General features: G+C 40.0%; 4 protein-coding genes across 6 annotated transcripts in view; 3 read left to right on the top strand and 1 right to left on the bottom strand.

Annotated features, from left to right (window-relative positions):
• Nucleotides 1-21,970, top strand: part of dop1b (DOP1 leucine zipper like protein B) — a 31,183-nt gene extending 9,213 nt beyond the window's left edge. The window contains exons 3-39 of the mRNA XM_053627664.1: nt 226-407; nt 628-798; nt 1,851-2,040; nt 2,234-2,332; nt 2,450-2,573; nt 2,695-2,804; nt 3,004-3,115; nt 4,827-4,944; nt 5,254-5,373; nt 5,464-5,572; nt 5,747-5,956; nt 6,065-6,387; nt 7,327-7,733; nt 7,840-7,913; nt 8,131-8,328; nt 8,956-9,108; nt 11,631-11,731; nt 11,834-12,024; nt 12,314-13,973; nt 14,093-14,192; nt 14,291-14,458; nt 14,843-14,968; nt 15,058-15,192; nt 15,269-15,327; nt 15,472-15,576; nt 16,280-16,346; nt 16,533-16,686; nt 16,899-16,981; nt 17,060-17,169; nt 17,288-17,437; nt 17,621-17,682; nt 18,549-18,677; nt 18,838-18,974; nt 19,141-19,196; nt 20,106-20,240; nt 20,422-20,554; nt 20,743-21,970. Coding sequence (XP_053483639.1) covers nt 226-407; nt 628-798; nt 1,851-2,040; nt 2,234-2,332; nt 2,450-2,573; nt 2,695-2,804; nt 3,004-3,115; nt 4,827-4,944; nt 5,254-5,373; nt 5,464-5,572; nt 5,747-5,956; nt 6,065-6,387; nt 7,327-7,733; nt 7,840-7,913; nt 8,131-8,328; nt 8,956-9,108; nt 11,631-11,731; nt 11,834-12,024; nt 12,314-13,973; nt 14,093-14,192; nt 14,291-14,458; nt 14,843-14,968; nt 15,058-15,192; nt 15,269-15,327; nt 15,472-15,576; nt 16,280-16,346; nt 16,533-16,686; nt 16,899-16,981; nt 17,060-17,169; nt 17,288-17,437; nt 17,621-17,682; nt 18,549-18,677; nt 18,838-18,974; nt 19,141-19,196; nt 20,106-20,240; nt 20,422-20,554; nt 20,743-20,985 — 6,804 coding nt within the window. The 3' untranslated portion in view covers nt 20,986-21,970. The remainder of the gene's footprint in view (nt 1-225; nt 408-627; nt 799-1,850; nt 2,041-2,233; nt 2,333-2,449; nt 2,574-2,694; nt 2,805-3,003; nt 3,116-4,826; nt 4,945-5,253; nt 5,374-5,463; nt 5,573-5,746; nt 5,957-6,064; nt 6,388-7,326; nt 7,734-7,839; nt 7,914-8,130; nt 8,329-8,955; nt 9,109-11,630; nt 11,732-11,833; nt 12,025-12,313; nt 13,974-14,092; nt 14,193-14,290; nt 14,459-14,842; nt 14,969-15,057; nt 15,193-15,268; nt 15,328-15,471; nt 15,577-16,279; nt 16,347-16,532; nt 16,687-16,898; nt 16,982-17,059; nt 17,170-17,287; nt 17,438-17,620; nt 17,683-18,548; nt 18,678-18,837; nt 18,975-19,140; nt 19,197-20,105; nt 20,241-20,421; nt 20,555-20,742) is intronic.
• A 4,829-nt stretch (nt 21,971-26,799) lies between these two features.
• LOC128609195 (MORC family CW-type zinc finger protein 3) lies at nt 26,800-46,894 on the top strand. 2 transcript variants are annotated; one of them, XM_053627666.1, is made up of 20 exons: nt 26,800-27,264; nt 34,660-34,732; nt 35,567-35,699; nt 35,895-36,112; nt 37,288-37,444; nt 37,794-37,938; nt 38,192-38,320; nt 38,456-38,575; nt 38,945-39,042; nt 40,550-40,654; nt 41,857-41,985; nt 42,707-42,781; nt 42,875-42,917; nt 43,474-43,581; nt 44,240-44,297; nt 44,394-44,460; nt 44,558-44,643; nt 44,923-45,644; nt 45,911-46,188; nt 46,303-46,894. In XM_053627666.1, the coding sequence occupies exons 1-20, from the start codon at nt 27,226-27,228 to the stop codon at nt 46,460-46,462; spliced, it is 2,943 nt and encodes a 980-aa protein (XP_053483641.1). In that variant the 5' UTR covers nt 26,800-27,225; the 3' UTR covers nt 46,463-46,894. The 2 variants fall into 2 exon arrangements, with proteins under 2 accessions (XP_053483641.1, XP_053483640.1); XM_053627665.1 differs by having other exon boundaries at nt 44,558-45,644.
• A 4,474-nt stretch (nt 46,895-51,368) lies between these two features.
• On the top strand, nt 51,369-70,823 carry LOC128609196 (MORC family CW-type zinc finger protein 3-like). 2 transcript variants are annotated; one of them, XM_053627668.1, is made up of 19 exons: nt 51,369-51,464; nt 53,624-53,696; nt 54,792-54,924; nt 55,016-55,239; nt 55,616-55,769; nt 57,075-57,222; nt 58,411-58,539; nt 58,661-58,780; nt 59,255-59,352; nt 60,752-60,847; nt 61,327-61,455; nt 61,551-61,625; nt 61,721-61,757; nt 61,923-62,015; nt 63,060-63,129; nt 63,219-63,273; nt 63,366-63,672; nt 63,826-64,109; nt 68,396-70,823. In XM_053627668.1, exons 1-19 carry the CDS (start codon nt 51,426-51,428, stop codon nt 68,547-68,549), a joined length of 2,418 nt encoding a protein of 805 aa, XP_053483643.1. In that variant the 5' UTR covers nt 51,369-51,425; the 3' UTR covers nt 68,550-70,823. The 2 variants fall into 2 exon arrangements, with proteins under 2 accessions (XP_053483643.1, XP_053483642.1); XM_053627667.1 differs by having other exon boundaries at nt 63,060-63,135.
• Nucleotides 70,824-73,279: 2,456 nt separating this feature from the next.
• On the bottom strand, nt 73,280-99,170 carry LOC128609193 (MORC family CW-type zinc finger protein 3-like). Its single transcript, XM_053627663.1, has 22 exons — nt 99,092-99,170; nt 89,767-89,839; nt 88,354-88,486; nt 87,636-87,859; nt 87,076-87,232; nt 86,647-86,794; nt 85,601-85,729; nt 85,357-85,476; nt 81,677-81,774; nt 81,381-81,476; nt 80,762-80,890; nt 80,587-80,661; nt 80,356-80,395; nt 78,878-78,944; nt 78,736-78,796; nt 78,271-78,652; nt 77,892-78,091; nt 76,898-77,026; nt 76,742-76,813; nt 76,595-76,646; nt 75,724-75,790; nt 73,280-73,640 (listed from the first exon to the last, which is right to left on the bottom strand). The coding sequence occupies exons 1-22, from the start codon at nt 99,128-99,130 to the stop codon at nt 73,630-73,632; spliced, it is 2,502 nt and encodes an 833-aa protein (XP_053483638.1). The 5' UTR covers nt 99,131-99,170; the 3' UTR covers nt 73,280-73,629.
• Between the last annotated feature and the right edge of the window lie 6,794 nt (nt 99,171-105,964).

Genomic DNA, 105,964 nt, shown 5'->3' with positions numbered 1-105,964 from the left:
TCTGGCTTTCACTTTTTCTTATGACGTGCTTTTTGCTTTTTGTTTTTTTTTTTACCCAATAAAGAAACACAGGAATGACCTACCAAACCGTTATGTGTTCGTATAACTCTTCATATAGTTGTAGTGTCTGATGTTGGTTGCTGAAGCAGGTTTTAAGTTTTTAATCAGTTTCTTTTTATTTGTTTTATGTTTCACGTTGTCTCTCCATCCCTCCACTTATCTCAGGCCCTCCAGAGTAATCTGAAGTACTCTCTGTTGCCGAGGCGGCTTATCATTGGGAAGAGATTGGCTCAGTGCCTGCACCCGGCTCTGCCCAGCGGCGTCCACCTCAAAGCTCTGGAGACCTATGAGATCATCTTCAAAATCATCGGCACAAAATGGCTGGCTCGAGATCTGTTTATCTATAGGTGGGTGCAAATAAATACAGACGGGGTAAAGGGCGGTGTGGTTTCATCCGTTTACCCGAGGAGCCGGGGAAAACTCTACATTTGGCCCACAGTTGTTGGGTTTTTCCTTGTAATAGTGTGGATGAAGTCGAGCTTATTGTGTTTGGTTGGTTGTATGTATTTATCAGATCTTTGTGGGAGTGCTGTACCATTATAGAAAAAAAAAACTGTGTGTGTGCAGCTCAGGACTGTTCCCCCTGCTCAGCCATGCCGCGATGTCTGTGAAAATGGCAGTGCTGACCCTATATGAGCGCTACTTCCTGCCCCTGCAGAAAGCTCTGCTGCCCAGCCTGCAGGCCTTCATCATGGGCCTGCTGCCTGGCCTGGAGGAGGGCCTGGAGGTCTACGACAGGTACGTGTCGAGGGTTACGTGATCAGCTACAGGGATTGACAATCAGGTAGGCTAATGTAAAAGCCCGTTCCAGTTTTAAACCTTTCGAGCGATCACAAACCTTCCTGAGCTACCTCGAATATTTCACATATATTCCCGGTCCCAGCAATCAGAATTGAAACGAATTTAGAAAGTGCTGTCACCAGGTTTTCAGAGCTGTTTCAATTTTACAATTCAGTCATTTTTTCTACATACTGTGTGTGTGTGTATGTGTGTGTATATATATATATATATATATATATATATATATATATATATATATATATATATATATATATATAAAATATGTATGTGTGTGTGTAATAGAAAATAATCTAATCTAGATTGAGCTAAGTATTCCCTTCAGTCGTGGATATTGTGTGACTTCTCTCTGTCTGTCTGTCTCTCTCTCTCTCTTCTTTCTGTCTGTCTCTTTCTCTTCTTTCTGTCTGTCTCTTCTTTCTGTCTCTCTCTCTCTTCTTTCTCTCTGTCTGTGTCTCACTCTCGCGCTCTCTCTCTCTTCTTTCTCTCTGTCTGTGTCTCGCTCTCTCCTTTCTCTCTCTCTTCTTTCTCTCTCTGTCTCTCTCTCTCTCTCCTTTCCCTCTCTCTTCTTTCTGTCTCTCTCTCTCTCTCTTCTTTCTGTCTGTCTCTCTCTCTCCTTTCTCTCTCTTCTTTCTCTCTCTCTCTCTCTCTCTTTCCTTTCTCTCTCTCTCTCTCTCTTTCCTTTCTCTCTCTCTTCTTTCTGTCTCTCTCTCTTCTTCCTCTGTCTGTCTCTCTCTCTCCTCTCTCTCTCTTCGTTCTGTCTGTCTCTCTCGTCTTTGTCTGTCTCTCTCTCTCCTTTCTCTCTCTCCTTTTTCTCTCTCTTCTTTCTGTCTCTCTCTCTTCTTTCTCTCTGTCTGTCTCACTCTCGCTCTCTCTCTCTCTCTCTTCTTTCTCTCTGTCTGTGTCTCGCTCTCTCCTTTCTCTCTCTCTCTTCTTTCTGTCTCTCTCTCTCTCTCTCTCTCTCTCTCTCTCTCTCTCTCTCACTCTCTCAGGACAGACGCACTGCTGTTGAAGTTGTCCCAGCTGGTGGGTCAGTCAGTGTTTTATGGGGCGCTGTGGGGATCAGTACTTGTGTGTCCGCTGGTGCGTCTCCCTGCTTCACTCTTCATCGTCACACACTTTGACCGCACGTCCACCAGCCGTGAGCAGAAGTACATGCTGGGCAACGACCACAGACTAGCTGTGAGTGTTTGTGTTTGTAAATAAAGAGAGTAATATTTTCTTGATGTTTGTGAAGACTGTAATTCTCTGTAATGACTTGAGTTATAAATTCTTCAGTCCAAAGCCTTCATGACAATCAGTACATTACATTTTTTCCTTTATTCATAAGAATCAACTGAGAATAAACGGAGTGTCTCTCTGTGCACTTTTTCAGGTGAAGGCGACCTGTCTCTCTCTACAGGACGCTAATGTACTGGTCCAGCGGAACATGCTGGAGATCCTTCTCTACTTCTTTCCCTTCGCAGCATGTCTGGTCAGTTTGTCTTTCTTTTCCTCCACCTCTCATCCTCTCTCCTTCATGCATGTTTACTGCATAGCGTTAGTGGATGTCCATGTCATCCAATCCTCCTTTTTCCTGCTGTTCCTGCAGGATCCAGTGACGTGTTCTGTCCCTCTTAAACGGGAAGAGATGATCACGGTGGTGTCCGCTGCCTCTCTCACTCTGCTCAGGAGAGACATGTCGCTCAACCGGCGCCTCTACGCGTGGCTTCTAGGTAACACAAATGCTTCATACTAATGCAGTCAACACAGTACATGGGTTAAGGAATATACTGTACGTAGCTTTTGTTCGGATATAGCTTTAAACTTTGTGTGTGTGTGTGTGTGTGTGTTTAGGTTTAGATATTAAAGGGGGCATGGTGGCTCCAGATACAACCCTGTACACCACAGTAGAAGAACATACTGCATACTACTTTAACACACATTCCAGAGAGCTGCTGGTGCAGGTACTGTTGATCTCTTCTCCTTTATCGCTCACACACTCGTACTGCTGAATGAAAGTGTTTGATGACCAGGACCACAAAATACGCAACTCTCCTGTTGTAAAAACGACTCGCTCACCATTTTCCCTATATGCAATGTGTTACCATGACATACATTTTCTTGGTGTGTGTGTGTGTATTGTGTGATCCTCTTTCTGAACAGGCCCTAGTGAATATCCTGCAGCAGAAAGACATAGAGAAAGACCCAGATAACCTGATGAACTATCTCAGACCATTCCGCATCCTGATCAGTTTACTGGACAAATCAGAGATTGGTAAGGAAATACACATAAACACACACACACACACACACACACACACACACACACACACTTATTAACATGCTTAAAACTCTTCAGCATCACAAGCTTTTTATTATTTATTTTTTTTTGTCTTTAATTTATTTATTCATTTACATGTGATTCAATTACATGTGATTCATTTATGTATGATTCATTTACATGGGATCCATTTTCATGTGATTCATATTCAAGTGATTCATTTACTAATTTGCTTCTCTTTAAATCCAGTTTTAGATTGTGATATCACAAGCTTTTTCTTAATGCCCTGCCACTTTATTTTAATTTTTTGGCCAAACTCAATTAGCCTCAATTTTTTTATTTATTTTTTTTTTTTAGCTAAACCTACCGTGCGAGTGTACTTTTTAAGTATATAAGTACCGACTATAGAACACTTTATTTCTCTATTCTATCCACCAATAGGCCGGTACTGACCCAGAAGAGAGTGAGCTCACTGTTCAGTCGGGTTCCTCTCAAAGGTTCATCCTTATGTCGTCTGAAGGATTTGTTTTCCCGCTCCCTGCTGTTGCCACATTAGGGATCGAAATCGAATTGAAAAAACTCATCAGCTTCTTGGAAGATTGATCGTGTAATCGTTTTGCAGACGCTAGGCTACGTTTTACCCCGTAGCTACGTTTTTTTTTACATTTTTATTATGGGAGCAGACGAACATCAGAACGCTGAGCGATGGGTGTGGTGTGTTAATAAGTACATCTGAGTTCAGGGCAAGCTGTAACGATTTTCAGTTTATATACACAGTACTGTGCAAAAGTCTGAGAAAGCAAAGACGCCTCGAAAGAATGAAGTTAAACGTTTCTACAGTGGACCGGAGTAAATCAGCAAAGTCAGTATCCGGTGCGACTCAAACCCTCAACCGCTCTGAGTAATTGTAGTCCCCGGTACACATCGTGCAGCTTTATAAACAACTTAGCTGCTAAGTTTTACTGAGAATCTGTCGCTGTTACTTTCTTTACCGACATACAAGCATTTCTCTGTAGCATTTACTCTTTTTGTTTGGAAATATAAAATATTTTTTGTACTGACTTAACAATGTAGAAGTCATAAAGTAAAAATGTGTAACAAAAATTGTACTTAAAAAAACAATAGGGTGCCTAAGACTTTTGCAAAGGGTCAAAACCTTTTGTCTTTTTCTTTCTTTCTTTCTCTTTCTTTCTTTTTCTTTCTTTCCTTCTCTTTTTCGTTCTTTCTCTTTCTTTCTCTCTTTCTTTCATTTTCTTTCTTTCTTTCTCTTTCTCTCTTTAATTCTTTCTTTTTCTTTCTTTCCTTCTCTTTTTCTTTCTCTTTCTTTCCTTCCCTTTTTCTTTCTTTCCTTCTCTTTTTCTTTCTCTTTCTTTCCTTCCCTTTTTCTTTCTCTCTCTTCAATTCTTTCTTTCTCTTTTTCTTTTTCTTTTTCTTTCTCTCTAATTCTTTTCTCTCTTTCCTTCTTTCTTTCTTTCTTTCTTTCTTTCTTTCTTTTTCTCTCTTTTTCTTTTTTTTCTCTCTTTCTTTCCTTCTTTTTTCTTTCTTTCTCTTTCTTTCCTTCTTTTTTCTTTCTTTCTCTTTCTTCCTTTCTCTTTTTCTTTCTTTCTTTCTTTCTTTCTCTCTTTCTTTTTTCTCTCTCTCTCTCTCTCTCTCTCTTTCTCTCTCTCTCTCTCTCTCTCTCTCTCTCTCTCTCTCTCTCTCTCAGGACCACTGGTGATGTCGGATGTGTTGTTGGAGGTGATCAGGGCCTTTTCTAGTTACTGTAGAGAGTTTCTGGGAGAGGACTCGCTTAACTCCAGTCACTCTGGCAAGCAGCTCGCAAGGTCAGAATGAAATAAAAGAAATAAAGCTACTGAACTGCACTTTTCCTTGTTGCTGGGCTGGTAGCAGCAAGAGTACATATTCTCTACCTTTAGTATGCATCTTTTACCTGGGAAAGTGCATTCTAAATGGACCAAAAGGCCCAAATTTGTACCTTAACTGATTTTTAAAGGGATACTATAGTCATCCAGGTGAACAATACATAAGTGCAATACACGTACCTTTAACGGTACCACACCAGCGGGAAGGAAAAGCTTTATTTCCGAGAGCGCAGGAATGAAATATTATTGTCGGTCTCTTTGTTCATGCAGTACAATCAAAGAGAACAAACATGTTTCTGAGATCATAAAGACGGTCAATATGTTGGTGGGAGCCATGAGCAGTGAATACCTTCTGGACTACATGACCAAACGCTTCCACACCTGTCTGAGGTACGCACACACACACACACACACACACACACACACACACACACACAAGTATACACGAGAGTGATAATATGATGTAAACCTGTATTTCAGCGGGTTAAGTGACCCTACAGGGACGTCTTCAGCTAAAGACTGGAGTCCTTCTCCATCCGTGACGGAGCTCTCATCCCTCATAATCTTCCTCCTTGATGTTATCCCTTTGGTATTTGTCACGTTTGTGTTTTTTCTCTTATACTGCTCTACACGTATACTCCAAACATTCTCTATTAGCCATTAAACCTCCATAATTTAGCTGCATTATAACTGGGTAGAGTTTGCTTGCTCTGTTTCTATACTAGGTCTCTTTTTCTTTATTTTCTTATCTATTGTTCCAAAGGAGCTTTATGCTGATATCCAAACACAGTACCTGCCCCAGATGCTGGGTAGCATGCTGCAGTCTTTATCAGCTCACATGGCATCTCTCAGCCTAGCGGCGCTTACACAGACCCTTCGAGCATGTTTTAAAGTTCTGAGTAAGATCCAGATGCCTGTGAGCTATATGGACATGGACATGGAGTCACAGATGAAGGACATAAAGGAAACAAAGGTGTGATTATGTTTTTGTTGTTGTTACGAATGTCAGTTTTCTGTCATGTCTGTAGTCTTCACTGCTTGAATACTTTCTTACCACGTGCACACACTTTCTTCGCACTAGCCGCTTGCAGTGACCGACATCAAGAACGATGAGCCTGATAACCAAAGCGGTGACGATAAAATCCAAGAAGATGCAGTAACCCTCAATGGACAGGATGCTCAGGAGGTGGGAACCGAAGTGGCCGCGTTCCCGTCCCTCCTTTCTGAAGACAGCGGACTGGGCCTCAGCGCCTCGCCTTCTGAGCAGCAGCTTCCTCCTGGCCGCGACGCCTCCAGCCCTGCTTCAGGGGATTGCACCAAGGCGGAGGATGTGTGGAGGAAAGGAGGGAGCATGGAGAACATGTCCAAGTGCATACAAGACATACTGGCATCTGTTATTTCAAGGTGCACTAATATACCCTATCACATACATTTATAAAAACAAGTCTTTACTTAAAAAAACAAAAAAACAAAACTGTGTGTGTGTGTGAAATTATAATTAAATCAGAAAATACGTCAAGTTTGATTTAAAAGTACATGAAGCTTTCATAAAATAAACAAGGAATAAAGCACGATACGTGTTATTGGCGGTTACCACCGTGAAGTTGATTGTTTTCCAATAGCAGCATGCCTGTATGTGTTTTATTCCTCTTACACCACAGTGTACAATTTTGCCTACGTTTACAACCAACGATTAATACTACTAATAATAATAAACTTTATTTTATAGAGCTCCTTTAAAAGCAGCTTGTCTAAGCGCTGTACACAGAAAAAAACGATGATGGATAAATAAAAATAACAACAACAATAATAAAAGTAAACATCAGCAAGCAAATGCTAGTTTTAAAAAGTATGTCTTGAGTTGAGCTGTAAAAATGTCAAAGGTCTGAGCTTCCCCAAGTTCGAGAGGAAGAGAGTTCCAAAGTGAAGGAGCGTAGACAGAAAACTCGTAGAACTTAAGCGTGTTTGTTGAACGGTTAACGGATTACACTGTGAGCGGCGCAGGCAGCGATTCGGGGTGTAAGGGATTAGCAAAGCGGATAAATAATGAGGCCGTGTAACGCTATTCAAATGAGCACGTTAACAACAATCCCAAGGTTTATGATTGGTTTATCAACCACGTAGGATCAATTAGAATAAACAATTCGACAGCCTTGTGGAAACATGAGAAATATTCCAGATTAAACTCCTCCGGAGTTTTCCTGTAGACGTGCACAGGAGTTGCGTCTGTAAGTTGAAAGAAAATAACTGAAAAGGGTCTATATGTCTGTAGTTTGGATGGTGGAGGGTAATGTTTTATATAATGTATTATATAATGTAAGCAATCTCCTCACTCTTCGTCAGGCACTTGGTGGTGGTTGTAGATCCAGAAAAGCAGAAGGGACAGGCGGCGGTGACTCCGGCAGAGCAGCGTGCTTCACGACGATCCAGGACACGCTCTTCGTTTGGGCTCGAGAGCAGCCGAGACCTGGGGCTGATCAAAGACAGACTGGCTGAGCTCTTCACCCCAGGTAAACTCCGAGAGCAATCTCAGGAGGCGGTTAATGACGAGAAGGGGAAAAGCACTGCACGTGCGCTCCTTCAGTGGACAGAGGGATTCCAGCCCAGAGGGAAAGGAGAGATCAGTGAATCGTGTCGAAACGCCTTTACTGCGGCCTGTCACCTCCTGCTGGAGAGCACGACTTTCCCTGTCTACTACACGGAAAAGGAGAGCCAAGAGCTCCACAGCAGCATGTTCGAGAACATCACGGGTACTTTTAGAAACACTTACAGCACACTTATTATTCGTCTGGATTCTAACGAGACTGATGTTTGTCTTTTTTGTTTTGTTTTGTTTTGTTTTGTATCGTAATGAAGATAACGAACAGGGCGGTCTCCCGGAGTGGCTGAGGTCCTTGATGACTCTATGTTGTATTTCAAAAGACTACCAGGTACACTTATATAAATACAGAAGAAATAAGAGTGATGTAGTTATTTATCTGCTTTACATTCTACGAATTATGATCAGTCGAATGTAGAGTAGGAGTGTGTGTACTATAGTTTCACTAGCAGTGTGTCTCTGCTCTTACAATAACGTTACTAGGCTTTACATTACAGACAGCGTTTTGAGCGTTTTTGGGTTTATTTGGTCTTTTTCTGTGTATATAGGTTCAGCATGTGGCGATTTCTTCTCTTCTGGAGCTTATAAACCACGCTCAGTCTTTAGCTCTGGTCATCCAGGACAAGAACCAGCGCTATAAAAAATCCGAGGCCAACCCTCTCAGTGGACAGTTACAGATGGTCACGCTGCCTCCCATCTACCCGGCAGTGCTTAAAACTATGGAGCTACGCACAGACTTTTACCAGGTGAGTGACCGAATGAACACTAATATAAGTTCAGTGTAAATATGTTCAGTATTAACATGTTTAGTATTTAGCAAGGCCTTTTTTTTTTTTTTTTTTTAAATGTATTTATTTATTTATTTATTTTATTTTTTTTAAACTTTCACCAGGCTTCCAGTCATTTTAGGTTCATAAACCCAGAGAGCAGTTTCGAAGGTCCCACTTAAACCCTTTAAACCTTCTTAATCCGTTTTTGACGTTTGGTTTGAGATCAAAAGATGAAGACGAGCTGATTTGACATTACAGCTTCACATTTTCATAGAACACGACACCTTTGGTTGGAGACCACTCTTTTTTTAAAAAATTTTTAAAAATATATATATTTTTTTTACTTAAAGTAAATTAAAGTAAATAACACTTATCCCTTGCTTGCAACTGCTTCAATAAGAAATGATTAGAAAAATGATGTGGTCTGGTTAGAACATTTTTGAATACCTTTTGTTTAATCAAATATTGTGTCTGATGTGTCTGATAAGCACCGCCTACCACTTCTCCCATGCAACCTCGCTGGCTCTGAAGAATTTATCATAGCTTAAAGTTCTGTTCGTTTCTCTCTCTCTCTCTCTCTCTCTCTCTCTGTGTGTGTGTCAGCGGGCAGCTCAGGTGCTCTGGGCTCAGTTGGACACCGAACGCAAAGAGCAACATATTTCCTGTGTGGAGCTTTTCTATCGACTGCACTGTCTGGCTCCATCCCCAGCCATCTGTGAGGATATAATCTGCATGGCGTTGCTGAGCAGAGACAAGGTGTAGTACCGCTCACTAACGCCGGCTGATATAAATGTGTTAGCAAGGCTAAACCCTCCCTCTCCCTCCTTCTCCTTCCTTCTCCTTCTAATTCTCATCTTATTTGCTGTTAATGGATTATTTTGGACCTTTTTGTGAAACCAAGTACAATAGCACAACTAACGGATACACGTAAAAATGTACATAAAGTCTTGCAGTAGTTCAGCTGCCTGTGGCTGTTTTTGTTTTTTCTAGCCCAGACTTTAGATACACACAGCCTAGCGCTAATGCCGTGTAACAGGAGAACAGGTGTAATGTGTACCACCTCCTAGATTCGGGGTCCACTGAGGCTAATTTATTTAAGCCCACTTCACTGACACATCTATATATCGTTAGCATTGAATGGGAAGGCACATGAGAAAGCAATAGTGGGTGTAATAATCATGAACAGGGTGTATTACTTTCTCAATCATTAGTTTAGCCTTTGGAGGACAAACTAGAAATAAATAGACCGAGCATACATCCAAAATTACACAAATGTAACATTTGTGTTCCTTGGTTTGATTGAAAGAGCTGCGTAATGGAAAGCGCCAATATTCCGTTCATCGTGCTTGTTATTTTGAAGAGACACAGCAAAAGTACAGACTTCAAGCGGTGTCGGTGGTTAATGTCCCGGATGCTTCATCGGAAGGAAGGTTGTGATTTTCTAATTCCAGTACTGCCAATCTGTCCTCAAGCAAGATTTGGGTTATGTATACAGTAAGGCTTGACACCCCCTGAAGGACGCCAAAACAATATGTTTTCACATGCTACCAAGTTTTAATAGTGAGAAATAGTTCACGTCGCTCAGTCTATCCGAGAAGGAAATGTCAAGATCAATACAGTGGGGCAGTGATGGTTAAGGCTCTGGGTTCCTGATCAGAAGGTCGGGGGGTTCAAGCCCCAGCACTGCCAAGCTGCCACTGTTGGGCCCTTGAGCAAGGCCTTTAACCCTCTCTGCTCCAGGGGGCGCTGTATCATGGCTGACCCTGCGCTCTGACCCCAACTTCTTAACATGCTGGGGTATGCAGAGAAAAGAATTTCACTGTGCTGTAATGTATATGCGATCAATAAAAACTCATTCATTCATAAAATAAAGACAATTGTCAACGCATGAGGTGAAATGCGGGAAATGCCACACAATCGTGCACTCGATCGGCCGAGTGCCATGGAGCTAGCACGGGAGATACCGTAAGTGTTTGAAAGACACTTTTTCTTGGAAAATCTAAATAGAGCTATATCTCAAGAATAAATTTCCCACACAGTTCATCAAAATGAAATGTTTATGGTGAAATGATTAAGATTAAGGGCAGTGGTGGGTCTGTGGTTTAAGGCTCTGGGTTACTGATCAGAAGGCCAGGAGTTCAAACCCCAGCACTGCCAAGCTACCACGGTTGGGCCCTTGAGCAAGGCCCTTAACCCTCAACCGCTCAGATGTATAAATGAGATAAATGTAAGTCGCTCTGGATAAGGGCGTCTGCCAAATGCCTTGAATGTAAATGTAAAGATGAAGTTTATCTGTTGTCTTGAGGTCACTTTAAGGTTTGAGTGTGAATGAAGCAAGCTGATAAAATAGCGTTCGTTAAAATAGCACACGACTCTGAACATTTACGACTACAGAAATTATGTTCTTATGCTCACGCATGGAAGTTACGTCCTTTTATTGTAGTAACAGTAAGCACCGTGTGTGCGTGTTCTCTCACTTCGATATAATTTTGAAATACTGAGATAGTGTAGCATACAAAACCTCTGGCTTCCTTACTAAATTGTCCGATACCAATACCGTACCGTCGTGTAAGACGCAACCTTTTAGTCACGATCCACGAAGGTCTGTTTTATACGTGTATAGTTTCGGTCGGCTATAAATTGAAACTTCATGCAGTGATTTTCACATATAAATAACTGCGGCCTTTTGTTTTTGCACATTTACACCGATCATCCTGCTCAAAAGTTTACACCCCCCTGGCTCTTAATGTATCGTGTTGCCTTCTCGAGCATCAGTGAACGTTCGCACCTTTTGTAATAGTCGTGTACGAGTCCCTCAGTCGTCCTCGGTGTGAAAAGACGGATCTCGAGATCATATAGCCACACTGTTGGAAAGGAGTCAAATATACAGAAGATGCTGGAAAAGTAAAGTATGTGCAAGAGACTCCTGAACAACTCTCACAAAACATAAACACATCATGTCGTGGATCATCCAGGTAACGACACACGGTATTAATAATCAAGGGTGTGTAAACTTTTGAACGGGTAATTTTTATAAAATCGGCTATTGGCTTGTCTTGTGGACGATATGTAAACATCTGTTACGTGAAATAGTTTATTCAGGACAGGACTAAATACACAACAATATGGGATTTTTATCATCCGTCTTATTTTGTTAACAGTCTTAAGATTTAGCAGATTCTGCAAGGGGTACGCAAACTTTTGGGCACAACTGTACACTTGCACCACAATTTTGACACGTGAGTATGTGGTTTTGTTTGCGCACGTCGTCTCCACAGGTTGTGCGTTTGGAGGCTCTACACAGATTCTCTGTTTTGTGGCACCTGATGCGAGAGGTCCAGATGAATCGCAGCACTTCTCTGAACCGCTCCTTTGACAAGTAAGACATGTTCCTTCAGAATATAGGCAAATTCCAAGGCTGGGTCATTACATTACATCACATTACATCAAATCCCCTTTTTTTTTCCTCGTTCTGTGTCAGGTCTCTGTTCGTGGTGTTGGACAGTCTAAATAGTCAGGATGGTAGCGTCAGTGCAGTCGGGCAGAGCTGGCTGGTGCGAGCACTGTCTCTTGGCGATGTTGTCCGCATCTTGGAACCCGTTTTACTTCTACTGCTGGACCCGAAGACACAGAGAACAGCCATTCAGAACGTCAAGCACAGTCTTTCAGTTGGTCTGTTCTTTTTGTGTTTGTAGGCACTCTTTTTTTGGAAATAGTTTGCTTGTGATTGCTGTGAATGTTCAGTACATCTTATTTCACGTCGAGAGTGTGCCACTACTAGAATATATTTCACATCTGTAATTCATTATTGACATTCTCTTGGAATATGTGTATTCTGAGAAGTTGAGTAACTCTTCTTAACAAGGATCTTACAAATGAATCACCTCATCACATTTGACTCGGAATATGGATTATATGGAATAACAGAACCCTATCATGGTTATTTATGATTTCTCCACAGGTAACTGGAGTGCATTGAGTTACAGAGAGAAGACCAGCATTAAGAGCACTGGAGATGGTATGATGAACCAAACGGAGGACAGCATGTTGACTAACATTGCTATGGTAGACCGTGAAGCTGTATGGCTTGACCTGCAACGTGATACAGAGCTTCATGGAATGCCATCAGATTCCCCTGCCGTGTCTCGCAGCGAAAGCGAGGAGGAGACCGATGACGACTATAACGAGGCCCGAGAAGACGAAGAAGAGGAAAGCGAGCACACCGAGTCGGCCGACGCAAGTGGAGCCCAGAACTCCACAGAGACCTCAAGTTCAATCTCCACCCCTTACCTGCAGCGGCCTACCGATGGGGAAGGCATTGTGGTCAATGGCCTGAAGCGGGTGGACTCGGAGCGTACGCATGCTTCTGATTCGCTATCGAGTGATGAGGACGACGAGCAGTTGGAGGCCCTGGCCAAATCCCGTCTCTTGAAGCAGAAACGTGAGCGACAGGAAGCAGTGGATTCGCTATTTCGACATATTCTGCTTTACCGACAGACTTACGAGAGCGGACGGATTCTGTACGCCTTTGCGGTGGTGGAAACGCTGTTGAAGAGCAGCGCAGGCCCATTTGTGGAGGCACTGAGTAGCACAACTTTGGACTGCAGCTCCACTGCCCATCTGAATCTCATCCAGAACCTACTACAGAGACATCGGCAAGCCCAGGAGGGTGGCAGTTTCTATGGCCCTCTCCAGAATTCCACCCCTCCTTTAGCTGGTACCCCAGAGCAACCACCCTCCTCTCCTCTTTCCTCTCCCTGTACCTCCTTATCTCCTCCAACGTTCCTTCTGGAGATCCTGACATGCCTCTGCTTGCGGTTCCTGCGCTCCTACTTCCCTTCTTATGCTAGCGTGAATGCCTGTCATGTGCAGGCAAACCGAGAGGTGCAGGTCAAGAGCGTGGAGGTGCTGACCGCATTGGTGGAACAGCTAGTGACGGTGGCCCAGCAGGCCCAGACAGGTGAGACCGGTGCCAGTGGAAGCTTAGAAGCCATATGTAATCTTCTGTGGAGCAGCAAGTTGCAGCACTATGTCCTCCTGATGCTCTCCACCTCCATGTATGTCTGCCAGCGTGCAGATGCACCTGTCCAACACCCACTGACCAAGGATGAGCAGGGTGATGATGTAGGAGAAGTCTCTGAGGAGAGGCTGGTTTATTGTGGGCGGGACGGGAGCTGGGCTGAACATCCGATTCAGATTGCCCTCCTGAAGCTGCTCAAGGTTCTTATTGTACTAGAACATTGTGTATCTCCAACACACAATAAGAAACCTGCACAAGGAGATAACCAGTTCCAGCAGTCCCTGGACGACATCCCTTCTTCTACCCTAGCACGAGAGTGGCATACTGCAATAATGTTCCAGCAGTCCATCAAGGCTGCTCGCTATGTGCCCAACCAACCCATTACAGCGCAGGGCATGTTTGTATCGGCAGCAGCCCGGGCTCTGTGCCCGCAATATGGCTTTGCCATGCACCCAGCTTGGGTGACATTGCTCTGTCAGGTTCTACCCTTCCTTGGCCGCTCGCTGGCCATCATTGTGGCTCCCATCATCACACAGATCTGCAGAAACCTAGATGAGCTCGTTAAACAGCATGAACATGATGGATTCAAGGCTACTCATGGGTACTAAAAATGTCCTACATGTCTGTTTAGCGTAAAAGATACTGGTGTTTTTGTTAAAAGTAAAACGTGTTTTTATTCATAGCTGAGCTCTTAATCGTGTGTGTTATTTGTGGGTGTAGTAGTAACCTGAAGAAGGAGAACATTGCACCTGATTATCCTCTCACTCTGCTGGAGGGGCTTACTGCTATCACGCACTACTGCCTCCTGGAACACAAGAAGGTAAAGCACGCACATACTGTACACACTTCCTGGTCGACATTTTCGTTGTGAAAATCCTTCATTTCGTTAATACTGAGTACTGAGGAGGACTTGTGTAGTCTGCAGGTTGTGATGCAACAGACATGCGAAATGCCTGCAATGCCATTCTGGAGGCGTTTCCTCATATGGTCAGCACCATGGCCTTGCTTTGGGGTGTAGTCCAGGGTGCTGACTCGGTCTACAGCAGCAGATCTTCCTCCACCTCGGTCTATTTCAAAAGCACAAAGGTATGTGCATAATATTTGTAAAAAAAAAAAAAAAAAGATATTTATATATTTACAAATGGTAAATGGCGCACTTATATAGCGCTTTTTTCCAAAGCGCTTTACACTGTGTCTCATTCACACACACACTCACACACCAATGGTAGCAGAGCTGCCATGCAAGGCGTTAACTTGCCATCGGGAGCAACTTGGGGTTCGGTGTCTTGCCCAAGGTCACTTCGCCATGTGGAGGCCGGGAATCGAACCGCCGACCCAACGATTAGTGGACGACCCGCTCTACCACCTGAACCACAGCCGCCCATATACTATGTACACTCTGTAAATTGTACCATACTCTGTAATGTTTGTGCTGTAATTTACCCTCAGAACATGTCTTGTGTTGTGTAGATTCTGAAACAGAAGGTTCTGGGGCTCCTGACGCCATTGACACAGCAGTATGGGGTACAAGTCATGGCCTCCGTGGCTGCTGTATGGAACAGTAGGCGGAGCCGAAAGAGACACTCCAAAAACAAGGTGAGATATACTGACAAGACTAACGTTCCTAATGGCTATATGTTGATATTGCATTAAAATTGTGTGTGTGTGTGTGTGTGTGTGTGCAGATTCTGCCAGTAGCCAGTGATCCCCAGATGACGATTGTAGATTTAGTAAAGTCAGTGAACACACTCCGCACCGACACCATTTTGCAGCTCATCAGGGAGGTGGTGAAGAAACCCCACCAAATCAAAGGAGACCAGGTACAAAACAACATATATACACATCTCAATAGACAACCATATCAAATATTAATATTTGTATTTTCTCTCTCTTCAGCAAAGGCCAACCCTAGTTGATGTACCCATGCTCCAGTTCTGCTATGCCTACATACAGAGGTAACTTCTCATGTAGTCCATTTTTAAAATGCGGTCTGTTTAAGCATACCTATTATTCTGATAAGCATTCTCATAGCGATTTGATGTTACAGCTAGCTGAATTTTCTGCTCACGGTGCTCATGTTGTCTTTGTTGCATCTGCAGTCTTCCTGCTCAGGATCTTCAGGAAAATATCATGGCTATCCTCTGTCTCCTTAAAGATTCTGTGCAGGTTAATCTTGCCCCACCTGGCCATTTCCTCCTTCTTGGGTGAGCTTACCCACTGCATTATCATATGATTTGTTGCAGTGTTTTAATGGTGTATTGATCATACAGCAGCTCAGAGGAGTCAGTCAGCACATTCAAACTTTAGGCATGAAAAAAGTCTGAATACATGGTGACAGACAGGAGCTGGCAGTCAGGAAAGAGGGGAAGTAAGAGGGTTAGTATAATTCTATATACGGAAAAAAAGGATTCGGGCATCATGGAGTGCCGAACAGTAAGTACTTTGTCAGTATACCATTGATGAAATTTATATTTAGATATATTAGCAAGTGTGCATTGTGTGGTTTGGGACACAACCTTGAATTCTCTCTGAATGTGTAGTGACTTGCAGCCATGAGATCAGTTTGTATGGTGGAAAGGGGCATAGTTAACTCCTTTAACTACATGTTCTTCTGCAAGTAGATTGTAATAGCATGTTTACTCCAGAGCTGAATAATTTCGAAATCATACACCCTGAGGCTTTAACTGGAATAACGATTTACACAGCCCTTTCATAGTAGACTGTTGGAACATTGTAAACTGAATATTCAGATGAGGTGCAGCCTGGAGAGGGCATTTACTGCTTGATGTAGACCACATTTTGGAGACGGTACTTCAGAGGTTGACAAAGTGAAGTCCTCCTGATAATTAATCATCAATCATGGCAGTAACACAAGGTGTTACATTTTGAACCGTTTTCCCCACACAGCATCCTGAATGACTTTGTGAATAGACTCCCCACCATGGACAACAAGAGAGATTCCAGAGAACTGCAGGTATGAGAGACAACAATACACACATTTTGTGCAGTGTTGGTTGTTTAATGATGGCTTGCACATCTGAAATGATTGGCCCCTGATTGTGCCTCTAATTTTGGAGCTGTGTTTGTGTAATACAGAGAATGCATGTCTGTTGTTCTTCGACACTTTTTTTTTTTTTTTTTTGCTTGTTTCCACAAACAGGAAGTGACGCAGAAAATCCTGGAGGCGGTAGGCGCCGTGGCTGGCTCATCTCTGGAACAGACCAGCTGGCTGAGCCGTAACCTGGAGGTGAAGGCACAGCCTCAGATCTGCCTGCAGGAGGATGAAGATGAGCCTGAAGGCAGTGAATTCTATGGTTAGACCACCATATATATATATATATATATATATATATATATATATATATATATATATATATATATATATATATATATATATATGTATACACACACACAGTATATAACCTTGCTTGAAACCACATTCTAAATATTAGAGGGTAAAAATTGGAATAAATGTATTATTAATGATAGAAGTAATAAATCTGAATCTCGTGCGCTTCGCACTTAGAGTCTGTTGGCCAAGGCAGTGCTATGGTGTCATCTTCTGCTCCATCTGCGTTCAGTGTACAAGCCCTGGCTCTGCTGGCTGAGGTAGGACATCATCCCACAATCATACCACAGGAAAATACACAAGAAACACACAATCAGCACATGTTTACTCTCCTTCAGATTCTAGCCCCTCTTCTGGATATGGTGTATCGCAGTGACGAGAAGGAGAAAGCTGTGCCTCTCATCTCCCGCCTCATGTATTATGTCTTCCCCTACCTGAAAAACCACAGGTGAGTAATGATCCTCACTCACTTTTCCATTTCTTCTGTGTATATATATTGTATGTAAATTCATCATGTGTCCTACTTTTCTTTTTTTTCTGTCCGTCTCTTTCTCTCTCTCCGTCAGTGCCTATAATATGCCCAGTTTCAGTGCAGGGGCTCAGTTGTTGAACAGCCTGAGTGGTTATGCATACACTAAGCGTGCCTGGAAAAAGGAAGTGCTGGAGCTCTTCATGGATCCTCTGTTCTTCACTATGGAGATGTCCTGTGTCTGCCAGTAGGACTCTTCATTTCCTCCTCAATTATTCCTCCAATGACCATAGAGGCAGTATAGGTGTATATATAAATGCAAAAACTTGTTGAGGCTAAAGTTTCAGAACCTTAGGTGAGGATTCTTTACGCACATGACAGTCAGTGTATTTCAGCATGTAATCGTTTACTTGTATATTTTTGTTTTTAGTTGGAAATCCATCACAGACCATCTGCTCACACATGAGAAGACCATGTTCAAGGACTTGATGAGTAAGTTGTAATTGAGTTTTGGATTAATTAGTGCTTTTGTATGTATAATATGTGTGTACGTATCAATATGTTCTGTGTGTGGATAGATAGATAGATAGATAGATAAATGACTTTATTCATCCCTGGCGGAGAAATTAAGGTGTCTTTGCAGCCAGGTACATTAAGTACAGTCACAGTACAATATAATAAGTACAACACAATACAATTTCAATTACGGTAGTGCATATAGAAGGAGGGATACAAATACAGTGGAGATTCTTTGCGCAGTTAAAAACTTCACGAAGTGAAATGAGTGGATAAGGTGCAGAGAGGACATAAGACAGATCAGTTCGTAGATGAATAGATCCCATACACTATATGAATATAATATAAATATGAGAAATGTAATGCAGATATGGTATATGTGGAAATTATACACCAGGTATATAAATATGATTATAAATATTGTAAGTATGATAAATATTATATAAGTGGAATATGGAGTGGTAAGCCATGGTTTGTTGTTAGGGTAGCAACAGACCTCTTTAGTAGGGATGGAGTTGTCCAAACAGAGCCCAATGTACTCAGAGACACAGTCTGCTAGTCCATCTATGTCCTCACCATGTGGTTCATACAAAGCATTCTAGTCAGTGGTTTCTAGAGCATCGCGCAGTGATTCCATGGCCTCTTGAGACCATTTCCTCACAGTCCTCACTGTAGCTGGTTGCTGCTGAACAATATACATGTATAAGGGGTGGAGCCTATGTATGTGTGTGTATATATGTATATGTACTGTTTGTATGTGTGTGTGTGTGTGTGTGTATATGTATATGTACTGTATGTATGTATGTATAGTATCTTTATAGACCATCTGCATGTTTGTACAGGCATGCAGAGCAGTTCTTTGAAGCTGTTTAACAGTGCTGAGCAGAAGCCCATGTTAGTAAAGCGCCAGGCATTCGCTATGTTCAGTGGAGAGTTGGACCAGTACCACCTCTACCTGCCTCTAATACAAGGTACTACAGTGTGGATGGTGGTTTGTGAGGCAGAGAAGCAGACTATTCAGATAATTTGTGAGATTACTCATTATTTACGGTCCTCACCGTAGCTGTAGCTATACATCCTTTACGTTTAACGTTTAATCCAATCCCGTGTTCTGCACACACTCCACACCAGAGCGTTTGACCGAGAACCTGCGGATGGGACAGACCCCGGCAGTGTCGGCTCAGATGTTCCTGATGTTCCGTGTTCTGTTGTTGAGAATCTCACCACAGCACCTCATCTCCCTGTGGCCTATCATGGTCACTGAACTGGTGAGGGACTCGCAGTCGTAATTAATGTTCCGAGCACCCACTGTTTGATATTTAACATGTTCTGATGTTCAGTGTGTTAATGTTTGCTGATTTCTCCACTAGGTTGTAACCCGCTAAGCAGAAGCTAGTGGTCATTGTTTTGTTTTTTGTTGGTTTCTTTCTGTAGATTCGTATTTTTGCAAGGCTCGAAAAGGCTCTGCTAGAGGACAAAGATGTTTCAAAGTGAGTCCTGGACCAGAGAATTTCAAGAGAACAACCTGAGCTCATTTGTTCGTTTGTTTTCCTCCAAGTTTGGTTGGTCTGGTGGAAAAAGGGAGTTGAAAACTTATTCAATTAGTTCACACGCATTCAGATACACTCTCCCGGTCAAAAGTTTGTGGACACTCGACTGAAATGTTTCTCATGATCTTAAAAATCTGAAGGTGTGTGATTAAACGTGTGAAATCGGTGTCGTAGACAAAAATATAATCGCGTCGACATATTCGTTTCTTTCATTAGAAAACTAACATTTTATTTACAAAATAATCTTTATTTAAACGGACGACTCGGAGAGAAATATTCCGAAAAGCGGCCGATAAGAGTCCGGCGTCGGTGGGAACTCCTTTAATACTGTTTAAAAAGCATCTCAGGGAAATTCCTCAAGAAATCAGGTGAGAAAACGCCAAGAATACATTTCTGGAAATCCTAGGCGAAAAGCCTGTCTACTTTGAAGATTCTAAGATGTTAGAGAGAAGGATGATCCGCCAAAAGCGGTGATACCTGATGTTTGCATAGCCATTAGCACCCGATTGGGTGCCTCAGGAAGAGAATATCAACCTGATAACAAGTGTTAAAATATTAAATTATTTAGATTTATTTTGGATTTTTTATCATGACATAATTCCCATAGTTCCATTTGTGTTACTCCAGAGTTTTGACGACTTTATTATTATTATTATTCTAAAATGTGGAAAAAATCAAATAAAACTAAAGAATGAGTGTGTCTGAACTTTTGACTGGTAGTGTGTGTGTGTATATATTGTATTTACTTATCACACTCGACACTGATCATTCTTTTACTTATAACTGGCTATGGTGCAGATTTGTTCCTATCATTTACCCTTGGTGTGTGTGTGTGTGTGTGTGTGACAGGAATAAGCGAGGTGGTCAGGAGAAGAACAGCCTAAGGTCTTTTTCCCAGGCAGAACTGGACATGTATCTGTCAGCCTGCAAGTTCCTGGACACTGCTGTGTCTTTTCCCCCAGATCGCATGCCTCTGTTCCAAATGTGAGGAACTACATCCTTATTACTATTCGTGTGTGTGTGTGTGTGTGTGAGTGTGAGAGAGAGAGGTAGAGCATGTTTGATTAAAACATTTAAGTTGGATGTCTCTGTGTCTTTGTCTGATTACAGCTAGTAGCCATGTATTTTTTGTGTGTGTGTGTGTGTGTGTGAACATGTGATTTAGGTATCGCTGGGCATTTGTGCCTGAGGTAGATGTAGACAGTTACGATGGTCCAGGCACCACTCTGCTGGAGGGTGAACAGGAGTGTAAACCTCACGTGGTCAGGATCCTGGAAGGCCTTCACCATCGCTATGGGGTAAGCATGACAAAATCAGCATTTCTTTAAGCACATATACAAACACTTTGAACTTTGAGCATGTTAACTCTCTGCAATGCGTGTTCAAAATGCACGTGGAAATAAAATAAACTATATGGAATGAATTCAGGAACTGTGACTCATTTAAAGTGCTCACTCAACCCCTGAGCTTGACCTGCGTGTTTCAGGAGCTGAACGGAACGGCGGGAGAGTCCGAAACCGAGCCTACGGAGTTCCCTCTTCTCACGTTCTACTCGCTCTCGTCCATCACGCAACTCGTGCCGTTCTTCCAAACCCTGTGCTGCTCTTTCTGCAGCTCGACCCCCTCTCCTCATCCTCCTGCCGAATACCCACCATCTAATGCAGACCGAGTGTTACAGCGCTTAGAAGGCATCACAGAGGAAGAGTTTCTGGACGGTATGGATTCATAAGTCTCGGGCTTTTAGCTGAGCATTCAGTCTTGGAACGGGCGTTCCGCTCCGTTTTATCTTACCTGTAAGTCCGTCTTAATGAAGCATGAAAGTCCGAGACGTCGTACTGTGATCGTATGCGTCATGTTATTGTGATGTCTGTCGTTAATTGAACAAATTTGTTTATTTTTGTATTATTGTAGTGCAGTGATCACAGAAGGATTCGTTATATCAGTTAATCGATTGCTTTTACGTGGATATTTTATCGCTTAATAAAAACGAAAAGACTGCGGGTTTAATATTGTGAACGATTAAAGGTGGTTGTTGTTGTTGTTGTTTTTTTTTCCCCAGCTCAAAATACAACTCAAATCATAGCTCGAATACGTATTATTGGTCAGTTACAGCAAGTGCACATCGCTTGGGTGATACTATGTGCAATCTAAATCTTCGTGACATTTATTTCATGTGACACGGTTTTCCCCGAACATTCCATGTTACGGTTTTAAATTGAGCTACGCATGTAATCGAGTGAATAAACATAAAGCTCGATTTTGGTGTTTAAAGGCATTTCATAGCGTGCAATATGTAGGCCACGGTTGTGGTTTGATGACACAAATGGAATATTGTGGGTGCTGCTAAATCCTGAATCATGAATCTAGTGTGATGTACCTTATTAAATCTTATTATACTGTATATGGTACATTCCCGAGCACTGTATCTGTACTTCCCTTTGATGGAAAAATATTTCAGCTATTTATTCATCTTTTGTTCTTGGACACCTGATGATGGACCATTTCTCTTGAGTTTCACCACGAACTAGTTTTTGTGCGTTTTCATCTGGACGCAGTTTGGACATTTCCCTGCTCTAACATACTTGACCAGCCCTGTTAACACCGAGTAGATATATTAGAGTCAGACAAATAAGAAGACTCCCAGCGTACATGATTACAGCAATACAATACCATGTCCATTGGTTCTGTACATTAAAGTCTTCTCTTCCATTCGATATCTCACTATCTCACCTCGTCTTTATTCCAGGTGAGACACTGACCTGTATGTGAGCTGCATGCACTGTTATTGTGGTTAGGAAGAAGCCCGTTAGTTTCTTATTGGCTGCATTACTTTTCCATACAGAGCAAACACACGGGCACATTTTAGGGTAAATATGCATAAGAGAATGCTTGTTTGTTTGTTTGTTTGTTTGTTTATTACCAGAAAAATCCACTTTTAAATAAACACAACTTAATTCGAACCTTAAATATCTGTGGTTTAGGGACGCATTCCAGACTCGGTATGGTGAAGAGTCTGAAAGATAAACGGTGAATGTTCTAGGCACAGTGTTTAAAGCATCATAATTTCATAAAGTTTGTCTTTCGCATACACACATACAGTCGACATGTCTGTTAATTAAGTGAACGACACGTGAAATGTTTGAGTTGTGGTGGTGTCTGGACCCTCTGAAGGCCTTTTTAAGGTTAAATGTGAATCGAGTGTTTTACTGGGGTGAGCAGTCGTGTTTCTTTTCAAATAAACATATTATTTTGCCTTTATTATGTTACACACAAGTTGGTTTGTGATCTTTATTTGTGGATGTAATTCATAATGACTCATGGGTGAAGCACTATGGGGTAATGGGGTGTGTTGTATATGAAAAACACAAGAAATAAACACGAGGGAGACCAAGGAGAAGTAGGAAGTAACTTTATTGGGAATTTACAGGGCTGACTTTATTGAGAATTCACTGGGCTGGTGGGTCGGTAATCCGAGAGCGGTAGGGAGAAAACGGATGATAAAATGGGGTGCGCCCAGGGGATGGGGGATAGCCGGCTGAGGTGTACGGGGGAGAGTACTCAGGACTGGCAGGTGAGAAAGGGCGAGAGTGATCAGAGCCCGGGTCGGAGAAGGCCACATCACCTGGTAGCTGGAGGAAGGGTCAGGCAGAGGGTCTGTCTGTGTAGAGGCATCAATACACACATTCGCGGGGCGGATTCTGTATCTGAGAGGTGGGGGGAACATCGAGCATTTTCTCATTTGTAAGTCGCTTTGGATAAAAGCGTCTGCTAAGTGAATAAATGTAAATGAGTAGCATAGTGATGTCAGCAGTGAGATGCGCGAGCTGAGAGCGAGTGTTCAGATCCGAATCCAGCCGCTCCAGTAAAGGAGATAAGGAAAAGCGACCGGCACCTAGGACACATAGAAGAGAATGAACTGTATTAGGCGGTGATATTGATGAGTTGGACTCACACTTTAAGATTAACATTATGATTTATTATTCACAGAGAAATCTAGGAGCTGGGGAGTGCAGGCAGAGAGATACATACACACACACACACATACACAGAGGCCTATACAGAAGCACACACACAGATACAGAAGCACACACACAGATACAGAAGCACACACACACAGAAGGAATGAAGAATATTATAAGGATAATAAAAGGATAATAATAGGAGTATAAGGATATTATAAGGATAATAAAAGGAGTATAAGGATAATAAAAGGAGTATAATGATTATAAGGATATTATGAGGATATTATGAGGTATGGAGTACAGTGAAGGGGGTAAAATACTTGCAAGCATTATAAAATAGAAATGTAGAACAAATATGAAAGAAAAAGCATTATAAAACAGAAATGTAGAACAAATATGAAAGAAACTTACCCATAATGCACGTGAAGGTGTGGAGAGTCCTCTTCTCACGAGAAACAAGTCAGGGGTGACACAGACGAAGGCCTTAACTTTTAAGAGAGAATCAAGACGGGCCGTTTATAATATATTTGAGCCGTGCTACGGCGGCGAGATAACAGTCAATGGGAACGGCTATGGCGGTAAGATAACAGTCGATGGGAACGGCTACGGCGGCGAGATAACAGTCGATGGGAACGGCTACGGCGGCAGATAACAGTCGATGGGAATGGCTAGAGCCGCAAGATAACTGTCTGTGGGATCAGCGGACCCTGTGAGTGCAAGGTCTCTCAAAAATGTTGAGTCGTGTACGTAATGGTATTATGGGAAAGCTTTTTCTAAACATATGGTGTTTGGGTTTAGAAAACTGTATAAATAAGGGAGCTTCAGCTCCGGATGTTAGATCACTTTTGAGACTCTCAGCGGTGTGGATCTCGTGTGGTGGAACGGAACGAATAAACTTGGACCCTTGCTTCTTCTCACTCACGGCAGGTGTCTTATTTTTCTTTCTCCAATTGAATGTGTGAGTATCTGTTTCTATGTTAAGTGTCTTCGGGTAATAGGCAAAATTTGAGCCTACAGGTGCTTCTGTGTAAACAGATAAAAGAGCCATATATACAGTATATACATGAAATAAATGTAAGACAGAATGCACCTTGAACCAAATATGTAACTAGAAACCTGTATATACTTATGGCAGATGATATTGTGTATTTAAAACAGGTTGTATTCATTACATACTAACCATTGTATCAACTACAAAATTAAATTTCATTACATTTCATCAGCTATGAAGTTGTTCTTGCTATTTATATTCAGATAGTATTGGCCTAATGATATATGATTATTGCTTTATTATATTACTTACTCTATTAAGATATTTTCATAAGCATGTGTGTGTATAAAATATATTAGTTGTGCCCCTTATAGAATTGTATCTAAAGCTAAATCTTAATGCTGTTTACAAAATAAGACGGATCATAAAACTCCCATGTTGGTGTTTATTTAGTTCTGTCCTGAATAAACTATTTCACATAACAGATGTTTACATATAGTCCACGATACAAGATAAAAAATGACCCCATTCAAAAGTTTACACACCCTTGATTATTAATCCCGTGTGTCGTTACCTGGATGATCCACGACATGATGTGTTTATGTTTTGTGAGAGTTCTTCACGAGTCCCTTGTTTGTCCTGAGCAGTTAAACTGCCCGCTGTTCTTCAGAAAAATCCTCCAGGTCCTGAACATTCTTTACTTTTCCAACATCTGCATATTCGAGCCCTTTCCAACAGCGGCTGTGTGATGTCGAGATCCATCTTTTCACACTGAGGACGACTGAGGGACTCGTACACGACTACATAAGGTGCAAACGTTCACTGATGCAACTGAGGCAACACGATACAATAAGAGCCGGGGGGGGGGTGGTAAACTTTTGAACAGGATGATTGGTATATATTAGTATATTAGTATATAGTTAGCATTTAAAATATATAGTTATATAGTGGAGTGGAACTGAATCTGGACCTTTTCGTAATATTCTGTGAACGCTCTGTTTTGGTTAACAAAGTCGGTGCTCTTCCTAAATGTTCTCAGAACATTATATGACAACTGACAAGGAACGTTCTCCAAAGGTATTATTAAAGGTATTATTTTTGTATCAGAACTAATGTTAGTTGTACCGGATCTCTTCACTTAGGGGAAGTTCTTAAAGTTCACCAAAGGTTGCTTATAGGTTTTATTTTTTGCACACAAACTAACGAGCCAGGTACAGATGGAACATGTACATATGTGTGTATTCAGGTGATTTTGGGTTGGAAAAATGAACATTGTCATGAAATGTCTTTTTTTTTTTCTTTTTAATCATCAACGACAAGGAGTTAATTTTGCCTTAATGAAAGAGAATAAAGTACTGAACATTCAACAGGCATTACCTACCGGTTAAATCTTACTGTCTGTTGTAGGCATCACATTATGATTAATACTGGGGGCCATAATTACTTTTTGTTATTGACACACCCCCGACTCGGAAAGTAGGAGCCCATTGAAAAATACGAGTTCCCGAGTTATTCCCGAAGTAATTACGACATTTTGGTGGCGTTCATGTGTGTTCAAAGTTTAAATAAAGTGCATAAATACAGTTTAATTTAGCTTTATTTCAAATTGATTTGTAGACGTCAGGGGCAGACTTGGCACTAGGCAACTTGGCACTCGGCCCCCAGATGCCGAGGACCACCTACAAATGCCAATTATATACATTTTCAATTATTAATGCTAAATAACATATGCAGAAATTTTAAATATCAATTTTAAAACACTGAAATGAGGACCCTATTCCTATATTTTGCCTAAGGCCCCCAAATCACTAAATCTGCCCCTGGTAGGTGTTTGAATATAGTCTATATATAGATTATCTTCACTTTCAAAGAATATCATTACCGAATTATAGAATTATTAGATTTACATTTATGAATAAAACATTTTAGCCATAATAAGAATTAAATTAATGGCAAACTGTCAACATGGATTGTTCTTGCAAAGTTACAAAATGAACCATTTCTATCAATATCTTTTTTTAAAACTAACAATGAACTCGTTAGTCGAATAGCATCTGTGAGTAATTTTAAAAGACATTTCCTTAACCTTTATTATTAAGTAAGTATTTATATGTTAATATTATCATATCTTTTTTTTGTTGTTGTTTTTTTTTTTTTTTGAAACTTCAAGGACATTTTACGAACTGATTCCAGAAATGAACAGCATTAGCAGTGGAAACAGTTTCTCCCTGAAACAGCCTACGGATATTCATGTTGCTCTTCGTAACTGTGGGACAGAAGCAGATATGACCCACTGGAGGATTTATTGGGTTCAAAAAGACATTATGGGTAAAATTACTCCAGAAATGACTGTTTCTACCTGTGGTGCCTTGATTTTTTACGGCTGCTTTGGCACTCTGTTACTTAGTGCAGCTGTTAAATTTCTAGTAAACTCGAACATAAAACTATATATATATATATATATATATATATATATATATATATATATATATATATATATATATATATTGTAATGACTGTCGATTAGGTTTAACCATCTTCCTTTCATTTACTGTTTTCATTAATTTATTTTTAATGCGTTATCTCTTGCTTGCATTTCCTCCTTATAGGAATTGTATGGTACGTAACCCTTTACCTTTTGTCCTTTATATTTTACTATTGTTTTTATACAATTTCTATTTATTACTTTATTTATTTACTTACTTGCTTTCTTCCCTCTCTTCATATGTATGTACATGATTGTTCTCACTTCTTCCTCTGGTTGTACATACGAATGTTTTGTTGAATGCTTCTTAATGCTTTCCTGAAGGTGTTTGTAGAATTTTGTGTACAATTTGTTTATTATATATTTTTGAATTAAAAAAAAAAAAGAAAAAGAAAAAAAAAGAAAAGTAAACTCGAACATCATAAAGATTGGTGCAGCCCAGCTGATGGCCCCGCCCACTCAGTGACTGCACCGCCCACTCATGAACGGTCACGCCCACTCTGAACCGTTCCACTCTGCACGTTTACCAACATGGCGGCGCAGACAGACCGCGGAATCCCTTTAAGCGCAGTAAGTAAACGATACGTTATAACTTAAACGCTAACTGTACTGTATATCGATACCGGATAATGTGTAGTCCGTGTGGAATTAAATATACGGTCATACATGCCTGTGCATGCCTACTCCGGTACATATACATGTTTACATACACCGCCATTATTTATTAACTGATCCCACACCCACAAGGTAATTCAGTAACATAACTTTGTTAAAGGACATTGTTTAACAACAAGTGAAAATTCTGGTCATAACACTACGACCCTGGAGTTGGCAGATTTGTTATTGAAACTGTTCCAGCCCACCTTAAAACGCAAATCAAGTGGAAGTATGTCGCCGGTAGATGGCGAAAATTACTAAGTAATAGATCGTGTGAGCGTCTGTGCACAAAATATAAATATTCCTAAACTTTATACGAGCAGTGGGACGCACTGACATTACCTGTATTTGTTTAGGGCTTTAAATATCCGTGTAGTTTTCATATTTTTTATATAAACCGGAAGTGCCCGTGGCGTACATTATAAAGACTGGAAAACACGCTTCTTCTTCTTCTTCCTTGTACCGCAGTTGGCATCCAAATTGTTGCATTACTGCCACCTACTGTCTGTCTCTAACATAGTCCTTGTTAACTAGATTCATCCTTCCAGTCCAGTCCTCCTTAGGAAATTAATCCAATATTCTCAACCTTGAACATTTCTACATTCTATTGTACTTTTTAATATTGTACACTCTCATATCCCATCCTTCATCTCTTCCCTTTCTTGTGAATATCTCCTGCACGACATAACGATGTATTTAACAGTCTCCTCCTCCTGACATTCATCGCATATGAATGTAGAAATGTAGGATGTTTTCCTATGATATGTAGAGTCTTATTTAGCTTGCAATGGCCTGTACTTAGTCTACATATCATAACTTGTTCTTTTCTTTTAGTTGCGACGTATTAAAATGTTATCCCTGGTCTGTTCAATCCATTCGAATGCAAGTAATATAGCATATAATTCAACTGTATATACATTTAAGCGGTCAGATGTTATTTTGTTGACTCCCATTTCATATATAACGACGAATACCGCAGATCCCGTTGCGTCTGTTTGTAAATGCGTCTGTTTGACCCATCTGTAAATGCTGTCTTTGTACTTATAATGCTTGTATTCACAATATTCACCGTTATATCTATACTTTATTTTTTTAAACACTAATTTTTAAAAGCTCTAGATCAACCTTTGGGTTTTCCAGTAGCCAAACTGGTTTATCAGGCCACACCACTGTCTCTGCAAATTCTTTATCCTACACTTGCATTTCGTTTGCTATTAAATCGCCTTTATTTCTCTTCTCCTTTTCTCAACATTTCGGTAATACCTTTTTTTAGGAGATGGTTATCTCCATGTCTCCTTAAATCGATCCAATAGTTGGTTGTCACTTGCCTTCGTCTTAACCACAAGGGCATTTCACCTGCCTCAACCTGAAGTACACATACTGGGGAAGTTCTGATTGCCCCAAAGCATATTTTTAAAGCATGTGCTTGCACAATGTCTAATTCAGCTCACACCGATTTTGCTTCTGATTCATAAACGATACAACCATAGTCTATCTTAGACCTTATTAGATATATATACATATATATAAAGTTGTAATACTTGCTCTCCATTCTAACCCTGTAAGACACCGAATCACATTTAGTACTCTTTTACATTCATTAAACTGTGAAATTTATATGTTCTCACCACTCTACTTTTTTCGAACATACTCCCATTTATTTTCAGCTTGCATTCCTTGCCCTCCTTTTTTATTTGTAAAGACCATTACTTTTGTCTTCTCCACTGAGAACTTAAATCTCCACTTTTCATCTTGCCCGATTCCTTCTTGCATCTTCTTGCTTATATATTCAACATTTCTACATCTTTTTTAATACTGCTCCGTCATTGGCAAATAAGGACCTCCCCATATCCACTGCAAAGTGTAAGTAAATATTAATCGTTATGGAGAATAAAGTTGGACTAATTACACTCGCTTGTGGTGTTATATTGGCTTGATGTATCTACCCCTATCTTCACTACCTATATATTCCTTCCTTTTAAGAACTCCATGATCCAGTCGAACATTCCTTATTTCCTCTTCCATGATGTATCACGTGATCCACTGTGTTTCTTCCTTTTCAAAATCCACTTCGACATCCAGCCGTTATATTTCTACTCTCTAAGAAATACATTAGTCTTTCATTTATCATGCTTTCCATTATTTCACATACATGTGGGGTTAATGCTAATGGCCTGTAGTTCCCAGGTCTACTTGCGTCTTTCCCAGGCTTCCTTATTGGAATAATTACTGCTTCTTTCCAGCTTTGTGTCAATTTTCCGTCCTCCTACAAATTGCTCTTTAAACTATCCTAAATGCTTTATTCCTTTTATTTTTAGTTAATTTACTACATCTTTAAATTTGTCATCCCACCATGGTAATGCTTTCTTTTTAATTCTTCCTTTACTCTTGGGAACGGTCTGCGCTGCCACCAATATTATTATACCTTGCTTTATTTTGTTGTCCAATGTTTCCTTGTTCATTTGGACCTTATAAATTAGTTTTTAAATGTCCTAATATCCTACTTTCCTCCTGAAACGTTTCCCCAGTTTGCCTTCCCATGAGTCCACTTCTCACTTATGCTACCTGTGTATTTATTTGACACCATTGAGGATAATGATCACTGCCTACTGTTCCTTCTTGATACACCGACCAATCACATATTAACATCTATTCTTGTTATTTCATTCACCATTATTTAAGCACACGGAATTCTTCTCATCTAACATTTATTCTACTATTTGACCGTTATTGTCTATTCGATCACCCTACACATGATATCTCCTGACTTGCTTGCATCCGAAGTTATTCATTTAGTTCCTCACACTACAATCCTTCAATCCATTATACCTTACAAATCCAGAATGTACCTCTGTGGGTATCTCTGTCTCCTTTTTCTCTATTCCTTTTGTCATTCTTTTTTTGACACTTTTTACTGTACTATGGGGCGGCTGTGGATCAGGTGGTCGAGCGGGTTATATACTAATCGTAGGGCTGGCAGTTTGATTTTCGGCACATCTGTCTCAGCATACCGAAATGTCCTTGGGCAAGACACTGAACCCCAAGCTGCTCCCGATGGCAAGTTAGCGCCTTGCATGGCAGCTCTGCTACCATTGGTGTGTGTGTGTGTGTGTGAATGGGTGAATGAGAACCAGTGTAAAGCGCTGTGTAGAATTGACCATTTACAACATCCCCCCCCCTCCCCCCATTATTTCTCTATTATTAACATTGATGTTAATCACCCCTTTGCAACCATCAAACCTCTTTTCTCCAACGTTGACGCCCTTTTGGACCTTAATTTTTCCAACATTTCTCATCTTCCTGCCCTTCTCAATTTGATCTTCATTCTTACATCCAATTAGCAAATTTCCATCTCCTAGAATCCTTGCATCTTTCACTTCTCCTGTCTGTCCTCTGATGATTTTTGTTCATTTAATCGGGTCGACTTTCTTAATTCCTCTCTCTCCTTCAAATCTAACAACTCTATCCAGTCCTTCCTTCCTTCTATTTTCTCCCTCTTCACTTGCTTCACTTTCTGATTCTCCTATGCTAGATGCATCTTTTTTCTTTCTTTTCCGACTTTTCCCTTCCCTTCCCCACGCTTTCCCACTCACTTGCCCTCCTCTCATCTTATGCATTACAGACCATGCTATTAATCTCACAATCCGTCTCTTTCCCTGACATTTTCCCCTAGGTTTGCAAGGAACTTTGTGAAATTATTGTTCCGGACCTATACAGTTTTACAGTTGACAACAATAGCCATCTAATAATGTTTTATCAGGTTTACTTCAGTTTTGAGGTTTTTTTTTTTTTTTTTTTTTTTATATATAAACATTCTAGAAATGTTCACCTACGAGTCACCTATGAAGCTCGGACGCAGGTATGCTGGAGTCAAACCAGCGTCCTGTTGCGTTTCGTTATAATGGCCGTACCACTTTCTTATAACAATGACTGAGAACGTTTATTTTACTGGACTACTGTCCAGGTTAAATTGCTTATTTGATAACGTTTACAGCATTTAGCAGATGCGTAATCCAGAGCAATTTATAGAAGTGCTTTGGGTTCTCTGATCAAAAACCCATTCTCATGCTGGTTCACAAGGATAGGGACTAAGAATACCATGGAGAGAATTATTTGAAAACTAGTTATTTTATATTCAGTGCTAGTACTAGTCAGCAGTGCTAGAGGCGCAGAGGGAGCATGGTGCAGTGCGGGCTGTGATAAGCGTTTTAAGGTCGATGGGTGCTGGTCCATTTTTGGCTTTGTAGGAAAGCTTCAGTGTTTTGAATCACAAGAAGCCAGTGGAGGGAGCACAGTGATGGGGTAGTGTTGGGAAAGTTGAAAACCAATCATGCAGCTGCATTCTGGGTCAGTTGCAGAGGTTGAATTGCATGCAGAGGCAGACTTGCCAGGAGCATGTTGCAGTAGTCCAGTCTGGAACTGACAAGGGACTGAACAAGCACCTGAGTGGCCTGTGTGAATAGAAGTGGACAAATCGTTCCGATGTCGTAAAGGAGAAGTATGCACGAGCATGGGAGTTTATCAGTGTGAGAGGAGATGGATAGTTAGTTGATTGTCCATGGTTAACCCAAGGTTGTGTGCAGCGACAGAAGGTGAGATCTGAGCGTTCTCCAGGGAGATCACAGGATCCTGCTATGGGGATGCATCTCCTGGAATAAACTGCAGTTCCGTTGTGCTGGGTCAGGTTTCAGCTGATGAGCTGCCATCCATGATGAAATGTCTGTCAGGATCAAGAGTATGTAAAGGAGGAAAGGTGATGATAAGAGTGTCTTCCACATATAACCTCACCAAGAGATTGGGTATTGAGGGAGAACAGAAGAAGACAAAGCACTACCCCATTGTTCATTTCGAGTTACAATAGCTTTTACTTCTGCTTTTCAGTCTTTACTCTCATCGTTGTCTTGGAGGAAGGCCAAGAATTTGCAGAAGACCAAACTGGGGAGAAAATGCATATATTTATTTACATATTTTTAGTTCCTGCTTGGTTTTCCAGGAGTGTTTTCTTTACAGAAAAACTAACTAAATAACCTCTGGTCAACGTTCCTTGTTCCTTGTTGTGATATAACCATAAGATAACATTGTATTTTAAAGTTCCCTGTACGTTTTGGGAATGGTGATGACATAATCTCAATAGCCGTGTTAATTGAGAAATGCTAGCGTTGCACTTATCATTTAGACACACAGAAAATTAGCGTCTCTCAAGTGTATTTCTCTTTAAAGAAGTATGAAGTTCATGTGTACAAAAAGCTCCACCAGTTTCTGCTATTGCGTAAATATCTCCACTTAATGACAACATTGTGTCTCTATAGAAGGTGTTTTTAAGGTGGACCGGAAAGTAATATGAAACCTAACTTCAGCGTTATGGTTTCCTCCTCTGAGTCTCAGTTTCACTTCATCAGTAATGAAACTGATCACTGGAAGTGTGATTTATACGACTCAACAAGTTTGAGCTCATTGTTATTAACCATCAAAATGTGAAAATGAATGTAATGTGATGTTTTATTCATCACCGCCATCTTATAAACTTTAGTAAATACCAATAAGAGACTCTTAAATTGTAATATCCCTGACTTAAAGTGTAAATTGTACCACTTAAGTTTAATTAAACTTAATTAACTTTTTTTTTCTTTTCCCCTTTGAGGATTTTTTTTTTGCACTATGGGCTTTAACTCTAACTTTGAAGACACACACACACACACACAAACTCAAATGCTGCCCGTGATATGCAGTATCCCCAGTCACATACCTGATGGAAAGAGAATGCATTAGCGATGCATATCAGTAGTAATGAAGAAAACACAACGGGGCGTGTTGTTACAGGAAAATGATCAGTCACTGGGCGGAGTGATATGCCTAGCGATTAGTGGAGATCAGCACTCCAAACTGAATTATGTTCAGTTACAAACACATCCTGAAATATTTATTCTTCTTACACATTGAGCTTTTATTTTTAACCATTTATAGTTACATTTAATGTTGTTGAACATCCATGAAACAACATAGTTCCTGTTATTACCTACATTTATGGCATTTGGCAGATGCCCTTATAGAGAGCGACTTAGAATTATCACATTTTTTTAAACAATTGAGCAGTTGAGGGTTAAGGACCTTGCTCAAGAGCCCAACAGTGGCAGCTTGGTGGTGCTGGGATTTGAACTCACAACCTTCAGATCAGAAGTCCAATGTCCTAACCACCGAGCCACCACTTCCCATTATGTTATAGCAGCAATAAACTGTTGTTCTCTCACCCGCCCCTCTTTTTTTTCTTTTTCTTGAAGTAATTAATAAGACAAAACACGCAGCTTGTTCCCATGAGAAACAGAAAACTACAAAGCCTTCTGTTCTGAAGACGCTTACTCGCTCTTACAAGGAACTAAAACCCAGGACTCGTTCCATAACTGCTAAATAAACACTTTTTTGATTCTACATATTTCTTTATTAAATAACATTTCTTATTAGTTTTAGGTTATGTGGAAGGTTTAGGTTTTAGGTTATAGAAATGATATACTAGAACGAGCGTATTAATCTGGTAAATGGTGCACTTATATAGTGCTTTTATCCAGAGCGCTTTACACTGTGTCTCATTCACCCATTCACACACACACACTGACTCACACACACACACACACACACACACCAATGGTAGCAGAGCTGACATGCAAGGTGCTAGCTTGCTATCGGGAGCAACTCAAGGTTCGGTGTCTTGCCCAAGGACACTTCGGCATGTGGAGTCATGTGGGCCGGGAATCGAACTGCCGATCCTACGATTAGTGAACATACACAAGATTTTGACTTGTGGTGGCCAGAAGTATTGTGAAATCCCTGCCGTTGTAGAAAATGATTCAACAACCTTCTGACCAATCAGAATCTGTTAGGAATGAGAAGTGATTTTGTTATTGGACAGTCTTGGTAGTAGAATATGTAGTGTTAGGATTCAAGCATGCAGAATAGTCTTACTGATGATCATTTCTTTGCAATATACATGATATACAGAATGCCCAAATTATGATTATACTTAGAGGTGAGTAGGCTCTGAAAGGTTACAATTGATTTTATACAAAATGTACATGTTTATATAATTAATACAGAATTTAATTACTATACCCAGTTACGTAATATTGGCTTATTAAATCATAAAAATCACATTGTTTGATTTCTACTTCAGCTTAATGGTTTAACTTTGGAACCGTCGAAACATTGCGACCTGCTCGACTTGTTTCTTTATTATTCGTCAAATATTCAACGTTATGTGTCAAGGAGTGTAATTAATACTGATTTATTGTCATGCGATGTTTCCCTGTTTCAAAGGTTAGTCCACGTTATCTGCATACAAACTCTACAAGCCACACTGGGCCCTTCAGCGCTATAGCAGAACTGATCGGTGAGTCACATTCATTCCAGTTGTTTTATTACTCCTTATATGCCTGTTTGAACAGGTTCCTACTGTTATTCACATGTATAGTAATGAGTAGTTTGACCTTGGTGTTATTTAGGATCTGCTTTATTGTTTTAGCACCTCTATCCCTATTTCTATTCTCATTCATTCACATCATCTTCTAGTTAAAAGACATGTAATCAGATGAAATTATATATACATATATACTACAGGGCAAACCTGAACGATGTTTAGTCTGTACAAATGCTCGTACTACCTTTGTAGTTGTTTGGGAATTTGTAAAGGAACCAGGCGGAGGTCATGGAGGTCCGTAATTTATTTCTGGCTGAGTTGTTTGGATTTTTCCTAGGTAGGGCCTTAAATACAGTGTGTTTCCAGTTAACTCCTAATTATGACAATTGCCCAGGCAGAAGCTGAATCAGTGCTTCTGGAATCACTGATTCATTTGGATGAATTGGATAAATTAGGTGTACCAAACAATCATAAAACAAAGAAGAATTATTAGAAAATGAGGATCCACTCAAACAGTGTCACTCAGTCATTCCTTTAGAAAACAGCAGAACCTGATTTGCAGCATGGCAAAAAAGAAAAAAAAAAAGGTCAGCTGTGGTCAAACTTATGCAAATTAGAAACGAGAACTGCGTAGATCCAGGCATGACTCATGGTAGGCATCAGGATTTGTTTGTTTTGGGGTTTGTTGCATTTGTCATATGCTTTTCAGATCTAAATAGGAATCCAGACAGTCCTGGAACTGGGGAACAGGCAGGTAGTATCAGTGATCAGTATCTGATTTTTCCTGTTTTTTCCCCCTATTGACAGACAATGCTTATGACCCAGATGTCAATGCGAAACAATTCTGGATTGATAAAACAGCAGTCAAAGGCCAGGACTGCCTCATCTTCATGGATAATGGAAATGGCATGGACTATGACAAGATGCACAAAATGCTCAGGTAGGAGTGTGTTCATGAAGCCTGCGTTGTCCTTCAGAGGGGAATTAGATCATCCAAATCAGTAACTCACTTTAACTGCAGATGCAATAATATCTGATATAGTTTTTCCTTTACTGATGATATTTTTTTAATCAATTCTTTTTATACAATGACATGTATCCAATCACTCTCTCTCTCTCTCTCTCTCTCTCTCAGTTTTGGCTTCAGTGATAAGCAGACAATAAAAGGCCATGTTCCGGTGGGTCTTTATGGTAACGGTTTTAAGTCGGGCTCCATGCGCTTGGGGAAGGACGCCATCGTGTTCTCAAAGAAAGGCGACACCATGTGTGTGGGTCTCCTGTCACAGACTTACCTCGACAAGATAAAAGCACAGAATGTCATAGTGCCTATTGTCATGTTCACCAACACCGGACATATCCTTTATGTACAGTAGAGTAGAGCTGCAACTAACCATTATTTTGAAAATCGATGAATCCGTCGATTATTTATTCGATTGATCGATTAGTTGGGTAAAACTGCCAACTTTTATTTTACTGTTTTTTTTTTTTTTCTTTTCTTTTTCTTTGAAAAAACATGTTATTTCACGTTCTGCCCGACGTTGTCCTTCGAACACTGTGGAAATTGAAGGCTATGAAAAGGATATTAAATGTATTTTAAAAATATTAACATTATATTTTGAAAACAAAAAAACAACTGATTGTCCACAAGCTTTAAAGCAGAAGTTATATCACTATATTAAAAACGCTAAAAAAAAAAAAAGAAAAGAAAAACAAAAGCACTCACTAAGTGTTAAGTGCTAAGAGGTTGAATCTTCTGCAGTAACACACACATTCACTCATTTGAACACAGTAGCATTTTACTTTATTCTGTAAATGACACTTCTTACATTTATATACAATTACATGTTATAACTCACTACAGTTACCGCTCTCATAAATACACACTTACTTTAGTTTCTAAATAATGCTAAATATAGCATCAAACTACATATCTGATCAAAATGAATATTTTAGTCAGACTTATTGCGCTTCACTTCTATCACGTGCTGTTTGATTGACGCACAGGTGTGGACTCGCGCTCGTTCGGTGAAGTTTAACGGAGACTCGCTCGCTGTCAGGACGAGACTTTATGTATTATGGAAATACTGGCGTGACTTTCTAATGTTTACAGATAAGGATATAAAAGTAAACGTCATTTTTCAGCCATGTCTTATTCATAGAAATGCGTTTTTCACTGGCGGGGGTTATCCACAGTGACATCACTGACCCGACTAATCCATAACGACATTCGTTGTCATTTATTTTAATTATCGATTTTATCGATTAGTTCTTGCAGCCCTAATGTAGAGAGACTGAAACAAGTATAGATTGGATAAATGAGCGGATAGAAGCTTTGAGCAGGAAATTGCTAGAAAAGAACTGTTTGTTTACCAATATAGAACAAGGAAGCTCAGAAATAGAAAACAGTAACTGCCGATAACAAAGTTCTCACCCTATACACTGATATCAAGGCCCCACTTATGAATATTCTAATGATACCTGAGAGTTTAAAAGTTCTGTGCAGTTTGGTCCTTAACTTCTCTCTTCACTTAGTGTTGCACAGGAGTATACGGAGTGTCTTCAAGATATCCTGACCTATTCTCTGTTTAACACTAAGGAAGAACTGCTGTCTGAGTTCACCGCCATTAATGGCCCATATGGCACCAACTCCACTGGAACTCGCATCATCATCTGGAACCTACGCAAGTAACCACGATGAATGAAATAGGGGAGAAAGAAATAGGGGATGAAATAAGGAAAACTGGATAGGGAGTACAGAGGCACTGTAGTTCAGATCTTTATATCATGTTCGGTTTACAGAAGTGATGATGAATACATTGTAGACTGCACTGATTGATAAATACTGAAGAGCTTTAACAGGAGTTCAATCGGACATCATTTTTTATACCATCGTATCGTTCCACTTACAGTTCAGATATGTTTATAGTATTATATAGTATTTGGTTGTTTATAATTTGTGTGTAGCAAGGATACTATATACAAATGCCATGTGCTGTTCACTGGGTTTCCTAAAATTAGCTTTGTTCTTCTGCAGAACGTCGTCAAATGAATCGGAATTTGACTTCACGAAGGATCGCTATGATATTCGGATCCCCTATGACGTTAACGAGGACACCAAAGAGCCAAGCAAGGGGCCGGAGCATGGGATGTCGGCACCTGATAGCGAATATTCACTGCGGGTGAGATGTGTTGTAAATCTTTATGGATGACCATCAAAATGCGAAGACAACCTGGGCGTTCTATAGCGTGAACAAAAATTGGACACTGCAGGCTTTTATACTGATGCGTGCCTGCAAGAGGACCATATCGATAATGTCCAAGGCTAACTGACTATTAAAATCGTCCATTTTCACAGTTTGGGAGCTCATTGAGATAACAGTGCTGGTCAGCACTTGATCACGTGTGTGTGTGTTTATTTTTCTCTTAAATCAGGTATACAGCAGCATCTTGTACCTAAAGCCTAGAATGCAGATTATTATTCGAGGGCAGAAGGTGAAAACTCAGCTCGTCGCCAAAAGCCTAGCCCACATCATCAAGGACACGTACAAACCCACATTCTTTGTATCCTTTTGACAAATATTAGATGCCTATTTAGAGTGTGTTATAAACATATTTGTTGAATGAGTAAGGTTTGGTTACTGTATAGTGAAACAGAGTTCATGTGTTTATGCCATGATCCTTAAGTCTTTCTCTCAGAAAAAGGGAATTAAAATCATCTTTGGCTACAACACAAAGAGCAAAGAGCACTACGGATTGATGATGTACCACAAAAACCGCCTCATCAAAGCCTATGAACGTGTCGCCTGCCAGCGCAAGGTGAGGATCGTGGAGTTTGTGTACTTCCTAACGTATAGGTATAAAGACAGCACCGTATTTTTAAATAGGAAACATCTGGAGTACTTTCTTAAAAGTAGGGAAGAAACAAGAACGCTGTATAACTACAGTGATATCTTAGTACATCTTTAGTGGTTGTACTGTATGTATAGTTTAAAAATGCTCATCTGAGCTTCTGAGGCGGCAGTGCAACCCGCTGCGACGCCATGCCGCCCACCATGCACCACAGTCTACAGTTATTTTATGAAGTAAACCTCTAAACTTAGACTCTTAACGAAGGAAACATCTATGTTCTTTCATCTCTAACGTATAGTCACAAGGTTTACAGTTTTTGTGTTATTGTGTTACCAGGCCAACAGTACCGGAGTTGGAGTGATCGGGGTGATAGAATGTAACTACCTCACACCAATGCACAACAAGCAGGACTTTGAGAATACAGAAGTGTACAGGTGTGTATCTGAATAATACCACCGTCATTTGAAATCGAATGTTTTGTTCCACGTGTAATGGGATCGTTGTACACGTGTAGATGCCGATACACGTGGGTATCGTTTATTGCTGTAATCTGTCTTGTTGACGTTTTGGAAGGGAAGACGCGTGACGCATGGTTTAAATAGTGTACATGCAATGGTGAGCTGAACAGACAGTTGGGGCTGGTGGTTACTAGATTGGCAAGGTGACGTGTCGGACCACCCAGACTGGGTTTGGGTGTGACAGGATTTGACACTAGTCCCCTCAAAATGCACTTTTCCCAGAAACTGATGTCCTTCTTGTACTCACGCCCAGCCAAGGGATTAGGAACCAGCATCCTGAGGATGAAGACATGTAATTAGATTCTGTACGTTTGAGGGAGAGCTAGTAGAGTCCACTCACCTTGGTAGCTGTGGCAGTTACTCCTCATGAACTGTGGGTGGTTGCCAGACACAAAGACCAGAAGCTTTCATTAGGTTCTCAAGGCTCTGGATTTGATAGGGGGCCTTGAACCATAGCTACCCACCCCTTTGCTTTCCTTCCACACCAAACCCAACCCCCCATGTTTGGGAATAAATACACAAGTTACTTGATTAGCAAATGATGAAATAGTTCAACCATGTAGGTAACCAGTTATCAACTTTCAGAAGCCTGTAATCTCATCTCATTAAATTTCCTACCTTCTGCCTTCTGTGTTGCTAAGATTCTGTTTAAGCAGGTTGTTTGCCATAATGATATCTCAGAGAACTTGAGTATGGATTAATGCCCCCATCAAATCCAGAGCCTGGAGAACTTTATGAGAAATTTTGGTCTTTGTGTGTCTTATGTCTAACTACCACAACCACCAAGGTGCGTGGACTCGCTTCCATCAGTGGGTAGCCATTAGCGCTCCCTCACTCATGCAAAATCTCATTCCATGTCTTCTTTCTCAGGATGTTGCTTCCTACTACCTTGGCTGAAATACACAATACATAGACCACTACATCTAATGCATTGTAAGGTTTTGTATCGTAACTGGTATTTTTTTACTGCTTCATCTGCTTATTATTCTCTCGCATGTCTATAGATGACAGATACTATTTATTTTACTGCCTTTTGCAATCCTGTTCACATACTGTGAATGCACATATTCCAGTATCTACTGTACCGTCAAGATCTGCACTTTCCCTACATACTTACTAGGCATACCTACAAGTTCCCTAATATATCCTGCATAGGTTATATATTTATTATAAATAAATATATTTGTAAATAATCTTTCCCTTCCCCTCTTTCTTCCTCTCTTTCCCCTTATCTTCTCATATATATATATATATATATATATATATATATATATATATATATATATATATGGTTTTGTATTGCACAGCTCTCTGAGTCTCTGAGCCACACACCAAGCATTTCAATGTACAACTGTACTAAGTAATAATGTAATAAGTAAAGTAATAATAAAATCTGGTTAAAGTTTTTTATTTGTCTGTGCAGGAAAACCATACAAAGTGTAGGTAATAAGCTTGAGGAATATTGGAAGGAAGTCCGCCATAGACGTCAGAAAAACCCGAATTGCAGCGTACCTGTTGAAGATGTTGTGTGAGTAAACACACGCACACAATTGTGCTTAGGTGGTCATCCTAAAAAAATAAAATAAAGTTTACAAGTTCACGGATACTTGATTTGGATTAATCACTCAGGGTGCAGGGGAAAAAAAGTTAATAGTGACTTGTACTATGAGTATTGGCACATCAGTGACAAAATTTATATATTGTCCGATTAACACATGCAAACACTGATGTTTTAAACTTAAATGACAGGACAAGCTTAAATATTCCTGCCTCACAGCTGCAGGGTCTGTGGTTTGATTCTGAACTGTTCTCATATCTCAGAAACATGCCAGTAGGGGGATTGGTGACTTTTTAAAATTGCCCCTAGGTATGTCTGTATGTATTTATGCATGGTGCCCTACCATGGACCCGTGTCCCATTCTGAGTTGGATCCCACCTCACATTCAGTGTTCTTGGTGAACATATAAAAGAGAAGTAGCAATGGAGTGCACTTAAACTGCAGTTTTGCCAGATTTTGTCACTTTCTGCGAGCACTTTGCTGCTAGGAATATGTAAATAATACTGCATACTACGCAACGTTTATGACTTGCATGTGGATGCTTTACGCTGTCATTCCTACACACATGTTTAGTACTACGACGGTTTCTGAGCTGTTGCACCAGGATGCACTATGGGAAGAAGGCAAGCCGGATCTCAATCCGATCGAGCGTCTGTGGGATGTGCTGGACAAACAAGTCCGGTCTGTGGAGACCCACCTCGCAACGTAGAGGATTTAAAGGGTTTGCTGCTAATGTCTTGGTGCCAGATACCACAGCACACCTTCTGAGGTCTTGTGGAGTCCATGCCTCGACGGACTCGGAGCTGTTTTGGCTGCGATCCTGTGTGGAATAAGCGGTATGGAAAATGGGTGGATGCATGGATGACTTTGACCATTGGTAGTTGTTGGTGCCAGGTGTGCAAGTTTGAATATTTCAGAAACTGCTGAGCTCCTGGGATTATACACAGAAGCATCTCAGTATGCACAACACATCGAAACTTGAGGGAGATTACATCGACAGAGGACTACAACGAAGTCCACTCCTGTCAGCCAAGAACAGGAATGTGAGGCTACCTTGGACACAGGCTCACTGAAACTGGGCAGTTGATTATTGGGGGGAAAAATGACTAGGTGAGGTTTATGAGAATGTGAGTTGGAGCATAAAAGAGCTGTATGTTTGTGTGGTCTTTCAGGAAGCGACCCGATCAAAGCTGGGTGCAGTGTGACGAATGTCTGAAGTGGCGAAAACTTCCTGATGGTATTGAGACTACATTGCTTCCTGATAAATGGTTCTGCCGCATGAACCCTGACCCCCAGTTCAGGTGTGTTTGTGTCTGTATAAGCCTGTGTATGTGTATTTGTACATGTTTCCCTGTGCCCGTGTGTGTGTGTGTGTGTGTGTGTGTGTGTGTGTGCAGGCATATACAATAAAAAAAATCATATCATAATGCTGCACGTTGTGATCACAGTTGAAACTATATGACCAAAACTATTTGGACACCTGACCATCACAGTCATTTGTGGGCTGTAGCATTAATATTTCCCATCACTGGACCTAAGAAAGTCTATCCTGTTCCTGCCCCTGTGCACAAAGCAAGCTTCATAAATACATGTGTTCATGGCTGGCCTGCATAGAGCCCTGACCCCAACCCCACTAAACATCTGTGGGATGAATTGGAACGTCGACTGCACCAGGCCTCCTCGCCCGACATCGGTCCTTGACCTCACTAATGCTCTTGTGATGAATAAAGACAAATCCCCATGCTCCGAAATGTAGTGGCAAACAGTGGATTTTATTATAACCGCAAAGAAGGGGATAGATCTGGAATAGGATATTCAACCAGCTCATATTGGTGTGATTGGTCAGATGTCCACATACTTTTGGACATATAGCGTATATTAAAAACCGAGGCCGTGATAAGTCACGTGGAAAGCTCGGACAGCGATAATTTGTTCAAAAGTGTTTTGTTTTTTATATATATGCTATATACCATAAAAATCTATATGTGTCAGCTTCCTCATGTGAGTGCTTCGTTCTATCAGGACTTGTGCAGTTGTAGAAGAGCCTGAAGATTCGGATGATGAAAATCCACGATACCAGAAAACCTACAAACAGCTGTGAGGAATGAATCCTGTTATTTGCGATAAGGATTTCTTTTAACATTTATCTTATAATGTTATATATAATCTTGTATATGAATTTTTAAACAGTGAGAGACATCAGAAGTTGCAGAAGGAGAAGAACAGACAGCAGGTGATGTCCACTTTGTATTAAGTTTTAACTTGAGTTGTCAAGATAGTGTTTCTTTTGTTCTCTCCCTGTACAGATCCAGTAATGCACTGCATTTTCTAGCTGACATTTGAGCTCCATCTGAGCCACGAAGCAACCGTAGAAATCTGAGTGATTATAGATCGGGCCTTAAGAAATCTTCATTTTAATGATTTATTCTGTGTGTTCGCTTAATCTCCATGTGGGTTTCCTCCCACCTCCCAAAAACATACCAGTATTTGGATTCGCTGTTATAAATTACTTGTAGGTATAAATGAGTGTGTGAATGTGTGTGTGCGCGTGGTGTCCAGCGATGGACTGGCAACCCGTCCCGGGTGTATTCCCACCTCACACCCGTTGTTCCCGGGATAGGCTCCGGAACCACAGTTAATTATTCTGCCAGCATTAATGAGAACTGAAATATGTTACTGTTACAGTGCTTATTCTATAATAATCATGATTACTAACAATTATTATTTGTTTTTATTATATCGACTGCGATGGTTGAACAATAAACTGAGTGGTGGTGCGTCTATTTCAGATGGAGCAGGAGCAGAAAGAGGCAGGGAAGTTGATCATAGCTCTGGCCAAAGAAAATGCCCTGTTAAAGCAACAGCAGGACGCCGTTCTGAACCAGCTCAAACTTGGCGTGAGTCTATTTCAGAACTAATACAGCATTTCCAAGACTTTTCAAATGGTACATGGTCTGTAGTTATATAGCGCCGTTTAACCTTAGCGGTTCTACAATGTGCTTTACACTGTTACTCATTCACACACACACCAAGGTGCTAGCCTGCCATCAGGAGCAACTTGGGGTTCAGTGTTCATGTGGAAGCGTGTGGGCCGGGGCTTGAACCACCAACCCTGTGATTAGTGGAAATCCCGCTCTCCTCTCTTCGCCCATTTTCATTTCCCAGTTTACCCACACTTCAGAAACTTCTTAGTGCAGTCTATGGTAATTGCACGCATAATGCTATAAGAGCTATTTTAATTTAAAGAGGGAGTCTGAGTGAAATTACATAACATTTACATTTTTTTAAGTCTAGCATTGTCCAAATATTAGGGAGGCCTCCCTCACTTGCTGGAAAATAAATACAGTTAAACATTATACAAAACTGTAGCACTTTGTAAGCACGGATCACTTTTATTAATAGGCACTGTTTCAAAGAGATTATTATAACAGATATCTCAGACAGTCAGCGAGTTTATTGTGTTCAGGTTCTTTTACAGAGACATCCGCACTCACAATAAGGTATTTACATGACAGTGTAGGAACTGCTTGTATAACTCTCTCTCGGTCTGAACAGGGCTCCACCCCAGGAACGCCCAGCACACCCCTCAATTCCCATCGCCAAAGACATGCAGGTGAGGACCTGTTTTCCCTGTCTGTGTATATACAGTATGTTTCTGTATTTATTGGATACAAGTATTACCTGTGTGACTCTATCGTTGACTCTACAGGCTCCAGATCTCCTGATAACATTCCAGTTATCACTCATGTTACGTCTCTCTCGAATATTTCAACAAGGTAATGCCATCTCTCGATCACTCCGTCTGTCTCCTGCTCCTTCACAATAACATGGTAGTAAGAGCACCTGAATGATTTAATTTCCCCTTCATTTCAGGAACAAGAGACCTTTGGGCCCAAGCCAAGAGAATGGAGAGAAAAAGAGAGCCAGATTTAGAGATGGTTTTGACAACAACGCAGCAGGTAGTCCTTCAACATCCACAGCCTCACCTGAGGTCTGTTCCTCACAAATTGTATTCAGTCTTGATGCTGATGATGATCAAGCAGCGTGGAAAGATAATGAAACGACAACAAAGGATGATGACGACGACATTATGATCATTGAGAGCAGTAGCTCAGCTAGGCCAAACTCAGCAACAGGAACGTTTAACATTGCTAATGTAAAGTCAGAGCGCAATGTGAGTGAGGAGGAGTCGGAAAAACAGATGGAGTGTGTTGACAGTCATACCATTGTGTCCATAGAGACAACAGCGGCAGCTCCGCCTTCTGTATCCTCCAGTGAAGTCAGCATTGGAACCCAGACTCAGCAAAACCCAGTTGTGAAACAGGAAGAGGGGGATTCAGAAAGGAAGAAAAAAGAAAAGTGGAGCAATGATGGAGAAAGCTGTAGCAATCGTTTGGAATCAGAAAAAGATACAAAGAAAGAATTAGAGTCTCATAATGAGGAACTGAGAGTACCAATCCTAGAAGAAGAAAACCAAGAAAGAAACAAGACCAAAAGTACAGTAAAATCAGAAGACCTAAGCCTCCCAGTTAGTCAGACTTCAGCAATATCGGAAAACTCAGTTCTTGATGTGTTGGCGTTCCAGAAACAGCATGACAAACTGCTGGAAATCCTGGAGGAGACGGCAAAGGACCAAAATGAGAACCACGCTACATTGGAGGAGCTGAAGAAAGAATTGCTGGAGCTGACACAAAGCACGTTAAAAAAGGAGTACAGCCACCACAGCACACAGACCAGCCCAGACGAGGCACAAGACTACAAAGAGCTATACTTGAAAGGCAAAGACGAGCTAAAGCAGCTCCAAGATGAGCTCAGTGAGCTGAAGATGGAGAAAGAAGAGGGGAAGAGAAAAAGCCAGGAAGCTTCATTAGAGTGTGATGATGATCTGGCTTGTCAGATTGACCTTCTGTTAAGGGAACTGGACCAGAGAAACAAGGAGCGAGAAGAGCTGAAAGATAAGGTGAGTGAACGAAAGCCTGATGTTCTTGATGTTGTTGTATGAAGATCAGTTACCAATCACTTTTCTAAATAAAAAACAAAAGGTTAGAACAAAACCGTTTCCTCTTCTAGGCTCAGCAATTTGACACCATAATGAAAACAAATTTCTCCAAATAAATAATTAACAGTGGCAATAATTAACAGTAACATTTCACGCGTCATGTTTTCTTGCTGCAGTTTTTATTTTGTCCTTCCATTTCTAAAAAAATATAAAATCCTTACACACAGGTGGACAGTCTAGAAAATGAGAAGTGCAATATACTGACATGCTGTGAGAGCCTGCAGAAAGATTTCGAGGAGGTAAAGAGAGAAATTGAAAAGACGAAGGTACGTGTAGAAAATCAAGGGGTCCAGACAGATTTTCCTGTTTCCTCACATGAAGAAAGTGCGACAACTTCATCAGGAGCCTCCAACTCTGGAAGAAGTACAGACTTTGGTACACAGCAGCATGAGACACAGGACATACCAAAAATTGGACAAGAAACCAGTAACCTACAGACATACAGGTAAGACCTCTATTCCAGAACACATGCATAATGATACAGTGTGTGCAGTTCAAAATTAGCCACAGTCCTGATCTAAAAAAACATGAACTCAAATAGAATTTCTCTTCTTTTTAGCCTCAGGTTAAGAGAACTCCGACAAAAAGTGGCGCGTCTCCTGGTCACCTTCGTCCCTGCACTGGACCTTGAGCAGGTGAATTACGATTGCGAAGTCATCGATGAAATTCTCACTCAGGTTATCGATGAGATCTCCCCTACAGAACCAGCCTTTACGTAGGAACAGTGGTGACCAGTTGAGCACTGGTTCTTTTTACATCATTGAATTTTACTTGACAAGACATTAAAATTTTTATTGTTTTACTGTATTTTGTTTGGATAAGTGTCTTGGAAGTTATTGCCACTTTACGACTACAGCCTGAGGAATGTTGGAAATTGATTGAGATTTAATTTTTTACCATAAATTAAATTATAATTAGATTGACTTTTTCTTTTGTTGCTTTATAAATAAACGGAAAATAATTGTTACATACATTATTATTGTTAGCATTCTTATATACTAGACTGCAATCATGCAATATTTTCTAAAAGATTTTTTACTGATTCACCACTGCTTCTTCCTCATATTGTCATGTACTGTTTTTGTAACTATATATTTGTAAATGACGGCTTTGAACACTTTTGGTGTTTAAATAAACAAGAAATAACTGAGTGTTTTCATGTATAGTTCTTGTGGGAATAAAATTAAGGCACAGGAATACACGAGGGTAACAGAGTATGTAGTTTATTGAGGATCACTATCATACACATATTCTGGGGAGGGAATAGGTCTTGTAGGAGAATAATTTGTAGGTGAAAGGTCACATGATGTGTTTGTCATCATCAGAGGAAAGAATAAACGGGCCCTCCACAGAAGTTATGGGAAGAAATTGAGCTTCAGTTTGAGTGGAAGCATGAACATAGGTCACCGATGGAATGATACGATAAGTAGCAGAATAAGGAAACCCTGTGGGTACAGGTGAAGAGCAGAGACGTTCCAGCAGAGCCAGTTGATGGCGTATATATTCACCCAGGCCTGTGAGATTGAGCAGCCGAGAGAGAGAAAGTCCAGCTGCAGGTGGGCGTTGATCAGCTGGATGGAGATCAGAGAGAAAGGACAAAAATTAGATAAAACAGTAGTGGTAACACTTAAAATATATTCACATAAATACATGTACAAGCACGTGCAAAGAATGTAGGAAACAGGTATCAATACCTTTTTCCAGGTATCATGGAAAAAGCATAGAATTGAAAAAAACACACACATATACTCACAGAATGTCTAAGAAGAACCAAAAAACATATGAACAAACTTAGAATTAGGGAAGAAATATATGTAACATTAAGCAATATAAATATATCTCGCCCATAATGAAGTGATGAAAATATCCAAATTGTTCAGGACAACGGGCGATGAGATGCGCACAGCTCGGTTACCGGAAGTGGGAATGGCAGTAAGGGCCTTGGAAAATGTTTAAAATACCCAAAAGAAAAACATGGAGATAAGGGGATATCCAATGGTTGAAAAGAAGTAAGTTTTTAAGGGGAATCAAAAAAGACATTAATAAAGCATATTGGTATTCCAAAAGAACGAGATAATGGGGCATAACCTAAAGATAAGACTGTATAAATAGGGCATTGAATCTGTGCTTAGATTCAGATTACTTTTGGGACATCTCACGAGGGGATCTCATGTTGTTTTTTGAACAATAAACTGGATTTTTGCTTCTCTCATCTATCTTGTTCATGGCTTCATTTTGATCAGTAAATTGAGGATTATTGTACTGACTAACTACAGGAAATTCAGCAACCTATTCATTTTAGATATGACATTTTGGCGAGCCAGCCAGGAGAGGTTATGGTTGGCGAATTGATCCCATCCAGTGGGACTTCACCACTCCATGGACAGCAGATACTGGCCATATAGGAAAAAGGTAAGCAGACACCTGTTTTATTCAAAGCTCTGCTGTAGTGAACCTGCTGTCTGGGAGGGAGGAGCCAGTCCCCTGTGCACGAGCCTAGAGGTACCTCAAAGATAAATAATTGGATAAAATAACTGAAATCTCTATGAGAACAGTGGATGGGAGAAGTAAAATAAATTAAATTTGGGCCTCTGGTAAAAAAAGAACCAGATGATTATGTGAATGTTTTTTATTGTGCTTCTGTGGTATATGTGTATGTATTCTGAAAAAGTTCAGTTGTAATGAATAAGTGAATAAGAAATTCCTGTAATACCGCTGTTGACACGAGGGTTTGGAACCCCCTCAACAGGGCTGCTTGGAGACAGGAAGCGTGAGGCCTCACTCCCTTGAATATAGCTGCCAAGGTAAGGATCTCGACCATTCGGGAAGGCCCCAGCACGATAATTGTGAATTATCAACTATGACAGGGTTTAAACTAAGTAACAGGAAAACAGACAGAACATGGCAACATCTCAACCTGGCACCATTATACATTCTGTCGTCTTCTCTGTTAGTCCATTCTCCTCTTTACTTCACTTGGCTTGATGTTACGTTGCTTCACGGGACGTCACATTACTTCAACACTTTAACATATGAATGCCGCGCAATGTGCGCAGCACCGCGAGGGATTTAAGTAAACAGTCTCTTGATTGCCGACAGCTGGCGACACTTAACCCAGCTTTAGTGTCCATGCACACTTCAATCACGTGCGCATTCTCAAGCTGCTTGTGCACGTTGTTGCCACAGCACCTTCTGCCGGTGGTACCGTAACAGAACCCCCCTCCAAAGGCGCTGCTCCTGGAGCGCCAAAAAACCCCCTCCAACGGGGGTCCTGGGCCCCTGTGTAATCTGTCTCTTGATGCATTGGAAAACAAGGCGGCCTCCAGCAGACAGGCGGAGCACCACTCCCAGTTGGACTGAAGCTTGGGGCTATGTCCTCAGCGGGACTGGAACGCTGGGCGACGTCCTCAGTGGGACTGGAAGACTGGGCGACGTCCCCAGCGGGACTGGAAGGCTGGGCGATGTCCCCAGTGGGACTGGAAGGCTGGGCGATGTCCTTAGCAGGACTTGAAGGCTGATTGACTTCCTCTGCGGAGCAAGAAAACAGAGTGACGTCCTCATCGGCATCCTCTACACCACTGAATTATAAGTCCTGGGATGTTCATATACATGTAGCTCTGGGTTGATTTTACTATAATATTAATTAAGACCACATTATACTATCATAGTATTGAATCTTGTTTTCTGTCTTATTACGTCAGCTGATAGTACAGAAGCAGTTCCAGACGAATGGATACAAGTAAGACTTTCTGACTGAAATTTATCATCATTTACTTTAACATTATAAAGTGTGCACTGGAACATTAGATTTAGTTTTTGCTTCATTGACCACTGTTTATCAAATGGAAAAACATGAAAGAAATTCTCTCCCTGCAACCATGTTACGTATCATATATTTTTAAACACTTAAGAATAGTTTAATTAATTTTTTTGTGTGTGTGTGTAAAATATTGTTTGGAATAGAAACAATTTCTAGTTCAAGATACTGGCATTTGTATAAAATTTATTGATTTGATATTGATCAATATTAATGGAGGGCACTGCAAATGAATGTGGTTTGCATTTTTTTCAACTTCAGATCTCATAATCTCTGGAATAGTTTTGTTGTCTGCTCCTGTTTCTAGAAAATAGCTATTTTCAGAATGAATTTCTATTTATAATCTAATTGACCTAATCCAGATGTTTTAATGAATAATTAAGACAGATGTGTTGGATTAGGGATGGGTATGAATTCTACAGTGTCTCTATACAGGGACAGTTGTGAACTATTATCAGAAATGAAACACAAAAGACATAGATCTGATCGAATGCTACCATCTACTTTGCAGACAACTACACAGACTATAGCCTAAAGCTGTGCACATTCAAAATATGAAAACTAATCACTGAATGTCCATTTCACATTCTTCAGCACCATTGAAAAAGAGTTGTGACATGCTTTGATCTCGCAGTCACATGGTTCATGTATCATGAGAGCAGCAGAGACTATATTTGCAGCAATTTTCTATAAATATTAACACATAATGTGCTTTGATGACTACATTGTCTACATTTATAGTAGCATTTTGTCTGGGGAGTGATGGAGAGACAGCATTAATCAGTTTTAATGTGTTCACTTTTGGAGGAAAAGGGGATTGTTCCCATAACGTAGAATACATTTACAGTATTCATACTTTTTTCATGCATAATTACTCACATCCTAATGTTATCTTATGTTAAGACATTCACATGCGCATGCACAACAAGTGAATATCAATGAGTGCAAGTAACTGCTCAATTCAACCCATGAAAGAAGTTTGGTCAATAGTGCAAAATAAACAAAGCAAATAATTGCATTCAGCAAAACATTTTATTATATAATATATCCAGGGAGAGGGTAGATAAGTTTTTCCTTGAATGGGCAGTCTTCATAGAAACTCATTCGACCTCCTAAAGAGAGAGAAAGATGGCAGAAGCAGGCCGCTTTTATGAAATTCCTAGAGAGTGATTAGGTTGAAATTAATTGGTGACATTGATAAATAAAATGACAGAGACTATAAAAATATTATATCTCTTTCTATAATATATTATTATTTTTATTTATAATTTTTTCCCTGAATGTTCAATACTGAGGGTGGGGTGGGGTAGGGGATTGTTCTTGCGATGCCAAAAACAAATCAATATAATGTTAATGTTATAAATAAAATACTTTCATAGATCAAGGTTACCATGGTTGGCTGTGCAGCATTTGGATGCAAACTGACATCTGGTTGACATATGGTAGTAAGTGAAGTGTTCCTCAGGCTAACTGCAGTTAGAATCTAACTAGCTATTATCTAACAATAAACATTAAATAAAGCTGGCTACATAAGACACCACTACTGACTAGATTCATGAGAGGTCAGCTAATGCATTAAAATGTCAAAAAATGCAACAAATAAATCATCTTACCAGTGATTGTGTTTTGTTATTGTGTTCAGTTGCCCCATGACACATCACTTCCACATTCTCAGATTACTACAGAAGGCTATGGCAGTGTCGCAACACTCTTTTTACTCGCCCCAGGGGGAGGAGTTTGTGTAGGAGGAGTTTGTTTAGGAGCAGTCAGTATAAAAATCAACACATCTTCAAAACATTAGAAGAGTCTCCTGCTCCTTCATAAGAAGCTAATGTTGGATTTAAAGACAGCAGTTTTGAACAACAATGGCAACACTAACAAATAAAGGAATACCTTTAAGCTCAGTAAGTACTTAACTAAGTACACATGACACAACTAGAATTAAACTGAACTCTAATCAGCTGTGTTTGTGTATGCTGTAGCAATAAATGTTGGAAATAATTCATAGGAAATTATGGTTACATTTGTTCTTTTTTTATGACTTTTAATGATTGTTTAAAGCTTTCCCTATACTATGATTTAATTAAAGAGGTAAGAACATAAGCACCATGACATTACTGGTGCTATCAGGATAAATAATTGAGTTATTTAATGATAGATAAGTGAAATAAAATGGTTTGAATTGCACTATTGGACAATAACTTCAGCAGGGCTTATTAGATGACAGTTTCGTTTCTCGGAACATCATTACCTTATGTTTTGGAAGGATAACTTTCAGTTTCATTTCATCATTACTGAACTCAAAACCTTCAAACCTGATTTTTTCCCACAGAGCAAAAAAAAAAAAAAAAAAAATTACTCTTCTCCAATGTAGAAATTAGTTTAAAAATAGATTTGTAGATTTTTAATAGATTTTTTTTCATGTCCACTACAATGGATGCCATGAAATGGCATATTTTAAGCATACTGTAGTTTTGAATTAGGGTTTAAACACATATGGTATGTGAACTAGTCTTAAAGCTTTTGAAAAAGAACATACACCAATCAGCCATGACATTAAAACCACTGACCGGTGAAGTGAATAACGTTGATTATCTCGTTACAATGGCAACTTTTGAGGGGTGGGATATATCAGGCAGCAAGTGAACCATCAGTTTTCAAAGTTGATGTGTTGGAAGCAGGAAAAATGGGTGAGCATGATGATCTGAGTGACTTTAACATGGGCCAAAATGTGATGGCTAGACGACTGGGTCAGAGCATCTCCACAACGGCAGGTCTTGTGGAGTGTTGCCGGTATGCAGTAGTTAGTACCTAACAAAAGTGGTCCTAGGAAGCACAACTGGTGACAGGACCTTGGGTGGCCAAGGCTCACTGACGTGCATGGGGGGCAAATGCTAGCCCTTCTGGTCCGATTGCATAGAATAGCTACTGTAAGTCAAATTGCTGTAAAAAGTTAATGATAGAAAGGTGTTAGAACAGACACTGCATCACAGCTTGCTGTATATGGGGCTGCATAGCCACAGCCACTGGGCAATGTTCTGCTGGGAAACCTTGGGTCCTGGCATTCATATGGATGTTACTTTGACACGTACCACCTACTTAAACACTGTTGCACACCAAGTACACCCCTTCATGGCAATGGTATTCCCTAATGGCAGTGGCCTCTTTCAGCAGGATAATGCATCCTGTCACACTGCAAAAACTGTTCAGGAACGGTTTGAGGAACATGACAAAGAGTTCAAGGTGTTGATTTGGCCTCCAAATTCCCCAGATCTCAGTCCGATCGATCGTCTGTACGATGTGCTGGACAAACAAGTCAGATCCATAGAGGCCCCACCTCGCAACTTACAGGATCTTTTTAAAGGATTTGCTGCTAACATCTTGGCGCCAGATACCACAGTACACCTTCACAGGTCTTGTGGAGTCCGTGCCTCGACAGGCCAGAGCTGTTTTGGTGGCATGAAGGCGACCTACACGATATTATGCAGGTGGTTTTAATGTTATGGCTGAACACTGACTGCAAGGTGGGATAATTTACCCTGGATGGGATGCCAATCCATCTCAGGGCAATAAGCACACACACACACACAATAACACACAACATTACCTAGGGGCTATTTAGACAGAAAACCAGAGAATCCAGAAAAAGCACAGGATTGAGCCCTGGACCCTAGGCAGCAATACTGTTAACTCTGCCACCACGCCACACATATTTTTTATTTAGCTAATATGTTTTTTGCAAAACATTGTGAGACTTTACAATGAATTTTAAAATTCTTTTTCATTGGCTCAATGGGTAAAGTCTCAGATGGGTTACTGATGAGAAGTTTGGGGGTTCAAAACCCTACACTGCCAAGCTGCCACTATCAGGCCCTTGAGCAAGACCCTTAAGCCTCTCTGCTTACAAAATAAATATTGTGATTAAATATAATGTAACCTGAAAATGTTTTCCTCCTGTAGGTTATGCGTTCATAGCTTTGTGTTAATTGTGTAACAAATAACATTTTTCATCAGCCTTATTTGTCAAGGAATTTGATTATAATATTATGGTTTCCTCCTAAAGATCAGTCCACGGTACCTGCACACAAACTCCACTAGCCACACCTGGCCCTTCAGTGCTATAGCAGAACTGATCGGTGAGTAAAAAATTCTTTGTTCTTTTCACCTACTTTTCTTTATTACTTTCCTTTCCCAACTGATTACTGGACCATTTCATGCCTATCGTCCAGATTCTGAACCACAGACAATGTTTTGACTGCGTTGCTTACCACGAGAAATTGTAGAGAAAAAAATATATGTGCGTATATGTACAATGTGTAAACTATGAGCCAGGAGAAATGCATTTGCATCTGAATGCAAAAGGGCATGGTTTTGTGTGTGTGTGTGTGTGTGTGTGTGTGTGTGTGTGTGTGTGTGTGTGAGCTTGCTAAGTATATCAAATATCAAATTACCTTTCATTATTGTTCCTCAAAACAAAAACAAGGGTAGTTCCTCTCAAACTGTTACATAAACCAATGACTTTCAGTATAAAAGAAATTTTTGTTTGATGCTTCAAGATAATAAATAATAAACACGATATAAATATTGAGCAATATACATGAGCAAATAAATTTTTTCAGTGAGTCACAAGGGTGAGTGAATCACAAATTTTCGACCCCATTACATTTACAGCATTTGGTAGACACCCTTTGCCAGAGTGACTTACATTTATACAACTGAGAGTAAAGGGCCTTGCCCAAGGGCCCAACAGTGGTAGCTTGGCAGTGCTGGGGCTTGAACTCCTGACCTTCTGATCAGTAACCCAAAGCCTTTAACCACTGAGCCAATACTGCCCCATTAAGTGTGGCTAACCAGTACCAGGGCTCTTGAGTCACTCACTTCATGTCTGTTAGTGCTTTCTAGGATGTTGAACTTGTTTTCATCATTACCAGAATTGTTTATTTTGTGGCAAAGTGGGTAAAACGGCTTTCTCATAGCTCCATTGTCTGGTGTGCAAATGTGTATATGATACCCTGCAATACACTGGTGTCCCATACAGAGTGTACTCCCACCTTGCACTCAGTGTTCCCAGGATAGGCTCCAAAGTAGTGAAGATAAAGGAATGAATGGTCTACTTGCATGCTTTACAGTGTGGACTGAGTATGTAAAGACTGAAAACCCATGAAACAGGAAATGTAAATTGTCCCTAACACTGGATAATATCAGAAATTCCTGCTTTTTTCTATTGACAGACAATGCTTATGACCCAGATGTCAGTGCAAAACAATTCTGGATTGATAAAACAACTATCAAAGACCAGGACTGCCTCATCTTCATGGATAATGGAAAAGGCATGGACTGTGACAAGATGCACAAAATGCTCAGGTAGGAGTGTGTTCATGAAGCCTGTGTTATCCTTCAGAGTTGAATGAGATAATCCAAATGCTCGCTCTCTCTCTCTCTCTCTCTCTCTCAGTTTTGGCTTCAGTGATAAGCAGACAGTAAAAGGCCATGTTCCAGTGGGTCTTTATGGTAACGGTTTTAAGTCGGGCTCCATGCGCTTGGGGAAGGACGCCATCGTGTTCTCAAAGAAAGACGACACCATGTGTGTGGGTCTCCTGTCACAGACTTACCTCAAGAAGATAAAAGCACAAAATGTCCTAGTGCCTATTGCCATGTTCACCAACGCCGGACAGACTGATATCCTTTACATAGAAACAGAGGCTAGATTTGACATTAATGGTGGACAGAAGCATTTGACTGGAAATTTGTATTACAGGAGCATAAATTACTATAGTAAATAAGAGGGAAAAAACATAAACACAATGTATAACCAAGCTTACACGTAAACACTTAAACTGCCATAATATTCCTCATTTATTAATCTTAAAATATATTATTCAGTAACAACAGTAAAACTAAAAGTAATTTTATGAAATGATGAGGGTGAGGAATGTGCTGGAAATTCTGGCCTGCCAGTGTGATGGGAGTCTAAGGGGCTAAATTACAAAGTAGACAGAATGTTAAACAAATGCTTTCTTTTGGTTTTCATTTGGTCCTTAACCTTGCTGCTCACTCAGTGCTTCACCGGAGCAAGCAGCATGTCTTCATGATATCCTGACACATTCTCTGTTTAACACCAAGGAAGAACTGCTGTCTGAGTTCAGTGTCATTGACGGGTTGTGCAACAAATCAAGTGGAACCCGCATCATCATCTGGAATCTACGCAGGTGAACATGCAGAGAGTTTGATTAGCGCTTCTATAGTTTTATATGAGCTCTGTTTAGATTAAGGATGGGATGGAATACTTGTATGGCATTTTACTGTTACAGTGAAACCAAAAATAGCAATCTTAAAGGTGCACTAATGGAATAAATAACCTGGAAAATATATAGCACATGATAAAAAATAACTCATGGGAGTTCATTATAAAGATAAACATGATCAGAATGAGCCAAATTGTGAGTTTCCTTGATTTATCATTCCATGATTTTTCCTTGATGCGAGTCAGGGAGAACTTGGAGCCAATGGTACTTTTGGCAAAAATGTACTACTATTTTCAGGGCTATGTGGTCTTCTTTGGTGCTGTACCAAACAATGGTGGTACCTTTCAGGACATACTCTGTTGTGCTTTGCCCAAAGCATGTGAGGATTGTGGGTGGCAATATGAATTTACTCAGTCTGCACAGATAATAGAGTGGTTGTTGTGAATTTTCAACGTGGTGAGACCAAGTCAAGTTCTCGGAGTTCTTAGCACCCAGATATTTGAAATGGCTCACCTGCTCCACAGTGGTCCTGTTTATTGTAAGATTCTTGGTGTCCCTAATATGTTTATGTGTTCCTGTTCATAGTTGTTGGTAACCAGTCCTATCACATCAATGTTGTCAAACCGAAATACCTGGACGAATCGTCTGAAGCAAGGGGAGAATATGGAAACTCTGCACATACAAGGTGGAGGCGGGAATCAATCCCCTATCCCCAGAGGTGCGAGGCAAACATGCTAAACCAAGCAACCATGCCCTCCCTGTGGTACTTTGATCATCAGTATCTAACTAACATGTCACGTCATGACTATCTTCTGTAATGCCAAGACTAATTGAACTCCACTGGCCACCATAGATCTGGTGGTATGTTTTGTACACAAAGGAGGGAATTTGGAGGTGGGTTCAAGGAGTCAAAAAATTGTTGCAATGCTGTTGAACTTTACCTACTTACCTGCTAGAGCTCCAATCTTGACTAATCTTATCTAATATAACTTTATATAATAATAATAATAATAATAATAATAATAATAATAATGCTATAACAGTATAGATAACGACATCCAAAAATGTAGGTGTCAACATGTTACAAAAATTCTAACTAGGGTAGCCTATTATTAATAGAAAAATCACTGCAAATTAAAATCAGAGAAAACTAAATTTGTACCTTGTTTTGGTAAGTTACTGATGGCAAAGAGGGTTGGCTGTGGGTTGGCTTGTATAATTACACCATAATTTTGTCCTTTGTGTCCACATGCAAATATCCTGCTGCAGAACACCTTCAGGAGAATTAGAATTTGACTTCAAGCAGGACCGCTACGACATCCGGATCCCTATTGACGTGCACGAGAGCACCAGGGAGCCAAAAAAGCAACGGCTGGAGAGTCGTATGGAAGTGCCTGAGAGTGAATATTCACTGCGGGTGAGAATTTAACCAGCAAGTACTGAATACTGAGTTTGTTGTAGTTCATTGACTTAGTTTGCTAAGATAACAGGAGTCTGTTTCAGAAACCAGGATTTGAGAATTAACCAGAGCATGCATTTTGCAATTTTTTGGGTAAAGATGAAATTCAGATCTGTTGTCATTAACACCTATGGTCTGATAATACTCTGGAAAATGGAAGGTTAAGTAAATTAAAGCAGCAGTAATGAATCTAATCAAATAGCTGATTAGTATCCAAAATGTCATGTCTTATTGACATAGAGCAGGGGTATTCATATTCATAATTCTGTGCTTGCAAAGGTCTGGATGAACAACTGTAGTTACCCTTTTAATGCGTAACCTTAAGGCTTAATTTCTGGCTATAAACACTGAAAGATGAATAGTTAGAGCGATGTTTCCAATGTTCTTTTGTAAAATAAATAAATAATACAGAAGAGAAAAACCCCTGTTCTAAAACCTTTTACCATGTTGTTAAAAAAGTATTTGCCCCCTTACTGGTTTCTTCTATTGTTGCATATTTATCGCATTTAATTGTTTAAGTTCTTCAAACAAGACAGATACAGCCTGAGTAAACACAAAATACAGTTTTTCAACAATCATTTTATTTATTGAAGTTAATAATTATCCAACACTAACTAGTCTAGCTTTAGCTAGACTAGACTAGGGGTGTCCAATCTTGTTTGGTATGGCTTCTGCTTGGTTGGAATGAAAACCTGTACCCACACTGGCCCTTTCACGATAAGATTGAACACCCCTGGACTAGACACACCCAGACGTGATTACTGCTATTCCTGTTGAATCTAAACATTACTTAAACGGAACATTTTTAGCAATGTGAAGTAGGCTAAAAGGTTTGAATAAGCAGCACACTATGCCACAATCAAAATTCTAGAAGAGATGCGAAAGTTATTGAAATATGTCTGGAAAGTTTTTTTTTTTTTTTTTTTTAAACGGCTATTTGTGTTTCTTCATGTTCTTCTTGCGTTGCATTAGGTTTTATATGGGATATTTAGAGTGAGCAATATGCAAAAAATACTCAAATACTATTCATGGTACTGTATCTCCTGTGTATCGTTCTGATTTTAAGATGTTTTAACCTCTCTTTCTACAAAGGACCCCTATTCAATATATAGACACCTTTGTGCGATTATTTTACCCTTGTGTCAGGCATACTGCAGTGTCCTGTACCTTAAGCCGAAAATGCAGATCATCATCCAAGGGCAGAAGGTGGAAACGCAGTATGTCACTAAAAATCTAGCAAATGTCTTAAAGGACACATACAAACCTGTATGTCTTGTATCCTTGTGGTTATTATATTAGAGCAACAGAACATGATAAAGAGTGATAAATAAGTAAGATTTACATATTTAATGATTATAAGATTTTAAATACCATGATCCTTAAGCCTTTGTCTCAGAAAAAGAAAATTACAATCACCTTTGGCTACAACACAAAGACCAAGGAGCACTACGGCATGATGATATACCACAAAAACCGCCTCATCAAAGCCTATGAGCGTGTCGCCTGCCAGCGCAAGGTGAGGATATAGTTGTTTAATCCGTAATGAGTATGATCATTTTTCTACATAATTAATCATCTGCCTAAAGGAATGGAATGGGGCTGGAGAATAGGCAGATGACCACAGATAGATAGTGAAACATTTTTTGACAATTTCTTGAGCTCTGTTTTGAATGCCCTTGGAATAACAAATGTTGCTGATTCAGTTTGACCCCAGTTTCTATGTATATCCACATAGAAAGTAGAAACATAGAAAGTGAACATACAAGTGCATACTCTCTTATTAAGACTGTTTGTGAATTTAATTTGGTGTGAAGGGATAACTTGGTTCCCATTTCAGCTATAGTCACAGATTTTAACTGATCTCTCTTCCACAGTTCATTTCATTTACCTCTTTCTTTACAGCACTCACACAAAATAATTGTACTTAGCATCTTTTATCTATATTGTGTCATCTCATGATTTTTACAGTGTTTTTGTGTTTTGTTACCAGGCTAACAGCACAGGAGTGGGAGTTATCGGGGTGATAGAGTGCAATTACCTCACACCAACTCACAACAAGCAGGAGTTTGACAATACAGAGGAGTACAGGTGTGTTTGTAATTCCTGTTCAGGAATTCAGAAGGCATATTACAGTAAGAATGCATAGTGTAATTATGTACACCCACCCACACACCCACACACACACACACATATGTATACAGTATCTCACAAAGGTGAGTACACCCCTCACATTTTTGTAAATATTTGATTATATCTTTTAATGTGACAACACTGAAGAAATGACACTTTGCTACAATGTAAAGTAGTGAGTGTGCAGCTTGTGTAACAGTGTAAGTTTACTGTCCCCTCAAAATAACTCAACACACAGCCATTAATGTCTAAACCGCTGGCAACAAAAGTGAGTACACCCCTAAGTGAAAATGTCCAAATTAGGCCCAATTAGCCATTTTCCCTCCCCGGTGTCATGTGACTTGTTAGTGTTACAAGGTCTCAGGTGTGAATGGGGAGCAGGTGTTTTAAATTTGGTGTCATCGCTCTCACACTCCCTCATACTGGTCACTGGAAGTTCAACATGGCACCTCATGGCAAAGAACTCTCTGAGGATCTGAAAAAAAGTTTGTTGCAATATATATATATATATAATATATATACACACAACAGAACATTGACAGAATTTCCTCAATTCAGTATAAACCCCCAGAGTCAATATTAAGTAGAGGCACCTTTGGCAGCAACTGTAGCCACCGTTTTTTTGGGTAGCTCTCCACTATGTCACTCTAGAGCAGGGGTATCCAATCTTATCCGCAAAGGGCCGGTGTGTGTGCAGGGTTTCATTTCAACCAAGCAGGAGCCACACCTGATTTCACATGTTTAATCAGTTGATCTTGTCTTTCAATAGATTCAGGTGTGGCTCAGCTTAGTTGGAATGAAAACATAATAAGAATGGATAAGATTGGACACCCCTGCTCTTGAGCACCCACCTCGTTCCTAGCAAGCCAACCTATTGTAGCTTTGGACTTGTGCTCAGGGTCATTGTCCTATTGGAATGTAAATTTTGGACCCATTTTCAGAGGTTTTGCAGATTTCATCAGGTTCTTCCCAAGATTCTACTATTCTTCATCAATCCATCAATCCATTCTTCACAGTCAGGATGGTGTTATTTTGCGTTCATACCAAAAAGTCCTATTTTGTTTCATCTGACCACAAAAAACCTTCTGCCAGTTTGTTACAGGAAACTAGATGGACCTTTTTGAGACCTTCTTGCCCTCCTCCCATACAAGCCAGCGGTGTGCAGTATCTTTAATAATGTTGATTGATTCACATGTTTCTCTCTGTTGGCCATAAAATCCTGTAGGTCTTTCAAAGTCATTTGGTCCCTGGTGGCCTCTCTGACCAAGTGTCTTCTTTTCTAATTATCTACATTTGATGGACACCAGACTGTGGGTTGTGAGGGAGTTGTGTAAAGATGTGCTTTGTGTCTGTGCAGGAAAACCATGCAGAATGTAGGTAATAAACTTGAGGAATATTGGAAGGAAGTCCAATATCGATACGAAAACGGCACTAAAGCTTTTGAGGATGTTGTGTAAGTTTTAACGTGCATGCACACAGACACACAAACACGCAAACACATACATATGGCCAGGCATAGGTCTGCTAAAGTAAACTATCTGCTTAATGTGTTTTCTGTTTGGGTGTCTACTCAATATTTGAGTCTCATAGTAGCTCCCCCTACAGGACCCAATAAAAAGTTGCATGAGCAAGTGATTTTTTACTTATCAGGAGTGCAAGTGTAGACGGTCAGATGTAAAGTACATTTGTAGTAATGGTCAGTACAACTCCATTAAAAGTCTTAAGCTCCTGCTGACACAAATCAAGTACCTCAGGGTTTATATAGTTTAATTTATTCTTCTTTGTCTGTGGAACTGTGTTTGATTTATTAGAAGTTGTTAGATTTGCGTGTAGTTCATGTCCCCCATGCTCTACCTGGCCCAGTAAATAAAATTTTGTCACATTGAGTTGTTGATGGCTTAAAGCAATTTGTGTGCTTATGTGGACTTGCAGTAAGCGGCCAGATCAGAACTGGGTTCAATGTGATGATTGTCTCAAGTGGCGGAAACTTCCGGATTGCATTGATAATAAAGTTCTCCCTAAAAAATGGTTCTGCCACATGAACCTCGACCCACAGTTCAGGTTTGTTGTGTATAAACATCTGTATTCTGTGTGTGTGTGTGTGTGTGTGTGTGTGTGTGTGTTTGTGTGCTCATGAAAGTGCTTGATTCTCTCAGGAGTTGTACAGTTGAAGAAGAACCTGAGGATTCTGATGAAGAACAACCTGGATACCAGAAAATGTACAAACAGCAGTGAGTAACAAATCCTGACATTTGTAATAAATATTTCTTCTTACATATATTTCTTTTAATGTTATATATACACTTGTGTATGTGTTTTGAAACAGTGAGAAAAAGTTGCAGGAGGAGAGGAACAGACAGCAGGTGATATCAGCTCTTTGATTTAAGTTTTAACTTGGCTCAGGATCATATATTTTTATTCTCTCTGTTTCGATAGAGTATGAACAGGGCTCAGTAGTGCAAAAATGCATTTTATATTCAGTTGACTGACTGTGTAATGATCTGAGTGGTGATGTGTCTATGCTTCAGATGGAAGCTGAGCAGAGGACTGCAGCTTTGAATGAGCAGGACACTGCTTTGTTGAGGAACGAGCAGGAAATTATACACCAGCTCCGACACAGCGTCAGTAATTTCTTATTAAAATGATCTAGTGCAGCACATCCTGAAAGCTGCAATTCTCATATTGCTTATATTTCAGAAATATCTCTGTTTAGGCCATGGCACACATACACCAATGAGATGGGGGTTCACAAACATTTTGGGCACATGATCCTAAATGGACATTATTAAATTTCTGTTATCCCAAGCCTTGTCATTTTGGTGTCTGCTCATTATTTACCATCATGCTTGGAGTCACTTGATGTTATTAAGGAAGTAGTGGTTATACTGTAGATGGGCAGAGAATTTTGGCCATTTTCATTCCTGAACTCCAACTCTAGTACAGTGTGTCTTGGTTAAAATAACACATACATTGGGCTTCATTCATCAATCTTTCACTAACGTTGTGTGTAAAGGTCTGCATGAGCCAAACTGAACAAAAAATTTATGCTGGATTTACAAAAGTTTTGAACTTGAAAAACGCTGATTTTCTTTTTATTTGAGTGTTTATGTTGGAAATGGCAATGGCCTGTAAATTACCAAGCACATGCATGATTTGTGTTTGGTGATGCCCACAAAACTCCACAAAAAAGACCAAGGCAGAAGTTGAAGTACTTTTGACTCACAATTATCAGAATGAAAAAATATAACCCCAAATCCTGAAAAAGTTGGGACAGAATGGAAAATGCAAAAAACCCCAAAAAAACAGTCGTTTGAAAATTCAGTTCACGCGGTACTATATTGAAAACACATTATTAACACATTATATGATGTTTTACTTTGTGAATTAAATTTATTTTTGAGTTGGGACAGTCGACTGTTTACTGCTGTGTAACATCACCTTTTCTTTTAATAACACTTATTAAGCGTTTGGGTGCTGAGTGTAGACACTAATTGGTTAAGTTTATCGAGAGGAATTTTCCCCAATTCATCCATTATGCATTTCTTCAGCTGTGCGACTGTACGGTTCCTTCGTTGCCTTATTTTGCGCTTCATAATGCACCACACATTTTTTTTAAATCCATATGTGTTTTCCTCATTTATCCATGTGTGTTTTCCTCTCAACAGTGTCCGTCAACACCCAGGTCATCCATCCAAGCAACACCCAGCTCCACCCTTATTCCTCTGTCTCCCACAAGTATGGGTGAAGAAATATTTTGCCTCAGTGTGTATCCCTCTGTATTTGTTGTTTACAAGCTTCTTTTAATCAATGTTTTAACTCTTTAGGCTCCAGGCCTTCTGATGATACGCAGGACATTTCTGTCTCCACTACTCCTACGAAGTACTGTCATCACTCTTTCACTCCCTCTGTCTAATGCTCCTTTGCAATAACACCGCATTAAGAATGCCTGAATGATTTAATTTCACCTTTAGGAAGAAGAGAACCCTGAGCCAGAGTCAGGAGAACATGGAGAAGAAGAAAGCCAGACGAAACTATTTTGACAACATACCAGTTAGTCTGTCAACATCCACAGCCTCACCTGAGGCTTTTTGTTTAAGCCATGATAGCCATGATAATAAAGCAGAAAGGAAAGACATTAAAACAGCACAGAATGATGACATGATTGAAAAGAGCACAGTGAAGAAGGAGCAGAGCGATCAAATCACACAGGCCAGCTCTGTGGACCATGAAATTCAGTACCTGCAGGCCAAGGAGGAGATAAAGCAGCTCCGACATAAGGTGAGAGGGCAAGAAATAGAACAAGAAGGAGAACTGCAACCGTAACAGACTAAATAAGTCAAAATTAATTGAAAGTGAGTTTGTTTCATGTCCTGTCACTGCAATTATTATCATGTCCTTCGTTGTTTTTGTACAAAACAAATCCTCACACAGGTGGATCATCTAGAAGATGAGAAGTGCAATTTGTTGACCTGCTCTGAGATCCTTAAGAAAGATTTAGAGGAAATAAAGAAAGAGCGTGAAAAGCTGAAGATAAGTGTAGAAGATCGAGGGGTTCAGACAGATTTTCCTATTTCCTCACATGAAGAAAGTGCAGCAGCTTCAGAAGAAGCCTCCAACCCAGGAAGAGTGAGAGACTCACACTTTGGTACTCAGCAGAATGAGACACAGGACAGGCCAGAGAGTGGACAAGAAAACAATAACACACAGTTATTCAGGTAAGATCTCTACTCTAGAAATATGCAGATCAGAAGAATATCAATAAAATCCATACTATACATACACTACCATTCAAATTTTTGGAATGATTAAGAAAGTGCCTTATTCCCTGAGAAGGGAACTCCATGTTGTGTTTAGCATAACACTATGGGAGCGCCCTCGCGTGCGACCGGCATCTGAAGCTTGTGTAAAATCATGCCTATTTATAGGCCTGCCGTGATCAGGTGATGTGGCATTTAAGTGCGTCGCGTGATATATATGGCATCTGTAAACCGCGCTGTCAGTCTTATTATCTTCAGTGAGACTGCATGTCGGTCGTTTGTTTAAAGAAACAAAAAGACGCTTCATTTCCTCTCTATCTTTTCTCAAAATCTCTGGACTTTTCTATCCCTTTAAAAAAAGATAAGAAAAAAAGAATGAACAAGAGAGAAAAGTATGAGTGAGAGAATTCAGAAAGTGTGTTACACCTTGCTCCCGTTTCATCACGAGGAGGAGTGCACCCTTTCTGTGTGAAGTGTCCAGGTATGGAGCATGCCACGGCAGCCCTTGAGAGGTCTGACTGTCCGCATTGTAACGCCTTACATTAGGTAGCTGTCACAATCTACCCTTTAGACAGCGCTGCAGCTTGCTCAGTGAGTGCACGCTCTTTGAATTTTGATAACTGTGACATTGTTTACTGTGGACACGTGCATTTGTTTTGTTTCTGTTCTGCCTCCTCCCAGTTTTATCATTGGCTGTTGTTCGAGGGTGCCTTCATTGTTTTCAGCTGTCAGCACTAAACGCTGATTATGTTCGGGATATATACCCTTGCCTCCCAGTACACTTTGCGGAGTATTAGTTTAGATACGGAGATAGACAGTTTAGTTTAAGGTTAGATTAGTTCACTCAGACCATGCTGGTGTTTTCCGCTCCCAGTTCCCAGTCCTCGTTTCATGTTTCATGTTTCGTGTTTTTACCCCATTTATGTGTGTTTACTGATCGCCCGACCCATTGCCTGTTTCTGACTACGTCTCTGTTTCGTGATTTGGATTTGTCTGCCTGCCTCCTTTAATAAACGTCTTTACCTGTACTTGCTTCTGCCTCCATTACCGTTCCGTGAGAGCAGTTCTGCTCGTAACTTGCTCTTTTCTCGGAAGCTGAAGCGAGTTTCAGAGTTCAGAGCCTTGCGGATCTGGGCCGTCCGCTGCCGAGGCAGCTAGCCGTCTCAGGTCCAGGGGACTTGGAAGAGGAGCCGGAGACGAGCGCTGCTCTATCTCTTGCTCTGCCTTCTGGGTCCGGCTCTCCGTTGGATTTTGGAGCCCGCGTCGCGACTCCTTCTTCTGCTATGGAAAGCCAAAAAAACCCCCCCAAAAAAACACAAAAAAATAATAACGATTCCTCTCTGACTCAGAGGAGCCAGAAGGGCATGCTAAAAACTGAGAGCAGCATATAATGAGCTGCTTGAAGTGATTACTAAAGCTGGATGAGCTTTTTTCTGCCCAGTGAAAGTAATTTCGTCACACTGCAGAAAACTCCCCTTTCTTCCAGAAGTATATGACAAAATATCAGGCTTCTGGGGGAAAACCATGCATAAACCATATTTATAACCCCATGATGTCGGATTATTCGGCCATTGTGGGAAATGAACGGCATGGCTATTTAGCTATGCTGAAGGTGGAGGAGGCGCTTGCGAGCTAACTCTCTCCATCGATGGCAGGCAATTTAGGGGGGCTGGCTTTGCCATCCAAGCCATTTAGGGCCACCGTGGCATTGGTAGGCAAGTCCTATGCAGTAGTGGGTCTTGCTTGTGGGTCATTGCAGACAATGACAGTGTTGCAGACCTACCAAGCAGACTTGCTAAGTGAGCTCGACATCCGGCGGCATTCAGCCAGTTCCTTCCCTGTTGTGTCAAGTTCACGATTCCAGTGGAGCCCGGGCCAGCGCTAGTGCGAGGGAGACACAGAAGGTGAGTATGGCAGCCCGCCAACCCCTGCAGACAGCCAGGGAACTGGGTGGCCACAGTCACGGCCTGCTACTAGGCCTGATCTGAGAATGGTCACAAAGGCCAAGCAGACAATGAGGAGCGGTCCTGAGGGGCTGTGGAGGGACGTATCAGGGGACATGAGGTTGTTAGGGCAGTTAGCCCCCAGTGCTACTGTAGGGCCTCCCCTAGCCAAGGCTGTCCCAAGTTTTCAGTGTTCTCTGGTCAGCGAGCTGTCACAGGGCAACGAAAGAACCGGAGAAAAGGGTCTACCGTAGAAAAGGGTTACCGGGTCCAGTTCAGAGCTCGACCCCCCGGTTCAGAGGTGTGCTCACCACAGTAGTCAGCACAGACCAGAGCCCAACGTTAGCACAGGATGTAAGACCCCTCTTGGACAAAGGGGCCATAGAACATGCACCCCATTCCCTGAGGGAGGGAGGTTTTTACAGCCGTTATTTCCTGGTCCACAAAAAATAGAGGAGTATGCGGCCAATTTTAGATCTGCGTAATCTGAACTGTACTCTTCGGACATACAGGTTCAAGATGCTGACACCGAAACTTATAATTCCACAGATTTAGGTTGAGGACTGGTTTGTGATCTAAAATCTAAAGATCTAAAAGGTGCATATTTCCACATAGAAATATCGCTAGCCTTATCCCCTCGCACCTTCACAAAGTGCATGGATGTCATTCTGGCTCCATTGTGACTCCAAGGCATACATGTACTAAACTACCTGGACGACTGGTTAATTCTAGAAGGATCCATGGAACTGGTGGTTCAACATCAAGATGTTGTTCTTGCCCACATGAAGAGCTTGGGGTTCAGGTTGAACATCAGAAAAGTATGCTTTCTCCAGTGCACTGGACAACTTTTCTAAGGCTATAAGGATTCTACTACAATGAGGACGTTTCTATCCCCAACATGCATTGGGTCAATCCTATAAACATTGAGCAAGTTAAAGCTGGATCTTGGCATCCCCTCCAGTCTCTATGGGAGACTAGGAGCTTATGGCAGCAGTAGCCAATGTCATACCATTGGGCATATTTCACAGGAGACCGTTTTAGTGGTGGCCGAGAAGTTGGGGGTTTTGACGAGGATGAAACCTCTGAGAATAATCAGTGTTATGCTGCGATGCCTACGTGCTCTGAGAATTTGAAGTGTCCCCGGTTTCTAGCCTTGGGTCACACTCTATGGGTGTCTCCTTAGTGCAAGACGGTAATGACAGACACCTCCCTCACGGGCTGGAGCACGGTCTTAGACAGCTGTCCAGCTTACGGTCTCTGGAGCGGCCCTCATCTAGAGCGGCATATAAATTGCATAGAAGTGTGGACCATATTTCTAGCACTGAAATTCCTTCTTCCTCAATTGAGAGGGCACCATGTGTTTATAGACAACACAGCGGTGGTCTCATATATTTGCCACCGGGGGGATTAAGTCCACGCCCCCCGTTCAGGCAGGTGCAGCTAATTCATCTAAGGGCAAAGGGAAAGTTTTGACAGTGAGTGCAATGTACATTCTGGGCAACTGGAATGTGGGGGCAGACATCCTGTTGAGGCAGAGGCTGAGACCCAGGGATTGGTGGCTCCGTCCACAAGTGGTGGAGTCCATATGGCGGAGGTTTGGCCAAGCGGGAGTGGATGTGCTCAACACACTGCCTGCTGTGGTTCACAGTCACTCCTCCTGCACAATTAGGGCTGGACACCATGGTGCACATGTGGCTAAGGTCACATCTGTACACTCTTCCCCCGATTGCTCTGCTCCCACTCTCTCTCTAGTGAGAGAGTCTTGCAGTGACCCTTGGGCTTGGGATTTTTTTAACAGGCCCTACCCTCAGTATGACGGAGTGGTTATTCTCGTTCCCATAGAGTTATGCTAAACTCAACGTGGAGTTCCCTTTGAAAGGGAACGTCTGGGTTATGCATGTAACGCATGTAACATTGTGGAGGAAATATGATGGTCTGGGGGTGCTTTGGTGCTGGTAAAGTGGGAAAGTTGTAAAGGGTAAAAGAAATCTTGAGCAAGGAATGCTCTCATTCCATTTTGCAATGCCCATGCTATACTCTGCTAGACTGGATCCATTTTGAGACAAAATGGATATATACTGTAACACAATAACTTAAACACATGCGTATTTTCTGCCTCCATCAGGTCCGGAAGAATCGCAACCTCTGTACTTTTGTTACATTCGGTACTAACAGAAATGCAGAAAAACACGTACCGTCACATTTTAAGAATGTTGGTACCGACTTGGTACTTGGTTCTCGTGACATCCCTAACTGTAACACAATAACTTTATATAGAGTTTCTCTTGTTTTTTGCCTCAGATTAAGACTACTCAGACAAACAGTGGGGCGTCTCCTGGTCATCTTCGTTCCTGCACTGGACCTTGAGCAAGTAAACTACGATTGTGATGTCATTGATGAGATTCTCACTCAGGTTGTCGATGACATCTCCTCTACAGAGGCAGCCTCTACATAGAGACAGTGGTGACCAGAAGAGTGAAAATGTTTAGGAATCATTTGCTTGGATAATGCAAAATGAACTACAAACAAGTCCTTAATAGGCTACAAGCAAGTCCTTAATATACATACTGTTTTGATTTTTTCTTGATTAGACATTAGTGCTTGGGTAGCAAGAAAAACTGAATGTGGTTTAAGGAGCTAAATTTGTTTTGTTTTTTTTTCCTGTATTAAAAATGAAACACTTTACATATTTTATATCTATTACATAATAATGGAAAACTATGTTTTTAGTTGGTTGCAACATATTCAGCTGATGTGTAGGCTTTTAGGGATCCATTTTTTCTATTTCCATTTTTTAAATCAACAATTGATATTCATTTCTATGCTTTATATTATATTACTGCTGTCATCATTCAATTCTGGGCCACACTGATGCTATATAATTAGCTATACAGTTAGCTCGTTGCATGATGCAAAGTATTGTACATATTAAGACCCTGATTTACTAAGAACCCAAATAAAGAGCATTAATTTGTGTGCACACATGTCATTTACAAAGGAAAACTGTTTTTATGCTATTTCTCTTGCAGTCCAGAGTCCAGAGACACGGGGTAAAAATAGAGCACCATTAATTATACACCCAAAAAATGTATTCATTATTCTTACTTAATTTAACTGAAGAAAGTTTTTACACACAATTTAATTTAGCTCATTTAAAATAAATCAGTTTAGTTGGGTCAACACAATTTAGTTGGTTTAGGTCAAATTAATTTACTCTGGTATGTTTATTTAACTTTATTACATTTCGCTAACTAAATTTTCTTATGTTGGTCCAACTTAATTTTTGTATGAATTTATTGAGGTTTAATTAATTTTCTTATGTTTAAACAAGCAGTTTCATTCATCATTATACACAATGTATATAATGAACAAATAATAGACTGGTGTCAGTACTGATATTAGTATAGATCAATGAGTGGCCACAGCCTAAACACAAACGCCACTCTTCAGCACAATGGTAACCACAAGATTCCAAAACATTACAGAAACTCCTTCAAATGTCCAACATAACTGAAAATTAAACACAAACATGTCTTTCCCTTTGCTAAAAAAAACAACAACATAGAATAACACTTAATCCCTATATTTACTCTCCTAATGCATTCCCTTGCAAAACAGAGTTTGCTGGGAACTACAGATCAACTGCCCACTTAGTTATAACAAAAATGATTTATGTAGTTTTAAAACAAATGAATTAAGTAAACTTCAGTTTTAAATATATTAGGTGGATTGAACACAATGAAATTAAGTTGTGACCAAATGTTCAAAAATCGCGGAAAAAGGAAAAAAAAATTTTTTTGAGTCTACAAAGGTGTCTACTCATTCACAAAATCACCCACTCCTTTCTCAAAGACTCTCCCCTCCATTCTCAAAACCCTGCTAAGTCACGCCTTTACTGCCACAATATTATATATACAACAGTAAATGTTCTACTCCTACTTATGGTGGTTTTAAAGCTGAGATGGACCATTTATTCACAATGCAAGACTGATGTACAAAAAGAAAATAATAACTTCTGTTTATTTGATATTTTGTACATGTTTGAAGTGTAATAAAAAGGCAGAAATGTTTCATATGTATAACAGTTTCCTTGCATGTGACCTGGAGATGCAACCACTCAACCTCATTGTTTCATCTTTTGTTTTCTCATCATTAATCCTCAGCATGTTTCTTCATGATGTTGGACTCATTAAATCTGGATGTAATTGGTCCTATAGCTGGTATTTATGAAATAATGAAAATGTTTTGTGTCCTGTGTAAATCATATACTATGTGTGCAAATAAGATAGAAAATGAAATAAAACTTAAAAAAAAAAAAATCCTATTCATAATCTAAAATACCTAATCCAGATGTTCAGAATTTTAAGGAGCAATATAGTTAGATGTGTTAGGTTATGGTTGGATATGAACTCTGCAATACCTCTACATAAGGACAGTTGGGACATAATGCCAGCAATGAAAAACAGAAGGCATAGGTCTGGTAGGGAAGTCTTCCATCTACTGTGCATAGAACTACATAGACTGGTACCTGGAGTTGTACATGTTCAAAATCTGAAAAATAACCAATTACTGAATGTACAATTAGCATCCACTCTCGGTTGTAAGCCACAAGAGGAGGAGTTTCCCCAAGTCAATATTTTGTTTCAGCACTTGTGATAAACATCTGCATAATAGACGGCAGGACTAACAAGAAGAGGAATACCTTTAAGCTTAGTAAGTATTTACATGCCATAACCTATAACCAGCTATTTGTAGGCATTCGGTATCAACAAATGCCGGAAGTAATTCATGTGAAATTTTCAGTCACATCCACATACATTTTATGGCTAACTTAGTGTCACATACACTGTCACAGAGCTTGTCACAGAGCGTTGCCCTGCTGCATAGTTCAAATCCTTCCTGACGCCCAAATTACAACCAATCATTCAATTCAGTTTGAGAGCTGAGAACTTCAGTACAATTGCCTCACTGTTACTATTCAGATTATTATTGCTATCAAGTACAGCAAATAGAATTTGAAATCTGTTTTTAATAATTTCTCTTTTATTATAATTTTAAAATAAAAACAAAATTTTTATGATTTTTTATTTTGCAAAATAGAAAAATAATAAATATGCAATAACTTTTTGACTTTACATACTAGTCATTGAAGTTTTCTGCACAGTAGATGGCAGCCTTGGCAAACTATGTATTCTGTTTTACAATTACAATTTAATGTTACCATGTTAGTTCATTATAAGGAAGATGTATCATTTTCTAGTTGGAAATCTGTCTTGGATTGGAATAAATGATCCACTCCAACTGTAATTATGAAGATTCTTTATTGGTCACATATACATTACAGCACAGTGAAATTATTTTCTTCACATACCCCAGCATGTTAGGAGGTTGGGGTCAGAGCGCAGGGTCAGCTAAGATGCAGCACCCATGGAGCAGAGAGGGTTAAGGACCTTGCTCAAGGGTCCAGCAGTGGCAACTTGGCAGTTGTGGCAGTTATCTTTTATTCCATAAAAGATAAAGTCATACTGCACGAGGACAGTAACGATGAAATGAAACTGAAAGTTATCCTTTCCAGTAACAAGGTATTGTTCTGAGAAATGAAAAAGAAATTAGACAGGTATTCATCAGGTGTCCAATAGTGTAATTCGAAGAGTTTCACTTCATTTATTTACATAGTTAGCATTAGTTAACTCATTTAGTTATCTTGAGTAGTAACAGTGAGGCAATTGTACTGAAGTTCTCAGCTCTCAACCTGAATTGAATGATTGGTTGTAATTTGGGCGTCAGAAAAGATTTGAACCATGCAGCAGGGCAGTGCTGTAAAAATCTCTGTGACAGTGTATGTGACAATAAGTTAGCCATAAAGTGTATGTGGATGTGACTAAAATTTGTACAACAAATAAACATGTACAACTCCAGGTACCAGTCTATGTAGTTCTATTCACAGTAGATGGAAGACTTCCTTATCAGACCTATGCCTTCTGTTTTTCATTGCTGGCATTATGTCCTAACTGTCCTTATGTAGAGGTGTTGCAGAGTTCATATCCAACAATAATATAATACATCTAACTATATTGCTCCTTAAAATTCTGAACATCTGGATTGGGTATTTTAGATTATGAATAGGAAAAAAAATCATTCAAGTTTTATTTCATTTTCTATCTTATTTGCACACATAGTATATGATTTACACAGGACACAATAACATTTTAATTCTTTCATAAATACCAGCTATTGGACCAATTACATCCAGACTTAATGAGTCCAACATCATGAAGAAACATGCTGAGGATTAATGATGAGAAAACAAAAGATGAAACAAAAGATGAAACAGAACAACAGTGAGGTTGAGTGGTTGCATCTCCAGGTCACATGCAAGGAAACTGTTATACACATGAAACATTTCCGCCTTTTTATTACACTTCAAACATGTACAAAATATTAAATAAAAGAAGTTATTTTCTTTAAGTACATCAGTCTTGCATTTGAATAAATGATCCATCTCAGCTTTAAAACCACCATAAGTAGGAGTAGAACATTTACTGTTGTATATATAATATTGTGGCAGTAAAGGCGTGGCTTAGCAGGGTTTTGTGAATGGAGGGGAGAGTCTTTGAGAAAGGAGTGGATGATTTTTTGAATGAGTAGACACCTTTTTAGACTCAAAAATATATATTTTTTCCTTTTTCCACGATTTTTGAACATTTGGTCACAACTTAATTTCATTGTGTTCAATCCACCTAATATATTTAAAACTGAAGTTTACTTAAGTCATTTGTGTTAAAACTACATAAATCATTTATATATATATATATATATATATATATATATATATATATATATATATATATATATATATATATAACTAAGTGGGCAGAACTGCATCAGGAAAGTATATTTAGGGATTAAACGTTATTCTATGGTTGTTTTTTTTGCAAAGGGAAAGACATGTTAGTGTTTAGGTTACCATTGTGCTGAAGAGTGGCGTTTGTGCTTAGGCTGTGGCCACTCATTGATCTATACTAATATCAGTACTGACACCAGTCTTTTATTATTTGTTCATTATATACACCGTGTATAATGATGAATGAAACTGCTTGTTTAAACATAAGAAAATTTATTAAACCTCGGTAAATTCATACAAAATTTAAGTTGGACCACATAGAAGAAAATTTAGTTACACAAATGTAATAAAGTTAAATAAAAATAAAGTAAATTAATTCGACCTAAACCAGCCTATAACCATTATTATATAACAGATATAAAAATATATAAAGTGTTTAATTTTTGATACAAGAAAAAAAACAAAACATATGTAGCTCCCTAAACCGCACTCAGTTTTTCTGGTTACCCAAACACTAATGTCTAATCAAGAAAAATTCAAAACAACAAATAAATAAATAATAATAAATTAATCTCATCGACAACCTGAGTGAGAATCTCATCAATGACATCACAATCGTAGTTCACTTGCTGAAGGTCCAGTGCAGGAACGAAGGTGACCAGGAGACGCCCCACTGTTTGTCTGAGTAGTCTTAATCTGAGGCTAAAAAGAAGAGAAACTCTATATAAAGTTATTGTGTTACAGTTAGGGATGTCATGAGAACCGATACTTCAGTACCAAGTCGGTACCAACATTCTTAAACCGTGATGGTACGTGTTTTTCTGCATTTCTGTTCGTACCGAATGTAATGAAAGTACCGGGGTTGCGATTTTTCCGGACCTGATGGAGGCAGCAAATACGCGTGTGTTTTAGTAGGTCCACAAGTAGTGAAGAAGAACGCCTACAAGCACACGGGAAAAACTACAAAAGATTAGCTTAGCTTAACAAGTTTAGCTCCGCCCCGACTCGTTGAGAGGAAAAGAGAGGAAAGCTAGTATCGGTTTCCGGTGTGCAACCGAGGCTATCATTCATTTCAAACAAAGCGAGGAAACACCTGGAATTTGGCAAAGCACCTGAAAGACGGTCCTATATTATGTTTGTTTGAGGCAGCTGGCATTGTTGCTGTGAAACCAGCTAACGTTATGCTCCATGTAATGTTTGCAATAGACAGTTACTTATTAAAGATGCTAACGCATTGCAATGTTATAAACCAACTCCTAATGGGCGACCATGCATCGCCATTCAGCCCGTGTCCTGTCAGCAAAATGTAGCCTAATGTCACTAATAATTATTCACGTTCATGCTTTTAATAAATCGTTTTGGCCTGCCACCATATCAGTGAATTTAAACTAATGCTTGCATTCAGAGTATAAGGTGTGTGCATGCATTTAGGAGTGCACGTCCGCTCATTATCAGACAGTGTTTGATAACTAAAATTCTCTCTCTCGGATGTCCTCCAGGAGAGTTTTTTTAAAAAAAATTATTTTATACCACACCGTGGTATCGACTTTGGTATCAAGTATCGTGTACTTTTGGTGGTATCGGTACCAACTACTAGATTTTTTGGTATTGTGACATCCCTAGTTACAGTATATGGTTTTTGTCTCAAAATGGATTCAGTCTAGCAGAGTATAGCATGAGCATTGAAAAACAGAGTTATAGCATTCCTTGCTCAAGATTTCTTTTACCCTGCACAACTTTCCCACTTCACCAGCACCAAAGCACCCCCAGACCATCATATTTCCTCCACTATCCTTGGCAAATGGCATCAAGCATCTTTTCATCTGCACTGCACTGTTCTCCTCTACAATCCACACACCTCAAACTTAGATTTGTCTGTCAATAACACTTTTTCCCAATCATCCTCTGTCCAGTGTCTGTCTTCTTTTGCCTATTTGATACTTTTCTGTTTATTGGCCAGTCACCAATATGGCTTTTTCTTTGAAACACTGCGTAGAAGAACAGACTCTGCCTAGTCATATCTTCACTATTGGAGATGAGATTGGTGGTTTTGGGGTACTATTTAATAACGTTGCTAGCTGAGGACCTGTGAGGCACTCTCATGTTAGAGACAGCTTGCACTGTTCTGTGAATGGACTAGTACACATCTTTGTAAGATTTCTTCAATTTCTTGACAATTCCTTGAATGGAATATATATGTATATATATATATATATATATATATATATATATATATATATATATATATATATATATATATATAATTTTTCTGGCCATTTTGAGACCATAATCAAACCCATAAATGCTGATGCTTCAGATTATAAAGTAGCCCAAAGAAGGCCAGTTTTATTTTACAGCATAATGATTTTCAACTGTGGTTAAAATCATTGCACAATGGGTATTCTAATGATGAATTAGCCTTTTAACAGGATAACTTAATATTAGCTAATACTATATGCCATTGGACCACAGGAGTGAGGCTTGCTGAAAATGCGCTTTTGTATGCCTATGCAAACATTCCATTAAAAACTAGATGTTTCCAGCTATAATAGTCATTTACAATATTAACAGTGTCTAGACTGTATTTCTGATTAATCTAATGCTATAATAATTTTTAAAATAGTGATTTTCATTCCAAAACAAGGCACTTTCTTAATGATTCCAAACTTTTGAGTGTGCCGAGTGTCAACTGAAGGCCTGGAACCTAAAGAGTCAAAACACAGTTTACAACAAACTTGTAAATAATAAATGCAGAGGAATACACACGAATGAAGTAGGTCCTTACCTGCATGTGTGAGAGGAGAGGAAAAAGGAGCATAACTGTGTGTTGGGTGGCAGGGTGTAGAAGGGCTCTGTTGAAAGAAAAAACACGTGGATGAAGGCTGAAGGCAGACATTAGTGACTTTAAATAGCCTATAGGTGTGAATGTGTGGCTGTATGATCCCCTGCAATAGACTGATATCCCATCCATGGTATTCACACTAACCAGGATAAAGTGGTTGCAGAGGATAAATTAATGCACAATCTTTATTTGCTCTGACTCAGGTACTCTTCTTTGAGCTCTTATTGCTTTATAAGTCTGCAGTCATGTCCTAAACAGAGATGTTTCTGAAAAACTGGATAGTTTGGGAAGTGCTGCAGTAGATTATTTTAAAATAATTTCTGATGATGTATAAGAGCCTGTACTTTCCTCAACCGATCAGCATCCTGCTCATTCAGAGGTGCAGTTCTCTTTGAATAACTGATTAACCAGACCTGACTAATGAAAAGAAAACCTGAAGTATATCTTCCTAAGGCAATGTGCAGTAACCAACATAATTACTTCTACAACTAGACAAAGGCATAAATTGTGGATTGTAGGAATTAATTGAAGGTTTTTTGAAACTCCAATCAATTTCATACATTTAATTAGCTACTGAATACCCAAGATCAACTTAGATAGACTTAGATTCATCAAAAACAATGAAAAAAACAACACCACACACACACTTTAGTCTTCTTGAAACCATGAAAATAGTCTTTCTTTGATACACCTAACTAGTTTATCTACAAAATGTATCTCTACACTACTGAGCAGTGTTTTGTCTAAATCTGGGCAGGGAGAGAATGGAAAAAATATACCATCCTGATAAACCATGTTAAATCAGCATGATCACCTGCTGTCCTTTCTCCTCATCCTTCACCTGAGTTAACAACTGATTCATCTCACTGTTTCAAAACACATACACACGATTATATATAACATCAAAAGAAATATATGTTAGAAAAAATATTTATTACAAATAACATGATTCAGTACTCACTGCTGTTTGTAGGTTTTCTGGTATCTGAGTTCATCATCATAATCCTCAGGCTCTTCTTCAACTGTACAACTCCTGAGAATATCAGATACTTACATGAGTAAGTGCACAGAGAAAGACAAACACAACAGAGGCAGAGAGAGACAAGCACAAGCACACCTGAATTTGGGATCAGGGTTCATGCGGCAGAACCACTTTTTAGGGAGCTTTTTAGCATCAACGCAATCGGGAAGTTTTCGCCATTTCAGACAATCATCACATTGAATCCAGTTTTGATCTGGCTGCTCCCTGCAAGTCCACACAAATACACATCCCCTTCAAACAATCAAAAACTGAACACAACAAACAAATGTAGCAAGATATTTTGGCTAGGTCAGATAGGGCATGGGACGCATTAACCAGGAATAGCTCTACTAACTTCTAATGACTAAGAATAAAAACTAATACTAATAAAAACTGCACATGAAAGCAAATTCACATTTAGAATCTCAGATTCTAATGTGTTTCTTATGTATGTTTCATACTGTATGTGCATGCAGAACTGTTAATCCCATTTCGAACCACTCCTGCGGTTATGTCTTTCGGCAAGCGTCCCCTGAAATTTTCTTATTAATTACCATAGATATTTCCCCCTACCTGTTTGTACATATAGATATTTAAACTATACTATGAACATTTTTATATTCTATTCCATTTCTATTCTAACAGTATTTTATAATAATATATTATTACTATTAATATTTTCATATTCTATTTATATTCTAACAGTATTTTATTATTAATACTATTAGCAACTTTGTGGCTCTATAAGTCAAGGCACAAAACCTGAAATAAAATACATGAGGCACATAATTTTCTTCAGCAAAGCAATACGTGAGTGACTGTGTGTGTGTGTGTGTGTGCACTTTTAAATTTACACAGTATCTTCAACAGGTACAGTGCAGTTTGGGTTTATCTGATGTCTATAATGGACTTTCTTCCAAGAGTCCTCAAGCTTATAACCTACATTCTGCACGGTTCTCCTGCACAGGCACAAATTTGATCCTTAACTACACTTTCTTAATGATTCCAAACTTCTGAATGGTAGTCTATGCCTAATACAGATTTTATTGATAATCTTCTAATCTGCATATTTCTAGAATAGAGATCTTACCTGCATAACTGCAAGCTATTGTTTTCTTCTCCACTCCCTTGCTTGTCATGTGTCTCATGCTGCTCTGTCCAAAACTGTAAGTCTCTTCCTCTTCCTGAGTTGGAGGTTTCTGTTGATGTTGCACTTTCTTCTTCTAAATCTTTCTCTAGACTCTCACAGTAAGTTAACAAAGTGCACTTCTCCTTTTCTAGACTGTCCACCTGTGTGTGAGGATTTTGTAGAAAGAGGGAAGAGCAAGATAAGAATTGGAGTAATAGTGATGTGTCAGTGATGTAAAATAAACTGTCTTTGCAACAATATTATTGCATTTAATTTTTACTTAATAAATTCTAGGTTGCATTTTCCTTACTAACATTTATGAATTAATTTAATCTCCCACCTTTTCCTTCAGCTCTTCTGCTGCTTTTTCTAACTCTCCGAGCTTATGTTGGAGCTGCTTTGTCTCCTCTTTGGCCTGCAGGTACAGCACTTTGAAGTTCTGCTGGTCCTCAGAGCTGTTCTGTGTGAACTGATTCCTTTGCTCCTTGTTCACCATGCTCTTGTCAATCACATCATCACCATTATCCACTGGTGCTGTTTCAGTTTTTATCCATTCTCCTTTATTAGCATCATTACCAGAGCTGCACATGGAAGATGAACAAACAGTGTCAGGTGAGGCTGAGGATGTTGACGGACTATCAAGTACGTTGTTATCAGAAATGTTTTTTCTAGCTTTCTTCTTCTCCGTGTTCTCTTGACTCTGGCCCAGGGCTCTCTTATTCCTGAAATAAAGGTGAAATTAAATCATTAACATGTCATAATTAAGGTGCATGAAACAGATGGAGTGATAGAATGATGACAGCACCTTATGATGACAGCAGTAATAGGGAGAAAAGTCTGCTGAGTGTCAACTGAAGGCCTGGAGCCTAAAGAGTCAAAACACAGGTTACAACAAACTTGTAAATAATAAATGCAAAGGAATACACACGAATGAAGTAGGTCCTTACCTGCATGTGTGAGAGGAGAGGAAATATGAGCAGAACTGTGTGTTGGGTGGCAGGGTGTAGAAGGGCTCTGTTGAAAGAAAAAACACGTGGATGAAAGCTAAAGGCAGACTGATTAGTGACTCTAAATAGGTGTGAATGTGTGGCTGTATGATCCCTTGCAATAGACTGACACCCATCCATTTTATACACACTAACCAGGATAAATTAATGCAGAGGGTGCAGAGGATAAATTAATGCACAATCTTTATTTGCTCTGACTCAGGTACTCTTCTTTGAGCTCTTATCACTTTATAGGTCTGCAGTCATGGCCTAAACAGAACACGTTTTTGAAAAATATAGGAATTGGAACATATGGGAAGTGCTGCAATAGATTATTTTTAAATCATTTCTGATTCCATATAAGAGCTGAAGCTCAAGGCATTGTGCTTTCTGAAGTATATCTTCCTAAGGCAATGTGCAGCAACCAACATAATTACTTCTACAACTAGACAGACATAAATTGTGGATTGTAGGATTAATTGAAGGTTTTTCGAAACTCAGATCAATTTCATACATTTAATTAGCTACTGAATACCTAAGATCAACATAGATAGACTTATATTCATCAAAAACAATGAAAAAAACACATACATACTTTAGTCTTCTTGAAACCATGAAAATAGTCTTTCTTTGATACATCGCACAACACCTAACTAGTTTATCTACAAAATGTATCTCTACACTACTGAGCAGTGTTTTGTCTAAATCTGGGCAGGGAGAGAATGGAAAAAAAATATACCATCCTGATAAACCATGTTAAATCAGCATGATCTCCTTTGTTTTATCTTAGATTTTGTTTTAATTTCTGAAACAATTTATTGTGAGCTATACACGAAAACAGAAAAAATCAGAATACTTTTTCACAGCACTGTATATCACAGTCTAGCTAATATGGGGAGAATGATCAACTTCAAAAATTCTGATATTTATGTGGGTCCTGTTCTTTCTTCATCAAAGCAATATCCTGCTGGTTAAAGCTTCAGTCCTATACACATCACCATTAAGTTCATTACAAAGTCAATCAACTGAACAATGAGAGCTGACTTGATAAAGAAAAGAATCCTGGGCTTCATTCTTGTAAAAGCAATGCACACAACCCACACAATTATTCCGATGACTAGCAAAGACATAATTTGGTGGAGTTTAGGGATTTAGAGTTTAGTCTTCTCAGGTAATCATACCAATCTCATATATTTAAACAACCACAATGGTTAAACAAGAATACAGAAAAGGAGATTGAGAACTTCATTTTTTATTTCACATCCTTTTGCAAAGCTCTGGATTCACATACACCACAAAATAATCTTTTGGAAATAGTCTCTCTTTTTTACTACAGATGATGTATACCAAAAAAACTATCTAGCCTATGTACAAAATGCATCTTATCACTACCAAGTAGTGTTTTTTTCTCAATCCTTGTTAAAACAGTATGTCATCACCTGCTTCCAGTTCTCCTGCTGCAACTTCTGGTTTCGCTCACTGTTTCAAAACATATACACAAGATTACACATAAACTGCTGTAATTCCTTCAACTTTCACCCGATTTGGATGTACATACCCTCAAATTAAGGCTGGAAGTCTACACTTTGACATCATATTCATTACTTAAATCCACCTCCAGTATACTGTGGTAGAAATATTTATTGGAAATGAGAGGATTCATTTCTCACTGTTGTTTGTAGGTTTTCTGGTTTCTGGGTTGTTCATCATCAGAATCCTCAGGCGCTTCTTCATCTGTACAACTCCTGAGAGAATCAAGCACTTACATGAGCACACAAACAAACACAAACACAAACACACACACACACACACACACAGAGGAAGGTAAAGAGATAGACAACACACCTGAATTGAGGGTCAGAGTTCATGTGGCAGAACCACTTCTCAGGGAGCTTTTTAGGATCAATGCCATCTGGAAGTTTTCGCCACGTCAGACAATTATCACACTGAACCCAGCTTTGATCTGGTCGCTTCCTGTGAATCCACACAATCATGCGTTAATGTTTATGTAAATGTAGTCCCATGTTAATGAATGTGGCCTTTTACACAGGATGTGTCAGCGCACGAACAGTGTTGCTTCTGCTGTAATGGTCGCAACCTGGAAACCTGTAATATCTGATCTGTGCCCATAGCAGTTTAAGACTTTAACAAAGTTATATTGAATATTATTAGAAATGTATTTCATATCTGACTACTGCTCCCGCCTGTCTGACAGTATATTCAAAATGTGTCCAAGTTACTATTAATATTTTTCCAGCAACTTTGTGACTCAAATTGTGAACTCAACCAAAAAGAAAATACCTGAGGTTCATAATTTTGGCCAGAAAACTAATACCTGACCGTGTGAGTGAGTGAGTTAGTGAGTGTGTGTGTGTGTGTGTGTGTGTGAGAGAGAGAGAGAGAGAGAGAGAGAGAGAGAGAGAGAGAGAGAGAGAGAGAGAGAGAGGGGCACTTTTAAACTTACACAGTATCCTCAGTGCAGTTAGGTTTAAGCTCGGGTGCATATACCTGTTGCTTCCAATATTCCTCGAGCTTATTACCTGCATTCTTTAAGGTTTTCCTGCACAGACACAAAATAGCATACTTTACTATATCAGTGATTTAAAAAAAAATCTAGCAATGTAAAATATCAGTGGTCTTAAGATAATTAAGATAATACTCATACTGTATACTTTACTATATTCAACCCTTTGTATATAGATAATTAATTCCTGCACTCCTGAAAGTCATAGGTCATCTGAACATGTTACTCAAACACACCTGTAGTCTTCAGTATCATCAAAGTCCTGCTTGTTGCGTCTTGGTGTGAGGTAGTTACACTCAATTACCCCGATAACTCCCACTGCTCTTCCGTCAGCCTGGTAACAGAACATAACAACCACTCTAAATATCATGAATAAAAGATCATTTTGTTTTGTTTTCTTCATAAATTACCCCTGAACTGAATCTGATTATGTATTTTCTTGCATGATGAAAGGCCCTGATATACAGTAAGTAGTCTTGCATATTGGTCTACGTGTGCTCAAGCACAATTAGCTATAATCTGTAATTACCCATGAAAGGTTTTCATCTTGTGCAAGTATGTGCAAACCGTGACCCAACCTCTGATTAGTCAGCTGAGCAAAATTTTCTATATATCTGCATAAATATGACCTAAAACATCATCAGATTTGTATGTGTATCATGTCATAAAGGAGATTTCTGAGGCCCTCAGAGAAAGAGTTGTTGATTCTCACCAGGCTGGACAAGTTTACAAAACCATTTCTAAAAGGTTTGGACTCCACCAATCCACTGTCAGACAGATTGTGTACAAATGGGGGAAATTCAAGACCATTGTTACCCTCCATTGTTAGGAGTGGAGACCAACAAAGATCAGTAATAGACCAGTAAAGTCATGTAATAGACTATGAGATCACAATAGAACCCATGGTGACTTCTAAGTAACTAAAGGCCTCTCTCACATTGGCTAATGTTAATGTTCATGAGTCCACCATCAGGAGAACACTGAACAACAATGATGTGCATGGCAGGGTAGCAAGGAGAAAGCCACTGCCCTTGAAAAAGAACATTGCTGCCCCTCTTCAGTTTACTAAAGATCATGTGCACAAGCCAGAAGGCTATTGGAAAAATGTTTTGTGGATAGATAAGTCCAAAATACAACATTTTGGTTAAAATGAGATGCGCTATGTTTGGAGAAAGGAAAACACTGCATTAGACCATAAGAACCTTATCCCATCTGTGAAAGATGGTGGTGGTAGTATCATGGTTTTGGCCTGTTTTGCTTCTTCTGGGCCTGAACGGCTTGCCATCATTGATGGAACAATGAATTCTGAATTATACCAGCAAAATATACACGGAAACTCTTGGGAGAAAGTGGGTCATGCAGCAAGTCAAGTCAATGCCCTAAGCACACAAGTCATTCTACCAAAAAATGGTTAAAGAAGAATAAAGTTAATGTTTTGGAATGGCCAAGTCAAAGTCCTGACCTTAATCCAATAGAAATGTTGTGGAAGAACCTGAAGCAACCAGTTCATGTGAGGAAACCCACCAACATCCCAGAGTTGAAGCTGTGAACCAGTCTCGTGGCTGCATGGAAGGAGCAATGTCCAACAACTTTAGCTTGCAAACTTAGAGGACTTTCATAAAACAATTCAGTCCTGTCAGGTCAAGAACAGGGCAGAAGTCACCACCCTTGTTCTCAACACAAAAAACAATTGAGTGGAACCCCATGTTCTAAACAGGGATCTAAACCCATTATTCTAAAAGGGTCTACTTTTTTGATTCCATAAAATTTTGGACACCCTACAAAGTCAGTATTTAGTAATACCCTCCTTGGCAGATATTACTTGCACAGCACCGTTTAAGATCTTTTCACAGATCTTCAATAATGGTTAATTCAGTGGACTGTGAAGGCCATTCCAAAAGCTTCAGCTTGCATTTCTTAAAGTATTTCATGGTGGATTTTTAGGTATGTTTTAGACAGTTATGTTGTGGAATTCAATCTCTTTTCAGCTTCAGATTTCAGTCTGGGTCACATTTGTTTGCAGAATTTTCTTATATTTACTGGAATTCATTCTTTTACCTACCTTTTCAATGTTTTCTGTGGCACTGGCTGCCACACAACTCCAAAACATAATATATACAGATCCACAGTTGGCAAGGCGTTCTTTTCATTATATGCTAATCCTTTTTTCTCCAAACATACCTTTTACTGATTGTGGTCAAAGAACTACATTTTTACTTCATCAGTCTACAGCACTTGTTTACAGAAAGTTACCAAAGTTCACAAAGTTACCGAACTGCTAGTTGCACACGACTCTTAGCTGAACAAAATGATATTTGTGAAACTACTGTAACAGTACTTTAGTCTACAAACATCGTCATCTCGGCGTAAAACTTTGTTTCTTTCCCGCTCTGCTTCCACGTGTCATTCCCTCCATGTGCTCTTCACCTGTCCTCCAACTCCTCCCTCTCTTTTTTCCACTCCCCAAAAAAGGTGATCTCTGATTGGCTAAGAGTGTAATTAAACAGGAAATGTATTGGCTTAGACTCCTCCACTGAAAACAAATTACAATTCACCCTAAAATAAAGGATTATGTAAACTGTAGTTTTCATTGAATTTACCCAGATATGTAATAAGCATTTTATTTATTTTAAATAGCTGTATTTTGGGAGGTACCTAAACACAATTAAAAACATTTCACTAATTTTAATTTCATCAAACAAAGTAACTACAGTGGAGGAAATAAGTATTGATCACATCAAAAAAAAAAAAAAAAAAACTCTATAAATGTATTTACAATGAGGTTATTCACATGAAATTTTCACCAGACTTTGGTATTAACTCAAGAAATCCAAACATTAAAGTCCATAAATGAAGTTATGTGTAATAAAGTGGAATGACACAGGAAAAAAAATTATTGAACACGCTAACTGAAATGTATTTAATACTTAGTGGAGAAGACTTTATTTGTAATGACAGCTTCAAGATGCTTGCTGTATGAAGAAATTAATGGGCCGCATTCTTCTAAACACATTGTCTTTAAATCTTGTTCAGTTGGATTCGAGTCAGGTGATTGACTGGGCCATTCTAACACCTTGATTTTTTTTCTCTGAAACCAATTGAGAGTTTCCCTTGCTGTATGCTTTGGATCGTTGTCCTGCTGGAAGTCCACCCATGTCTCATCTTCATCATCCTGGTGGATGGCAGAAGATTCTTCTCAAGAAACTCCTGGTAAAGGGCTCCATTCATCCTTCCTTCAATTATATGAAGTCTGCCAGTACCATGTGATGAAAAACAAACCCCACACCATAATGCTTCCACCGTGAGGAGCTCCTGTGCATGACTGGTTGATGATGGAGTGATGTTGCTTCTACTTGTGGTTAATGGCCCCAATGGTGCTTACTGGAAGATTCAGAAGTTTTGAAATATGCCTGTATCCGATTCCATCAATATGTTTACAAAAATAAGGTAGTGTAGGTCTTGGGAGAGCTCTTTGCTTTTAACCATCATGAAATGTTCCTTGTGTGACAACTTGGTAATGAAAAGCCTTTTTATAGACCATTAATTTACTAACCCAGCTGATATTAATTTGCACAGATAGGTTCCTTGCTTTACATTGCCTTGGAGAACTGCTTTTTCTTAGGGTGTTCAATACTTTTTTCCCCGGGTCATTCCACTTTACTACACATAACTTTATTTATTTATTCATTTATTATAGAGTTAATACTGATGTCTGGTGAAAATTTCATTTGAATAACTTAATTGGAAATATATTTACTGAAAAAAAATGTTGACACATTCAATACTTATTTCCCCCCACTGAATATGTGTTTATCTGTCTATTCTTGATTTGTTCTCTCTCTATTCTCTTCCTGTACGCAAATGATTGAAGAAATATATAACACATTAAGCATTAAACAAAATGTATGATCCTCACCTTGCGCTGACAGTCGACACGCTCATAGGCTTTGATGAGACGGTTGTTGTGGTACATCATCAATCCATCGTGCTCTTTGCTCTTGGTGTTGTAGCCAAATTTGATTCGTATTGCCTTTTTCTGAGACAAAGACTTAAGGATCAGGGCATTTAAAATATTTGAATAATTTAATAAGTAGCTCTTACTTGTGCATCATTGGGTATATTTTTACATACTTGTGCTATAATATTTGGCATAAGGATACAACAGAATCAGGTTTGTACTTGCACCGCTTCAAGTTTGCTAAAGTTTTAGTGACCAACAGTGTTTCCACCTTCTTCCCTTGAATGATAATCTGCATTCTTGGCTTCCTGTACAGGATACTACAGTATGCCTGAATCAAGAAAAAAATGAACAAACAGACTTGACTACATTGATTAGTGTTTAAATTTAATCTTTACTCCTGACTTAAATTGCACCTGCAGATTTGAGGAGGAGATGCTGCAAAATCTCAATTCTATTCAGTTCAGATATTAACACATTCTCACTCACCTGCATATCAATCAAGCATTTTCCCTTTGAATAAAGGCCTTCCATCTAGCCACTTTAACCCTTATCCCAGACAAGTGAAGAATATGACAGATTGTTGCTACATGCAACGAGTGACCAGTATTTGCCAGATGTTCCTGTGTCTTCTTTAATCATAGTATAGGATTCTTGGCAGCTTCCCTGATTAGTTTTCATTAATTTTGGAGCACCATCCTGTTCTTAGTAATGTCACTGTAGTGTCCCATTTTCTCCACTTGTTCATAATGGCCTTCACATTGTTTCACCAAATTAATGGTCTGACACGATACATCTTGGTTTTTTTACTTCATAAAATTTTACTTCATGCAATTTTAACAGGGGTGTGTACACTTTTTATACCCACTGTATACTTGACCTCTCCATAACTTCTTGTGAGTTTCTCTCCTTATGACATTTTGCCTTTTTGGTGTGATTTGAGTATTCTTTCCAATTTCTCCTTTCACTTTGACATTTATTGACCTGAATTGAAATGTTTGTCTGAGGTTCCATCTTTCTGTTTGACCACAGTTTGCCTTATGATTTGAATTGCTAATAACAACTTGCACTTAGATCCATGTGTTCAACCAGGACACAAGTATTTCTTGCCTAATTTAGACATATCTATTTCAATGCTAGCAATTCTGAAATCCTGCTTTCTGAAATGACCCCTCTTACCTTAGTGAACTCAGCCAGTGATCTCCAATAACTCAATATTCATGTAAAATTTGCTGGTAAAATTCTCACCCGCAGTGAATATTCACTCTCAGGCACTGACACGCCACCTGCTGCCTGCCGCTTGTTTATCTCCCCGGTTCTCCCGTACACATCAACAGGGATCCGGATGTCATAAGGGTTCTTCGTGAAATCAAATTCTAATTCTCCTGAAGGTGTTCTGTAGCAGAATAATTGTTGATTTATAGAATTTCTGACAACCCACAATACTGCTCGTGGTCCTCAGCAAAATAAGTATATTTTAAATAAATTTTGCAGCTCATTTCAAGTGACATGACACGTTTATATCATACTATAATAATGATATATGATATGAAAACTATAATGTTATTGCATAATGTTAGCTGTATAACTATATTAGACTTCCTTACTACATTAAAATGTTGTATTCCATCACATCCTTAGGAAGAAGTGAAGAAATCAAACTCTCTGCATGTTCACCTGCGTAGGTTCCAGATGATGATGCGGGTTCCACTTGAGTTGGTGCACAATCCGTCAATGACACTGAACTCAGACAGCAGTTCTTCCTTGGTGTTAAACAGAGAATGTGTCAGGATATCATGAAGACTCTCTTCTGCATGCTCCGGTGAAACACTGAGTGAGCAGCGAGGTTAAGAACCAAACTACACAGAGGATCCTTTAAATTCTCAGGAGGCATTTATTTACCTTTTTACCTTTATACTCCTATCCCACTGACAGGCCCAGTATTTCCTGCACATTCCTCACCCTCATAACTACATATATTTCATATTAGTTTTACTATATACACTGAACAAGTCATCGTAGTTACTGCATAATATGCTATAATATAAAATGAATAAAATGAAGAACAATGTAACAGTTTAAGTGGTTAGGTGGTTGACTATACATTGTTTTATTTATTTTTTAATAATCTTATCTCTTGTAGTTATAAATGCATTATAAATTTTATATTCAATGCTTCTATCCACCATTCCTATTAAATATAGCCATCTATCTCTCTGTTTCTAAGTAAAGGATATCAGTCTGTCCGGTGTTGGTGAACATGACAATAGGCACTATGACATTCTGTGCTCCTGTATTCTCGAGGTAAGTCTGTGACAGGAGACCCACACACATGGTGTCGTCTTTCTTTGAGAACATGATGGCATCCTTCCCCAAGCGCATGGAGCCTGACTTAAAACCGTTACCATAAAGACCCACCGGAACATGGCCTCTTATTGTCTGCTTATCATTGAAGCCAAAACTGAGAGCGAGCGAGAGAGAGAGAGAGAGAGCAAGAGAGAGTAAAAGAGAGAGAGAGGGACAGAGAGAGAGAGAGAGAGAGAGAGAGAGAGAGAGAGAGAGAGAGAGAGAGAGAGGGCTCTGTCAGTAAAAAGATAAACTACACACTGGAACATGGTCATTTACTGGCTGCTTATCACTGAAGCCAAAACTGAGAGAGAGAGAGAGAGAGAGAGAGAGAGAGAGAGAGAGAGAGAGAGAGAGAGAGAAAGAGAGAGAGAGGGACACAGAGAGAGAGAGGGACAGAGAGAGAGAGAGAGAGAGTGCTGATCAGGTTATTAACACAGGATGCTGGTAGAGAGAGAGAGAGACACACACACGGAGAGAGAGGGCTCTGTCAGTAAAAAGAGAAACTATACACTGTTTACACATCATCAAATTTGTAGTTAAAGTGAATTGCTAGATGATCTAATTCCCCTCTGAAGGATAACACAGGCTTCATGAACACACTCCTACCTGAGCATTTTGTGCATCTTGTCATAGTCCATGCCATTTCCACTATCCATGAAGATGAGGCAGTCCTGGTCTTTGATCACTGATTTATCAATCCAGAGTTGTTTTGCACTGACATCTGGGTCATAAGCATTGTCTGTCAACAAAACAAAACGAAGAATCTGATACTATCCAATGTTACTAAGGCACAGTTTGCTTTACTGTTGACATGTTTTTAGCTCTAAAAAGCATAAACCTAAGTTAACCTTGAAAAAAACAAAAGAGTTAATATTCATTTCATCTTCAGTAGCCTCTTTATTCTGTTCAGGGTAGTGGTAGATCCACAGCCTATCCTGGGAACACTGATAACGAGGCCGGGATACACGCTGGAACAAATGCCAGTCTATTGCATGGCCCCATTTTCAGTGTTTCATTGTTGGGGGTAAGTAACTGATGTTTACCCACAATACCAGTTAACTTTACACACACACACCCACACACACACACACACACACACTTAGGTGTTGTCACAATTTCCACTTTAAGCAGCGTGCTGTGGCGCCTGTGAGCGCGCGTGCACGAGCAGGTGCGCGAGCACCTGCTTTTCCCTTGTTGACAATTGTGACATTTTGACACGTGCATTTGTTATGTTTCTGTTATGTCTCCTCCCCGTTCTGTCATTGGTTGTTGTTTCACATGTGTCTGAATTGCCCTCAGCCGTCAGCTATTACGGTGCTGATTATGTTTGTATATATACTGTGCGCCTCCCGGCACACGGCGCAGAATATAAGATAAGATAAGATAAGATAAGATAAGATTAGATTAGATTAGATTAGATAAGATTAGATTATATTAGATTCCATAGTTTCGTCACCATAGTTTCGTCATAGTCATTGTCCATGTCAGGTGCCTTGTTAGAGTTAGTTAGGTTATACATTAGAGTTAGTCCATGCTGGTTTCTCCGCTCCCAGTTCCTTGTTATTGTTTATGTTTCATGTTTGGTACATCGACCCTGTATCCCGTGACCGCGACCTTGATTCCTGCTTTGCCCCGTGTATGCCTGTTTGCCGATCGCCTGACCTTTTGCATGTTTGTGGATTACGATTTGGATTACGTTTTTGGATTTACCCGTCTGTGTCTCTCATAAATAAAACTGTCTACTGCACTTGCATCCATCCTATCTTCCTTACGTCACGATTCGTGACAGGTGTACACATACTCATGTATGTGCACGCACAAGCATATACACAAATGACTTTTTTTTTGCATTCATATGCATTTCCTTATTGTCTGCATATTGTATATTCTCCCTAAGGGTTAATCTCTAGAACTGCCCTTATCAAGCAGCCAAAATATTGCTTATTTCAACTCTTTAGGGTCCAGTAATCAGTTGGATGAAGGAAAGAAGAAATGAATAAAGAAGCAGTTTTGACTCACCGATCAGTTCTGCTATAGCACTGAAGGGCCAGGTGTGGCTAGTGGAGTTTGTGTGCAGGAACCGTGGACAGATCTTTAGGAGGAAACAAATATGATAATCAAGTACCATGACCCATAAGGCTGCTATAAATGATGAATAAATGTTCCAATATATGTTTAGTGCTCTAGATTTACATATTTATAAAGGGCAATTAGTAGCATTTTTCATTTCTTTTACAAAGTCTCACAGAAAAATAGATAAGCTAACCTGCTTAAAAACATGACAAAATGATAGCAAAAGTTGCAAAAATGTTGACCTTTGTCACGTTGCGGTAATTGAGGCAAAAGGAAGTGCAGGTAAAGGCAGACAAATCCAAAATGTGAAACAGAGGCGTAGTCGAAAACGGGCAATGGGTCGGGCGATCGGCAAACAGGCATAAACTGGGCTAGGCAGGACTCAAAATCGAGGTCACTAGAAACGAGGTCAAAACACAAAACATGAAACGTGAACAGGGAAACGAGAGACAGGAAACAACAGCGTGTTATAAACTAAACTATCTATCAAGGTATGAAACTTAACTAATCTAATGTAATGTAATACTCCGCGCCGTGTACTGGGAGGTGCGTAGTGTATATATATAACAAACATAATCATCGTTAAGTGCTGACGGCTGACACCAATCTATACACACCCTTGAACAATAGCCAATGACCAAACAGGGAGGAGACAGAACAGAAACAAAACAAAAGCGTCTACAGTAAACAATGTCAGTCATCAACATTCGAAGAGCATGCACTTGCTGAGCACTCACGCACCTGGCTTGTGCACGTGCACGCACTCCAAGCGTGCTGCAAGCTGCAGCGCTGTCTAAAAGGGAGATCGTGACATAGCCCCCCCCAGAGCGAAACACTCCTCTCCATTGGCGGTCCTGGCTCCCTGGGCAAAATGTCCCCAGCTGAACCAGGAGACTGAGCGACATCCTCAGCGGAACAGGAAAGCAGGGGAGAGACTCGGGCGTGAGCAGAACTTGGTCGTCCGTGTCAGCAGACTCGGGCGTGAGCAGAACTTGGTCGTCCGTGTCAGCAGACTCGGGCGTGCGCAGAACTTGGTCGTTCGTGTCAGCAGACTCGGGTGTGAGCAGAACTTGGTCGGTCGTGACGTCGGCTTTAGGCGTGAGAAGAACCTGGTTGGTCATGATGTCGGCTTCAACTTGGGACAGGAACTTGGCGTGAGCAGAGCTTGAGTTGGTCATCTCTTTGACCTGGGACAGGAACTTGGCATGAGCAGAGCTTGGATTGGTCGTCTCTTCGACCTGGATCAGGAACTTGGCTTGAAAGGTCACCTATTCAACCTCAGACATGAACATGACAGGTCGTCTCGTTGACCTCTAGCAGGAACTTCACTTTATGCTGGAGCTCTGGAGCTGAGAGCTCCTCATGGGTCTCAGGCTGAAACTCTGGTGCTGAGGTCGCTACGTTGACCTCTGGCTGGAACTCAGCAGGTGAGACCTCCTTGTGGGTCTCAAGCTGGAGCTCTGTGGTCGCCATGTTGACCTCTGGCTGGAGCTCAGCAGGTGAGACCTCCTCATGGGTCTCAAGCTGGAGCTCTGTGGTCGCCACATTGACCGCTGGGTGGAGCTCAGCATGTGAGACATCCACGTGGGTCTCAAGCTGGAGCTCTGAGGTCGCAACGTTAACCTCTGGCTGGAGCTCAGCAGGTGAGACCGCTTTGTGGGTCTCAAGCTGGAGCTCTGAGCCATGTTGACCTCTGGCTGTAGTTCCACAGAGGCTTTCTGGTGTAGTAGTTTGTGCTTACACCAGCTGCTCTTGAAGCATTCCTTTGAGCAGAAAAATGCTTCCTGGAGACCTAGTTTCTTGCATGTAGGATATCGTAGCTGAGTCACTTTCCAGCAGCCCTCAGTCATGCATCTCAGTGGAACCTCCACCATGTTGGCCGGAACCTGAAGCGGAGCTGTGGAGGCTGCCCTGTCAATCCCTTCATAATAGATGTGGAATGGCAGGTCAGCCATGTTCACCACATTGACTCCCCTCAATGGTTGATCCAGGTCATAGCTCTGCCCTGGATCCCCAAACTTCTTCAAAAATAGTTAGGTAAACTGAGTACTTTTCTCCAGTTCCCTGGATCCCATGGCTGCTAGACGCTGCGCCCACTGGTGGGTTGGGCCAAAAAACTGGGACACCATGAACCTTATCCATTACCTCTCGCTGGGCTTGGTGTCCGTTAGGCTTGAGAAATACGTCTGGCAATCAACCAGAAAATAGTCCAGGTAGCCAAAAAACCCATCAAACCGCTCTGGGAGATCCATGAAAGTCTCTTGCGGAAACTGGATCGAATCCAAGGTGGGGATGGTTTGTGTAGCGTGATGTCTCCCCCGTCTTCCTACTGCATCCATGTTAGGCGGATATGTCACGATGTCCCCTTCAGACAGCGCTGCAGCTTGCAGCGCGCTTGGAGAGCCGGAGTGCGTGCACAAGCCAGGTGCGCGATTGCTCAGTGAGCGCACGCTCTTCGAATGTTGATGACTGACATTGTTTACTGTGGACATTTGCATTTGTTTTGTTTCTGTTCTGTCTCCTCCCTGTTTGGTCATAGGCTGTTGTTCGAGGGTGTGTCTAGATTGGTGTCAGCCGTCAACACTTAACGATGATTATGTTTGCTATATATACACCGGCGCCTCCCAGTGCATGACATGGAGTATTACATTAGATTAATTAAGTACATTGATAGATAGTTTAGTTTATACCACACTGTTGTTTCCCGTCTCTCGTTTCCCTGTTCACATTTCATGTTTTGTGTTTTGACCTCGTCTCTAGTGACCTCGATTTTGATTCCTGCCTAGCCCAATATATGCCTGTTTGCCGATTGCCTGACCCATTGCCTGTTTTCGACTACGCCTCTGTTTCACGTTTTGGATTTGTCTGCCTGCCTCCTTTAAAAAAATGCCTTTACCTGCACTTGCTTCCGCCTCATTTACCACAGTGTGCCAGAATACTCCACCTAACATGCAAGCTGCAGCGCTATCTAAAGGGGAGATCATGACAATCTTCTTTTTTTCTTTGTTTCACAGGAGAACTGATCAAAGGTGGAACGAAGGCAAGTTACAACTGTCATTTAAGATCTCAAAAAGTTGGCTGGTAAAGTTCTAGGATCCTGAATATTTATTGAACGTTATTTTGAAAACATTGTCACAGAGCAAAAAAATTTTTTTGTGGAATTAATGCTGCCCTCGTTCCACTTCTCTGTCAAACCTGTGAAGACCATTAAATCACAATAAAACAGTTACTGAAGAGTAATGAATGATGAAGAAGATTGAAGATTGAAATATGGTAGATCTTACATTACACCTTTAACTACTGACCTTTTCTTTAGTTAATCATGCAGTGTAGTTGTTTTCCAAAAATCTCGTCTAATGTATAGTTTCTCATATGAAGTCTAGTACAACTTCACATAATAATGGTCCATCCTACTGGTTGAAAGAAACTAGATTTATTGATGTTTTGCCAATTAATTCAAGCTTAATCGCTAGCACATTGCCAGCATATTTTAAACATGCAGTGGTCCAACCTCTTTTTTTCCCCTCTTCTTATTTTTAAAAGCATATTCTGGAATCTAGAGTACTGAGTAACACCCAAGCCATCTCAAAATGTCTTTTTTACATTTTGAAAAAGGCTGTTCTTTCTCAATTTATATAATTTTTAAATAATGAAAAATAATGAATCCGGTTTCCTCCCCCAGTCCAAAGACATGCATGGTAGGCTGATTGGCATGTCTAAAGTGTCCGTAGGGGAGAAAACAAACCACACAAAAATAATAGTAATTATTCCTCTCTGACTCCGAGGAGCCAGAAGAATGTGCTAAAAACTGAGAGCAGCATATAAAGAGCTGCTTGAAGTGATTTCTAAGGCTGGATGAGCCTTTTTCTCCCCAGTGAAAATAAATCCCTCACACTGCAGAAAATCCCATTTCTTCCAGAAGTGCATGACAAAATAACAGGCTTCTGGGTGAAAACCATGCATAAGCCGTATTTATAACCCCACAATGATGGATTAATCGGCCATTGTTGGAAATGAACGGTATAGCTATTTAGCTATACTGAAGGTGGAGGAGGTGCTTGCGAGCTACCTCTCTCCATCGACGGCAGGTAATTAGGGGGGCCGGCTTTGCCATCCAAGCCACCGTGTAAGGCCACTGTGGCATTGGTGGTCAAGGCCTATGTGGTAGTAATCTTGCTTGTGGGTCAATGCAGACAATGACAGTGTTGCAGGCCTACCAAGCAGACCTGCTGAGTGAGCTCGACATATGGCGGTATTCAGCCAGTTCCTTCCGTGTTGTCTCGAGTTCACTCGGGCATCCACGAGTGGAGCCTGGGCCAGCACTAGTGCGAGGGAAACCCAGAAGGTGAGTATGGCAGCCTGCCAACCCCTGCAGACAGCCAGGGGAACCGGGCGGCCAAAGTCGCGGCCTGCTCTGATCTGAGAATGGTCATAAAGGCCAAGCAAGCAAAGAAGAGCGGTCCTGAGGGGCCTTGGAGGGACGTATCAGGCGACATGAGGTTGTTAGGGCAGTTAGCCCCCAGTGCTACTGTAGGGCCTCCCCTAGCCAAGGCTGTCCCAAGTTTTCAGTTCTCTGGTCAGCGAGTAACAAAAATCTGATGCTTTCACTACAATAGAATGTGGAATAGTTAACGTCACTAAAAGACAATCTGGCAGCATGGAAACTACTGCCAATTGTGTCTCCATGGGTTATGTCTACCGTAGAAAAAGGTTGCCGGGTCCAGTTTATAGCTCGACCCCCCCGGTTTAGAGGTGTGCTCACCACAGTAGTCAGCACAGATCAGAGCCTGACATTAGCGCAGGAAGTAAGATCCCTCTTGGACAAAGGGGCCATAGAACATGTACCCCGTTCACTGAGGGAGGGAGGTTTTTACAGCCGTTATTTCCTGGTCCGCAAAAAATAGGAGCATGTGGCCAATTTTAGATCTGCCTCATCTGAACTGTACTCTTCAGACATACAGGTTCAAGATGCTGACGCCCAAACTTATCATTCCACAGATTCAGTTTGAGGACTGGTTTGCGACGATAGATCTAAAAGGTGCATATTTCCACATAGAAATATCGCTAGCTTTATCCCCTCGCACCTTCACAAAGTGCACGGATGTCACTCTGGCTCCATTGTGACTCCAGGGCATCTGTGTACGAAACTACCTGGATGACTGGTTAATTCTAACACGATCCAGGGAACTGGCGGTTCAACATCGAGATGTTGTTCTCGCCCACATGAAGAGCTTGGGGCTCAGGTTGAATCTCAGAAAAGTATGCTTTCCCCAGTGCAGTGGACAACTTTTCTAAGGGTTATAAGGATTCTACTATGATGAGGGCGTTTCTATCCCCAACATGCGTAGGGTCAATCCTATCAACACTGAGCAAGATAAAGCTGGATCTTGGGATACTATTCTTATGGGCCTATTGCACAGGAGACCACTGAGAAGTTGGGGGTTTCGTCCAAGGACAAAACCTCTGAGAGTAATCAGTGTTATGTGCGATGCCTACATGCTCTGAGAATTTGAGTGTCTTCGGTTTCTAGCCTTGGGTCACACTGTAGGGGTGTCTCTTTAGCGCAAGACGGTAATGAGAGACGCCTCCCTCATGGGCTGGAGCGTGGTCTTAGACAGCTGTCCAGCTCACGGTCTCTGGTGCGGCCCTCATCTGGAGCGGCATATAAATTGCCTAGAAATGTGGGCCATATTTCTAGCAATGAAATTCCTTCTTCCTCATGTGAGTGGTCACCATGTGTTTACAGACAACACACTGGTGGTCTCATATATTGACCACCAGGGAGGATTATGTCCGTGCCCCCTGTTCAGGCAGGCGAAACTAATTCTTCTCTGGGCAGAAGGAAAGTTTGTCAGTGAGTGCAATGTAAATTCTGGGAATATGGCGGCAGACATCCTGTTGAGGCAGGGGCTGAGGCCCAGGAATTGGTGGCTCCATCCACAAGTGGTGGAGTCCATATGGCGAGGTTTGGCCAAGCGGGACTGCATGTGTTCGCCTCCGAGGTGAAAACTCATGGCCCGCTGTGGTTCGCCCTCTCTCCTCCCGCCCAATTAGGGCTGGACACCATGGTGCACATGTGGCCGAGGTCACATCTGTACGCTTTTCCCCCCACCGCTCTGCTCCCACAAGTTCTAGCGAGAGTTCGCCAAGACAGTCTATGTCTGCTGCTAGTAGCACCTTATTGGCCAGCTCAACTATGGTTCTCAGAGATAATATCTCTGCTAGATGGCACTCTTTGGGAGATTCCCATCCGCAGGGATCCACTGTAGACCCAGTGAACTGTGCAATAGCTACAATCCTGGAGTTCTTACAAGAACATTTCTCAACCCTACAATCAAGGTTTACATGGCCGACATTTCGGCCAGCCATGCCCATGTTGATGGAGCCTCTGTGGGGCAACATCCTCTAACTTCAAGGTTCATGCGTGGTGTCAGGCGGCAGAGGCCAAACTGCAGGCCGCGCATACCTTCCTGGGACCTTTCTGTGGTCCTGGAAGGTCTGTCAGGGGCCCCATTTGAGCCCTTAGAGTCAGCCTCTGAGAAGCTTCTGACTCTAAAGGTAGCTCTTCTGCTGGCCCTGACATCTCTCAAGTGAGTAGGAGATCTACAAGCTCTCTCTGTTGCCCTTTCCTGCCTTGACTTTGCCCCTGGATTAGCCAAGGCCTTCCTGTATCCTATGCCGTTCCATTCCCCACACCGGAACAAGAGAATGCACCTGCTGTGTCCAGTAAGGGCTCTCTGTACTTACGTCCACCGCTCCGGCCAGTGATGTAAGTTGGAGCAGCTGCTGGTCTGCTTTGGCGGCGACAGTAGAGGTGATGCTGTGTTAAAGCAACGCATCTCTAATAGGACAGTGGAAGCAATCTCTATTGCTTATGAGGCGGACGTTCTCGCTACGCCTCTGGGCATAAGGGCTCATTCCACTAGGGCTTTTCGAAGGCTTTGTCCAAAGGGGTATCCTTACAGGATGTGTCTGCTGCTGTAGGGTGGTCTACACCACACACATTCATTCGTTATTACAGCCTGGATATTCATTCCACCCCGGGCTCGAGTGTCTTGCAGTGACCCTCGGGCTTGGGTCTTTTTGAACAGGCCGTACCCTCGGGATGACGGGTTGGCTATTCTCGTTTCCATAGTGTTATGCTAAACGCAGCGCTAAAGTTCTCTTTGAAAGGGAACATCTGGGTTACGCATGTAACCCTGTTCCCTGAGAAGGGAACGAGATGTTGCATAGCTTTGTCATACCGGGGCAGGCCTGTGAAGTGCGTCTTCACTTCAGATAATAGAGGCTGATGGCACGGTTCACAGGTGCCATATTTGTATCACGCGACGCGCTTAATTGCCACGTCACCTGATTATCGCAGGCCTATGAATAGGCATGATTTTACACAAGCTTCAGATGCCGGTCGCGTGCGAGAGGCGCTCCCCATAGTGTTATGCTAAACACAACGTGGAGTTCCCTTCTCAGGGAACAGGGTTACATGCACAATCCAGACGTTTTCCACTCTGTTTTTTACAGTACAGAATCTTAAAATGTGACCAATGACCTGTTACTCGTTGCGCCATTCTGGTTTTACTCTATTCACGTGCCACTTTTGACAATGTAGGTAATACTCTACTCAGTGAGTGCCTGGAGCAGTGTACTCAGTTTAATTTTTCTCTCTCAACGTAGGCAAACACTTTTAATCAAACACCATGGTCACTTCTGTGGTTCCCACATGTTTTTTTCTTGTACATGCTCTCACTGGGACAAACTATACATAAATATGATATCATTATACTGTACTTAAACATACAGCTGTATCTTTCTCTGCCATCTCTGGTGGCCTCTACTTTTTAAAGATGCTCAGTGAGTAGTCAATGTTAAAAATTGTATGGCAAGTAATTTTCTTCTAAATGAAAACAAAACAGGTCACATTGTTCAGTCTGCCCAAATGTACTTTTTAGGAAACGTGGGTTCTCATACACTGTCACACATCATGCAAAAAAACCTTGGGATAATATTTGAATTTATTTTTCTCCATTTTCTTCACAATTTGGTCACTTGCCAAATCCCACCCATCAACCAGCTTCCCTCCATCACACGACAGCTGCCAGTGAAGGGAGGGAGAAGGCTAACATCTGCTTCCTCTGAAACAATTGAAGTTATCCAGCCATATCTTTAAACTGCCTCTCATGCTGCATCACAGGACAACGTAACACACTTGGAGGAGAGTGTGTCTGTCCTCTTCTGCAAACGTGAGCTCACAGATGCCCATGATTAGCTAGTGTCACTGTGATTGACAGGGGAGAGAGGCTTCCAGCCACAGATGACTGTAGCATCCTCAGGATTCAAACTCATGAACTCTGACTTTTCTGTTGTGGCACTTGGGAGTCAACCTTAGAGTTTAACTAAGAACAAAAATTTGACAAGCAAGTCAGTTTGTTAAAGGCAGCTTCAGCTCAAAACAACCACAAACTCAAACCATTTCTTTTGCCACATGAACAAAAAAAAAGATTCTGAGATCTGCCATTTGTCATGTAACCCTAACTCTAACACATCTACAACTAGTTCAAAATTCTGCAGCTCATTTATTTTCAGGTACAAAGAAGAGGAATCATATTACTCCAGTTTCAGTTTCCATGCATTATCACCAGTTAATTGTAGGATTGAGTAGATGGTTTTGCTTGTTGGTTTTAAAAGTTTTAAATGGACCAGCGCACTCTTACATTGCAGATATGATTTGTATACATACTGCTTCTAGACTTTAAAAGCCCACCACATAGCTACTGCTGATTGTTCCTGTCTGAACAACAATCACACTTCCCAATTACAGTAATGATGAAATGAAAGTGAAAGTTATCCTAAAAAGGTTTAGAGAAATGAAACTGTAACCTGACAGGTATTCTTCAGTTGTTCAATTCAAACCATTTTACTTTCATCCATCCATCCATCCTCTATACCGCTTTATCCTTTTCAGGGTCACAGGGAAACCTGGAGCCTATCCCAGGGAGCATTGGGCACAAGGCAGGGTACACCCTGGACAGGGTGCATTTTACTTCATAAAATTCACTTATTTATCATGAATTAACACAATTATTTATCTTCATGTCATAGTGCTAAAGTTCTCACATCTCAAATTAAATGTGCAGGGTAATGAATAAAAAAAAATCACCTGTTTAATATGAAATTAAAAATACACCTGTTTTATATTAATTAATTTCAACATTTATTGCTACAGTACACAAAAAGATAGCTGGTTATAATTTAACCTAATTAAATAAGGACTTACCGAGCTTAAAGGAATTCCTCTACTTGTTACTGCTGCCATCTTTATATGAATCTGCTGTCGACAGTTCCAAAGTGAGCTTCTGATGAATGAAGAGCAGACTCTTCAGCAGTTTTGAAATACAGGAAATAGGCATCAACTTGTACTTTAATGAAACTCCACCCCTATGACTCACCACAGAGAGCGGATGCTAATTCTACGGTCAGTGATTGGTTAGTTTTGTAGGATTTTGTGTGTGTGTGTGTGTCACGGTTTCCCCTTTAAGCAGTGCGCTGGAGAACATGTGGGCGCGCGTGCACGAGCATGGTGCGCGAGCACCTGCTTTTCGATTGTTGACAATCGTGACATTGTGTACATTGGACACGTGCTGTTAAGTTTCTGTTATGTCTCCTCACAGTTCTGTCACTGGCTGTTGTTTAGCGGGTGTCTAGATTGCTGTCAGCCGTCAATCAACACGCTGATTGTGCTTGTATATATATACCGTGCGTCTCCCAGCACACGGCGCGGAATATTAGAAAAGAAACTTCGATTCGATTCGATTCGATACGATACGATACCTTACCTTACCATAATTAACCACCGTCATAGTCTTAGTTATTTTGTCCATGTCATGTTCCATGTTTAGATTAGTTCATTTATTCAACGCTGGTTTCTCCGCTCCCAGTCCCTCGCTATAGTTTATGTTACTTGTTTTGTATATCGACCCTGTATCCCTTGACCGCGACCTTGATTCCTGCTTTGCCAAGTTTATGCCTGTTTGCCGATCGCCTAACCCTTGCATGTTTTTTTGGATTATGTTTTGGATTACTATTTGGATTTACCTGCCTGTGTCTCTCTTTAATAAAACTGTCAAACTGCATTTGCATCCATCCGATCTTCGTTACGTCTCGAGACGTGACAGTGTGTTTGTTTTGTTTTAAACGCATATAGCCTGTAGGATCTGCACAGTAGATGGCAGCCTTCAATCAGATCTCTGACTACTGAATTTTCATTTCTGTGACTAGATCCCACCTGTCCCTGTATATAAGTATTACAGAGTTCATATCCAACCCTAATTAAGCACCTCTGGCTATATTATTCATCAAAATTTTGAACATCTTGATTGGGTATGTTAGATTATAAGTAGAAATAAAATATGTATTAAAATAGCAATTCTCTAGGAACATGAGCAGACAACAAAACATTTGTGAGATCTGAATTTGATAAGGAGCGAAACCACATTAATTTATCTGTGTGTCTTTTTACATTTTACAGGAACTTTACTACAGTGAAAGGAAAATAATGCAATACTTTGGGGGGGGGGGCTAATTCGGGTGTGTGCTAATGCTCTATTTAATTCAGACAATGGAGGTTATGAATAGACCTGAGTCTATCACTTGCACTTTATTGGAATTATTAAACAATGTGAGATCAATGTCAGACAATCAAATTCATTTAATCCTGTGTCACCAAATATGGAATTAACCCCAGCTGATATTGACATTATTGTGGGAGGTTATTATTAGGGTGGCAATATTGGTGGTTATACAGTGGTACAGAGACTCAGATTCAATAGTTTGGAGATACAGCATCGTATAAATATGCATGTGATATCTACCACAGACTTGGCAGCCTACGCTGTATACCTGCATGATATGGCGAAATTGCTTCACTACATACTGTCAGTAAAGTAGAGGTTGACTGGCAGCGAACTAAATGCTTTAGCTCCCGGCGGAGGGTGCTATCGGCTACATATTTGATAAATTGATCATGCAACACAATTTCGGCATTAGGGATAGCATTGGGTGATGGCTGTTTAACTCTCTCCAGGAGAATCATCAAGGCCAGGGAAAACTCTAACAGAGATTCAAAACATTCAAAGAAAAATTCAAAGCAGTATATATATATATATATATATATATATATATATATATATATATATATATACAGTATCTCACAAAAGTGAGTACACCCCTCACATTTTTGTAAATATTTGATGATATCTTTTCATGTGACAACACTGAAGAAATGACACTTTGCTACAATGTAAAGTAGTGAGTGTACAGCTTGTGTAACAGTGTAAATTTGCTGTCCCCTCAAAATAACTCAACACACAGCCATTAATGTCTAAACCGCTGGCAACAAAAGTGAGTACACCCCTAAGTGAAAATGTCCAAAATTGGGCCCTTCTTTTCAAGTTCAGATCTCACAAATGTTGGCTGCCCCTGTTCCCAGAGAACTGCTATGTTAATTTATATATTATTTCTATTTATAATCTAACATACCCAATCCAGATGTTCAAAATTTTGATAAATAATATCAGACATGTTTAATTAGGGTTGGTTATGAACTCTGCAATACAGGGACATACTGGACCTAACAATACTCTGTATACAGGGACAGTTAGGATCTACTCCCAGAAATTAAATATACAGTAGTCATAGACTGCCATCTACTGTGCAGAAACCTACAGACTGGCACTTAACGCTGTATGCATTTAAAACAAAACAAACACACACACAAAAAAAAACTACAAAACTAAGCAGTCACTGACTATATAATTAGTATCCACTCTCTGTGGTGAGTCATAGGGGTGGAGTTTCATTAAAGTCAATTTAAAAGTTGATGCCTATTTCCTGTATTTCAAAACTGCTGAAGATTCTGCTGCTCCTTCATCAGAAGCTCACTATGGAACTGTCGACAGCAAAAGAGAGAAATAGTTTGTATATAATGTAACCTTATTTTTGACAGGTATAGGTCAAAGGTCAAAAAGATACATATTCTCACTCTCTATATCTAGGTCAATGGTCATGATCATAAAATATATTTATAGTTATGTTAAATCGGGATCACATACATTCCTGACACAAACGTTACCATACATGGTACGGCCGTATGTATTCCAGACACCCACACACGTTGCACACATGTTCTTTCTTTTCACATAGAATATGAAACTCTCTGAGGTAGGTCATAAAAATATATATAGTTATGTCAAATCTGGACCACATACATTCCTGACACAAACGTTACCATACCTGGTACGGCCATATGTATTCCAGACACCCACACACGTTGCACACACATGTTCTTTCTAACACTCTGAGGTAGGTCTAGGTCATAAAAATATATATAGTTATGTTAAATCGGGTTCCCATCTATTCCTGACACAAACGTTACTAGTTATGTTAAATTGGGTTCCCATCCTTTCCTTTAGTAGAATTTAATTGTAAGTGAAATGATACTCACATTGTAATGTCCTTAGTATTTGTTCAGTCTACAGGTCCACTAACACTCTGTTAAATGAATAAATGTAAATGTACTACAACATAAATTTTGTTTTAAATCAATTAATGCAGAAATTACACACAATATTAAGTTGATGTAATTATCAACATTATTATGTCAACACAACTCATCAAAATAATGTGTACAACTTTAAATATTTAATTAATTCAATAAATTAGAATTTTTATCTTGCAACCACACATTAAATTTAGATTGTGGGGTTTGTTTTGTATAGCTCCGCTGTTAGAAAATACATGATGGTTGAATGTGAACATAAATGAGCAGAATGTAAGCTTGTGAAATAAATGAAACTTTATTGATTGCACTTTTGAGAAATTGGCATGACTTTGAATAAAAAATTACTGAAATAAATACTCTAAAACATTGATATACCCGAAGAAATGTAAAAAAAAAAAAAAAGAAAAGTTTTTACACACCTTCTAAATAGGTCCCTTTAGGAGGTAAACGTTTTAAAGACGGTGTTTTATAAGAAACGCGCGTATTACATGCCTTCTAAACCTAACCCTTTAGGATGTAAAATGTTTAAAGTGTTGCTTAAAAGAATCGAGAGTTTTGTTTAAACTAGAAGACACATTTTTTGGGTGATGTCTTGTAGGCCTATACACACTGTCCTACACATGTGTTTTCCCGGGGTGACAGTTCTGTAGATAGTGTAAATTTTACATTTATGAGCTCTGGTGACAGTGTCTGAAGTGTGTGTATGTGGGTGTGTGGGTGTGCGTGCGTGTGTGTGGGTGTGTTAGAGAGAGAGAGAGAGAGAGAGAGAGAGAGAGAGAGAGAGAGAGTCATGTGTTTCCTGGGGGTTTGCTGACCAGAATGCTTACAGTGTGTTTCTGTTAATGAATTAAGGGACGAGTCGTGTGCTTCAGGGTTTTACGATCCCTACCAATGTATACATTTGTGGTTTAAGTGAATCTTTGTTTCTGAAATTACTTCTGTGGTAATTATCAGTTTGTGTAACTAATCTATCAGAAAATACTAGACCTGGTGACTGAATGTGGTAGATGTATTAGAATTTTGGACATGTTATGCATGTGTAGCTCCCTATGTGTATGATCTATGTGTAATCCTTCTCTCAAGAAATGAACAGACTGAGGTTTGTGAAATAATTGAACTATTTATTGGCTACGTTGTTGGGAAAAACATTGTGATGTGTAAAACATTTCTACAGTCCTTCAAGGCTGTATGATGTCGTTGTTCTCTTTTACTGAAAGAAAGGTCAAAACCATCTGTGTTATTCGTTATGGAGACTGAAGTGACAATATGTCTGAAGAAAATGAAAATATGTATTACATATCCTACCTTCTAACCAGGTTATTTTAAGGGTGAAAAAACCTTTTTTAAAGACGGTGTTTTAAAAGAATCGTGCATTTTGTTTAAACTATAAACAAGATTTCAGAAAATGGTTTGCCAACGAGGATACTTACACAGAACTGTCGCTAAATACATAAGCTTTTGTCTATGCTTTGACATCCCATGTCCCTGAAGTATATTTATGACCTCTGGTGATCATGTGGGTGTGCGGGGGTGGGTGTGTGAGAGAGAGAGACACACAGGTGTTCTTTTGGGGGTTTTGCTGACCAGAATTCTTACAAATGTGTTTGTTAACGAATTAAAGGGAGTCGTGTGTCTCAGTGTTAAAATAATGGTTAAGACGTTGTAGTTAAAACACAGAAGAAACTCTGCAACTATCTGTTACAATGTCTGCTCAGAGAAATCCTAATACCCTTAGAAGATTGCTGTGTATTCACCAACAAGAGGACCTGTTGAAATGAGAGAGGACCTGACTTTTGCGCCAAAAAAAAAAAAAAACCGAGGTTAGTTTGACAATTTATTAATGAAGGTAACGTTGTTGTTTAACCCTGAGCAGGGTGTCAACAATTCCAAAGATCGTGTCTTAAGTCCGAGGGTTTAGTTAGGAGGTAGAAAAAGATTGAAAGATGGTGTTTAAAAAGAAACAAGTGTTTCATCCTTAATGGTAAAAAAGAAAAATGGTTGTACTCCAATATGAAATAAAACGGTGGAGACACACCGAGTACATTTCTGTTCCACAGTCTATAAGGATCCCAATACTTCATGTAGTGTGAAAAATATATACACCATCCGTGACTATGTTACTTAAGGTTTAAACATTTTTATTTTGTGATGGCAGAAAGACAAAACAGTTGTGTATTTGGTATCTGGTGATTTTAGAATTAGGCCCCAAATGTCAAATATGTTTTGTGTTTGGCTTCGTCAGGCAAAGATCACGATGGTATGGAAAAAGTATACAAGAGTAATTGGGGTGATCTAATGCTTAGGACTTGTACAGTACTTCAACTCGGGAACGTCCCACCATGGCGTTCAGAGAGGCATTATCTAAGGTACACCAGTATGTCTTTACCCACTCCTGATCTGCAGTCAAAATGATTAATGTTTATTTCCTTGTAGGGGTTTATGACCGGGAGCAGTCATATACACTACAAGCCAAAGTTATAGAAGCAGTCGAGTTATTTTAAAAGGTTCTACGAGACATTTAGTGTAAACTAGTGTAAAAAAAAAAAAAAAATCTCTGAAATATTTCAGTGAAAATAGTGGTCCATATTTAATGCATTATATTAGAAATGATAGTACAGTCTTTGTTGATAAGTTACAAACTCATACTTCATAATAATTTGTTTAGGAGCATCTGAATCTGGCAAATAACTTTTATTGCATTTAGGCATACAATAAAAATTAATAAACAAATTAGGAAGAAATGACTTGTACACTGCTGCTGCGGATATTAAGTCAAACCATTTTGTTCAAACTTCAGCATGACCCATAGAGAAGCAGAAACTTATGGCACCTTATGAATACCATGTGAAGGATTAAGTTGACTCATCACTTACAGTTACAAAGACATGTCCTTGTGCAGGATCACCTTCGCACCAGCATTGATCCCCTCTTCTCCCATTTCAACGTATAAGAAAAGGCAAAAAGTAATATAAGATATATAAGAATATATTTATAAAATATAACACATTATGAGGAAGAAACATAAAATATTATTTAACAAGGTCTGCCATTCAGCCCTCTTAACTGTAAGAGCATTGTCAGTATTGTACAGCAGTTGGGGACAGTAGTTAGCTTTCAGATGTCAGATATAAAACAACTTTTTGAGTCACAGTGCCAAACTACTGGTATTATATTTGGATCCTTCTTTTTCAGCCTGAAGGACTGGCATTTATTTAATAGTCAGATGGTACAGCCATATACTTGGTCAGAGGATTTAGGAATTTCTTTGAGAAAGGTTCATTGTTTTTGTTCTTTTATCATAGCTTCAGTTTGTATACTTACTTTGGTTAGTGACTTAAACTGTTTTATTAGGTATTGACAGATTTCATTAACAGGGAATGATGATAGGTGAAGATTAAGTTGGTATGCGTGTACAAAATAAAATTGTCTATATGTATATTTGTCTGCTATGTATCTGTTTAAACACTGCTCTAATGGCGATATAAAGAGAGAGAGATACCCATTTACTAATTCATAGAACCCCTTTACACCTTTTCAAGTTCGTTATACATTTTTCTTTTCAAGCATCGTGTTCAGACATTGCAAATCATC

Source organism: Ictalurus furcatus, chromosome 6, assembly GCF_023375685.1.
Source record: "Ictalurus furcatus strain D&B chromosome 6, Billie_1.0, whole genome shotgun sequence".
Taxonomy (NCBI): Eukaryota; Metazoa; Chordata; class Actinopteri; order Siluriformes; family Ictaluridae; genus Ictalurus; species Ictalurus furcatus.
This window is presented reverse-complemented; position numbering and strand designations above follow the sequence as displayed.

What these genes read in the sequence shown, in the direction of transcription:
- LOC128609195 (XM_053627665.1), top strand. Translation starts at nt 27,226, where the DNA reads ATGGCGGCGCAGACAGACCGCGGAATCCCTTTAAGCGCA. An exon ending in GCGGAATCCCTTTAAGCGCA is followed by an intron (nt 27,265 to 34,659) that starts GTAAGTAAACGA and finishes CCTGTTTCAAAG; the next exon opens with GTTAGTCCACGTTATCTGCA. An exon ending in TGAACCAGCTCAAACTTGGC is followed by an intron (nt 43,582 to 44,239) that starts GTGAGTCTATTT and finishes CGGTCTGAACAG; the next exon opens with GGCTCCACCCCAGGAACGCC.
- LOC128609196 (XM_053627667.1), top strand. Translation starts at nt 51,426, where the DNA reads ATGGCAACACTAACAAATAAAGGAATACCTTTAAGCTCA. An exon ending in CACCAACGCCGGACAGACTG is followed by an intron (nt 55,240 to 55,615) that starts ATATCCTTTACA and finishes CTTGCTGCTCAC; the next exon opens with TCAGTGCTTCACCGGAGCAA. An exon ending in AACCTCGACCCACAGTTCAG is followed by an intron (nt 61,456 to 61,550) that starts GTTTGTTGTGTA and finishes TGATTCTCTCAG; the next exon opens with GAGTTGTACAGTTGAAGAAG.
- LOC128609193 (XM_053627663.1), bottom strand. Translation starts at nt 99,130, where the DNA reads ATGGCAGCAGTAACAAGTAGAGGAATTCCTTTAAGCTCG. An exon ending in GAGGAATTCCTTTAAGCTCG is followed by an intron (nt 89,840 to 99,091) that starts GTAAGTCCTTAT and finishes TTCCTCCTAAAG; the next exon opens with ATCTGTCCACGGTTCCTGCA. An exon ending in CTCTCCTCTCACACATGCAG is followed by an intron (nt 78,797 to 78,877) that starts GTAAGGACCTAC and finishes TTGACTCTTTAG; the next exon opens with GCTCCAGGCCTTCAGTTGAC.